Raw genomic sequence first — 144,179 nt, 5'->3', positions numbered from 1 at the left:
TGTGAGCTTGTCTATAAGTTCACAGTTTTGATCTCACCTAAAACTGCATGTAGGCATTTTGGGTTCTGCAAATGAGCCTGTTGATAGGGAAATCAAATGCCATAGCATACTACATTTGTCTTAGATTCTTTTTTATGACAGATGATAGCATGTTTTTGAACACTTTGGCATGGAAATTAAGTTATCTGTAACCTTTCCTGGCTCTACTTATAGCAATTGTATCTCAACTCTCACAAGAAAATTGATATAAAATACAGTTTCCAATTTCATCAAGATCCCCTAATGTGCCTTAAAGCAATAATATGTGACTTATATTCTTGCTTTGGAAGCTTAAATGTAAATGATATATCATTACCCAAAAGATTGTCTTTTGAATCTGACAGATATTACCTTTCTAAAATCTTATATGGCCTACATCAGTTTTAATAAAAATAGTAAATTTTCCCATGTAGAAGCTAATATGTAATTATTAAGTTGATCTATTTGAAATTGCCAGTATTTGACAGTTTGTGACCTATAAAAATGGCAATTTCATATGATTCAGCCTAATAACTTTATACATATTACATTGTTGCATTTTCCTTTATATACATGATGAAAATGTACCAGAAAAAATTGGTCATTTTCCCCCTCAAATTCTCTCCTATTTCTATATTCCTTATCTTGGTGAATGTACCACTGACTACCCAGTTGTCCAAGTAAACCTAGAAATTATAATTAAGTCTTCCATCTTCCCTTACTTTTACATCCAATTGACAATGAACTCTATTTTTCCTTAAAATATTCTAAAATTGCTATGCAGGCTTTATTGCTATTGCAACTGCCTTGGCTCAATTTATAATCTGTCACAGATGGGGTTCCCGAGGAAGCAGACTGAGATAGAGGTTATATGCAAGCGATTTATTGGGGAGTGTTTTTGAGATTGCAAGGGCTGGAGAGAAGAGGTGGAAGTGATGGTAAATGGGCCACTCTGTTTCTTACTCATGGGTCTCAGACCAATGTAATTCAACTCCAGGGAAACTGCACCCTATAAAAGTCATCAATTTAAAGTAAGATTTCTCAGCGTTGGTACTGTTGTCGTTTGGGGCTGGATAGTATTTTGTGGAGCTATCCTGGGTAATATAAGATGTTTAAGAGTATCTTTGGCCTCCATCCACTAGATGCCAGTAGCAGCCCCCAATTATGACAACCAAAATTGTCTCTAGACTTTGCCAAAGGTCTCTCAGGGGGAAAATTTGCCCCAGGTTGAGAAGCACTGATTAAAATACATACTGGAGGCATACACTGGAGGATGGTAGCCATCATTGCAAAGTATTGCCTCTGGGCTGCCGTTCAGCTGTGTTGTCAGCTTTCTGGGTGGTGTAGAGTGTGACATGCCCAGTGGATCCATTAGTCACGTACTCACTCCCACACTTTGTCATCAAATGGGTTCCTTAGTCTAGCACGATGTATGTAGGATGTCACATGAATGGAGGAAACACTATATAAACCTGAGGCCTCGTGGGCAAGAAATGTAAATCAATACCTGAAATTATCTCTCTCTTTCTGTCAAAAAAACCAGCTGCTTCTTTCATGGTAAAGGTGATCTTATGTAATCAACTTGCTATCAAATAACTGATTGTTCTCCTTGAGGGATGGTGTCATATTGAGGAACTCATTAGTTTCTGCTGCTGGAAAATTGGACATTTGGTAGCATCAGTAACTACATCAGTCTTAATAAGTGAGAGTCTGTGCAGTTGGGTCCATGCATAGCCTCCAAGCTTGCCATCATAGCTGTTCATTCATATGCCCATTGAGACAGCACTGTTGTAGGTGAAGAAGAGGCTGGCTGATATCAACTGGATGAGTTTTGGTCTACCAGATTGTTTAATGCCTCTTCCTTGCTGAATGTTTGCTGAGTACATTACACGTGATACAAATATTTTCACACTCTCTGCCTACATGCATATATCCACTCATACGTCTCTACTCCAGATCTTCCAGGTCCCTATCCAGTTAGCCAAGGCATGAGCTTGTATATGTTCTAGCTTCAGGATATGTCTCCTTTTACATAAAGTAATGACTCAGTGCACCATCCAAAGTTCCATTCATTAGAAGCATTTGCCTCACTATTTTCTTTCAAGGCCCCCTCTGAGTGGGACCCTGGTATAGCTGCCATCCATATCAGCTTGCATCTATATAACGACCCAACCCATCCATGAACCAAGATTGAATGTTTTTCTCTTCTGTTACCTGGTCATCAGGGAACCAGTATGCAGTCATAGGTGTGAACTGAGGGAGAGGTGCTGATGAAACTGTGAAGGATGTTAAACAGATCTAGGCTTGTGCATCATACATGTGCTTCCAGTCTTTTCATGCTTAGTATCGAATGTGCCACCTCCATCTTATCATACACTACCCGATTTTTATCACGTGTAGAGTCTCTCAGCTCATGATGAGCAGCTCTGGCTACGTGATCAATTGATACGACATGGTCAGGCATTTAGTATCCACAAGGGCCTAATAGCATGCCAGATATTATTTTCGAAAGGTGTATAATTCTCCACTGAAGATGCTATAGTTTTGCTCTAGGACCCTAGGGATCTATGTTGTGATTCTTCCATTGGGACTTGACGTAAACGCCAAAGAGCATCTCTTCCTACCACCGATACCTCTAATACAATAGGAAACCCAAGGCTGTATGGCCAAAGAAGCAGGGCCACTTTCTGTCACCTGATACGTAGCTTAGAGTAGTAGAATAGTATTCCTAAGTGTGGAATCTTCTGCCTCATAAATAAAAAAACAGGCATTGTGTTGCCTTCTTCATCATAGCAAGTTCAAAATATGATCATGTGTCTTTGATGCCCCAGATGTCTGAACCTCTACCAAATGTACTGATGTGTTGGGTCCAAGAATCTTTGTATTGTAGATTTATTTCCCACATCTGGATGGCTTCTGTCCTACAAAGACCCCCTACCTGACAAGCTGGTATCCAGAGAGTGAATCAGTGTGATGTTCTGTGGAAAATCCAGCCAGTCCTGGTCTGTCCTGACCATGTTACAACAGGAGACAGAAGAGTTGCCATAGTCCTAGGGCAAAGCTGTAAATGTATACATTTGTCTGTTCTAAGTGAATGAAAAGTTTTCTGATCCTGTGTGTGAAAGGGATGGAAAAATAATGCAATTGGCAGCTCATTGGCTATCTACCATTTACCTGTGGCTATGTTCATACACTCTAGTAAAGATCCCACAGATCTTTGATGCAGAAGCTGCAACTGGGAATACTATTTGGTTGAGTTTGTGGTAGACCACTGTAACCTCCAGAATCTGTCTAGTTTCTGCAGGAGCCAAACTGGTGAACTAAGTGGAGATACGAAAGGGAGCATCACCCCTGCATCCTTTAGATCTTAGAGGGTCGCACTAATCCCTGCCATTTGTTTGGGATGCAGTATTGGTTTTAAGTTACTGTATTGCGTGGAGAGGGGAGCCGTTTCAGAGCATGTTCAATTCTCTGAGTCTTTTTAATCCTTTCTTCCACTGTCTGCTATGGCAATTCTGATATTTAATACCTCATTTATTGTGGGTTACCACTCTTTCCATGCTTCTAGGAAGAACACCATAACCTGTGGTCTTTTTCAAGTATTAAATGTGATAAAGAGAGCTCTCAGATCAATAAACAACACTGTGTTTTGCTCCCTTTGATCCAGCATTCTCAGAATCCAGTCCTGTGGGTACTCCCCAAATTTGCCAGTATATTTTGGCTAAGTCCTATAGCAATGTGTGGGTTGTATTAGTTTTTATTTGCTGCAAAACAAATTATTACCAGCTTAGTGGCTTAAAGCAATACCCATTTCTTAACTCATAGTTCTGCTGATCAGAAGTCCAGCGCGGTGTGGCTGGGTTTTCTGCTCAGAATAGCACAAGTCTGAAATCAGGGTGTCAGCCAGGCTAGGTTCTCATCTGGAGGCTCTGAGGAAACTCAAGGCCTCCAAGATCATTCTTACTGTTGGCAGGGTTTAGTTCCTTGCAGTGATAGGATTGAGGTCCTGATTTTCTTACTGGCTGTCCAGCAGGATTTTCCCTTAGCAATTAGAGGCCTACTGCATTCCTACACATGTGGACACCTACATCTTGCAAGCCAGCATCCTTCTGTGTCTGATCTTTCTCCTTCTTCAAATCTCTGGCTTCCTCTTCCCAAACCATGTTGGAGAAAATTTTCTTTTAAAAGATTCATTTGAATAGGTCAGACATACATAGATAATCTCACTACTTTAAGGTCAACTGCTGTAGCACCTTAATTATATCTGAAAAATCCCTTCATAGCAATACTTAGATTCATGTTTGATTGAGTAACTGGGAGAAAGTAGTAATATTTCTATTTTTTTGTATCCGTTAGATTGGGAGCTACTTAAAGGCAGAGATTGTTTTTTTTTCCTTTGTGTCCTCATCACATCTCTAAATCTTTTCATCCATCCCTGTGCTTGCTACTTATTAGACACTCATTAAACACAAAGGGAAATAGATTTTCAATGATCCCATTTTTGTTTCAACAAATATCAGTAGAATACCCCCAAAAGATAAATATCAAGATATTAATACTGATTATCTCAAGATAGTGGGGTTATGTGATTTTTATTTTTGGCTTAAGTTGCATTTCCAAATTTATGAGTAGTAACCAGAAAACACTACTATAAAAATTAAGACCAATCACAACATCTACCCACCTTCCTGTCTAGGATTCTTTTACATAACAGAAAACATATCTTTTTGAAGGTATTTCCATCATGGTGCTAAAAAACAAGGGTGCCATCAGTGGAACAGAAAGTCCCAAGTTTTAGAAAACAGATAGGAGCATATCAACAGAAAAACAGACTGAAAGAAGGAAATGCACAAGAGGAAATGACTGGAGAGATAAGAGAAAGTCCAGATATATCCCAAACTCAAAGAAACAAGAGAGACTGAGAGGTGTCAAAATATCATCAGGGTATTAATTAATTGTGTTTGGAACATGAATATTGGTGCATGGATATTGCTCTCCAGCTAACACTTCGATAACTGCTTTTTTTTAAAAATTTATTTATTTTACTTATTTATTTTTGGCTGTGTTGGGTCTGTTGCTGCATGCGGGCTTTCTCTAGTGCGGTGAGCGGGGGATACTCTTTGCTGTGGTGCACGGGCTTCTCACTGCGGTGGCTTCTCTTGTTGCAGAGCACGGGCTCTAGGTGTGTGGGCTTCAGTAGTTGTGGCACAGGGGCTCAGCAGTTGTGGCACATGGGCTTAGTTGCTCTGCAGCATGTGGGATCTTCCCCGACTAGGGCTCGAACCCGTGTCCCCTACATTGGCAGGCGGATTCTTAACCACTGCGCCACCAGGGGAGTCCCTGATAACTGCTTTCTAAACCTAGGAAACTGTCTGCCTAGAAGTTCTCCTGACATGAGTGCTAGGGCTGGGGAGAGATGCAGAGCAGGCTCTGAGTTCTCTATAGATCCCCTTAAGAGCAGCAGGACTGAAGAAAAGGCAAGAGAGAATCTGACTCATCCCTAGACTGACCTGAACCATGAGTATTATTTTCTAAAGTAGAAATTCTCATATGGGAGGCACACAGAGTGGGTGCTTGAGCTGGAGGAGGCTGGCCAGCGCCCTGATCACTTAAATTCTCTGGGAGGAATGAGGACGCAAATGCCCTGATGCCAAACCATCCCTATGTACCCTGACTTCACGTACTCCCCGCTCCTGTAATTGCCAGGGACAAGCTGCTCTAAACAGAGTCTAGGGTCACCAAGAGAGAAAGAAGAATTTTCAAATAGTTACATGACAAAAGATCAAAATCACCAAACACTGAAGGAAAAGCTGTGAAATAGAGGCACCAAACTCAACAGAAAATTCACATCAAAGGAGACATTTAATAGAAAAACAAGAATAAGTGACTATGCAAAGAACAAGGAGGGATTATAGAAATGAAAAATATGACCCCTACCCCAAAACAGTCAGTAGATCGACGGACTGGGAACAAACCAAGGCTGACTTAGTGAGGGGCCAGCGGAGCTAAGTAGATTTCTGAGAATGCGGCTCAGGAGAAGAGGCAGAAAGTACAACAGAAAAGATAAGACTGGATAATTCATTTAGACGTTCCCACAGGCAGTACGAAAGAGAGAGCAAAGGAAATGAGAGGGAGGAAATTATAAACAGAGGAGAAGGAAGAGGAAAGGAAGGAGACAGGAAGGTGAAGGAGACAGGAAGGTGAAGGAGGAAATTCACCAGAGCTAAAAGGCTCAACACGTGCTGAAGCTCTGATGTAAAAAGACCCACATACAGACACATCCTACAAGTATTTCAGAGCCCTAAGAATAAAGAGAAAATCTCAAGACTTTCAGAAAGAAAACAAAAAACATATTCCTATGAAGGAATGAAAATCGAGTAAGTGTCAGGCTCAGGGCCCCCAGGAATACATCCCCTGTGGGAATAGCTCTCACTGTGCCCCCGAGGGACCAGTCACATAAGACCGCGGCACAGACGGTGCTGCCTGCAGTTGGTAATACAGCACCCTGGCCAGGCCTGTCACTACTAGCAAGAAAAGCTAGAAAATGGTGAGGCAAGCACTTCAAAGTTCTGAGGGAATATGGGCTCAAATCTAGAATTCTATATCCAGTCAATTTAGTGTGAGAGCAAAACAAAGACATTTTTCAGACATGCAAGGCACAAAAAGTTACCATCTATGAGTTCTTTCTGAAAGAATCCCTAGGGATAAACTCCAGTAAAAGGAGAAAAAAAATCCAATTAGCAGAAGGAAGCAGAGATAATCTGACTTGTCAGTGTACAACATTTAAGAAAAGCTAGTGTGACAATGGGAACTGCTGAGAAAGGAATGCAGGATGTAACCGAAAGCAAACTATTGTTGTCTTGTTCAGGGGAAGGCTATACAGTTAAGAAACGCATTCAGCTTCAAGTAATAGAGAAATCCAGCTCACGGAGGGGTATATTTTTCTCAGAACAATTCTGGGGGAAAGAAGCTGCTGGCTCTCAGTCCAGTGGCTTGACGATATGTCAGGCTAAAGCCTCTACAATTCTCTCAGCCTTTCAGATTAACATCTCATGGTGGCGAAGATGCTGGGTGCAGCTTCTAGTGGTACAGCCATGTTGAGAGTAACAATGAGTAGAGTAGACGGCAAGTCATAGCTGTCCTCTTATTAAGTTAGAGATTTCTAGTATGTCTTATTGACCACCCCCAGCTGGAAGGGAACCTGGGAAAAGAATATTTAGCTTTTACCACCCCTATATGGAAGAAGGCAAAGGAGAAAGCATTTGGGAATAACAATGACTCATCTGACCGAGTGTTTGCCTCAGAGGCTGAAGATGCTGACTCACTATAGATGTTGATAGTGAAGGGGATTGGATATGACACCCCAAAATATGCCACATTGGCATAAAGATTATTTTGAGCTGAAGGCAATTAAGAATCAACAAATAAAGGAAGAGTTCTTTGCCCTCCCTTTATCTGCCTAAAAACAAGACATAAGTTTCCCCCCGTCCTATACCAGGATGAGTGACCCCTATCACCAGAGAACCAGCACCAAGATGAATCTGCATTTAAAAAGCTTACTAAAGTGACCCATATTGTCCATTAGTTTTCCCATATATTTCCTAATCACTTCCCCACAATTTATCATACCTTGAAGCTCAAACCATCTTTCCTTTGTTAAAAAGGGTACATAAGCTCCTGTGTCTAACTGCTTCTTTGAGTTTCACTTCTTTTCTGTGAACTGCCGTGAATATAAAAATATTAATAAATTTGTTCTTCTTCTATTAATCTGTCTTTTGTCAGTTACATTTGCAGGCCCCCAGCACTGTATCTAAGAGTGTAGAGGGAAAGTTTTTCCTTCCTGACAATAGAAAAATATAAATTCAAACACTTGTATTTACAAATCAAGGATAACTACAAATGTAAACATATAGAAAAAATTTTACTAGCAACAGGATGCCAAATATCTACCTTCTAACCCCTAAAGAGGAGACTAAATAGTTTGCTTTGCCACTTGGAGGTGTGTATGACATTCCGAAGATGCAGGAATATAGTCCCTGAACTAATTCTTCACTTGGGTAGAATAATTTAAGTCTAGGACTTCTGTTTTGCTGAATGTCATACTCAGAGCTGAATTGTTCAGAATTTTGAGAACCAGGAGGACAAGGGGAAAAAAGGAGATAAATTAGAAGTTGTTAAAAGACAAAACTCAACTGTAGATCTCTAAGTATTTCACCATTCATCAAATAAATGTTTTCTGGTGCTCTGAACAAGTATACTCCAAATATGTGAGCGACAGTCCTATCTGTAAAAAATACATCAGCATGCACCCTTCATGTAGGTGTAGACCAGTGCTCTCAACACCAGATTTGGAAACAACTTTAATTTCCATTTGGAAAAATAGACCTGCCTGATGGAAAAGCCCAGGCATAGCAGAATGCGCTCTGTCTGCTCCAAGGAGGTGTTCTGATCCCAGCAATACAAGGCATTAAGATGGGGAGGCTGCCTGAAAACAAGATTGTTTAGGGATTTCTTTGCACTGTGATTGTTCACCCTGGTGATTGTGAATAGAATTCAAATCATTTTAAGCAAGCAGAGGAGTTGCTGAATCACCTTGACTGTAGGCTTGTAAACCAGAAGGGGCAAGAGTTTAAAAACTCTGTTGAAATTTTTTTTTTTTTTTTTTTTTTTAGAAATTCACGTTCTTTTATTTATTTATTTATTTAGGACTGTGTTGAGTCTTCATTTCTGTGCGAGGGCTTTCTCTAGCTGCGGCAAGTGGGGACCACTCTTCATCGCAGTGCGCGGGCCTCTCACCATCGCGGCCCCTCCCGTTGCGGAGCACAGGCTGCAGACGCGCAGGCTCAGTAATTGTGGCTCACGGGCCCAGCTGCTCCGTGGCATGTGGGATCTTCCCAGACCAGGGCTCGAACCCGTGTGCCCTGCATTGGCAGGCAGATTCTCAACCACTGCGCCACCAGGGAAGCCCAAATTTTTTTTTTTTTAATTATTATTTATTTATTTATTTATGGCTGTGTTGGGTCTTCGTTTCTGTGCGAGGGCTTTCTCTAGTTGCGGCAAGTGGGGGCCACTCTTCATCGCGGTGCGCGGGCCTCTCACTATCGCGGCCTCTCCTGTTGCGGAGCATAGGCTCCAGATGCGCAGGCTCAGTAATTGTGGCTCACGGGCCTAGTTGCTCCGTGGCATGTGGGATCTTCCCAGACCAGGGCTCGAACCCGTGTCCCCTGCATTGGCAGGCAGATTCTCAACCACTGCGCCACCAGGGAAGCCCCTCTGTTGAAATTTTTAATTATAAAAATGCAAAATAATACTTAAAATCTTTACTCATAATGAATTATAAGTGAAAGAATTATTACTTGCTGTTCTTATGGCTTATTCACAGACAAAAATTATTAAAATCTATTTACAGTACTAATATTTTTAAAGAAAGAGCCCCTCTTTTTTTAACACATAAGATAAAAGCCCTTTTAATTTTCCCTATACGGTGTTATCATTTGAGTTTACCATTTTGGTAGCATGAAACAAACATATAACCTTTACCTGAAGCGTGTTTAAAGGATGTCAAAATCTAATAAAATTTACGGCCCAATTCTTTGCAATTGCTCCAATATATATTTCCTTTCTTAAACCAAAGTTATAAGTAAAAATACCATTTCTTTTTAAATGACTTCACATAATAAAAACATGAAGTCTAGATTAAATTGATCTTTTTACTACTGTTTATTCTGCTATATTCTCTTTACAAAATTGGTATTTCATGTTCAAATGTTTAATTTCAACTAAAATTAGAAGACCAAAGCAACTTAGGCTATATAATAACAAAATTGCCTCACACTGGTACAGTTTCCTATTTTTCAAAGCACTTTCTCATTATTGAATTTTGTCTCACAACAAATCTAGTTATTATTTCTCTTTTGATATATGAGGGAAACGAGGCACCAAAAGGTTAAGTGACTTGTTTTTAGTTACACCATTTAATTAGTGGTGGAGCTAAGGCTGGCACCGAGTGTTCCTGTGTCTGCTACAGAGTTCTTTTCCACTCTGACTATTCCAAGAGTCTTGATATTTTCATGGAACTGAGCCAGGAGTGTACCCTCACCAGTGGAACCCTGACCTCTTCAAAATAGAGTTCAAGGAGATTGTCAGTTCTTGGAACACCCTTCGAAATTCTGCAAGAGAATGTGGAAACTATAATGACATTGGCAATGTAGTCTTTGGGGAGATGACAAGGTTCAAGTTTATATGGATCCTACTGGGAATCAGATAAATGCAGGATCAGGTGAATGGGTCATGGTTAAGTGCAAGAAACAAGCTCATGAAGTAGCAGGCTAGAAATTAATAGTTAACCCGGTCTCCATGGAAGTTTTTTAGAAAGTGGGAGTGTTCCTGGAGAAAGATCAGAATCTGAAGCTATGAGAAATGGGCTAATTCAGGTCCTTTTCCATCCTTCAGCAGCTGACGTCGGACTATGTAGCAAGTGCCTATCAAGTGAGAGCTACATGTTTCTAGAAAATATAAGCATTTTCAAGGTACTCAGTGCCAGGAACTGGAGGGGAGGATTTGCGGATGAAAATTAGAATTTCTAGGCCTGGCATTCAGAATTATTCAGGAGTTTAAGGCCTCGAATGTCTCTTGTGACCTTAAAACAGGTATCTGGGAATATATCAACAGATATTCAGGAATATAGGGATTTACCAGGGCTGGCGTCGACAGGTCGATTCTGACCATACAATTACAAGAAGACAAGGCCTCAGCCCCTGTACCAGGACTGGAGAGACTGTGTCGATATGAATTTAAACTAGATGCTCTGGGACAAAGAAAGATTTCTGTGGGTAGGTACAGGAACAAATTACAGTCAGATTTTTCTGAAGGAGCTCATACAGCTAAGAGACAGAGGCAAGGTCAGAAAGAAATTTGCCAAAATTGGTGAAGATAATTTAGAAGAAGAAAGAAAAAGAGAGATCTGGCTGCTGTCAGGTGACAGGTAAACCAAAAAGGGAGTTTGCCCAGGTAAGTCCCAGTTCAAACTTGGGGAACTAGAGTTACTTGTTACGATTCAGTCTCCCAGCCCCAGTCCAGTTCCCCACAGGAAGATTTCTCAAAAAGAGGAAAACCCAGCCCTCCACAGAAGGATGCACAGAAAAGCTCAGGTCCTGGTTAAGCTCCACCCACTAATGTACAGGTGGTTTAGGCTACCTATTCCCTGACAGGATAGGCACGACCACCTGAGCACCAGTCCTCTGGTTTCCTGTTGCAGGAAAAAATGGGGCCTGAGAGGACGGTCATGTCCCAGGTTTCAGGTGAGTCCTTGGGACGGGCCGCCAAGGGAGGGTCCTTGGCTTTGTGCAGGAAAGAATTCAAGAGCGAGCCATAGTAAAGTGAAAGTGAGTTTATTTAGAGAGATATGCATTCCATAGGCAGAATGTGGTCCATCTCAGAAGGCGAGAGTGGGCCCTAAAATATGGGGTGGTTAGTTTTTATGGGCTGGGTAATTTTATAGGCTAGTGAATGGGAGGATTATTCCAACTCTTTTGGGAAAGGGGGTGGGGATTTCCAGGAATTGGGCCACTGCCCACTTTTTGGCCTTTTACGGTCAGCCTCGAACTGTCATGGCACCTGTGGGTGTGTCATTTAGCATATCCAAATGTATTATAATAGCACATAATGAGGCTCAAGGTCCCCTGGAAGTGGAATCTTCCACCATCTTGGGCCTGATTGGTTCTAACCAGTTTATGTCATATCATCAATGGCTATGTCATTATTTTAAAGTTAGTGCTCTGACCCCTTCCCTCCTGTTTCATTCTGAGGAAGACAAAGGAGTGCTGGGAACTCTGTTGAGAGAAACAATCAGCTTTCTTTTTCTTTTTTTTTTTTTTTTTTCTATTTTGAGAAGAGTAGGCATCTTGAAGGAGTACATCTATGAGGCAAATTTTACCCTGGTCCTCCAGAAACTGAGACAAGAAAATAAGGCAGGGATGTATTCCAGCTTGTTAGGTATTTGTGAAGGTATTCTAGCTTGTTAGGCTTACTACCTTCTCAGCCCCCTTTCCTCCCACTAGAGGCAGGGAACCTGAAGGTGAGGCTGACACAAGCCAGGTGTAGCCCTCAGAGACAATGGGAGTGGGGGTCAGGGATGAAAGGCCAGAGATGAGCCCTGGGCTCTGGGGTAATTGAGGACCCAGCGTGGGCTTCCCAGCTACTTTCCCAGGCAAATTTATATCCCCAAGCTCCTGTAATGAACCAATGAAATCCACTTCTGCATGAAGAACAGGAGAATTCTCCAGAGTGGGAGGTGGGCTAGCGTGGCGAAGATGCCCTATGGGAAGAGATGAAAACATTTCCTGTATCCTGTACCCTCGCCCATCCTAGCACGAGTGGCTGAACCCTAAGGCTTGAGAACCACGTATAAATCTTGTGTTTCTCTTCTGTTCATTCAGCCTAAAGAGGCAGAGTCTCTATAAATGATTTGTCAGGGAGGAAATATTTTCTCAGGGGAATATGTAGTACCTGGGGAAAAACGCTTTTTTCTTTGCAGCTGGTAGGAGAATTCCTTTGTGGGAAAAGACAGATTTGTTGAAGAGATGCCAGTAGTGGGGTCTAAGGAAGCTTCCAGTTGGCCCCTACATTTCTTGAAAAAGGAAGGTAATTTGAATAATATGAATGGAGAGGGGGAGGGGAGGACATAAGGGCTGGGAGGGGCAAGTTTCTGGAAAAAAGAGGAGGACACAGTTGCCCAACCTAACAGGTTTCAGAGGAAAAGAGAAATTTTTAAGAAGATATTATTAAATCATTGGCTAAGTGACATATGGAGTAAAGTTCCTCTGCTTCTCCTCTGAAATTACTTGTAAATCCTGTGTTTCTTACTAATACCTTCATGGGGGGGCGTTATGTTTTTCTGTTTTTTGTGGGAGTAGCTCAGAGCAACAAATTGTCTGCTAGACACTTGAGTTACCCCAGGAGAAATAAAATGCTTTGAAATACAGCCATTGATCCCTGTTTCATCAAGTTTTTATAGGATGACTTGTAGTTTTAATATGTTCTTATAAAATCATTATTTTCTGTAAATAAGGCAGTATCATAGTTTCCATTTTTGTGAATGAGGAACTGGGCTTCAAAGAGAATAAGTAACTTGTCCAAGTGAAAAGTAACTTGAAATTTGATTCCCTTTTTTTTTTTTCTTGTTTAAGGTATCTGCTGATATATTTTTTAAGGACTTTATTTTTTAGAGCAGCTTTAGGTTCACAGCAAAACTGAGAGGAGGGTAGAGATTTCCCATATACCCCTGTCGGGGAGGAAGAAATTTTCCTCTACACTTCTAGGTTCTTTCGGCTGGTCTAAGAATTAAATTGACATGAGACAGATTAACAGGAAAAAAATCAAACAAAAGTTTAGTAACATGTATACGTGGGAGAGACCCAGGAAAACTGAGTAATTCACCAAAAGGGCTGAAGCCCTCACCTTAAATACCATCCTTTGATAAGTTTCTAGGGAATTGGTCATCCTCCTTTTCCTGGTACAGCAAGAGAGACACCATTACAAAGGGAGATTTCCCTTATAAATGTAAATGTTTCTTAGGAAAAGGTAACTTCTACTTGGTTTTCAGAGTTTTTCCCATGTCTGCTGTTTCTTAAAAAATAACCAGCTTAACATAATATTCCAAAGAGACACATTTTGGGGTGGCAGATTCTGCCCCCCTAAACACATTGCCCCCATCTCCCATTTCTTATTTGCAGGAAAAAGACTTCAGCCTCCTAGACCTTCTGGAATACCAAAGGGCAGATTCAAACAGTTGCTAATCAGGGAAGGGAGGGAATGAAGAAACAAAGGAAGAGCAGTCAAGAGACAATACTGCAGTGTTGGGGCAGGGTCCTGGTTCCTCCTCAAGGAACATACATAACAGTATCTCTGAGTTCTTCTGCAAGAACTAAGGCCCCCACCCACGTGGAAGGAGGTAACTACATGCTCAGACCCCAGACTGGTTGAAATCTGAAGGCTGATGATTGAGATTCCTGGAGTACTACCCTGTTACCTCACCACCAACCAATCAGAAGAAAGTCAGTCACCCTGCAGACCTCACCACAAATTTTGCCTGTAAAAACTTCTCCCTGAAAATCATCAGGGAGTTCAGGGGATTTTGAGCACAAGCCACCTGTTCTCCTTGCTTGGCTCTGCAATAAACCTTTCTCTGCTCCAAGCTCTGACGTTTCAGTTTGTATGGACTCATCGTGCCTTGGACACATGAACTTGCGTCTTCTTTCCTGGCGAGGACTTGGCCAGTGAAAAGCTGTGGACTTTTTGTTTACTATAGCCCTCCCACCATCCTCTCTCTCTATAAAAGTGCTCTCCTTCCCTTGCCATAGGGAAACTTGCACATGGCTCATCATGGTTGTATACCCCAAATTTAAATTCTCTGCTGGTCCTGAATAAATCCCATGTTTGCTGGAGAAATATCTGGCAGTCTATTTGCTTTAGGTCAGCAATATCATACAGAGCATTTTCACTGCCCTATAAATCCTCTGTGCCCTCCTATACATCCCTCTCCCCAAATAACCACTGATCTTTTTACTGTGTCCATAGTTTTACCTTTTCCAGAATGTCATATAATTGAAATCATACAGTATGTAGCCTTTTCAGATTGGCTTCTTTTACTTAGGAATAAGTATTTATGGTACCTCCGTGTCTTTTCATGGCTTTGAACTTTGATTCCTGTCAATGAGTTTGGGTGCAAGGAACCATATACTTGTTAAATAAAGGGTCTCAGTGGTATGCTGGTAAATGTCTCCATGGGGAAAAAAGGCCAGGATTTGTAGCATTTGCTAGATTTCCATGATGTAAATGCATTTTACTTATGGTTGGTTTCAAACTACCAGTGGTGATGTCACCAAGTGCAGAGCTGGGAAGACATGGGTATGACCAGCAAGAGCAGGGAAGAACCAGCTCCAGCACACCACAGGGTGTTTTACAGTAAGGACACAACAGACAACCCCAGGGACATCCAAGGACAAGAAACAAATTATTGCTAGATCTTCTTTGAAAGCATTTGATGAGGAATCTTGTAACTTTTTGGCTTTTCTTTGGACAGATTCACTGATTTTAATCATGCCACTGACATGTTTACCTTACTAAAGTACAACTTTCAGAGTCCAAACCAATAAAGGGAGCTAGTGTGTAGAGTCGTTTACAAAAATATCTTTCTCTTTACAGAGACTGAGTAGGGCCAGTCTCCATGCTGTTCATGGAGTACAGAGGTGGGAAATACCAAGGCTCTCCTGTATAACTCAGTGGTGTGCCACAGGGGACAACCATCTGATGAAACACAGCTCTGAGACATGCAGCAAGAAAAACTAAGATTTACAGCAGACTATTCTCTTTTCTACATCCTGGAACTTCTGTCACAGCCCAGTGACAATTCTCTAGAAGGAGCCTTCTGTAATCCACTGAATGGACAGTTTCCCTATGAGAATGATGCTGAGAAGAAAAACCAGGAATGGGATTAACTACCTTGGAAACTTCCACTGACAGCGATCATGAGAATTAATATCTTGTCTCTAGCACACTTTGGGACAACTAGTAGATTCTCAATAAATATTTTTGAATTGATAATTTTTCAAATACTAGCACATACAAGTAGTATAAAGTTTATTTCATTTGACAGGATTTTAATGTGATCAATTAAAATATTTTAAAATTTCACATATAACTTGAAACAAATGGTTTTGTCTTTGTAATAGTTACCTTCCCAAATCTTGGAGAATGATTAATTTCTCTGGCCAGTGGTGATGTCACCATGAACCAGGTGTAAGGCTAGCTGCTGCAAGGGCAAGGATTGATAGAACACAGTCCTTTAGGAGCTCTAGACTAACTCAAACTTTCCAATTAAAACCAAAAACAAGATTATGAGATTTTTTTTTCAAAAATAAATTCAAATCCAAAAGCCATGTTTTAGTCATCTTAATTTTCTGTTTTTTTTTTGGCTGTGTTGGGTCTTCGTTTCTGTGCAAGGGCTTTCTCTAGTTGTGGCAAGCGGGGTCCACTCTTCATCGCGGTGCGTGGGCCTCTCACTATCGCGGCCTCTCTTATTGCAGAGCACAGGCTCCAGACGTGCAGGCTCAGTAGTTGTGGCTCACGGGCCCAGTTGCTCCACGGCATGTGGGATCTTCCCAGACCAGGGCTCGAACCCGTGTTCCCTGCATTAGCAGGCAGATTCTCAACCACTGCACCACCAGGGAAGCCCTAATTTTCTGTTTTTAGGAGCAAACATCTGATAGTAATGCACTTTGTATGGGCTTTCCTCCCTTTCTTACAGGAACAATAGGAGTACTTCTTGTTAAATGATTAGCACAGATGCCTGGCCTGTTATGCATCTGTGTATCTTTTATTTAACATTATGATGAGCAGGTTACCACTGTCAGTGACCAGAGCTCAATCTTGCTGCAGACTTTTTAAGAGAATGTGTGGAATATACTTCAGAATTGTGCCACTGAGTTGTGAGTCCCAGGCAAGCCCCTTCCGCTATTTGTTGAGAGTTGGGTCTCTACTACTGGCACTAACCCTCCAGCATCTCTGGGTGGCATGAGCACCTCCTTCCCTCTAGCTTCCCATTGCCTGGGGCTCATGCAAAGACCTCTCCTAAGGCAGATGTCTCACAAAATGATGTTTCTTCTCCTCAAGATCTGCCTTCACCTCCCCTCTTGGCTTCTAGACTAGTGACTGGGGTCAGGTCTCAGCATGGATCAAATGGGGGAAATACTGTCCCTGTTTTGTAGAAAACAGCTAATTTCCCCAGAGTTCTTCAGAACCTGGCTCGTATATATCAGCAAGAACCAGGAGGTTTGTATGATATGAATTTTGAGGGGGTTGGATGGGGGCTGGGGTAAGGTGGGGACAGAATATTAACTTACTAGGGAAGAGTTTATCAATATGGGGTGCTCTCCTGTGACTTAGAGTGCAACACCTTGACAAGGATGCCTGGAGTCGGTCTCAGTACGCTACTAGAATGATGCCTTGAACTTGGAGATAAGGACGTCTACAGTGGAGATGGAGATGCCAGCACTGCCTCAGCAAAATTTTGAGAATGGGGTCCTGATACTCAAAGGGATGGGTTTATTATTTAAGTCCAGGGAACCCACTAGCTGACTCTGTTATCTAGAAGGGCCTGGGCAGGCACTCTTCAGGAAAACTCGAAGCATGCACTAGTGAGGGGGTGCCGGCATCATTGAAAAACTAAGTGATGGATGTCATCTCTAGGTCAGGGTTGACAATAGGGGAGACTGCTATGAAACTGAGCTTCCTGGTGATGAGGGAGATGAAAAGATTCTGGAATAACAGAGGCCAGGTGGCATCACTTAACTATTTCTATAACAGGCACAGACTGTAGTGGTAACCAAGGAAACTTGATCCACAAGGATCTGTGATGATGGTTAATTGACCAGGGTGTGCCTTGGAACTAGATAAGTAGGCAACCAATAACAATTGTTGCTTGATTTGTATAAGCAAAAACAAAGCTGGAAAGCAAATAGTTGATGTCAGCCATTGCAATAGCAAATTATGATCACTTAACTTGTGTTCGCATCTGAGTCAGTTATCAGACCCACGACTCATTAATTAAGAAGAGGAGGCCAGGTTCCCTTCAAAAAGGGACTTTCAATATCATAGCAAGTATATAAAATAAATATTTCACCAAATCTTCTCCAAAAGAACCTCAGGCTTTTTATCATATTAACTTTCCACTAGAGAAAGGGTAACACCCAGACCTTTCAAGGATTGCTTGAAATAGAGTCAAAGATGACACTGATGCTGAGGGACACAAAATGTCATCATGGCCCCTGTTCAAGTGGGAATACACGGAGGCCAGATGACAAATAAGGGGTCCTGTCCCATGTCTATCTCACACTGAGTCCAATGAGTCCCCAGGTAATTGATCATTTCTCCATTATAAATGCAAAATTGGATATCCCTTGCAGCTAGCAGAAACCTCCCATTGGCTCCTTGACTTGCTAAATAAGTGCCATGGTGCTAGGAAAAACCAACGACAAGTCTTGGAAACTGGCCCTGCAAAATAGTAAATCAAAATCAATCTATATCTCAGTTGGAATGCCAGAGATTTTTGCCATCCTCAAAGTCTTAAAAGATAGACTCCATTGCATTCTCATTTAATCCATTGGTATAGCCCCTATAAAAATCAGGTTGATGACTGCACATAATAGTGGACTGCCATAAAACTGACCTTATTCACAGCTGCTGTCATATGCGATATTGCTACTAGAACAAATCAACACAGCTGCTGTTGACCTGAAAAATGAATTTTTAAAAATCTTTATGAGGAAGGAGAATCAAAAGCACTTTACATCCATCTGGATGGAGAGCAGTATACATTTAGAGTCCTGCCCCAGGTCTTTGTAAACTTTCTTGCTTTCTCTTGCAGTAGAAGCTAAAGGAGCACTCCACAGAACATCATGCTGGTCCACTAGGTTAATAACATCATATTAATCAAACTAGTGAGCATGAAGTGGCAAATGCTCTGGAAAGTCATGTGTGAACTGGAAATTAAATAAACCCTAGGGACATCCCTGGTGGCACAGTGGTTAAGAATCCGCCTGCCAATGCAGAGGACATGTGTTCGAGCCCTGGTCCAGGAAGATCCCACGTGCCACAGAGCAATTAAGCCCATGCGCCACAACTACTGAGCCTGCGTGCCACAACTACTGAAGTCTGTGCACCTAGAGTCCGTGCTCCACAATAAGAGAAGCCACCGCAATGAGAAGTCCGTGCACCACAGTGAAGAGTAGCTCCTGCTCACTGCAACTGGAGAAAGACAGCATGCAGCAACGAAGACCCAACTCAGCCAAAAATAAATAAATAAATTTATAAAATAAATAAATAAACCCTAAAAAAATTCATAGTACATTAGTGATATTTTTATGACCCAATGTTTTGAGGAATGCCAGGACATCCCTTCAATACTGAAAAACAAGTTATTATACCCTTACCACAAAGAAAGAGGCACAGCACTTTAGTTCTCTTTGGATTTGGGAGATATCCTATCAGTAGGGTTAACTATCTGACATTCCTTGCTCCTTCGTGGTAAAATTCAGAGATACGTTTTTCTCAGTCTCTCAGAAGATCCCCAGCAGGATTGAGCCCCAGTTGTCCACAATGGTGACTTCTCATTAACACTAAATCTTTTATTGGCTTTTCTCCTTATCCTTCTCTCAGCACCACATCCTATAATGCTTCTCAGGAATACTTCCTAAATAAATTACACCCAAATTCTTGCTCAGGATCTGCTATTGGAGGCACCCAAGCCAAGACAGTTTATAAGGGTAGAAACCGGGAAAATAGCTACAACGTTATTGCCAATAATCCAACAGGAGATGATGATGGTTCAGTCAGGGTGGTAGCACTGGAGATAATTGGAGTCATCAGGAGAGATTGAATTCTGGATGTATTTTGAAGTTAGATGTGTATAGTTGGATGTAAGATATGAGGTAATGAAGGGGCCCAGGACGTTTCTAAAGATTTTCCTGGATTAACTGGAATGATTGAGTTTCTTTCAAGTAAGATAGAAAAGACTTCAAGAAGAGCAATTTTTCCGGAGTAGATACAGAACTCAGTTTTGGTCAGCTGCACTTTGAGATGCCTACTAGATATTCCAGAGAGGCTTTCAAGTAGTTAGTTGGAAACATGAGTCTAGAGTTCAGGAGGAAGCTCCACCAAAGGGATACAATGGCAGTCATTGGTATATAGATGATATTTCCAGCAATGAGATCATCAAGAGAGTGAATACAGAGGGAAAGAGAAGACAACCAAAGCCTGAGCACTGCATCCCTCCAATGTTAAAAGGCTAGAGGGAAGAGAAGGAACAACGGAGATTAAAAAGAAGCTAGCAGTAGAATAGGAAGAAAACCCAGGAAATGGGATGTCCAAATGGGAGGCCAACGGGGCAAAGAAAAATGATGTATCAAGGAAGAGGTATCAAATGCTGCTGCTAAGTTAGGTCAAATAAGGACTAAGCATTTATGAGTGGATTTAGCAATGGGAAGGTCAATTCAATCCTGATGACAAATTTTGGTTGTCTAAACACTTCATAAATCCAGTGAGCTTCAATGGATATCTGAGCCTTCCTGGGACTAGATACAATCCATGCTTTCTCAAGAAGATGAAGAGGGTATGCATGAAAAGAAGGAAGGACTCTTAAAATGTACTTTGGCTGCTTTGCCATTTTGCCTAGGGTCAGACATGTCACTGACAATAAAACACTGGGAATAATATGAAGGGCAGATGAACAAACTCCCCTCGGTGCTCTGGGGGAAAAATACTGGAACATTAGAATCTCCTGGCAATCAAGGCAGATTAATTTACTCAATGCTTTGTGATAGATTTTGCTGTAAAATAAATTGGATAGTAGATTCTTTTGAGCAATAGTACCTAAAATTTCCAATTTCAGGGTATTTTGGCTTACTACAATCAATGGGAGGCCCCTAGATGCCTGGAAATGATGGCTGGATCCAGGATGGTGCAGCCTCCTAATGATAATGCTGGAAATCGCCCAACAGTTTTCATTGTTCAATGAAAACTCAAGAGGGATAATGCCAAAAAGCCTTATATACAAAAAGCAACTGACTCCCAGAAAGGAGGGGGCAAAATAAGTTCACATAATCACGTCATCCATCCTCTATGTGGCAAAAGTTGTTCTGTGTCTGGTTTTAACGTTGGTAAAAATAATAGATTATTTTTCTCTCTTGATCGTATTTGATTTTGATCCAGGAATTACCTTTAGCTTTACTTCATTGGTACTCAATATCATCTTCTCTCCTGATGGAAAATCCTACCTAGTCAGTGTTTGCATTTCTTCATCAACCATCCTTCTCATGGCAATAGTCACACTTGGGATAAAAATAATACCTATCTATAGGGTTGTTGAGAGTATCATGCAACTTAATCTAGCTCATTCACTTAAAACAGTACTTGGAAAAGAGCTTGTGCTGTGTGTATGAGTGTTTCCTCTTATTTTTACCTTTATCCGGTAAATGTTCTACCTTTGCATGGCCTATGTTCATATTGGTTTCTGTTCTTTGTGACCGTGACAATTGTAAAATATAGTTTATTAAATCCTTGTGAAAATGAATATCTGTAATTCTAAATGTATGAATGTGCTGGAAATGATGATCCTGAGACCTTCAGAAACCCCACAAACTCTGGAGACAAGAGTAAATATGAGCCACTCATATTCCAAAGGCCTGGATCAGACCTCAGAGTCTGAAGGTCTCCGAGTCTGAGATAAGCAATCGACATATCCTAAATGAGTATTTACAGCAATTACATACTTCTAAGAAAACTAACACACCTATCCCTCTGCCAACCCACTCCACCCCACCTCAGATTCAGTAGGTCTTGTCTTTGGCCCAAATAGGTCACAATTTATTGTCCAAGCCTGGACTTTTCTTTGTAAAGAGGTATTATTGATTACGTGAGCACTGAGACCCTTGCAGAGGCTGGGAGCTTTGGTGATTGGATCCAGCCATTCTTCAAGCTCCTAACAGCTCCTTGGGATGCACTGAAGAGGTAGAGTGCAGGTCTGCTACTCCCAGGACCCCTAATCACCACCCTCCTAGGACCCTCTTTCAGTTTTGTCATGTCCAGTTCCTGATCCTAGGGCCTCAAAGTCCATTCCCTTTCTTGGACTATTTTCTTTCACAAAACAAAATTTTCTTAACTCTGCAAGATAAGGTCCAGTTCTCCATTCAACCAAGAGCCTAACTGGGACGGACGGGTTTGAGGAGGAGAGAAAATTCTTGTGCTTCTGCTCTATCTATAGCTGTGCAAACAAAACACAAATGAATTCCTCAGTGAATGATTCTGGCACATAATAGTAAAGGGGGCTGTACCACCTCTTGCCTCTGACTTTCACACATGCCGCTTTCTCTGCCTGGAATATTGCTGCTTTTCCTTCCTCCTTACCTGGCTAACTCCTACTCACTCTTCCCATCTTAGTCTAAACATCACTTAGCAAATTTAAACTATGCCTTGATTCATTATTTTAAAAAATCAGCACAGCTGAACATTTTCAAGAACATTAATACACTTTCACACACAATGTTCACTAGCACAGCTGAAAGTGAGGACAGGGTGGCCTGAGATGACCTGTGAATAAGGCCAGGTTTCTCTTCAAGGGCTCCTACTTCCTTCCGGCAACCTCCTCACTAAAGGACGTCCACATTTTCTGGAGCTGAGTGCTCCCAGACTCTTGCACCTTTTCCTAAAATCTTCCCGCAGAAAAGGATCTGTAATCAGTCATTTGCATCTTAATGGAAATGTAAATTGCTGTGTTAAGTCTCCCAGGGCAGCTGCAGCTTAAACCTAGGTACTTTTGTGGAATAAGAAGCTTTGTTCCCAAGTAAAATGAAGTTAAGCTGCAGGGAGGATTTTGCTTATTTCAGTACGGTATTAAGTGACTTTGGGCCTGCCCTAAACTCTCCCTATCAGTTAAATATCACCAAACTTATTCTGATTTTCCCAAGGGTTATTTTGAAAACCAAATGAGATAATGTATTTGAAAGTGTCCATAAACTATAAAGTATTACACAAATGTTAGTGCTATTATTAGTAAGTTATGAATTTGACATTCATTGGCATTCAAAGCAAGTCTAGAGATTCCTTATTCATAATTCCCAGACCGCAGACAAAGTTACTGTATTCTGTTCTGCATTCAGTAGAGTTTGTAATTCCATGTAGATTTAGGGAGAGGTTCTGAATATTGTCATAAAGCAAGAAAGCATTTTTCTTTAAGAATAAAATGATACATGTGTCTTGCAATGATTTTTTTAATCTTTTTGAATTCTGTCTTTTGTCTCAGTGGGAATCTTCCAGCCTTCCTTACTTTTATCCCGGAAGAGCATTTTATTTTCCTATATGACTTGATTTTTTTTTTTCTGTCTGATCCAAGAGCTAAACTTTAATATTTATTAAAATAACTCACTTTTTCATTTTCAATAAAAATGGATCAGATCCTCTCTTAACTCCTAGTTAATTAGGAGAAAATATTATATTTATTACTTCTTATAAGCGAGTTACACAGAGCTATAGAAACATATCTTTTAAAAAACTACTTTTTTCTGCCTACCAAATGTGTGCAGTTCAAACATTAGCATGTATTTCATATTTCCTGCATATCACTAAGCCACTAAATTTTTCCTTTAATCAAATGTTTTGAATTTGCATGAATAAAAATCATCACTGTCTATTCATATTGAAAGTTTGTGTAAAGATTGGTCTCTGTTTAAAGTGGTCTTTGTGAATCTGTTTTTCTCTGAAGCCAGAAAATAGTTTCAGAAAATAGGCAGTGAGTTATCCTAGGAAAATAGAAACGAAAGAATCTGTTAGTTTATTTTCTGTTAAAGTGATAGCTACTAGGTAAGAGTATGGCTGCTCGTGTTGCTAAATCAGAGGCAATGCCCTCTCAACCCAAATCAAATGAGCCACTGAGCTTTACTGACCCTGATGCACAGTAAACAAACAAATAAATCCATCTATCCATCCTCAAACTCAAGTACCTACATCATGGGACCATTTATGTAAATACACAGCTCTGAGTGTCAGAAAAGCGAACTGCAATGTCATGAGTCACATTGAGACTCTGAGTATGTTGGCCTTTAAAAAAATTTTTTTTTCATTCAAGTATTCATTTACTTACGCATGCAACACGTACTTTTGGCCAACTATGTGCCCGGCAACCATTTAGGTGAACAAGTGCCTGATCCAGGCATTCAGATGAGTAAGAGAGAGAGGATCCCCTGGCTTCATGGAGATTATGATCAAGTGGGTAGAAGGAGACCATAAACAAATACATAAAACAAGATCATGAAGCCCTGCAATGAGGGAGACGGATTGGCAAACAAAGGGAAGGTGACTCATTTAGATTGGGTGTCCAGGAAGCCCTCTCTGAGAACATGAAATCTGTTTGAAGATCTGAAGAACAGGAGGGAGCCAAACCCACAAAGAACTAGGGAAGAATGTTCTTGGCCCAGGGGATAGAAATGCAAAGGCCCTGAAGAAGGAAGAGACTTGGCCTTTTTAGTATTTCTGCAAGGAGCCAGAGTGGCTGCAGCTTAGTGAGCAGAGTGGAGAGTGACAGGACAGGAAGTTAGAGACGGAAGTGGGGCCCACATCGTCAAGCTTATGAAGATTACAGAAAGGGGTTTGAGTTTTACTCCACGTGGAAGAAGAAGCCACAGAAGAGCTTTAAGTACTGGAGTTACAGGGTCTGTTTACATTTACAGCATCACTCTGGCTGCTGTGCAGGGAATGAATTGCAAAATTACAAGAGCAGAAATGGGAAAACTAATAGCAAAGTAATTGCAGTAGACTAGGTGAGAGATGGTGGTGGATCAGGTGAGAGCAGAGGGTATGGAGATAAGTTAATGGGTTTGTGGTACCTTTGAAGGTAAAGCCAATAGTTATCAAAATACTAGATTAGATACTGAGGAGGAGATGAGAGAAATCAAGGGTAACTCCTAAATTTTTGAAATGAAGCACTGTGTTGATGGCCATGCCATTTACTGAGATAGGAAGGCTAAGGGAGGGATAAGTTTTTGATAAATCAAGAGTTCTATGAAGAGTATGAAACCAGGCAGGAGAAGCTAACATACCAGAATACTATATCTATCAGGTTAGACAAAAAATAAACCAATCACTGGTAGTAGAACTGCAATTAGGGAGGCATGAAACATGGTTCTTCCAGACTTATCGTTTTTTCTGCTTCAAAGACTAAACAATGGACACAATTTAATGGGCTCTATCTTGGGAGGGCTGTGATTGCGTTTAGCTGCAGAACACATAGATTCACAGTTTTACAAAACATTGATATATTTAATTTCATCATATAAGCTAGAAATATTTTACTAGCAGAAATATACATATATTATAGAACTAGAAAAGTGCCTGGTATATAGTATATGCTCAAGAAATATTTGAATGAATGCAAATATGTATAAAATATAAAATAATTATGAGTACGTGTGTTCATGAAAAACTAGACTAAGAATCATAAACTATTTATAGATGCATTCAGCAAAGTGGTGAGCGTAGAGAAAGCCCGAGTGGACACAGATTAAGTGCAATTGTACTGTTGCTGATTCCACAGCTCCTGTCTTTTCATTTTTTTCAAATAGGGAAAATCACTCAAAGAACATGTCATTTTAAAAATCAGCTTTCACCTGATGATACGATTAAATCTGCACCCACAAGGAAACGTGAGGATGTGGCCAGATGAAGGATATTCCTTCCTGGAAGCTGTAAGAACTAATGCTATAATTGATTTGGCTGGATTCTAGGGATGATTAAGTGGCCATAGATCATTGGGAAATAGAAGATTAACTAGAGAATATGTTCTTTGCTTTAGAGTAATAAGCTGGGAGTTTATGGTTTTTGATAATTTCACTATCCACTTTACATTTTTATTAAATCTCTGTTATCGAGTACAAGTTAGTTGACTTTAGATGTAGCCTGTTATTCGTTGCAAAACATAGCTTTCAAGGAAATGCTGATATGGCTTCTAAAGGTTAAAGTTTCCAGTGTCAGATTTTCCTAGGCAACAGTTTAAAAGGCTTGACATTTGCTGAATAGCCCCTGAGAAAGAACCTCTTATTAAAAGTGTTCTTCCTCTTGGCACATAGCATTTGTAGGAACTAGACTCATTCAACAAACATTAATCGAGGGTCTACTATACACTAGGCATGCTGGTCTGAGGCCTTGAGACAGGCCTTCTATCTAATACAGAGATTAAATAGACCAACACCTACCCCCTTCCTTTCTCCACTGTTTAGTGGGGAAACAGCACAGCAAGGACAGGTACCCTGAGAGTGTAGAGGAGCAGCACCAGGCACATTGCTGGAGCCTGGTGGCCCAGGAAGCCTTTCTGGAGGGGAATGACAAAGCAGCTGAGTTTTCAGAGATGAGTAAGATCTAAGGAGTTCACATTTCTAACATCTATCACCATTGTCTATTAACTGTCCGTTGTTCCTTACTTGTGGAATTTATATCATGTAAACTGTCATCTAAGGAACAATATTATCTTAACTGAAACTTTGCATATTCAAACTACAAGAGTTCCAACCAGTGTGAGTATGTAGTTACTCTGGAAACTATGCTTAACTCACCTAATTGTTGAATTCATTATAAAGATTGAATTTAGCAAATTACATCCCAGAGCAAAGGTATCTGGGAATATCTTTAACAATAAGGTGCACATGTGTATGGGTGCTGTAAGGTTTCTCAGGCTTTGAGAGATATACTCTATTCCTGGAAGTTTGTTGGGCAAGTATGGAGGAATAGAAAGCCATTGCCTAGCTAAGCCTCACAGAAACTTTGGATAATGTTTCTGAGTCAAGTAGCTTTTAAAATAGCTTTAAAAATAGTGGCTTTTAAAGGGGAAAAAAAGTTTCTGATACTGAGGTTGACTTATATATATATATGTATATATATACAAAGGTAAGACTAAGCCTAAACTCCTTAAGCTAACAGCTCTTATAAACTAAAATACATAAATAAAAAATAAAATCAACAAAATTGCAAATTAAATATAAATCAAAGTATAAGTCTAATGCAATTTAAATTGAAAACATTAACTATGTCTCATGCTACTATTTCAGTAAAATTAAATAGAAAACTAAATAAAAGACTGGATAAAATAAATAATAGAAAGATTTGAAAGATACAGACTCAGGTCTTATATTTATATATACTCTTTTTTTAACCACTGTGACAATCAAGGACCTTTATTCTATTTTTCTGTTTTCTACCATCTTTACCTGCCACTTCTTACAGTATTATTTCAACCCCATCTTATAATGTTAAAATATGTGTACATTTTTTAACCTCAATAATACTAATACGAATAATGCTAATTCACATTAGTATTAATAATTTCAAGAATTTGCTTGCTATTTGAAGATAATCAGATCTTGTAATTAACTAAATTTTGTACAGAGCAACCCTTGATTGTCAATTTATTGAAATTTGCATTAAATAGGTACCTAACTCCAGTTAGTGGTGAGGAAAAGAAAACAAATTTCTAATGTGTATCTATGATTCTATTTACCAAATACAAAGCCGGAATATGCCCATACATCTCTGTATTAGTTTCTTATGGTTGATGCACAAATTACTACAAACTTGGTGGCATAAAACAACACGTATTTATTATCTTGCAGTTCTTGGAGTCAAAAGTCCAAAATCGGTTTCACTGGGTTGGATTAAAGTGTCGGCAAGGCCAAGCTCCCCCAGGAGGCTCTAGGGGAGAATTTGTTTCCTTGCCTTTTCCAGCTTCTAGAGCTGCATTGCTTGTGTTCCTTGGCTTATGGCTCCTTCCTCCATCTTCAGATCTGTCTTTGCTTCACCATCACACCACCTTCTCCTTTTCTGTCTCTGTAGTCAAGTCTCCCTCTACCTCCCTCTTATAAGCCTGCCGCAATCTCCTTGCAAGTGTGGTTGTACTGTGGTGAAGACTTTTTTGAACTCAGCATGTTGTGTGATCACTCAATATTTCCAACACTTTTCTCAAGTTCCATTCCTGGGAAACTCACACTGATTTTAGTTGGCCTTTACTTGGTACATAAAATGTAAATGCAGTGTAGACACAAGCATGAGATTGGTGGCCATCCCAGTGATCCATGCACGAATCGGCTTATTTTTTCAGACTATCACATCTTTCAGCACATAAAATCTCTCTGGTCTGTTTGTCTACCATCATGGCAGTTTAGCTCCTCTGAGCCTGAGTTTTGACTTCCCCAGGGTGAGGATTCAATTGGTTTGCCCAGCAGCATTTATAATAGGTTATCTCCTTTGGACAGAGCTTTTGTGCCAGGCTGCCTAGCCTGGGCTAACAGTTATGGGATAAGCATCAGCAGGTCCAGTTATGCATAAAGCACTTTCTCTGGGGAAGGTAGGCAGTTTCTCAGAAGTGGGCAATCTAAATGCAAGTTTAATTGCATAATTTCTTTAGTAAAATTGGAATGGATTCCATGATTCTAGAGCCTATGCAGTAATGAGGGTCACTAAGTTGCTGCAGTTGAGGAGATATGATAAATTCAAGGAAGAATACCCAAATTTATGAAATCTTTTTCACTATCAGTTACAGCTATATACAAGGCTAAAAGGATTGCTAAGTGCTTAGGGTGAAGAGGAAGGTGGGTTAAATTTGAGAAAACTGTCCAAGAGTTGTTATATCTTTACTGATTTCTTGCACAAAGAAAGGTTCTTCTCTTTAGAAGAAAGGAAGGGAAAAATACTTTCAGTGCAGGAATAAATACAGAAGAAAGTAAAAGTGTGAGAAACACATAGGAAAGATCAAGGTGCAATTTGTTTGACTTCAGCAGACAAATTAAGTTGGAGCAAAGCAGATGAGGGGATGCAATAGAAGCTTAAATTTATGGGTATTATGACTTCTCTAGTGAGTGAGAGACCCACAATTTAGGGTTCTTCTACCATAATTTGATGTCTGTCATTTATTTTGTCATGAATTTGAAAGCTTCAGAGAGGTAGAGTAAAATGACAGATGATGTTTATAGTTTCCATAGAGATTGTTGGGCAGAAAGGCACGGCAGTTACCATGGTCTAGCATTTTTATAATCTATTTTTTCTCATGCACCTCTCACAGTAATATATAATTTTTAGACCTCCTTGGGAAATTTAAATCATTTGCTAATTTTTATGTACTGCTAAGTTTCTAGGAACTTACTAAATTTTGATATGCATGAACTAAAATTACTGTGTGATTGAGTTTATTGAAGAATTTTATTCAAAACAAGACTAACAATAATTGAGAATCATCCTAAGACATCATTGTTGTTTATATTATTTCCCTGACCTATTCTTATAGGATGCTACTTCTTTGTTACTCATTGGAAAGTGAGAGAAATAGTGTATATGAGACAGAGTTCTTTTGCTCCTGCCATGGACCAAGTTCTAAAAACAAATCTTATGGCCATTGTCCTAGGGAAATTGGTTGGTCATTTCTAATAATTACTAGAGCATGTTTGTGGCTGACAATGGGGGAAAAGTGGAATCAACAGTATATTGTCAGAAGTGGTCCCCATTGTTTAAAGCAATGAGAAGGTTCACAGGATTCTAAATAAAGAAATGACTGAAAAAAAAGGATGTTTCAAAAAGGGCAAGATATAGACCAAATTACTAGAATAGACAGGCATTAAAGATGGCAAAAAGGAGGTGCATCTCTACTGAATCTTTGCATTTACTGAATATCTGTTGGCCAATAATGGCTTGGTTTCTAATGCAACCAAATGCAAAACAATTTGGGCACTGAAAGTGCTTCTTCCAAAAGCAAATCTTTTTGTTGGAAAGCCAAACAAGTGAATTTTATGAAGCATTATGATGATTTTTCCTAAATCACTGGTACAAATAGAATGTGGAGATTTAAAATTATATGTGGGATTTTGCCAGAATGCCCATTCTTAATTATTTTTTGAAAAGGATTGGATAGATTTAAGTTTGATTTACATTTTTTGTCATCTTAGTTCCTTATGTAAACCTGATTTGAAAATTCAAATTTATCCAGAGAAACTTTCAAAATGAATCAATACATCACTTTAAGTGAAAATTTCCAGAAATGCTAATTGGTAGAGAGAGCTTCATTTCCTAGCAACAAGTCTCATTCCAACGTTGTATTTTTCTGACTGTGAATATGCATTGTATCATAAGATTATAATTGCATTTCAAATTGTCATAATTTACAGTTATCTTTTCCCTACATATACAACTTAAAGTTAAAGACAAACCTAACACTCTGACTAGTCATTTTTTTTTACCAGTTTAAACTGCCACAGAGAAAAGCAATTAAAATAGAGAATCTTTTGTTTGTTAACAGCTCACCGGTCAGACAGTGGGTAAGCAATTATTACTCTGCTTTTTTTTAAGTTAAATTTTGAGATGAACAATTAACTTGTTAAAGACTAGGCATATATTCCCAAAATATATTATTATGACATGAGAATAGCATAACAAGATTTCTGAGGGTGAAATAATATTTCTCAATTTATTTCTCAATGATTTGAGAAATCATTTCTCAATGATTACATTTCATTTATATAAAATGATATTTCTCAATGATTGCATTTCATTTATATAAAAATCAAGTCATTTATAGGATGTTTGGGAAGACAGGCCACTCTTGATTATTTAGAGATCAGAGAGGTCTTTCTTCTGAGTTTTCATAATCAAATTCCTGGATTTATACAAGATTGTATAGGAAAGAAAATACAAAATACTTATAAGTACATAATACAAAACTGGCCATTTATAAAATTAGTACTCACTCAACACAGAATTCTCTATGCCTAACACTAGATTGTATATCCCTGTTGCTTAAAGCATCAGCATCTGGACAATATGATATAAATACAATGCAAATCACATTCAAAGTAAAAATACAAATACTGCATAAGATGCAAACTTTCTTGAAGTCACTGAAAGTGACAATGGACAGTTTCTAGAATCTTGAGCAAATGAGAATTTCACCACTCAACCACTGGAGAAGAGAAAAGAAAGCAGTAGCAATGATGACAAGGTAGGAGCTTCGAAAGAGAATTATTTGACTATCAAAGGATTAAGAGAGGGCCTTGGGAAAAAGTGGATTAATAATGCCATGTCCAACTATCAAAAACATTTCTTTGCCATGTTACACCTCAAACCAATGAATTTTTGGTTCATTCTAAAAATGAACACAAGGGCTTCCCTGGTGGCTCAGTGGTTGGGAGTCCTCCTGCAAATGCAGGGGACATGGGATCGAGCCGTGGTCCGGGAGGATCCCACATTAGCGGAGCAGCTAAGCCCATGAGCCACAGCTGCTGAGCCTGCGCTCTGGAGCCCACGAGCCACAGCTACTGAAGCCCGCGCGCCTAGAGCCCGTGCTCCACAACAGGAGAGACCACCGCGCTGAGAAGCCCGCGCACCGCAAGGAAGAGCAGCCCCGGCTCGCGGCAACTAGAGAAAGCCCGTGCGCAGCAACGAAGACACAACGCAGCCAAAAATAAAATAAATAAATAAATAAATTTATTTATTTAAAAAAAAATGAACACATAATTGCAGTTATAACCTAAATGTTAAATAAGATAATTTATTTTCACAATTTAAATTTCATTTTTTAAGCTAAAGATCCATCAAATCTCTTTTATCTTCCTCTTCGTTCTTCTCCATCGCCTCTTCCTTCTCTTTTTTTTTCGTTCTCCTACTTTAATATTTGTTATGAAGTTTTGCCCCAGGGTTAAGAGGACCCACCTCCCACCTCAAGTGGGACCTTCCCCAGTACGAAATAGTGTCAGATCCCAGGGACCTACTGGGCAAAAACAGAAAAAGGAATGAGCCAGAGCCATTTCAGAGCTCAATATTCTGAAAAAGATGAAAGAGCAGGCATTTTGGGACATAGGTAACAACACTTGTTCTGGAATGCCATCATCTTTTGGGGGTAGAATATCCAAAATCGGTGGCCTTTTCCCGGTTCTCAACCCTTGACCTCTCAGCGCTGGAGGAGAGTTTTTTAAAGAGAAGAATGTGATTGTGATGTTTTTCAGCCTCTTCCTCCCTGCACCCACCTGATTCACGTACAGTCCCAAACTCTTCTTCAAAATAAGTTTTTCAGACTTAAGTGATGCTTCCTGTATACCTGAATTCTTTCTTTTAATCTGCATCATTTTGCTTCTCCTGCCTCCTAATGTCATCAGTCCCCTAAGGTTCTTGTCCCTCTTCCTCAATACTTTCTCCTTGAATGTCCTGGATATCGAGAATCGGGTTTTTGAAATGCTTTATTTACCATGTGGTGAACAGGGACATTTTAGAGATCTTTCTAAATACTTGTCTGACCAAACAAAATTTTTTTCTAATGGAAATCAAGTTTCAACAAATCGAACAGGTACAACATCCACAGTCTCAGGAGGAGGCCATTCTGGTTGCATGACTATTCTGCCACGTGTGGAAACAAATATCTCACATCCTTCCCTTTCATTCTGGACTTGAAACGGAATCTCTTTCTATTCAATGTATTCTTTTTGTTAATTCTAAGTATCAGAGAATACCATCACCAGAATAAATTTTCAGTCTCTCCCCGGCTTGAGTAATTGAAAAAGGGGATATGACTGAACAGCTTTGCTCATTATGATTCAGCCAAGAGCATCCATACAAGTGAGGAATAAGAACCATTTGTACCTACCCTCCCAGTGCTTTCTAATGAACCATAGGTCATTAGTACTGGGTCTTTTGGTCACCCCTAGTTCTAGTATAGATGCCCAATAAAAATATTAAGCATAAATTTTAGGTTGAGTTTGAATCTTAAGAGGCTGTCCATATTTGCAGTTTATTTTCTTCAGATACCTTACAACTGATCTTAATAGATTATTTTAAAGAAAATCTCACCAGTGACATAGCTCCAGTATAAAATGTGAAATCATTATGCTTTATAAAAACATGATTTATACAGGATTTTATTATATTTCATGTAAATAGTTATTAAGTAAAATGTAGTTCATTGACTGATTATAAACTTTTATAAATTGTTTCATGATATTCTTCATTTCATTTATGCAGAATATGAATAATATATCATAGAAAGGAGCTGTTATCCCCTCTGAAGTCATGTTGGAAAACTATGAAAGAAAGTTTATTACTTTAAAAACAAATTCACAATTGTAAAGTTTTTCTTCCTATACTTCATTTCAGTGACTGATTTTCACAAACATGAATATTTTTAACTTTTACTGTCTTAAAAAACATGCCAAACCTTGTAGAGTAATGAGTACTGTATTTGTATTCAAATTTTCATTAGGAATTTTAATAAATATACTCTATGTATTAAGTAGTATACAAAGAAGATAACAAGTGAAGCTACTTTAAAATACAGAGGCTGCAGTACAATCAACTTGGAATAAGATTGTACTTCTCTTCCAAAGAGCTTGATGCCATTTTTCTCCTTAAATGTTTCCTTTAAGAAGCGCATTGTTTGGAATTCATATTGCTCTCTCTTAGCAAGGTTAGGTCCTTTGTTGCCTTGACAGGATATGGCTGTCTTGATTCATGTTTGCACAGAACTAAACCATCACGGTGTATCACATGACTACTGAAACTATTTTATTGTCTTTCTGTCACATTACAAATTGATTTTAAAATACATTTGCCTTATAAAGGCGAAAACTGCATTGCTTGTGCTTAAATATTGCATAAACCAAATTTAGTGATCTGTGTATTCTTTATGCTTGCTTGGGCCCAGTTGTTAGCGCTTTGGAATGTCCAACTGTCTGCAATAATTTACTGCAGAATAAACTCTTTCCTGTATTTCTAGAGTCTGCAACTCTTTAACCTTATGAATTTAAGAATGAGTCAGTTTAATCTTATATCCTACTACAATAATATATTTGTATGTATGTACTATTACATTTATATGCATTTGATCTTAGTTGTATATGCAGTGGTTTGTTCTGTGTTTACTTGGTTGTAAATTTAAGTAAAGCACAACAGAGAAATGAATACACATACTGATTTATTGACAAAGGCTGCAAACATAGTTCAGTTTGTAGGAAAGAAGGTGATATATTTATCTATTTTATTGTCTTATGGTAACCTTTATTTTCAAAAGTTAGTGGCGTCTTTATTTAGAAGATCAATGGATCAAATACTGTTTAAAGTAGGTATTACCACTATTTCAAAACTGGTATGCTTGTCAGCAAGTAATACTTAAAATACAAGAAATACTCATTTCAAGTAATACTTAATTTTTGAATAATTATAACACACTTAAGCAGAGCTGAGCTTGTCAAGATTCCTCGGCCTGTGACCATGTTAGTGCTGTAATTTTATTTAAAGAGATATAGCGCATGAATGAGAATAAGAGAGGATGTGGGGCTATGGTTCTGTTTGATTTGATATTAAATTTATTCTCTGAGTAAGCAGATTAAATTGTTACTTTAATTCAGTATTTTAAAAAATGATCTTTAGATTTTTTTTTAAACTATGTTGTACTAATGTTGTGTAATTAAATACTACCTAAGTCTGAGGATATCTCTATTCAAATTATAGGATTTTCTTTTTTGTCTGTGGTTCAAATATCAGAACAGAATGAGTGCGATTTTGTGATTCTCCCCCAATGCTTCAATCATTTATTCTGGCACCCTATAATTCAAGAAAAGAAATTTAATTCCTACTTAGAAATGAAATGAAGAGGAGACATTTCAAAGCAAGCCACATTGTCTATTGATCATAATGGGAGTTGCACAAAATCTTGATAGATTTTTTTAAAAGAAGGTATTTTTTTTTCGGCAGAGGCCATTGTGCACTGATGATTGAAGTTTAAAAAATTTGTTTTAATTTTAACAAATGTAGGGTTGGCTGAGTACCTCTTATTTTAAGTTTGGATAAAGAGAAATATAATGATAATCATTCACGTGTATAGTTTACAAACTGCTTTTTTTTTTTTAACATCTTTATTGGAGTATAATTGCTTTACAATGGTGTGTTAGTTTCTGCTTTATAACAAAGTGAATCAGTTATATATATACATATGTTCCCATATCTCTTCCCTCTTGCATCTCCCTCCCTCCCACCCTCCCTATCGCACCCCTCTAGGTGGTCACACACCACCGAGCTGATCTCCCTGTGCTATGCGGCTGCTTCCCACTAGCTATCTATCTTATGTACAAACTGCTTTTACGTAAGGTATTCTCATTTGCTCGTCACAGAAACACTATGAGAAGGCAATTATTATTTTTCCCATTGTAGAGTTAATAAAAGGGAAGCAGAGATTGTAAACTCTGTGATGAGGAGGTCAGGTTGGGCTTCCAACACCTAAGATAGTGACTGGTACGTAAGCGCTCAAGAACCATCTGATGCGTGAGATAATTGGAAGAATGCATTAAATGGCTTAGGTAAAACAAATTAGCAAATGGCAGGGCCAGGGCTTGACCATGTATCTTATAGTTTCAAGGACAATGTCCTGTCTTTGTTTTTGTTTTGCCTATTCATTAGTTGTCATCCCACCTCTCCTGCTTTTTCCTGCCTGCTCCTTCCCCAAGAGATGCTCATGAATTCTCTTAAAAATATGTATACTTTTAAAGTATATTTCTCCTTTTAGTTTTAAATACTCTTAACCATTAAAAAGAGCTGGAAAACAAAGGGTCTTTTTCCTTTTCCTGTTCTTTCTGGGTTTTGATAATTACTGCTATCACAGCATCCACGTTCACCTAAAGTAATAAGCCAGAAAGATGTGAAAATCTTTGACATCAAGTCACTGAGTGTGAAAATAGAACTCTATTGAGAAGATAATATGATCAGAAAAAATTTCAGGTAATATATTTTACCCACACGGACTGTCGTTTCTTGCCTCTGGCAGGATAAGCCTTCATTTGCTGGGCTGTTTGGACAGTTTTGAGAGTGACACGATAAAAGCCTGAAACATCTTCCAGCACCACAGCCTTTGTCCATCTTGTTCTGTAGCAAACCGTTTCCCCTTGGGGGCAGGAAGTATCTGATATTTTTGAAAAACACAAAAACCAGAAGCTTCTTACCCAGCCCTACTGAGATAAAACAAAAGATTAGATTTCAAACCAGACTGGTGCAAATCTGAGCTCTCACCATCTTTGCTAACAATTTCATACTTTCCTCATCATTTCAAGGTCCCGGATTGCCAGCCAGCTCCTACCTTTTTTTTTGTCCACATGATGATGTGCTCTGACTCTGATCTGTAAGCAATAACGTGTTCACCCAGTTCACTTGCACAAGAGACCTACCTGTTCAGACATGAAATATTATCACCTCTACAATCAGTGTACACAGCATCCGTAGCATTTTCCAGGGAGCCAGGCCCCATAAATCCATAGATTTCCGGTTTGTTTCCACAGTAATCCTACATCCAGCTGAAAGAGTTCCATAATTTAGGACTTGTTCTTAAGGTTCTCAGTCACCCAACTCCTGGGACTCTTCACTGCCTGCCTTTTCTTGTTGCAGTTCCCATCTCGTGACAATCTTGTCGCCTCCTCCTTCTGTCCCTCTCCCTCTCTTCCCCTTCCTCCTTCCCAAGCCCCAAACCTAATTTCTCTTGTCCATGGAAAGTAGTTTAAACACTGCCTGTTGCTGCTTTGGCTTTTGCTAATATCCCTCTTAGCCAAGCACCTTATCAAGAATTTTCCCAAACCATCTCACAAAAGAAATTCCAATCTGAACCATTAAGAAAATGCTTTTTTTTTTTTTTTAACATTCTGATTTAACACACTCATAGGTTTTATTTCTCTTCATTCAGTTAGATTACATTACAACGTTCCAGTTACGACTTCATGTATGACTGGGGAATGGTGTGCGGAGAGGAATCTAAGCAATACCCACCAAGGAGAATTTAATCATCTTTAGAGAACTTGGAGGGCACAAATGATTTAGGAATGTCTAGAGAAAACAACAACAACAACAAACTTATCTTAATTAAAGAGAAAGTAGAGCAAGTTTGGTCCAGAAATAATGCCCCCAGCATTAAAGGGCCAAGCTGATTCTGACTACAGCGTTATCTGTCGCTTTGTCCTCATTCATTCACTCACTCATTCATGTAAATACCTACTAAGCTCCTGGTGCTGTTCTGTGTGCTGCGGTTATAGCAATGAGTAGACAAAAATCCCTGCTTTCCTGGAGCTTACATTCCATGAGGAAACACAGATACTAAATTAGATAAATATAAGTTAAATATATAATGTATTAGCTAGTGATACCCGCCAGAAGCACACGGAGAAGGTAAAATAGGGTAGGAAGTGTTCCACCAGTCCGGCCCCTCACAGGCATGTGATGTGAACATAAAAGCACAGCAAAACCAGAAGCGTCAACTTCATACATCCTTTTTGGGAGATACTGAAGGCACTAGGCAACATAATTAGTACAGAGTAGGTACAAGATTGGGGAAAAGGAAATCTCCCTATTCTAATAAAGCAATGTTGACCCGGAGTACCTTCCAAAGGCAGCAGCTAGAGATGATTTTGAGCTGGAGGGGTTGTGGAGTCCAAAGGAGTAAGAATCTCACCATCTCAGAGCATATCAGGCTTCTGAGCCGAGGCAGCAGAAATCACTGCAGGGCTCAGAATCAAAGCCTAGGAAGAGGGAAAATCTAGATGCCAATACTGTAGCCAATAGCACTGTGTTTGTGAGTAAACGTGAAATATAGCCTGAAGACTTCCACTGGGTTGGGGGTGGGGGGTGCGGGGGAGACACCAGATCCAACACAGCAGGAAGATGCGCTGGTGTACGGGTAAATGTTGAACAACTGGCTTTCTGAGAGTAATTCCCACACACGTTCACTGATATTTGTGTTCAATTCATGAGTAACATAAAAGTGAAACTTGTTTGTCAGTGATGTGAGTGAACTGTTTGCTCAATCAGTTTTGAATACTGGAAAAATAAATCATCAATTTTTTGTACCTATTCACGATACAAGAGCTATAGACATGACATATTAATCTGTATTATTAACATAGATTTCGAGCTACCAAGGTGATGTTACTGAACGTGGAGTTAGCAAGAAATGTGCAAGGGCATATACCTTTATATACTATGGCATGTCCATTATAGACATTTTTTAAAAATGTAATTCACATTAAGAGGTTAGATAATAAAAAAAAATGTAGTAAAACATTTAGGAAGTGATGAGTTTTAAATATTTATTACTTTTGTTTTAAGAAATTATTTAATTCTAAGTTTACACAATGTGGTTTTTAATAATGGCTATGTTTAACAAATAGCTAGTAAAATTCTTACAAATATAAGGTTGGCTCTTATGAGCCTGTATAAACCAGCTAGCACACATCACTGGTAGATGCCAAAACTATGTAAATGTAGATTGTTATTATTAATAATGTGACAATTTTTATTCTCAGGCTCAAGTTGCCCTGAAAGGGCAAGTTAAAAAAAAAATTCAGTCCTTTAATTTTACTCTATTTGCTTTGATTGGACTGGGGCTTTTCTTTGAATCTCTAAGCAACCTATTTCCAAATCTCTCTTACAATGCATAAACGAGCAAATAATAATCTCAACCATTATTTGTTGATTCCTGCTAGCTTCCCTCTCAAGAAGGTGACTTTTCACTAATTCCTCTCCAAATTCCAGAAGTTCCTTTTTGCGTTCAGCTATGTACTATATGTAATCACTACTATCTAATATGCATTAGGTTGAGCCAGATGAAATTGCTGTTATCTGACCATTTCTGACCTACAAAAACAGTAATTTCATATGCTTCAGTCTAATGTCTTTGCTCTAGTCAAACTGGTGCCGATGTTCCCCCATCATTTGTGTCTCTGTGTTTATATCATTTTGCCCATTTGAAATAATCTTCCTCCACCCTTCTACTACTTTAAACCTCTCTATCTCTAAGACTTAACTTCTGCTTTCACTTCTTCCACAAAGATATCCACGATCACCCCAGTCTTCTTTTTTAATAAATTTATTTATTTTAGGATCTGTTGGGTCTTTGTTGCTGCACGCAGGCTTTCTCTAGTTGCGGCGAGCCGGGGCTACTCTTTATTGCGGTGCGCAGGCTTCTCATTGCGGTGGCTTGTCTTGTTGCGGAGCACAGGCTCTAGGCGTGTGGGCTTCAGTAGTTGCAGCACGCAGGCTCAGTAGTTGTGGCTCGCGGGCTCTAGAGCGCAGGCTCAGTAGTTGTGGCACACAGGCTTAGTTGCTCCACGTCATGTGGGATCTTCCCGGACCAGGGCTCAAAGCTGTGTCCCCTGCATTGGCAGGTGGATTCTTAACCACTGTGCCACCAGGGAAGTCCTCCCCAGTCTTCTGTAAGCAATTTTGTTTTTTTTTTTGGCCGGGCCACAAGGCTTGCAGAGTCTTAGTTCCCTGACGACCAGGGATCGAACCTGGGCCACAGCAGTGAAAGCGCTGAGTCCTAACCACTGGACCAACAGCACCCTGTAAGCAATTTTAAGCATTCTCTTCCCTGACCTTTTGTGATACTTACATGTGCACCACATAATTGAACACTTAATTATAACCTGTCTCATATCATATTATTTGTGTTGTTTCTTATATTAATCTTGTCTGTAGACAGTAAATTCTCTGAGAGGAAAGACTGTAAGTTAAACTTCTGTAATCGTACAATGCATAGTTGTGCTGAAAATCAGTACACACCCTCATATTTAAACTGACTTGGACTTAAAGTCCTTGGAAGTTAATTAAAACTAGGTTATGCAGGTGCTTAAAATCTGGGCTTTGAAGTCAGGCAGACCTGAATCTGTTTCCCTACTCTGCTGCTTATAACCTGTGTGTCTTTGGGATGATTACTAAACAACCTGAAGCCCCTTTCCCCCTTCTGTCAATTGGATAGATAATGACCTCTTTACCTTTGGGTGATTGTTAGGATTATATGGTAAGTCTAAATTATATAGACTCTTTGTGGAAATTTAAAACCAACGGATACAGTTGACCCATGAACAACAGGGGTTTGAACTGCACAGGTCCACTTATACGTGGACTTTTTTCAATAAACACAGTTGGCCCTCCATATCTGTAGTTTCTGCATCCACGGATTCAACCAACCATGGATCCCAAACTTAATACATGATCTAAGGTTGGTTTAACCCTTGGATATGGAACCCCAGATACAGAGGGCTTACATGGGACTTGAGCAGCCTTGGATTTTGGTATCGTGATAGGTCATGGAACCAACACCCCCTCCGTACCCACCTGACCCCTGTCCCATTCTGAGGAACGACTGTATATTTTTCTCAATGATTTGATTAATTCATGTAAAGGAAAGACTATCATTGTGTATGTCTGGCTTAACAATGAAAAGTGTTGTTATAGTTATTTTTAAGATAAGGTTTATTCGTTGAGGTAACTTCCCAATCTCCCAATTAACACCTAAAAATTGCATATATATATATGCAATTTATATATATATATATATATATATATATATATATATTATTTTGAGGCTGGGGGGAACAGATATTTTTAAAAGTTGAAATATACTGGATTGCAGTCTACCTGACTATCCAAGAGGATATTGTTCTTATTATCTAAGAATAAGTTTCTTATCATTTTCTTTTTCTTTTTTTTTTTAAATTTATTTTATTTATTTATTTTTGGCTGTGTTGGGTCTTCATTGCTGCACGTGGGCTTTCTCTAGTTACAGTGAGTGGGGGCTACTCTTTGTTGCAGTGCGCAGGCTTCTCACTGTGGTGGCTTCTCTTGTCGTGGAGCATGGGCTCCAGGCGCTTGGGCTTCAGTAGTTGTGGCGCATGGGCTGAGTTGCTCCGTGGCATGTGGGATCTTCCTGGACCAGGGCTCGAACCCGTGTCCCCTGCATTGGCAGGCAGATTCTTAACCACTGCACCACCAGGGAAGCCCCATTTTATTATTCTTGAACCTAGAGTAGAGTAGGTTTGTAGAGTAATAAGTGACAGCATTTATTAAGAACTTACTGTGTGTCAAGAACTTTGCTAAGGTTATTAGCTTATTTTATCCATGCAACAGCAATGAGGTATTTTCTATTATCCCTACTTCACAGATGAAAAAATATATAAGCTATCTTTTGAGATAGCGAGAAAAGCAACTAAATGAAGGCAATGCAAAAATATTGAGGAGAGATTTAATAAACTTTCTGTCACAGAGAGTGACTTTACAACAGTAACTAAATTTTAATTCAATATTCTAAACTCCAAAATGTATTTCTAAAGGCCTATTAAGGGGTATTATCAATACTAGCAAAATGAATCCAGTATGAACAAGGCATAATTTCCAAAACAGTATATGTGAATGGAAAAAAAATAAAGCTGAAATGCACTTGGTAACTGGCCATTGCTTTCAGGGACAATGGTATACAGTCATTCACTCATTTCCCTATTTATCGAACATATACCGTGTCCAAGGCATACTTAAATATACTGGTTACCTTTTACGTGTCCTTGGAAAGAAATTTAAATTATTGTATGAATTTTGATTGCACTGATTACAAAATTTTGAAACACAGTGGAACCCAAACTAGGGTCAATGCTCATTTCCTAAATGAACATTTTATGTGCGAACAAACAGCTGCTGGAATTCAACAGAATTTAAAACAAGCTGTTTGTAAATTTTACAAACAGCTGTTTTCGGTGATTTTTGTCAACAGAATCTTCCTGCTTTGCATCACAACATTCTTTCATTATGGTGTCCTGTCAAAGAATAACTTGTTGGCTTTAATCACATTTACAGAGATTTATGACTTAATACTTATTCAGTGGTAGAGCATCTCAACACAAAATGTCAGTGAGCCTGTTATAAATTGCTTCTGGCATTCCTACTCTATCTTTTATTTGGCTGGGAGTATTTCCACCTGAAAGTGATAAATTCCTGCTATAACCATTTTATGTGCTTCAGTAATTACACTGTACAGAAAAAGGGGGTTTCTACTGAGATCTCTCCTTAAAAATAGCAAGCAATAAAAGGCAGTGGAATGAGCTGAACTCTGAAGTCTGTTGAACCAAAAACAATGACCAGTGAAATATCTGTGTCAGACTGAATTTGATAAATGATCAGGAAATACAGAAGATACCAAAACCTTTAAAACCGTTGCTGAAGGGACATAATAATATATCTATGTCCTTAGACTACATACTTTTGATTCTGTAACAGAAATTTGGCAGGTCAAGAATGGGGTTAACATCCTTTCAAAAACCATTTCAAAATATCTAGATGCTTCTAGTGACTTAGGTAATTTCTCAGTAAATGCCAAGGTCTACATGACACTGAGACTGTGTCTATATGTGCAACTCAGAGAGACTGTAGCCACTAACTTGATCAATACATGTATGTACAACTGTACTGCCCAAGTAGGGGTCCACATTCATCATATGGTGTCTGTGGGTGGTAGGTACTGATTAGTTTTGGCCATACTGTTTTGTTTGCTTCATATAAGCTGTCTATAGTACATAGGGCAAAATTACTGTTTTTAATTGTTGAGGTTTCCTTGCTCTTAAAGGAAGAACAAAATAAATAAAAGATCTCCAAGTTAATTGAACAAAACTATAATGGTTTGCCAAGGATGGTGTTAGGAATTCAGTAGATAACTTCATTTGCGATGATACTAAGAGAGATTATGGTCATTAAGCAAAATTCAAGCTTCCTTTCAGAGTTATTGCACCACATTTGCAAAGGAATTGCTACGGCAAGTATCTGTTCCATAGTCACGGGATTGAGCAGCTCCCTCTAGCTCAGAAGATGTACTCTTTCGTAAGAGAATTTTAAAGCAAGCATAACTGGCTTAGTGCAACTCAACAATGCTAAAACCAGTTCTAAAGATGGGAAAATGTGTTGTGCGCTGTGACTTAAGCTTCACTATATGTATTAAAGTTCAGGACAGTCCATTGTGAAGGGATTTGCATTGGTTGTGCTGCATTCCTGGTTTAGAACAGTTTCATAGTTTGTAATTCCTTTCTCACAGCAACCCTGTGAGAGGTCGGTATACATTGATCTGACATTCACAAAAGATGAAACTAAGTTCCAAGATAGGTTAAACAACGGGCCTATGGGCGCAATTCTAGGAAATGGCAGGGGTCGGTTTATAACCCAGTTCGGCTTGACTCCAGAGCTCTATGGCGCTTAACCATTATACCACATTGGATTCCAGAAAAAATGGCACAGAGCTTATGACTTTAACTTAGGTTAATGGCATTTTCACGTAGGAAGGCTAGCTCAGTCAAACGCAGAGAGCAGACACCACACTCCTCGATGCTGTGGAGGTTTGTTCCACTCCATCAATTACCACATTCAATTGTTCTTTATCAATTGTTGTCAAACTGCATTTTCTGGGGGTAACTCTAGGTTTCATAGAGGTCCTTGCAAACAAAATTTATATCTGTCAAAGAGAGTGCACTCAAAAGAATTGAGGTGGTCGATTTCACTGCATGACACCATAATTCAAAGCCAGAGAAGAATTAGTGTACGTGCTGAATTTGTGAGATAGCTTCACATTCCACGGGCTGAGAGTCTGGGTGTTACTCTTGTCCCATTTTGCTTGTTCTATATGTTTATCCAAGTGAATATGAGGAAGATTTACTACTTGTAAAATACTTCACAACACAACAGAAGAAAAAAAAATAGCATTTAGACTGTTTTTAACAAACTGTTATATTGAGCCTAAAGATTGGGAAAGAGATCCAGGCTGGAGATGCCTTTGGAGTACAGTAGAATTACAGATGGTAATCAAAGTGATGCGGGGCAGGGCATGGAAAGAGAATGGGTAAATAGGCTAAAGCAAGCCAATTTGTATGCCTCAGAATCCCCCGCTGGGACCGGAGAGTTACACTGGGGTAGGATGAATCGTTTTGGAAGGGTTGAAGGTTCTAAGGTTCTGGGGAATACTGCTTAACTGGAAGAAGAGGAGGATAGACTAGGAGTGAAATGGAGCAACAAACCTAAACTTGATGGACTCAGGAGGTCCTTGCAGGGAAACGGAAAGGGAAATAGGATACCATTTATCCCTTTTTAAAGTGGAGAGGGGATATTATTAATGCCCTAAGCTAAGGCTTTACCAGGACCCTATAGCTGGACTGCATTTCCCTGGGGAACTTTTTTCTGGGAACAGAATTTCAGGATTTCACACATTGTTGGTGTACTTCATCCTGGGTAGGTCACCCATCTTTTACCTGCACACATAATGGACATGGGAGAAAGAATTGGCTCTTGAAATTCAGGATCCAGGCCTGCGAGGAAGAGTTGGTTCAAAAACACATATCCCATCTCCACTAAAAGCTAAGCATCAGTCACCTGAGCTGTAGCACTGCAGGGCTGCGAGGAAGCAAATAGAAGGGGAAGTGGCAGATGGAAGAGTAACTTTGCTTATTCTCTTGACCAGTGTACTATGGCCACCATGAAACAGCTGCCGAGAATTTCGTGAGTTTGAGGAGCACTAATGGAGCAGTGGTAGAAGGAAGGAAGAGGAAACTAATAGGAGAAAGAAATCATTGCACCTGCATCATAAGTCATTTAATAGCCCTGTACGAACAGGCCAGTAACAATTGTTTGGTCCTCAAAGCATTTGACCAAAATGTGAAATTTTCATTTACTCTGATCACAGTTAAATTATGCCCTAATAAAAAAAAGCATCTGATAAAAATATTCAATGTCATTCTGTGGTAAGTAAAGCATTCACAGTACTGATCATCTTCACATTAGTTTTGAGTACTTATGATGTAGGTGCTTTTACATTTACTGTAATCCCACAAATCTACAGGATAAATACTATTATCCCGGTTTTGCAGATAAGGAAACAAATGCTCAGAGAACTTAAGGCTTGACTTAAATCACACAATTATTCAGTGGAGGAAGTGGGATTAGAAGTAGGACTTTCCGGCTCCTGAAGTCTCCAGCTAATAACTCCATTATACACCATAGCATCTCTCCAAGTTCATTTAACATTTTAATTCTCTAGAGTTTGATTTCTCTGCAAAGGGTAAGCAATGGCTTAAAAAAATCAAGGATTAACTTCTTGGCTACCTGTGAGGTTAATTATATATATTTGGTTAATTTCATGTGCTATCATAGGTCAGGTAAAACACCCTGTAAGATCTTATTTAGTTTTACTCATTCTGCGTCTACTAACCACGTGTTTATTTGGAAATGTTTTAGATGGCTGCCGTGTAGCTTAAAGACTGAGCGGGACTTGGGTGGACACCGGGTTATCAGCTAGAAGGCTATGGGAACACTCCAGGTGAAAATGATACAACTGGGCCTGTTGTGAAGACAGAGAGAAGTGGAAAGATTTGAGAGTAAGGGGGAAAAAACGCAAGGGTTTGGCAGCGGACTGAATGGGGAGGGTGAAGGGGTGCGTAGTAGGTGTATCTGTATATATGGCCATCAATGAAAAGCCGGGGGTGGCGTGGGGAGAGAAAAGAAAGTTACTTTCTTAGGAATTAAGAGTGTCAATGTTACGAGCAAAGCGTTTCCAAGCTCAGCAGTAGTCGAAACAGCACTCCTTATAGACCATGCTCAACTAAAAAGTTTCTCGGTTTGTGACTTTCCATTGATTAAATTCGGCCAAGGGTCCCTAGAATCCGCGCTCTGGGAAAGCAAGGACTTGCTCACATTCTTACCTTTACGCCTCAGGGCAGCCTGTGGCCCCGCCCCCTTTCCCGCCGACAGCGGGGGTCCTACCGCAGCCGCGCCTGGCGCCGAGGCCCCGCCCCGCGCCGAGGCCCCGCCCCCCGGCCCGCGCGCCGGGACTTTTGGCGCGTTTTGGCCGTGCCCCGCCCATCCCGCGCGCCCCGTCCCCCTAGGCGTCCCGCCGGCACAGAAGCGGGAACAGCTGGGGCGGGGGGCCCGGGGATCAGGTCGCAGGCCTGCGCTGTCTGGGTGGTTGCCCGAGTTCGCCCTGCCTCCCGCTCTCCCAGGAGCCTTCTCCGCGAGGGCGGGGCGATGCGGGGGAACCGGCAGCCGAGGATCCGCTCCGGGAACGAGCCTCATCCCGCGCCCGCCATGGAGCCGGCAGGTCGTGGGGCCTGGGCCCACAGCCGCGCCGCGCTGTACCGGCTGGAGAAGCTGCTGCGCTGCTCGCGTTGGTAAAGACCGACCCTCGAGGGGGCTGCCGGGAGGGCCTCGGCGGGGGCAGGCGTCTTTTCAAACCTCCGGTTTCCTCCGTTCATTCCCGTCTCCCCACCTCCCCCAGCAGCTGGGCCGCCGAGCAGAGTTAGTACCTGACCAGGGATCTGGTGTTATTTATCCCCACTCCGGGCCCCCATTCAACCCTTTCTGGGCGGCTTTCTAGCCTTTCTTGCACCAAACCCAACTAAGATGGTAGTTTTCGAACTTTAGCGGGCCTAAGAGTCTAGAGGCGTGGCTAAAGATGCGGATCCCTGTTCCCGCCTCCAGAGTTTGAATCTGTAGCGCTGGGGCATCTGCACTGTTCACCGGGCCCGTGATTCTTGTGACCAGGGTAATTCCAGAACCTTAGGCCGAGAGCTGTTAAGTTTGAAGAGGCCCCACTAAATTTGAAGCAGCTGTCACTGTTTGCTGAGCTGGCTCCTTTGACCTTTTCTCCGTCGCAGCCTTATTTGGGGAGGGAGGAGAGTTTGGGGGACTTTTTTGGGGGGTAGATTGAAGATGGAGGTGTGATGGACACCGCCAATTTCTCATTCAATATCACATTTCCTTGGTTTGATCAAAGACTGTATGGCTTGGGGTTCCAGCTCTTAAGAGATGCTGTTTATTATTACTTTTTGCTTCTTATTTTGTTCATGCTGTTACACCATGGGAATCCTTTAAGTTCAAGATTTTCATTCCATCTGAAGACATCACTTTCTTGACTGGTCCTCCTTGCTTCTTCTTTTCCTGTAGCTCCTCCTAGTATAGAAATAAAGAAGGTTTATAAAACCCAAGAAGGGCTTATCTCACTTTTCATTTCTTCCAAAAGCGTTTATTGAGCGCCTACACCATGGGAATCCTTTAAGTTCAAGGTTTTCATTCCATCTGAAGACATCACTTTCTTGACTGGTCCTCCTTGCTTCTTCTTTTCCTGTAGCTCCTCCTAGTACAGAAATAACGAAGGTTTATAAAACCCAAGAAGGGCTTATCTCACTTTTCATTTCTTCCAAAAGCGTTTATTGAGCGCCTGCTGTGTGCACAGCTCAGTATTTCTGCATCAGTATCACTCTGGCAGGTTTTCTCTCTGCTCGTAGCCGTTCTACCCTATTTCTTTTCTGGACTTTGTTTTGATTTCTTTCCCCCCCCCTCTGATGTCCAACTTGCAGAACTTTGTTGTACGTAAAGCGTAAGTAACATAGCAACTCTTTCTTTAAAAATGGAAAGGATGTAACTGTCAGAGTTTCGCACTTATATTTTGTTTTACAAAAACTGTAAACCTTGTGACAAAATGACATCATTATCCTCCTTAGAAAAGTGGCACTTTTGTACATGAAGACATTCTGATGTTGTGTGTCTTTTCCCATAGCACAAGGGTCATCCATCAGAGACTAAGAAATTTAAAACTGGCTCTGCTGGTTGCTATAATAGAAGCAATTGTAGTCACACCTTCATAGGTCAACGAAAGTTAGACGTTCAGATGGCACATTTCTGTATGGAAGGCACTAGGGTGGCAGCGGGATGCCTCACGTAGACCATAGAGTCAGACTGCTGGGGTCAGGTTCCAGCTTTGCTACTGCTGAATGGCCCTAGTCATCCAACATCTCTGCCTCAGTTTCCTTATCTGAGTGACGATAGTGCTCAGCTCATCCTCCTGTGAGGATTCATTAATAATAAAAAAAATATATTATTGAACACCTACCAAGTGCCAGACTACTCTAGGCATTGGAGATTCATTAGTAAGCAAAGCAGACAAAAACCCCAACCCTTATGAAGCTAACGTTCTATGGGAGGGAAGAAACTAAATGAAATTATACACGTAAAGTGGTGAATGTGGTGATTGTTACAGAATAAGTGATTAGCAGCAGGTGTTTTATGAAAAAACAAAAATACAGTCTGCTTGCTGAATGGTTTGGGGGAGACAAAAGAGGAATAATTTATAGCTCGTCCTGAAATCTAATAAAGCCAGTTTCACTTTTATCCCCTACCAGTATTTTTCCAGTTTCTAACTGAAGTGAGCGGACAGTAAGAGCCAAAAGACTGAAAGTAGACATCAGTAACTAGGTCCAGACTTTTAATACAACCCGTCGTGGATGGTTAATGATACTGAACTCCAGTGATTTGTTTATTTATGAAAAAACATTTTTTTTTTTTGGTCCGCAGCTCGCCATGCGGCTTGTGGGATCTTAGTTCCCCAACCAGGGATTGAATCCAGGCCCTTGGCAGTGAATGAGAGGAGTCCTAACCACTGGCCTGCCAGGGAATTCCCTCCAGTGATTAAAAAAAAAAAAATTAATATACGAACCACTGATGGGTGGATTAACTAAATCTCAGCTGTTTCTTTTAGTGCATATTTTAACATAGGGCTCTGCAAACTTTCCCTGTTAAGGGTCATATAGTATATATTTTAGGCTTTGCTGTCACAAAACAGTGTCTGTTCTTGTTTTTTTTTACAACCCTTAAAAACATAAAAAAAGAATTCTTAGCTCAAGGGCTGTACAAAAACAGGCTACTGGCTTGATTTGGTGCATAGGCAGTAGTTTGCAAAACTGTTTTAACAGGTAAAACATCTTAAGGTTAAAAATCCTTTTTGGTGTAAAATTTAATGTCCCGTGGGGTTTAGTGTTTAGAAATGATTAGTGTTCCTCTCCCTGTCACTGTACGTTTGGCATTGTCTCTAGTGAGTAAAGCATAGGAAAAAACCAACCCATTCTTCCCTCCTGTGCTTTGCCTAGTAGCTGCCTGACATCATTACTCCAAAGGAGCAACTCAGGATGGCCTGCTTCTTGCTTTTGCTACCCGTCGTTCAACACAGTGTCATATTATTTGAAATTGTGTGTCAGTGTGTCTGTCCTTTTTACAGAGCTTCCAAGTTTTCCCCAGTGGGCTAGTGACTACCCCAATTACCCTCACATTCAGCTTGCAGCTGTCACCCATCTCGCGCTCCCAGCTGTCAGCTGTCCTGTGTAGCACATTGGATCTGTTTTGCAGCAAGCGTTACTTGTGAGTGAGGGCGGATTGGCTCCATTCCAGGGCATCTTTTCTTGACCTTTAACATAAGTATGACTCCAAGGTGAAGCTGATGAAATTGTTCAAGAGGCCAGATGTGACATATGTGTTAGGTCCAAGCCTCACAACCAGATAGAAGCTATTTAAAGATTTGGGAAAATGAGACAGGAAGCATGAGAATAATGGGTTCCTAAAGGAAGCAGGAAATGGGAGCTGTAGTGAAAAAGCCCAGGTGTCGCATGACACTGTTTTTGGGAATTTAAATAATTAGATACCTCTTGATCTGTTTTTTTGGTGGGTGCTGGGGTTTAGCATCTACCACAATTTTAATTCGGAGTTCTGGTGACTTTTATTTATTTATTATTATTATTTTTTTAAATTTTTATTTATTTATTTATTTTTGGCTGCATTGGGTCCTCGTTGCTGCGCGTGGGCTTTCTCTAGTTGTGAGTGGGGGCTACTCTTCGTTGTGGTGCACAGGCTTCTCATTACAGTGGCCTCTCTTGTTGCAGAACATGGACTCTAGGCACGCAGGCTCAGCAGTTGTGGCGCATGGGCTTAGTTGCTCCGCGGCATGTGGTATCTTCCCGGACCAGGGATCAAACCCGTGTCCCCTGCATTGGCAGGCGTATTCTTTTTTTTTTTTTTAAAGATTTATTGATTGATTGATTGATTGATTGATTGCTATATTGGGTCTTCGTTTCTGTGCTAGGGTTTTCTATAGTTGCGGCAAGCAGGGGCCACTCTTCATCGCGGTGTGTGGGCCTCTCACTATCGCGGCCTCTCCCGTTGCGGAGCACAGGCTCCAGACGCGCAGGCTCAGTAGTTGTGGCTCACGGGCCTAGTTTCTCCGCGGCATGTGGGGTCCTCCCAGACCAGGGCGCGAACCCGTGTCCCCTGCATTAGCAGGCAGATTCTCAACCATTGCGCCACCAGGGAAGCCCCTGGCAGGCGTATTCTTAACCACTGCACCACCAGGGAAGTCCTCTAGTGACTTTTAAAATTGTAGTTGATTTACAATGTTGTGTTAGCTTCCGGTGTACAGCAAAGTGATTCAGTTATACATATATGTACATTTTTTATATTGTTTTCCATTATGGTTTATTACAGGATATTGAATATTCTCTGTGCTATACTGTAGGACCTTGTTGTTCTAGTGATTTTTTAATCAACTTTTAGTAAAAAGTCAAAAAGCAGTCTTGTGATTTTTAAGATAGGTGATTTTATTTTTCTACATTATCTCTTGTCGTTTTAGTAAAGGTGATTGAGATTGTTTTCTCTTATATTTTGAGGCTGCATAGTTTAGTGATTAAGAGAATGGATTTTGGACCCTGGCTTCAAATCCTGGCTCAGTGATTTTGGGCAAATTATTTCATCTTTGTATGCTTCCTTTTCTTGACCTGCCGATGAGTTAGTAGTAGTTTCTACTTTATAAGTTTGTTAGGGGAATTAAATGAGTTAATTTGTAAGGTACTCAGAGCAGTGTGTGCTATGTTCTAAGTGCTATATGAATGCTTGTAAAATAAAGGGTAGATTTCCTGACTCCAGCTTTAGCCTTTGTCTTTCTTCATTAGTTTGGAATGTTGAGAGGCATTCTTATAGGCCATTCATCCTTTGATGGGATGATTGCTCCCTTCATTGTTAGGATGGCAAACAATCCCTGAGGCACTGTAAGTGGTGGAAGTGGTGATGCGGTGAGGCTTTCCACCCTGAAGGAGAGATCCTTAGTTACAAGGGATGAAGTGTACACACAGTTCAGGGTAAATCAGGATGACCAGTGGAGGAAAGATTCCTGGACTTTTGAATTGGGGCTTGGAGAGATTTTTATAGGGTTAGAGGGGTAGAGGGTTATAGCAAATAAAAATATGCTAAAAAGTATGTAGAATACAGGGGGAGTGAGTCAGGTGGGCAGTGTTAAAGACAAGGTCAGATCCTAGGGATTAGAAGTTTAACATTGTTTCACATAGTTACTCCCTGAGGAGAGCAATTTGTGTAACTTTCCTTGGACTCCGGTGTCCTCATATGTAAAATGAGGAAAATGGATGAATTGATTTTTCAGGCTCTCTCCAATTCACAGATTCTGGAATTATTAGTGTCTTTTGGATGCAAAATATTGTTTAAAACTTTTTAGTGAAGTTTGACATACACATAGAAAAGGGCACAAATCATTGGTGTTCACGTATCATATGTCCCTCCAAATTATGGGATTTATTTACTTTTGTGGTATTTTGATTCTTTGATTGACACCTGTCTCCTTCAGTTATACTGCGCATTTCATAAAGACAGGCTCACATTTGCAGTCACAGTGCTGGACACATAGTTTCTTAGTGTTTGTTAAATTAAGACATGAAAATTTAGGTGAAGTTAGGATCACATTGCAGATGGAAATACCAGAGGACCTGGTTAATTCATTTGAATTGCCAAGAATCCTCCATAGGTTCCTGGTAGTAAACAGTGAGTAAAGTTTCAGGGCAGATGTAGAAGGTGCAGGTCTTTCCCCCTGGGATTTAGAGCTAGAACCACGACATGCACAGTCCTGTTACAGGCTACACATGCCTGGTGTTATATAGGGCTTGTGACTGCCAGGGAGACTTAGCAGACACATTGAGCACCCTTTAGTACTGTTCTCCATAGCAGAGGAGATGGAATTACAAGTGAAGTTACTGTTATGCAGGTCTGGGGCCCAGAGGACAGTTTTCAGGCCGAGAGTACAAATCTGAAAGTTATCTGCGTATATGTGGCAATTGAAGGCATACTTCTGGAAGTGAGCTGGGAAGCCTGGAAACTCAATATTTGAACATCGGGTGGAGGAAGTGATGCTTTAAGGACAGGAATATCAGCAGTTACTTAGATACTGTTTTGATTTGGAGGAAAGGGAATGTAGAAGACAAAATAACCAAAACTGTTTGAGCTGGGTATATACATGATATTGTCTGTGGCTTATCTGTCTCCTAATAGTAGATTCTATTATAAATAGTCATTAATAGATAGAATTCTATTACCCCTTTGATTTTGGGGATATTTGACTCATTGATTTATTCAGTATTTATTGACACTGAACAATTAGACATGAGTTACTATTTTTCCCATGTGATTTACTTTAATATGGCATACAAAATAACTATACAAAATAAGATACTTTCATGTCATTATCCATATCCCTTACTTGTTAACAATTTTATTTATTCTCCTCAAGAAAAATAAAGCCAATTGTTTAATTGGCTTGGGGATCCTCTGCATTTTGGTGTTAAATGTGTTGGTCCACACCTAAAAATAGCATGGGAATTTTCTAAAACGCAAGAGCACTGTAGTAGCTATCTGGCCTAATATTAAATAGCAGTTGATATCTCATGGAAGCTTAGGGAGTCATTCAGTTAAGAAATAGGTCTGCCTCTGTATTGTAATCTCAACTGAATTTACTTTCCTTTTCTTCTTTACAAAGAAAATTTTCTCTCAATAGGACCTTTAAAAAGAAAAAAAAAAAAAAAAGTTTGTTTTCCCTACTTAGTTCTTCCCTAAGTTATAATCCTCTGACTGTACCGGTCTTTCCAAATCAACTACATATAAAGTAGCAGACGTATGACTGCAGATGGAAAAAAATTAAGTAGCTGAATTTTCAAGGTACAGAAGTCCTGTTACCATGCAAATGTCTTTTGTTATTCTTCTGGATTCTTTTTCCTTCTAATATATATGTATATCAAACAAAAAATAGGGTAAGGATAAAATAGAATTGTTAGTATAAATGCATTTTGTATGTAGTCTTCCACTTAGTTCGTTCACTAAGGATTTATTGAAATCCTGCTGTTCGCATAGCACCATGCTAGGTAGGTAATGGTGTGTTGGGGAGCTCAGAAGAATTGAAAGTCAAGATCTCTTGTCTGTAGGACTACAATCTATTTGGAGACTTTAAAAAAAAAAAAAAGAAAAGAAAGAATCAGGCAGATAAAATACAAAATACTTAGTTTTCAACATTGATTTCCAGAGCCCCAGCTTGATGCCATCTCTGGAACTTTAGAGCATTTTGTGCTTAAGTCATATGTTAACTTGGCTTATAAAACTACCCAGCTAGATTATAAGCCCCTTAGGAAAGAGTGTAATGCAGTCAACTTTGTGTCCTTTGTATGTGTCTGCTGCAGGGTACAGATTCTGCACAAGTGATGGCATGGAAACTAAATTCCAAGAAATTCTGTGCTTCTTTGTTTAGTGTCATTTTTATTGTATCATCCTGGATGGTATTTGGAAAATGTGTTCAGCTTGAATAGTTTTGTGGGAGGAGGAAGTATATTCTAGGCTGGGGACAGTCTGAGCAGTACTAAGCTTGGAATTGGTCATAAGGTGTTTGACAAATGTTACAGACACTGACTGGCCTGATAAGAGCAGTTTTTGTTGAGGAGCAGTGAGAACAAAGGTTGCCTGGCTTTGGAGTAACCAGACTGTGAAAAACTTTTTAATATTAAGTTTTTAAAAATTGAAAGTAATACATCTATATGCCAAATAATTAAAATAACATGGTATACGGTTATTAAATATTTGTTAAATGAATGACAAGTAAGTCTGAATCTTCTTCAAGAACCCACTCTGATCAGTTTCTTGTGTATCCTTTAAGAGATTCTCTATGTTTGTACCTCAGATGAGAGGGTACCAGTCATCAGGTAGATGTATCATGATTTATTTAACCATTTCCTTGGTAGAAATTTAGATTGTTTCATCTTGTACTGTAATAAACACAAGACTTAGGCTGGAGTGAATATCCTTGTCCATGTGCCTTTACATTAAAATTTTTTTATTAGAATTATACGTGAACACAGTTGACAAAGTCAGTAGGACAGAGATTATAATGAAAACATTCTTTTGCCTCATCCCTTATCACCCTTGTGTTCTATACTCCAGATACAACCTCTTTCATCTCTTTTAATTCTTTAATTTCCACATTACCAAATGTGTTTCTATTGCTAGTTCTAGATTTTTTTTTTTCCATTTTAGACATTTTTTGTTAACTTCCTAACTTCCTACTCTGAGAGATGAGTTTTTTTTAATTACCAGTGATCAACTTTCTACTATGGAAGATGACTGGATATAGAATTCAAAGTACAAAATAATTTTCAGTCATTGCTGTGAAGGCCAAATGTTTGTTCCTTGTCACCCGTGAGATGTTTTATGCTATTCTGAATCCTTTAAAAAATATATATATATATTTATATATATATATATATATTTATATACACACACACACATATGTATCTGACATTTTATTATTTCTTAGTTCCTGGAAGCTTTTGGTATTTTGTTTCGATAGATATCTTTAGTGTTCTGAAATTTCAATTTTTCAAGCATCTGAGATTATCTGAAGAATAAATTCCTTGCAGTAGGATAGTTGAGTTAAAGTTTGGTACATTTAAAATTTTGATAGATACTGTCTGGTTGTAATAATTCTTTTATTCCAGAGTGTCTTCTCAGCTAAGCTCTAGACATTTTCAGAAAGTCTCGCTTTGACAAAGATCCGTGCCACCCTCTGTGCAGCGTATCTATTCTTTGAGCTCTTCCATTAAAATTCTTTTGAACTTGGCACTACCGTCTCCCACCTTTGGCTATAACACTCCTCTCTCTGCTCCTTCCCCCAACACATGCGTGCACATACTTTTCATTCCCTCTCCCAGTGTCTTTTCTCATCTATTAACAGCAATAAAAAGTATTTTCTTGGTCACTAATTAGAATAATTAGTACAGTTGATCAATTATTTGTAGTACTAGATTCATTGCTACTTGCACTGTAGCATCTTGTTGCTAGGGTGAAGGGTAAGAACTATAGATCAAGGGGTACAGAGTCATCTTAGGATGGAAATTTAAGTTTAGACATAGAATCAAGGCACTGAGTCAGGTATTGGCAGAGAAAGCCAGAAGGCTGTGGACTGCATCCTGGGGGTAAACCTACATGGAGAGATGGGAAAAGAAGCAGCTAAGGACGAGCTGAAATCAGCACATAAATGTGCTATAAGGAAATTAAAACTCAGTGGAAGGGAAGGTTTCAGGAAAGAAGGTGAGGTCGATGTTATTTCACAGAGGGTCAGGGAGAAAGAGGACTGCAAGATGCTTTGGTGAGCAGTTTGAGCAGAGTGGTGGGAATTAAAGCTAGGAAGGAAAGGAGATGGAGTTAGCTGGTACAGAGCACCTACGGAGAACTTACAAGAACTTACATCCGCAAGAAAGGGAGGAGCTGGGGCAGACGGTAGAGTGGGGGGCAGGGTATAAAGCAGGGGTCCCCAAGCCCCGGTCCGCGGCCTGTTAGGAACCAGGCCACACAGCAGGAGCAAATGTTCATCTGCCTCGCTCCCCATCGCCTGCATTACCACCTGTACCATCGCCCCCATCACTGGCCTTACTGCCTGATTCTGTCCTGCCGTGCCCACCCCGCCCCCCGTCCATGGAAAAATTGTGTTTGTTCCATGAAACCAGTCCCTGGTGCCAAAAAGGTTGGGGACTGCTGGTCTAAAGGGTTTTTTGTGTGTTTTAGTTTGCAGGAGAGATTACCTTTGCATGTTTAGATGCAGATGGAAGATGAAAGGTGACTGTAATGATGAGAATAGACTCTTAGAAAGCAGAGAAGGTAAGGGGTCTAAGGACAATAGAGCAGCACATTTTACGAAGGAAGAATGACTGAAGGAGTTCTTTTCCTCTGAGCCTGGAGGGAGGGGTAAGATTATGGGTGGAGAGGTAGGAATGAGTCTGGTGGTGAAAAGCTCACACTGCTTGGTGGCAGTAACGTTAATGGGATTTAGGGCCTGGGGATTGTTTTGTATAGCCATCTATTCATTTGTTTGTTTACCCACAGAACATCTACTACATCACTTTGGTAGAGATACAGAGGTGAGGAAACTACCAAATGAGTTTATAGAGACAAGTTTGTGTATCTTCCTGTCTTTTTGTAATGGTTATTCAGAGCCTGAGAGCAGGCACGGAAGTGGACTGGGGAGCCTGTCTAGCATTGTATCAATAGATTGGCATCCTTGAGTGTCTAAGAGGTTAGTAGAATTAGGGTGGTGGTGAAGATGGACCAGAACAAGTTAGCTCTGTGGCCTGGGCTGGTAGGGAATCCAAGGAGCTAATACTGAATGGAAGTCTTTCCATGTGGAAAGCAAACTGAATACGGAGGTTTGGTCAGGGTGATGGGATAAAAGAGAAGGGGGATATTATGATAGGAGGAAGTGAGATCACACCACTTTTGGGATCTCAGGGGCAGAGCTCGTAATGAAGTAGAATTCAGCACACTTGATTCGAGATCAGAGGTTAGGTTTGGTAGGTCGAGTAATGAACAGAAATTACAGGGCCAGCATGAGCGTTGCAGTGAGGAGCCTCTGAACTGCCAGAGTCACAGAAGCGGCTGGCACGTCGCAAGTCATAATTTTATCACCATGTTCTACGTAGTGTGATAGAAGAATCAGATATTCTGAGTTTTTAAAAAGTGATGGGTTTGATAATGTCAGTGAGCCCCATTTTCGATATCTTGAGTATAACATTGTGGGTGTGCTCTGTTTTTAGCACTCTTTCTGAAAGCTCAATGTCACTTTAATGTTCGTATCTATTAAAATGTGCAGTGTGATACTTTTGATCTTTCCAGAAGTGTGGAAAACTATTTTTATTGATATATGGTATGTGTACAGAGGTAATTGGATAATAATGGTGTAAATACCTACAGGTCCTAGGGTTAGTATAATAAACCAAGCACAAAAAATGTTCGTTCTTTAAAAGCTTTACTTCTCCTGTTTGCTCGTGCCTCATTACGCCCTCTGAATATAATGACTTGATATGTGTTTATTAGTTAAGTAGCATTACCTTCTTAGGATTATCAAACTTGGCAGGTGTTTTTTGATGGAAACGTTGGGAATACTTAATTGTCTGCAGACAGACAACGTGATGATTCCCATTTGCAGTTGCTTTAAAGAAAACAAACAACTTCCTATAAAATGAAAGAATGGCTGCATTTTTGATAAGACATCTGTAAAAAATTGGTGGGTACTTGACAACAACCGGAAACCAAAGTTTTTTTTTTTTTAATGGGAAACCATAAATTCTTACGGTCAAAGTGACCAGATGTCCTATTTTTCTGTGGCAGCCCTGCTGTTCTATCTAGTTATCATTCCCCTTCACTCTCAGAAGTGTTCTCATGTGGACAATACACTACATAGTCATTCTACTTGTGGGTCTCATTTTGAGATTTATGGTCTACACTTTGAATCATTAGTTGAAAGAAGCAGCCAGTGGTTGGTTTTGCCTGTAAGAGGTTCAGAGATATTGAACAACGTTGCTTCTTTCTATGATTTCACAGTATATGCATTATAAAAAGTGTTACAATTTGAACTGAGTTTGGTAGTTGCTATTTGAATTCAGCAGGTGTGTGATGATACAATATTTAATCAGGGAGTAACAACCTTTCAAATGAATACATCCTTAATGTCTTCTGTTTTGAGAAAGAAATATGGTAGTGTTAGGCCTTGGACTTGTGAAATGTTGAGTAAAAAATGTTTATCTAACACGACCTCAGTCTTGATTATTTTTCTTTCTTCAAACAGCACTAATATTCTGAGGGAGCCTGTGTGTTTAGGAGGGTGTGAGCACATCTTCTGTAGGTAAGTAATTATGGTTTATGATAGATACACACACATACACACAAATTTAGTGTAACTATGTTTTTTACTAGGTAATAGTCATGTAATCATGTTGATACTAGTATTACCTTATGTTGTGTAACTCTCATAGATCGCAAAGTGACTTACTGTACATTATCTCATTTTGGTCCTTTCACCTGTCTTAATTTACAAATCAGAAACTAAAAGCTCAAAGAGGGTGACTTGTTGACAGTTACAAAGCTTAGTAAGTGGCTTTGCTAAGTTTTGGGGAAAAATTAATATCTGTTGTATAATTCAAATATGTCTCTTATTTTTCCAGTTAGTTTTGAATCCAGACTTTGCAAATTGTGAAACTTAAGTTCTTATCGTTACTGGATTAGTTTCCTAGGGCTGCCATAACAAAGTACCAAAAACTGGGTGGCTTAGAGCAACAGAAATTATTGTCTCACAGTTCTGGAGGCTAGAAGTGTGACAGCGAGGTGTCAGGTAGGTTGGTTTCTTCTGAGGGCGATGAGGGAAAATCCGTGCCATGCCTCTCTCCTACCTTCTGGTGGAGAATCTTTGGATTCTGGCATTCTTTCCTTGGCTTATATAGATACATCACTCTGATCTTAGCCTTCATGCTCACATGGCAGTCTCCCTTGTGTGCGTGTTTGTCTTTGTGTCCAAATTTCCTCTTTTTATAACATACCAATTATATTGGATTAGGGTACTCACCCTGATGGTCTCATCTTAACTTGATCATTTACAAAGGCCCTATTTCCAAATAAGATCACATTCACAGGTCCTAGGGTTTAAGACTTCAGCATCTTTTGGTGGGACACAATTTAAGCCATAACAGTTATTATAAAATTATATCCATTAAAGCCCTGGCTGAGAGGTTAGAATATTAGGTTTTCATCTCATCTTATTTCTTATTCAGGAGGAATCAATTAAAGGAGTGAATGTCATAGTTTAATTGTCTGAGACAGGGTTAATATATCCTCCTTTGAATCTTTTAATTATTTCAAGTTATGACTATGATTATCGGGCATGCACAGACTGCAATATGAAGTTTAAGCACATGTGGAAGTAATTTACTGTATGACTTCAGTGAGCTGGGGATGTGTGGAGGGCAGCTATGCTTGGGGTCCCAATTTTGTTTCTAGAAACATAGGTCTGTTACATAGGGCATATCCAGCAGGAGGATGGGGTAGGAAATAGTATCTGTTGCCTACCTGATGTCTCCATCTGGATGACGAAATGGATTTCAGACTTCATATGTTCAGAGCAGATCTGTTGATCACCTGTTCCTGCCTCGGTAATCTTCATAGCAGTAACTGGTGCCACTGGAATAAATGGTATCAAAGTTGCTCAAAGCAAAAACCAGTAGTCATACCTGGTTGCTGTTTTTCTTCCTTATCCCACGTCATTAAGTTCTGTCAGTTTCACCTCAAAAGGTGCCCTAAGTCTTGAATTTTCCCACTTTTCTCTATATTTACTACTGTTTATACTTTGGTCCAAGCCACCATCAAATTATCTCTCCTCAGACTGTTGTCAAAAGTTCATAGCTGGTTCGCTTCCCCATTATCTACGTTCTTGTGAGTGATCTCACAAGAGATCTTTTGGAAATGTAAATCACGTTCGTATCATTACGGCTCTTAAAGTCCTTCAGTGACTTCCTATTACAATCAATCAGAGTGAAATCCAAACTCTGCACTGAGGCCCACGAGACCCTGTGCAGGGCCCAGTCCTTGCCTGCCTCTCGGACCGCACGTCCCTCTGGCTCACACTGTTCAGCCGCCTTCTCCTTTTAGTGCATTAAACACATCAAACTCACTCCTGCCCCAGGACTTTTGCACTTACTATTCCTTCCATCTAGAATGTACTTCTGCCAGATTTTTGCGAGGCTAGCTTTTCATCAGTTCCATTTCAGCTCAAATATTACCTCCTCCAAGAGGCCTCCCATTATTCCTGTATAAAATTTTGGCCACTCCCTGTTTTCACTCTGTAGCAAGCAGATTTGTTTCAGGGGTTGTACTCACTGTATATGATAGATTAGTGACAAATCTGGAACGTAACAAACTTGAAATTGTATGTAATGAAATTGTATGTAAAGCTTGTGTATGTGTGTGTGTTTCATACACTTAATTGGATTCTAAAGGGGTCTGTGACTTAAAATGGCCAATGAAAGATTAAAAGAGGCATGAGAACATCTTAAAAGAGAAAATGGTCATCTGTATATGAACAGAGGAAAGAATTGATTCAGTGTAGTTTTGGTTCATTTTCATTATATGATGCCAAGAATTAGGGTAGCTGTTTGTATTCTTTGCAGATTTGGAGATCCGTAAAGCTGCTGAACAGTGTTACAAATGCCATGAAGTTTTGTTTTTATTCTTTTTTTTGGGGGGGGGGGGCCGCGCTGTGCGGCTTGCGGGATATCAGTTCCCCAACCAGGGATTGAACCCGGGCCATGGCAGTGAAAGCCCAGAATCCTAACTACTAGGCCACCAGGGAACTCCTGCCATGCAGTTTTAAAAGATGGTTTTGATATGTAGCAGTGCAACTGAAGCATTGGAGTCAAGGGGAGGTTGGAGGGAACACAGATTTTTATCTTATTGACATGTTCTGCTAGCTTCAGAATACTTTCATGCCAATCCCTAATAAAAGTGGTCCATGAACTCTCTTTAAGACGTAAGTTTAAAAAAAGAAAGTCTTTAAGTCATGTGGCAGGGGGACCCAAACTTTTTGGTCTCAGACCACTTTACACTCTTGAAAATTGATGACCCCAAAGAGATTTTGTTTACTTGTGTGTGTATTTCCAATATAAAACTGAGACATTTAAAAAATACTAATTCATTTAAAAATAACAGTAAAAAACTCATTACATAATAACATAAATAACACTTTTTAAGGAGGAATAACTATTTTGCAAACTAAAAAAAAATAGAAGAGTGGCACTGTTTTTACATTTTTGCAGATTTCTTTATTTTGCTGAGTAGAAGACACGTTACATATTTGGAAGGGCGCTCCATTGTAAGAATCCTCTGGCCCTACAAACAAGAGGGTCACATGAAAAGGGATGTAGTGTTTGGAGTAGATGTGGCTTTTACGACTATTATATTACCCAGTCCTGCTAGAGCCCATCTGGTGAAGCTAAGGGAGGTGTGGATTTAGAGCTTTCTTATTTCAGGATTCACAGATAGGCTTCAGGGGGGATTGTGAACAAACACTTGTGCACATCTTCATCAGAGTCACAAAGGGTTTGTAACCCCCAAAGTTAGGAAAAACCTTTCTAACTATGAGACTGTAACTCTTGGACATATAACCCAAGGTAATTTAATTGAGTCTACAGGTTATAAAAGTACCTGAAGGAACCAAACATCTTTTCTCAAAAACTAAAGCCTTTAGACACTTGTACAAAAATAAAAGAAAAAACACCTTTCCCCATTTTTTTGCAGTAATTTTAGGTATCTCCATGAAGCACAGTGTTAGGTTTAGAGTAGGAAAGGTTGAGATGCATGGCTTACATGCATTAGGTACTAAATATTTTTTTTATATCTCCCTCTGTACTCTCACTCTTTAGAAACTGTAGATTTATTTGCAGGGAAAAATTATGCAGACTATTGTCTGGCCAAGTGTAGTCTCTACATAGCAAATTACATAAGCAACTTTAGATTTAGATAGGGTGTGTGTGTGTTTGTGTGTCAGTGTCATACTCTTTCAAAAACACTGTTTTAACTAATATTTTATAATTGACCATTGTTTATTAGAACAGCCTCTGCTTCCTTTACTTTAGTTCAAACTGTTTATTTTTTTCAATTCAGATCCTGCTGAATGCATTGATCTCTATATATTTTTTGATCCTTTTTAAGTAATTGTGTAAGTGACTGCATTGGAACCGCATGTCCAGTGTGTTACACCCCAGCCTGGATACAAGATGTGAAGATAAATAGACAGTTGGACAGCATGATCCAGCTTTGCAGTAAGCTTCGAAATTTGCTACATGGCACTGATTTTTCAGGTGAGAAATTTCACTGTCTCTCTTAGTTAAATAACTGATAAATTCATATTGATTTCATAAAGTATGTAAAATATGAATGACATATTTCAGATGTTAAGATTTATAGTGTTAGGAATCATTTTGAGAGGTGACAGATACCTTAGAGGTAATTAGGTCTGACTCCCTTATTTTATAGATGAGAAACCAGGGTCCAGAGAGGTTAAATGATCTTGCCTGAAGTCACACATGCAGTTAGTACCAGGAGCAGGAGAAATAGAGCCCGTTTCTTCTGATTGTCAGTCCAGAGACTTTTTCACCACCTATACTACCTGCTTTTTACAGTTATAATAATTTCTGTATAATATATATGGAATAGTGATTTTGTCCTTAAACTCAGTTAACTATTATTTCACAAGATAGAATACAACCTTTTGGGTATCACTTTTCTACAAATTAGTTAGATTAATTTTGCACATTTTTGAAAGAGCAAAAATCTAATATTCATTTTCTTTTCTATTTAAATGGAGGTTAATGTTTTTCAAATTGTTCTTACACTCTGTGTATTAACTATATATTTTCCCATTGTGCTTTCCGCTGAGAACTAATTAGCTGTGGAAAGCAAGTAAAGTGTTTTGAATCTTCATAATCAGATATTGAAATTGTCTTTTTGTTGACCAGATAACGTCATTTTAGCTTGTGTTTATGGGAGAACCTTTTCTTGACTGGCAGGATGCCATGAATGATTGATAAAGCTCATATAAAATGGTTGAATTTCTGTTTTGAAAACTTTTGATCTTAGCTATCCAACATGATGTGTTATTGTCAGCTACTAAAGGTGAAGTTGATTGGGCAAAATAAAGAAATAAGGCAACTACTTTGAGTCTTATTGACAAGGTCCATATTTCTGAGAAGAATTTAAATCGCAGTTTACCTAAGAAATGTTTTCTTCGTCTAGTTTTCTGATTATTGTATTAGACTCCATTCTTCCATGACAAAATGTGCTATGGTGATAAAGTTTTTCTGATTTTCAGATGTAATTATATATGCACATGTTTTAAAAAGTACTTTAAAAAAATGATATGTAGTAAACCTCTTTAACAGCACAGTGAGGAAAAGTTTTATTAGTTCCTCTGTATTGTTTTCCTTCTTTATCAAAGACAGTGCTGATAGTGTTTTATTTTCTGTTTAGAACAGATTAGTGTATGATCCGTTCCCCCTCCCCGCACCCCCTTACCATCGATTAAAACAGGAGTTCTTAATTAAGAGTCCATGCATCTTTAGCAGTGAATTAGCTAAAGTCGGGGGGAATTAGCGAGTCTCTTGAGTTAAGTGTACAATATGAAAAATGTTCATGTCTATGTGAAAGTGGCTTTCCTCAGATTCTTAAAGATGTGTGGTCTCTTAGGAATGTTGGCCATGCATTGACATTTGGGTGTTATCTATATTTTGTCTGTGGCTGTCATGATGTTTGATTCCTCTTCAGTTGCTGTAGAGTAATATATTAGCTTGCTAGGGCTGCTGTAAGAAAGTACCACAGACTGGGTAGCTTATCAACAGAAATTTATTGTCTCACAGTTCTGAAGGCGAGAAGTTCTAAATCAAGGGCTACGTGAGTTTGGTTACTTTGAGGTCTGTGAGGGAGGCGTGTGTTCCAGGCCTCTCCTTGACTTGTAGAAGGCGGTCTTCATGTTCACATGGCGTTCTCCATGTATGTGTGTTTGTGTCAAATTTCCCTTTTTTGTAGGAACACCATTCATATTGCATAGAGCCCCACTTTCCTCGTCTTTACCAATTATATCTGCAATGACCCTGTTTCCAAATAAGGTCATGTTCTGAGGTAATGGGATTAGGACTTCAATATATGAATTTTGGGAGGGACACAGTTTAACCCATAAACAAGTAATGTGACATTTTTAATGGTGATAATGGGGGAGCAGAATAACCTTCAGTGGGTTGATTGTAGTCAGTTATCGCATGCCAGGGTACTGCGTACCATGTGGTGCAAACAATTAGATGACTCCTCAAGAAATTTTGCTGTAGTTAGTGATGTTTGAATTATTAGTATGGTTTTCATATTTTGTGGACCATGGAATATGAAATGCCTTAATATTTTATCATTAAAAAAGATATTTAGGAAAATTGCTGAGTTGAGAACAAGTTTTTGTGTGGGACCTGAGGCCTTTTGGAATGCTGTCTTTTTCATCTCAGAGGAGAGGTGGAGTTTGGGGAGAGAATTATGGTGATTCACTTTCCAAAGGCCATTTTGTGTTCATTTTCCTTATTATAATGAATAATAATTATATTAGTCATTACCAGACTTTAGCTGTGCTGGCTTTAATATTTTACTTATTTTAAGATGAATTGAAATTTCACTGATTGCCTAACCTATAATCAGAATTTTAGGATCTTTATTCTGTAGGTGAGGAAATTGAGGGCCTAGGTTAAGCAGGGTGGTCATGCTGTCAGTTTCTTGCTTATTGTTTTATCATTTAACACGGTGCTTTTGTTAGAATTGTGGGCATTTGTTTTATTTGTTGAATTGTGTTGGAGAAAAATTGGCAGTGTTAAGACTAATTCATATCCTAGAGACTAGACTTAATTAAAACAATTTTAAAACAAACTCTTAGGTTTTGGTTTCAATAATCCATTTTATAATGGTGATATCATCCTTTGCTACATTTAGAGAAGATGAAATAAGTCTAGAGTATAAACATATACTTTTCTATCTGGATCTGTAATTTCCATGGTACAAAGGGTTTTCTACTTATTGTAAGTTGCATTGTTATCAACTTTTCCTCCTAAGGTCCCCCAAAACAAATTTAGCCTTGAAGGGCATTGGAGGTGTTTTCTTTCAGTATATCCCTTGGTTCCTTATAGTTTATCTATTCAATATATTTCATGTATATATACCTTTATGTTAGTTTATTATCTAGCAAGTACTTCTAAAACTAAAGTATAAGGCAAACTAGGTGAATACGTAGAGGGAACTAATAGTTGGGGACGAATAACAGTTGATCCTCTTTATAATGAGGAAATTGGAAAATGATATCATTATAAAATAAAGGTATTAGATTAAGTGATTCCTGAGTTCTAGCTCCAAAATCATATGGTTCTGTTGAATAGTCAAGTGCTGAAGATGATGAATTAAGCGGAGTGGTTGGACATCTCCCACATTTTCTATATTTATTTTTTTAAACCTGTAGTTCACAATTCGTCTTCCAAATGAACCTTGTTACTTTCATTTACTATAAAATATATAATTACTATAATTAAGATGGGTAATTAGGAAGAACTTGTTAAATCGTGGGCATAGTATATAGTATATTGGCGATAAAGAAGCTTGATTTATAGTAATACTTTCTCAAATGAACTTCTAAATACTTGAAGAAATTTTTGTTGGTTCATTGTACTTTAAAGAGAAGAGGTTGTCTGTCATAAATTTTTCTGACAACCATTTATGGATAATTTTACCTTATTCTTTAAAACGTAGTCTGCTTTCTACCAGTGGCGTTAAATTTAGAAGTTTTTATTTTCTCTTGCCCCCTATCATATTAAATCAGACCTTGCAGGTGCTGGTTAGGTTTTGTGAAGCATATGTTGGTGTTGGTGACATTAAAAAAAATGCTTTGATTATGCTTTCATAGGATCCCAACTTTCCTTTCTGTTTTCTGGTTTTGGGAGAGATCCTGGTCTTTCTGTAGCGAATTACATAGTGTTTCATATATGCTATGACTTTTTTATAATAGGTGAAGATGAGCATTTGAATAGCTGTGTGGCTGTTGTTTTGTTTTAAATAGAACTGAATACTTCTTAACTTACAAAATAATCATTCTTTAGTGAAGGCGTTAATGTTGCACAGATGGTAGCAAAGTACTTTCCTTTGATTTTTAATAAGGGACTAGTTTGTCAAAGAGATTTCTCAACTTCTGTTGTGAAACCTATAATAGAGAATAATTTGAAAGGCACACAGTGTACATCATTATAATCCTTTGATGTAGATTAATGATAGCTAAATCACATTTTCTAATTGCCTCCCTTTTCTATAGTTTATTACTAAATTTTAAGAAAAACACTTGGCCAAGCAGCTCCTTAGCAACATGTGTGTGTGTGTTCCTCGAAATTTTGTGGTATACTCAGAAATATTTAAATTCAGAGAGTAGAATTCTTTTAAAAATGTCATCATTAAGAAATTTACTATGTAGAGGAAGGACCAATATTTTTCTTCATGAAATGAGTATGATAATTTATCATGCTTAGAAGCATTCACCCGTAAAAACGGTTGTAGCTGTTAGTAGTATGATTTATGTTCCAGCAGTGGTGGTGTTTTTGCTCTTTACAGTCTTAACTTAGCTATACTGTGCAAAATCCAGAACTTAAAATCATGCTTGCTGTAGTGGTTCTTGCTTAGTTAGGACAAGATGCATAATCAAAATCTTCTTAAGTAAATTTATTACTGGATGAGTAGTGAGATTATTGTGTACATGTAAACTACATAAGTATATGCTCTCTGCATTTACTCCTTTGTAAGTTAGGAAATATGTGCTCCTGAGTTTGAAGTTTTGTTGTCCTTTTAGATTTAGATTCTTTAGTTGATTGAGTGTGTTGTTACTACCTACAAGCCTTAATTTTCCTTTAAAATGCCTAATTCTGCATTTTGAAAGTTTTATAAGTGTGGAGGACTTCAGAATTCGACATTGTTTTTAAATGAAAATGTCATCAGCTATGTTTAATAATAAATTTAAAAAAATCAAGTACGAGTTTTTACAGACTACCAGAGGATTAACCTTCAAGTCTTTGTAATCCTGAGTCTTTCTTAAAAAGTAATCCTGATAACATTTCATTTTGACCTTTTCTCTAGTCTCGAGATTATGTCGGAAAGGACTTGGTTTTGAAATCTACTTGTCACTGCAGAGAAAAGACCTTGTTGAATTTAGACATAAAGTCTGTGTGAATGGATCCTCATTCTGATTGTTTTTATTTCCAAGATCCTGTCCTAACAGCACTTTTCTGAGCAGGTGATGTTCAGTTCGGATGTAAAAGGGTGACAGAGGGTCTGCTCTTATTCGGATACCCACTCCTCCTTCCAGCTGGGTTTGTCATTTACTGACTTTTCAGTGCAGTGCTTTCCTTTTCGATTTCCAGGAGGAAGGGATAGCTTCTTTGAAGTGGAGTGGAGTTTGAATTCTTTTGCTTAGCAGGGATCATATCCCTGAAATTTCTACAGAGATAAATGCTAATTGTTTTTCAAAATCCACTGTTTCATTTTTTTCTTGTCTGTTTAAAGTGCTGTCTTTTACTTGGCAGATCTATTTATAAAGATAGGACTTTTGTACTTAAGAAACATGAGGTGAAAGAATAGGCAAAAGAGATTTTGAACTTTAGAGAAGATCTGAGATTTTAGTTTATTAATCTTCTTGTGTATTAATAATTTTAAACTGATAAAATAATAGTGTTCTGTGTGAATAAAGAATATCTAAAAGGAATTCAAAAAATAATATTTCATAACTTCCTTTTCTTTTGCTAATATTTTAAGACATGAGAAATGTTGAAATGTATTCCCAGAAACAATAAGAAAAATGAAATTAAAATTATGTTGTCTCTTTTAAGTATGAAAGCTTTGTAGGAAGAGCACACTTGACAATTTTATATAACACTGTAGTAACGTCAGACACGATTATTCCCTACACAGTGGCTGTTACCAGTACTTAGGCGAAAGATGCACCGGTGGCTGTTGGTTTTCTTCTTAAAGTAACTTAGTGTTAGAACTTGGTTCATTAAGATTTTCCTCTTGATTCCATAATGTAAGAAAACTGTTATACAGAGTTCTCTTCAGCTTCAATGAGGAGTGACCTCTCAGGAGAAAAACATGATGCAAATAATGTCCTTTTTCCTTCTTTTTAAAAAAATAAGACAAATAAAACATATTTCAGTTGTCCTAGTTGGTTATAGGAGATTCAGTCTGTGTTAATTTGGAGAATGAGTATCAGGCAATATGAAATTATTTGTTAGTCACTGTCAATCCTGTCAGGTGGTGGTGGTCGTGGTGATGGAGTTTTTTCCAGTTTCCCTGCCTTTCTGGTGTTCTTTTTGTACCTGAAATGGCCTCTTGATAATCCAGTTTGTGTGGAGAGAAGAGCACTGGATTGGGAGTTAGGAGACTCCCTTCCTCTCCTTTTTAACTTTAATGCCTCATATTTAAAATGAGAGAATTGGACAGGTGATCCTCAAGACTTCTTCTAGCCCTTAAACTGAATTCTAACCTCCCTTGTATAAATACCTGTCAAGATTTAAGAGAGGATATCAGATAATTTATTCATCAGTTCATCAATGTTTTCTGAGCACGATTTATGTGCACACCTCTGTGCTGGGCTGACCTGAGTTGGTTTTACTTGCCTGTATGGGGCTAGAGAAGAGAATTTTAAGGGAATAAGGGAATATTTTTTAAAGAAAAGTGAACGGGCTTAAAGGCAAAAACAAAGCAAGAGAACCTGAAGAGGGATCACTGCCAGAATCAGAAAGGGAAAACTGTACAGTTCATCACTGACTATTTCTGGAGCGTCTGTTAACAGGCAAGATCGGTAGGTCTGAAAAAATACAGTACATACAAAGATTATACTATATGTGTGTAGAGAAAGACTCACTTCTCCTTTGTGTCTCCTCTACTCACACCACTGTGTTACATACAGTACCATTTCACTTATGACACCAGATGTGTGGGTTTTCCACACATCATGCCATTCTGTGACATCAGCTGGGTGTCCTACAGTTTACTCAATTCTGACACTGTCCACCTGGAGATAGTGTCAGATCTTACAGGTTAAGAGTCCCACAAGACCGCCCCCCCACCCCCACCCCCGCCTCCACTCCCCGCCGCCCCCGTCCCCAGGTGCCAGACTCAAGTCCAGGTTGTGCTTCTGACCAACTGGCTATAGATTGGAAGCTCCCGTCAACTCCCCAGGTTTGAATAATTTGCTAGAGTGACTCACAGAATTCAGGAAAACATTTTACTTACCAGATCACTGGTTTATTATAAAAGGATATACCTCAGGAACAGCCAGACGGAAGAGATGCACAGGGCTAGGTATGTTGAAGGCGCAAGGGGCTTCCATGCCCCCTCTGGGTGTGCCACTCTCCCAGCAGCTTCGCACGTTCATCAACCTGGATGCTCTCCAACCCTGTTTTGGGGGTTTTTTAATGGAGACTTCTTTACATAGGTATGATTGATTAAATCATTGGCCATTGGTGATTGGCTCAACCTCAATCCCACCTCTCTTCCAGGAGGTCAGAGCGTGGGACTGCAAGTTCTAACCCTATAATCCGGGTTGGTTCCCTTGGCAACAAGCCCCCATCATTAGGGGCTTTCCAAAAGTCACCTCATTAACATAAACTCAGGTGTGGTTGAAACGGGGCTTGTTATGAATAATAAAAGACACCCATTTCACCTTTTTCATTGGAGCTATTTTGGGAACTGGGAACACAACTAAGTATAACAAAAGATACTAGTGGGAAGCAGCCGCACAGCACAGGGAGATCAGCTCGGTGCTTTGTGACCACCTAGAGGGGTGGGATGGGGAGGGTGGGAGGGAGGGAGATGCAAGAGGGAAGAGAAATGGGAACATATTGTATATGTATAACTGATTCACTTTGTTATAAAGCAGAAGCTAACACACTATTGTAAGGCAATTATACTTCAATAAAGATGTTTTAAAAAAAAAAAAAAAAAAAGATGCCCCTGTGGTTCATACAGGAAATTACAAGTGTTTTAGGAACTATGTGCCTGGGATAGTGGACAAAGACCAAATATATATTTCTTGTAAATCACAGTATCACATATAGTGTGTACTTAGTGAAACTTTTGAATGTTTACTTAGTGAAAACATATGAATTCAAATGCCAGCTCTATCACCAATTAGGTATATAACTTCATGCAAGTTTTATTTTATGTTTGTTTAATTTACCTAAGAAATATAAGAGAACATTCTCTTAGCAACTGGTTAAGCAATATAAAAGTGTGTAAAGTGTGAAAGTCCCCCCTTCACCCTTTACCCCAAACAAAAAACAAAATCTTTTTCAGAGGTACTGTTTTCATTGTTTAACCTTCCTAGTCTTTCTTTTATGAATTTATGAAAATATTTGGACATAAACACAATAGAATTTTTAAAATGTAAATAGGGTTGTGCTACACTTAAAGTGTCTTGAGGATGTTTGCATGTTAATTGACATGTATCACGGCTACATAAGATTTTGTAATATAAATGCTCCGTAGTTAACTGATTTCCAATTGAAGAACAATAGTTAACTGATCTCCAGTGAGTGAACACTGACTTTTTTCCTAATTTGGGCTATTACAAATATGGCTGCAATTAACACACATCTATGTTTGCAGGCAGGCACATGTATGAATATTTTGTATATTTTGTAAGATAGGTTACTGGAGGTAAAGTTGCTTTGTGAAAGAGCATGTGCATGTAAAATTTGCAAATATTTGATCACATTGCCCCTGAAATTCCTCAGTGCAGTGCTGCATCTTTGTGCAGTGCTGCATCTTTGATGATACTTGGCAAAGGGCCTGTCATGGCTTCCTGCATGTACAGGGGGTTGCGATACAGGAAAGGAGCTCTGAGCTTTGGGGAACTGACTGTTTTTATAGTAAGCAGAAATAGGCGTGCTTTTTTTCCCCTGGGGAGACACTACTGCATCCCTCACGGTGGCTTGCTGCAAACACAGCCCTGAGAAATGGCCTGGGTAAAAAGCAGCCAGGGCCTTGCCTTCTTGGTACATCCTGCAGGAGTGTGTAGGGATGTTTAGGAGCCCGGGAGGCCTGTCTCTTCCAGCATCAGTGTTTTTTCTCTAGGTGCCTTCCGTGGTGTAAGCCAGAAACATATGAATTGTTTTTGTCACCTTCTCCTTTATTCATTTCATCACCAAATCCTGTAAATCTTATCTCCTAAATATTTTTCAAATAATTCTACTTCTTTCTTTTTCTACTATCACCTCCCCAGGCTGTCATCTTCTACTTAGACTCCTATTTCGGCCTCTTAATGATTATTCTTGCATCCACTCTTGCCTTCTTCCGACCTATTCTCCCACACTCAAGCCAAGCGGGATCTTTTAAAAACACAGGTGTAGTCATGCCACCTGATTCATATAAAGCAATTTATTGGTTTTGTATTGCTCTTAGCATAGGATCAAAGTCTTTAACATTGCCAGCAAGAACCTGCACGGTCTGGCTATTGCTTTATAGTCTTCATCTTTAAACCACTTTCTTCCTTGGTCTCTCTGCAAGGCCAGTATACTGGTTGTCTTTTAGTTACTGAAATATATCATACGCCCTCTTGCTATTGGGCTTTAAGCATTTTATCATCTCTCCCCTGCCTATTTGTTTAGTTAATTAGTAGCCTTTTAGGTTTTGTATTTTACCATTTCTACTGCTACAGTGCTTGTTAGAGCCACTGTGATCTTTCTAGTGGATGATAGCTATGTAATTGGTCACTGTGTCCATTCTTTTCTTCTAAAGTTCCTTCTCAGTAGCAGCCAGAGTGATCATTCTAAAGCATAAAACATTATTCTCCCTGAATTGAGTCTGAATGAGATCCATCTTGCTTTAGCTGGATTATATGATCCCATTAATTTCATTCATTTAGCAGGAGGTATTAATTGAACATCTACTATGTCTTAGACATTGAGTAGACACTGGGGAATGGCAGGGTAGAGATACAAACTTCTGCCTTCCTAGAGCTTATATTCTGATAGGACGAGACAGACAAGACACAAAAAGAGATGTAAAATAAGTAGGAGGTGAGAATTTGTAAAATTAAATAGAGTGTCAGGGATGATCTCACAAAAAATGTGACATTTGAGCAATGACCTGTAGTTGGTGAGAGAGTGAGCCATGCAGATATTTGGGGAAGAGGTCTCCAGGCAAAGGGTCAACAAATGTGAAGGCTTTGAGGCAGAAGCATACCTCGTGTGTTTGAGGAACAACAGGGAGGCCCAGTGGCTGGAATGGTGAGGAAGGAAAGAACAGGAGGTGAGATCAGGAAGGAAATGGAGAGTCTGGTTATTTCTGACCTTTTAGACTAAAATTGTGGCTTTTTTTTTTTTTTTAATTTTTATTTATTTATTTATTTATTCATTTATGGCTGTGTTGGGTCTTCGTTTTTGTGCGAGGGCTTTCTCTAGTTGCGGCAAGCGGGGGCCACTCTTCATCGCAGTGCGCGGGCCTCTCATTATCGCGGCCTCTCTTGTTGCGGAGCACAGGCTCCAGACGCGCAGGCTCATTAGTTGTGGCTCACGGGCCTAGTTGCTCCGCGGCATGTGGGATCTTCCCAGACCAGGGCTCGAACCCGTGTCCCCTGCATTGGCAGGCAGATTCGTAACCACTGCACCACCAGGGAAGCCCTAAAATTGTGGCTTTTATTAAGAGTCAGATTGACGGTCTTTGGTGGGTTTTAGTGACAGGATCTGACCAGTTATAAAAGGACCACAGACTGCTGTGTTGAGAATCGACTTAGAGCAGAGGAGGCAAAGACATCGTCAGGGAGAGGACAAAGGAGGGTGGGGCAGTAATCTAGTGAGACAGTATGGTACCGTGGTGGTAAGAGTGGAGGTGCAAAAAGTAGTCAGATTTTGGATGTATTTTTCAGGTAGAGCTGGTAGAACTTGCAATTTGCATATGGGATGTGAGGGAGAGAACAGAGACAAGTTTGACTCTTAAGGGTTTTGTCCTAAGGCATCTGGACTGATGGATGTGCCATTTACTGAGATGGAAGAATTGTAGGAGGAGCACGTTTGGGAGGATGTGGACCAGGAGCCCAGTTTTGGTCATGCTTGGTGTGAGATACTTACTAGGAGTAGACACGCAGGTAGAGTCGTTAAGTAGGCAGTTGAATAGTGGAGCCTGGAGTCCAGGGGAGAGGTCTGGGCCGCACTTACACGTTTGGCGTTGCCAGTGTATACATAAATAACTGTGTGTATGTTATATATATATATATGATTATTAAGGGGGAGACTGCAGATAAAGTCCTGATCCCTCCCACTTCAGAGGTTAGTGGAATGAGGAGTACCAGCAAAAACACCTGAGACTGAGCTTTTTATAGAATGCTTCTGCTTACCTGCCTGACTTCATTTCCCTCCATTTTCTGCTCCTTCTCCAAGTTCCAGCCACAATGGCATGCTATCCATTGAATATGCTAAACTTGTTTCCATCTTAGGACCTTGGCACTTACTCTTCCTTCTGCTTGGGAAACACTTTCCTAGATCCTTAAGTGGCTGCTTCCCTCTTGTCATTTAGGTCTCAGCTTAAAAGTGAGCTCCTCAGAGAGGCCTTTCTTCATGACCTTAGCTGAAGCAGCAGGTGTTTGTGCAGAAGAGTGCTCACTCACAAAATGTCACACCTTGTCTACTTAGGGACAATGGTTATTTTCTTTTTTAAAATTCTACCGAATCTTTGTGTTTTAATTCCTGATTATAAATACATATGTTTTTAAAAAAACTTTCTTTTATAGTATATAACACATACATCCTAAGTGTATAACTTGATGAATTTTCACAAACTGAACTTACCCAGAAGAATAAACAGTACTCTAGAAGCCCCTCTCATTGCCTGTTTCCAGTCACTGCCTCCTTTCCCCATAGGGATGATCACTGTTCTGACTTAACACGTTAGGTTAGTTACAGCTGTTTCTATGTTCTCTTTTATATCTGGCTTCTTTTGCTCAAGAGTATGTTTGAGTATATAGTTATAGTTCATTCATTCTTGTTAGTTTTTCGTTTATATAGCTCGAGGTTATATTAGAAGAGTTGTGACTATTATCTTTAATTCTCTAGATTCATTTTGTCTGAAGTAAGTTGAAATCAGGTAGCGTAGTCCTTTCAACTTTGTTCTTCTTCAGTGTTGTGTTGGCCATCCAGGTCTTTTGCTTTTCCACATTATAGTTACTTTGCTTTTCCATGCAAATTTTAGGATTAGCTTGTCTATTATTTTTTTTAAAAACATACTGGAATTTTCCTTGGGATTATGTTACAGTCTATAAATCTGTCTGGGAGAATTGACATCTTAACAATAATGAGTATTCCAGTTCATGAACACGGTATGTCTTTCCAATTGTATAGGATTTCTTTCATAAATATTGTTAATTTTCAGCAAGCAGAGCTTGTACATATTTTGTTAGACTTGTACTTAAGTATTTTTTTGGTACTATTATAAACAGTACCAGATTTTTAAAAAATTTCAGTTTACATGTTCATTGTTAGTATACAGAAATACAGTTGCAGTTGAACTTGGTACATTGACCTTGTATTCTGTGACCTTGTTACAGTCACCTGTTTTATTAATTTTTTTTAAAAGATTCTCTGGGATATTCTATATAGCCAATCAAGTCAGCTGTGAATAGATACAGTTTTATATCTTCCTTTACAATCTGTGTGCCTTTTATTATCTTTTTCTTACCTTGGTGTGCTATCCAGGACTTGCAGTATGACGTTGAATAGGGATGGTGAGAGCAGACATCTTCACCTTGTTCTTGATGACAGGAACAAGATAATAGGAACAAAACAGTAGTTCCAGTCTTTCTTCATTAAGGATGGTACTAGTGGTGTGTAGTTTTGTAGATGTCCTTTATCAGGTTGAAGAAGTTTCCTTTTATCCCTAATGCTGAACCTTTTTAAAAATAATGAATGGATGTCGGATTTTGCCAGATTTTTTTTTTTTCTATATCTGTTGAAAAAAGTCACATGGTTTTCTTTTAGTTTGTTGATACAGTGAATTATATTGATTGATTTTCAAGTCTTTTTTTTTTAATTAAGCATCAGTTAATAAGTCTTAATTTTTTTTTGACTACTGCTTATTAAATCTCATACCTGCTTATCAGTCTGTTTATTTATTTAGTATAGCTTTTCTCCATGGCTCTTATCACTACCATACAGCAGACTGTATGTTCTACTTATTTATTTGTATATTTTGTCTTTCCCAGTGGAATAAATATACAAATATTTATTTGTATATTTTGTCTTTCCCATGTTTCGTTCCCTGCTGTATCTCCAGCCACTAGAACATTGTCTGAAATAAAGTAGGATTCTGTAAATATTTGTTGAATGAGGATATCTGCTTTCAAGGAGTTCAAAATCTAGGAGGGAAGGAAGAAGTACACAAATAAAAGGTGATACACCTTAGGAGAACTATCAACAAAATTCTTTGGGAGCTCAAGATGGGAGAGATTAAGTCGTGTAACAGATTTCTTTTCCTTTTTCCTATCAGATTTGAAAGAAGAAACATCTAGGAAAAGTTTATTTAGTGATGCAGAATATAAGAAGAATTCAATAAAAATGTGGTTTAGTCCTCGAAGTAAGAAGGTCAGGTATGTTGTGAGTAAAGTTTCAGTGCAAACTCAGCCTCCTGTGATAAGCGATGAAAATGCTCAGCAGGCCTCCATGTATGAATTTGTCTCTACAAGCCCTCCAGTGGATGTTTCTGAGAGGGCTAAGAAGGCTTCCGCAAAATCTGGAAAAAAACAGAAAAAGAAAACTTTGGCTGAAATCAACCAAAAATGGAATTTAGAGGCAGAAAAAGAAGATGGTAAACTTGACTCCAAAGAGGAATTTAAGAAAAAGCTAGTATCCTTCTATAGCCAACCATCTGTTATTGCTAGTCCGCAGATAAATGGTAAAATAGACTTACTAGCAAGTGGCTCCGTAACAGAATCTGAATGTTTTGGAAGCTTAACTGAAGTCTCTTTACCATTGGCTGAGCAAATAGAGTCTCCAGAAATTGAGAGCAGGAATGAAGAAGTGACTCCTGAGAAGACTCTCTGTGAAAACGATCTTACATCTAAGAAATCCTTGCCATCAGGTCATAGTGGGAAACATGGGCATCGCAACAGACGTTCCAGTCCTGTTTCTAAGAGATGTAGAAGCAGCAGTCCGAGCACCAGTGGAAATTCAATTAAGCAAACAGTGCTCTCAAAAAACGTGCCATTGCCTGGATGTTCTTCACCACCTTCAAAGAAACTTACAGTTGGTGACACACTGAGGAGGAAAAGCAGTAATATATTAGATGAATCCATTAGCCTCTCACCAGGTACGCCCCCTTCTACACTGAATAGTCCAAGTTACAGACGAATGATGTGTAGTCCCTCAGCAGTGAAGCTCTCGCCCAGTAGTCTTATGGCTATGAAAAGAAATCATCGAGGAGAGACTTTGCTCCATATTGCTTCAATTAAGGTAGGACGCTTACTCGAAAATACAACTTCAGAATGAGACCCAGTATAAAACAGTTTCTTTGGAGTTTGTGGAAAATGATATAAGATTACTAGGCTAATTAACCTAACCAGATGTGATACTCCCTGTGAACCAGAGAAGCAAAAATTCATAAGGACTGTATCCCAACCTCAGAGCAGTGGCCCCTGGTCCTGAGGAGCGTGATCTTGCAGGAGAAAACCAGTATTTCCGTATTTCAGCTTCAGCTTTGCCAAGCGCTTTTATTTTCGTCTATTCCATAATGTTTTTTTTCAGTTTTCACCATTTTGTTTACCCATTCTTCTCATGCTTTATGGATATAGACAGACAACTGCCAAGTTACTGCTGGCAACACATCTTTATTACCTAACTTCAGAGCTCAGGGGCAGTGTGAGAGGGGATGAGCTTCTGTATTGTTGACACTCCTAGTGGGTACTGCCGGGATCTGGGAGGTTGCAAGACGTGGTCTGTACATTTCTCCAATGACCTGAAAATTTGATTGTCAGAAATGGCTCCTGTGGTTCACCATAAAGGGGCTTCTCTGGGGCCCACAGTCAGCCCATTCCTTTTACTAGCCTATTCACTGAGTTACCTTTGTTGCCTCTACACCTGGGATGCGGCAGTGTTCGTTTTCCGGAACCTGGCTAGTTTGCCGAGCATGTGGTGTACGTACTTGCAGTGGTTAATCTTTGAAATTGACGCAAGTGCCGAGCATGTGGTGTACGTACTTGCAGTGGTTAATCTTTGAAATTGACGCAAGTGTTGCACGTAGCGGGGAGCAGTTAGCATCATAGCTTTATAGACTTTGGTCTGTGAATTCATGCAAGTGTTATGAAAATACAATATGGGAGCGATTACTACTAAATTAGCATAGCTTTTATGATCTTTCAGTAAATTTACGGGGAAACCCTTGGGTCCTTTGCATGGATAAGGAACTTTGGGAGGTCTGGAAAGAGCCCCTTGAGACCCTGAACATGAAGCTGGTGAGCAACATAAAGTGTCTGGGAAGAACATGGAGTAGGCATTGAGTCCAGGGATTTCTGTATTTTTCTGTGGAGAAAGGGAAAAGCACAAAAGTGAGTTTCTTCCAACGCTTTTTTTTTTCTTGCTTTATCTTCCAATAAATGATGAATGTAGGATCTCTACGCCTGATGCCAGTAAGGGGAGAACCTGCCACATGACTACTTTCTAGGCATTTCGTATCCTTTGAACAACTTGAATTTTTGGAGTTGGCTCTGGTTACATTTTAGTCTGATTTTTGCAAAGCATGATTTTAAAAAGCAGACTATATTTTTTGTCCCTTTGTTTTATTTATATATATGTGTTTGTGTGTGTATTATATAATATATAAGGTATAATAATCCTAACATTATAATGTTATTAATGCTTCATAGATATAAGTAGCTAGCATAATAATAAATATTTTTTGTTCATTTTTCTGGCTAATACATACATGTAGACTGCTTTAGTTTCTACATTTTGCTTACTGGGAATTATTTTCAGACCAGCAGTTAAGCATCTGCTTTCATTGGTAGAGAATTTTTCACTCAATCATAAGAATCATTTATCTTTATTAGTGAGGATCTCTAGGACCTAGAGTCTAGGCCATGGTTTGGCAAATCTTTCTTAAAGGGGCAATTAGAGTAAATATTTTCGGCTTTTTAGGAATATAGTCTTAACTATTCAACTCTGTTTTAGTGCAAAAGTAGTCATAGATAATATGTAAACCAATAAAACTTTACACATGAAATTAGGTGTCGGGCCTACAGGCTATAGTTTATCTGTGCTTGGCGTAGGCTGTGGAAAAAAGCCCAGTGGAATCTTAAGACAGGAAAAAATGGTGGCATGATGCCATCTTGGTGAATTTTCTCCATTGATATGTTCAAGATTGCTTCAATACAAGTTTTGTCAGATTGTCATTTTACTTAGCAATTGTCTTGCCAGAATTAGAATTACTCATTTTGATTCTCTTGAACTAATCAAATACTATACTGTCATTCATTGGCAGATTCTGATATAGTACATTTAAGAAAAGTTAATTGATTTCTATTGTTTATTAAAATGCCTATTTAACAATAATGTTCTCTTTTACAAATTTATTATAAGTTGAGTGCATGTCCCCATCTCAGCTTGATTTTAATAATCAAACAAATACTTGAAGAAAAATCAAAGGATTTATCAGTATATTTATCCTTTTATAAATAGTATTCATTTCATTTTCTATCCTAATTTTTTTGTTTGCACCCGAGAATGAATAATCTGTGCCTACTTGAAAACCAAATGCTGCAATCCTGCTGTCTTGTTTATGCTTTGTATCCACCTACTTCAAAAAAGGATTTGAGGTGGCTCTAAAGTTAAAGCTACAGTTGGCCTTTGAACAAGGCAGGGGTCAGGAGGGCTGACCTCCACATAGTTGAAATCTTCGTGTAACTTTTGACTCTTAAAAAAGTTAACTACTGGGCTTCCCTGGTGGCGCAGTGGTTAAGAATCTGCCTGTCAATGCAGGGGACACGGGTTCAAGCTCTGGTCTGGGAAGGTCCCACATGCCGCGGAGCAGCTGGGCCCGTGAGCCACAATTACTGAGCCTGCGCGTCTGGAACCTCTGCTCCGCAACAAGAGAGGCTGCGATGGTGAGAGGCCTGCGCACTGCGATGAAGAGTGGCCCCCACTTGCCACAACTGAAGAAAGCCCTCGCACAGAAACGAAGACCCAACACAGCCATAAATAAAATAAATAAATAAAATTTTAAAAAAAAAAAAGTTAACTACTAATAGCCTACTGTTGACTGTAAGCATTATTGATAAAACAAAGTCGATTAACACATATTTTGTATATTATATGTATTATATACTGTATTCTTACAGTAAAGGAAGCTAGAGAAAAATGTTATTAAGAAAATCATAAGGAAGAGAAAATACATTTATGGTACTGTACTGCATTAATTAATTAATTAATTAATTAATTAGGGCTGTGTTGGGTCTTCGTTTCTCTGCAAGGGCTTTCTCCAGTTGTGGCGAGCGGGGGCCACTCTTCATCGCGGTGCGCGGGCCTCTCACTGTCGCGGCCTCTCCCGTTGCGGAGCACAGGCTCCAGACGCGCAGGCTCAGTAGTTGTGGCTCACGGGCCTAGCCGCTCTGCGGCATGTGGAATCTTTCCGGACCGGGGCACAAACCCGTGTCCCATGCATTGGCAGGTGGATTCCCAACCACTGCGCCACCAGGGAAGCCCTGTACTGCATTTAGATAGCATAAGTTTATGTCATCTGTTTATAAGATGAATTATCTGTCAGTACATGCATCAATGTTGTCTTATATGATACAAAACACTGTAGTTGGTATATGTATTACTAACACTAGACATCAAAAATGAAAAGATATTGTGAAAGAGAAATTCATATTTATTTACAGGTATAATGTTTCATGCATTGATAAGAAGCAGCAATATGATTGCTTTATGGTAGACTAGTGTAATTGATAGAGTTGCATCACTGTAGCGTAGCTATACACTATAAATGAATCATAAAATTTTATGGCCTAAGTATTACAGTCATATTCATATTACAGTATTGGAAACATCGTTACTTTTTTTAAAAACCACTTACCTGTGACGATAGGCTAATGGGCAGTTTCTCCAATTACAAGAGAGAGACATGCTGTACAGAGAGGCATCTTGTATGGTAACGTAATTCTGTGAGAGCCAAGGTATAAAACAGTAAGAAGACTAACACATTATTAATTTTATATTAAATATCACCTTATGTCTATGTAAGGATAAACTATTATCTGCATATATTTTATGCATTCATGACATACCTAACTTTTCTTCATTTTTTTGATAGTTCTGTGCTACCTGGATTGTCTGCAAGTTTCTTCAAATTGTTGCAAATCTTCCAAAAACTTTCCAATATATTTATTGAAAAAAATGTGTGTCTAAGCAGACCCGCACAGTTCAAATCTGTGTTGTTCAAGGGTCAGCTGTACTATAACATGGAACGAGGAGCAGGGAAAAGGAAAGAGTTACTGCAGCTGAGTCATGAATACAGACCTGATGGCTTTGCAGGTAGCCAGAACAAATGAGGTTTTTTGCTGTCTAAGGTAGATTTTGTTGTTGTTATTGTAGTTGTTATTTTCCCCTGAAACATCTTGTAGACATGCAATGTCCACATTTTCCATGTTTCCCCCAGATCCTAAGTGTGCACTGTTGCACTGTGCGTGCCTGGTGGATGCGCTGAGGGCAGAGAGCCCCACGGTAGTTTTACTCTTCTGTTGGGCTAGTTAGCTTCCCTTGCTACAGTGATGGCTTTATAGAATGATCTTTGAACTTGGTCACGTCATTAATAAAATTCTTTAATATCTTGCCCCAGACCTACCTCTGGGCATCTTTGTTGGCCATAGCTATCACCCTAGTGGAAGCTACCTGTATTTTCTTGTCCTGACCACTTGAAATAGCTTCCTATTGCTGTCATAACGAATTTCCACAAATTTGGTGAGTTAAAACAAGGCAAATTTATTTTCTTACAGTTTTGTAGGCCAGAAGTCTGGTATGAGTCTCACCACACTAAAATCAGTTCGTTGGCTATGCTACTTTCTGGAGACACTAGGAGAGAACCCGTTTCCTTGCTTACTTGGGTTGTTGGCAGGAACTGTGTACTTCCTTCTGGTTGTAGGACTGAGATCCTGTTTTCTTGCTGGCTTGTAGCCGAGGGCCCTTCTCAGGTTCTAGAGACCGTCACATTCCTTGGTGTGTGGACCTCTTCCTCTGGATTCAGAGCGGGCAGCAGCAGGTGGGGTCCTGGCATTCCATCCTTCTGCCCCAGCCAGGAAGAGTTCACTGCTTTTAAGGACTCACGTGATTAGATGGGAGCCACTAGGACAGTGCGGGATAATCTTCCCCACCTCCAGGTCTGTACACTTAATCATGTTGTTGCAGAGTTCCTTTTGTTGTGTAAGGTAACATAGTCACACGTCCCTGGGGATTAGAATGTGGACATTGTTGGTGGCAGCGTGGGTGTTGTCAGTTTTCATCCACATCACTGAACTACCTTCTCTGCTTTTCCTCTGTACTTAGTGCACTCAGTGCTCTGTATAACAGCCAGAGTCATCTGACCAAAGTCATAACTTGTCTTTTCTGTGCTGCCCTACCAATAACTTCCCGGCTCACTTAAAATAAAATCCACAGTCCTCCTTATGGCCTATACAGACCTCTGCTCAGATGCCACCCCTTCAGAGAGACTTTTCTGAACTTACCTAAAATAGCAGTCTCTGCCGTATGCTTAGCTTGTTTTGTTTTTCTTCCTATTATTATTTCTTGGCATCATTATTGTAGATCTCTTTGTTTCCTGTCTTTCTCTTTAGAAGGAGAGCAAGAGTTGTTTGTTCAGCGTTCTGTCTTCAGTGTCTAGAACATTGCCTGGTATGTAATAGATTGATATTTGTTGAATAACTGAGTGATTTTCCCACTTAGCCATGATCTGAACCCTCTTCTTCTGACACTGAACTTTAATGCTACCAATACTTGGCACATGTTCTTTTTTCTGCCTCTTATATCCTTTCCTCTGCATCTTTCCCTTTTCCCTAATGATCCTTTGTATCCAACCTTCAAAATCTAGCTTATAGCCTGCCTTCTGAATCAGTCTTTTTCAGAATTCCCAGAGTTGGTTTTTCCTCTATGGTGACATTGTTTTGTTTGCATTTATATGTTTTTAGCTTTCTGTTTATTATATGACTCCTCAATTTGACTTTGTGGTTATGTGGAGTTTATTCCCCATTTAAAATGTAATTTCAAAATGTGAGTAATAACTTCATGCTTCAAAAATAAGAATAAAAGTATTTACAGTGGAAAGCCTCACTCCCATTTCTGTCCTCAGCCACCCTCTTGCTGAACAAGCCCTTTCTTGCTTTCTTGTGTATCTTTTGTGAATTTCTTTACACAAATATAAGTAAATGCTTTCCATATTAGTACACACTTTCTGTACATTCTGTTGTAGCATAGCGTTCCATGAATTTTTATTATTTTACTGGTCCCTTACTGATGGATGCCTGTGTTTCCATTGTTTTGCTTTTATAAACTGTGCTGCAGTGAGCAATCTTTGTTTCATATGTGAGCAGGTATATCCTTAGGATAAGTTCCTAGAAGTGGGACTTTTGGGTTAATGTAAAGCATCTGTTAACCTTATTTATCTTGAAACGGTCCATACTTGGCAGTAGAAGGCTCTTATTAAATATCCAGACTGCCTAAATATCAGGCTGCCTGAATGTAGACAGTTACTATATCATCAGCAGATAATGTTTATGTTCTCAGTTCTCAAATCCTTTTCTCCTCAGGATCATGGGCTTATAGGCCAGCCAGCTAGTTTTGGGACATTCAGTGACATTTGAATGCATACCTTAGACAGGATTATTCTTGAATTCTTTATTTATACATTTATTTTCTTACACTATGGAATTTCAAGCAGAATATTTATTAATACTGTGTCTGGGATGTTGTGAGTATCCTTATTCAACCAGAACAAAAGTTGAGATTCACTGTGCTCTCTTCATGCCCTCATGTTTGTACTTGAATATCTATGTCACCTATGGCTAAAGTGATTTTGAGAACATTATGTTATAAACAAGAGATTTTACGAGGAAACGTTATGCCTACATAGAAACTAAGGTAAACACTCATTGTTTATTCTTCTGATTTAATAAGAAGAATCTTAGTATTTGACATTTCATTATACAGAGAGAAAAATTTGTTTTGTTATTCTGTTTTTTCACCTTTGCTTGAGAATTTGTTGATGCTGGAATAAACCGCCCCAAAGTTCTCTAGCACAGATTCTTCAAATGGTAATGATTACTCATAATTCATTGCCATAGCAGTGAATGTATTAGAAATAGAAGAATGGCTTGAAGTTGACATGCCATGATGTATTTAAGGTGCAGACATAATAGATAATATTTTGAAGGCAACTTACAAGGGATGGTATGCCTAACATAACAAAGGTGATGAGGATCTCTTAGGTAGAGAGAAAATCCCTTGTGAGGCATCTCCTTTAGGGTTTGACTTAGTAACCATTCATTATACCTTAAGGCAGTCATGTTATATTGTGTGTAAAATCATGTTATTACTTATCCTCCATACTGGCTTCCTCAGACAATAACAAAGGACTCAAAAGCAAACTGGCATCTGTGATATTTTCAAGATTTCAATTTTTAGAGCACCTCTTGGAGTCAGTCTCCAATTTTCCCTTTGTCACCCACCATCTTTGTAATACCAATAACTTACTGTCACGATGGCTAGGTTGTCCGAGTCATCTGTGAAATTATTTTATTCAGTAAATAACTAAGACACTCAGAAAATGTTTAATAAACTTTAGAGCTCCGTTCCAGATGACTAAACTTTTTTTTTTAACAACACCTAGTTGCTAAAAGGAGAAATTTTAGGTATCTGGTTAGTTCATTTATGTGGAAAAGCTTAACCGTTTGGGTAAGTCATCATTATTGTACTTAATTGTAATGTCCTGTACTATTTTTATAAAAATATTTATTCTTAATAGTATTTTAGAAGAGCTAACCTTTATAAGGAAAAAGTTTTATTTGTGTGTGTGTGTATTTGTTTTTGGAAAGTTAACTTATACTACTGCCATATGCATGTATGAAGAATATTTCCTTTGAATGAAAGGTTAGCAATAAGAAAATTCAGTGCGACACTCATGTTCCCTTATTTTCTGCCTTTAAGGTTTTATTTGAAAACACCGAGTCTGTTTAAAATTTTTTATAAGCCTAGGTAAATACTTTTTTCTTAGATGGTTTTTCCCCCCCCTGTGGTTTTAAGAGAATCTCAATTATTCTTTTAAGTTGTGAGAAGCCTAAAAGTGAGTGCTTATTACTCAGAAAATATTCTGTTGGAGAAGAAAGTAATTTAAAGAAATCAGAAGCAGAAGTTAATTTGTTTCCTGGAAACTTTATATTGGTTCAAGCTTACGCAGTTACTGTGGACCCTATCTAATTATCATAATTTTATTTATGTGCATGACATTAAATTTACATAAAGTAGAAGGAGAAAATATGACAAACTTTTAAGTACTAGGGAGGAAAAAGCAGATCGGGTATAAAAAGCAAGCAATTTGCAAATCAGCTATACATTTCAGGGAAGTATAGGGGTAAAATGTTAACAGAAGACACCTTTGATAATATGAAGAGGTGACATGAAAGAAAAATACCACTGGCTAGCAACCTGAAAAGAGATTCTGCTTTTAGCTTCTAAATTGTCACTAATTGTCTCTGTGACTCTTCCATGGGACTCTTCCATGCCACAGTTGTGTTTATATTATTTTACAGGCTTCTTCAGGTTAATATGTTTTTGTGATTGCCATGTAGAATTAGATTGAGGACATTTTTGAGAAGGTTTACATGTATTTTTTTGTGGATACTTCATTTTGAAGGTCAGGAATGTGTGTGGTTCTGGCAGTTCATCTGCCCCAATATTCATGGGATCGTTTAAAAAAAATCAAATTTGTATCTTGACAGATTTTCCTGAGCTCATTTGGAACTGACTTGAATATAGTGCAAAAGTTGCTAAGTGTATGTTAACTTGCGCTAGAGGTGTAGAATTTGTACCTCTAAGGAACTATGGGAAATATTTTTTTTATTGGAAGTGGGGCATTTGATTTGAAACATATAGAATACTTGTTTTTTTAGGCCCATTTAATATTTAAGGTCATTTTGCTAATTTAGAATCTTTTTTTTTTTTTTTTTAATAGCTACTTTATTTATTTATTTATTTATATTTTTTGGCTGTGTTGGGTCTTCGGTTCGTGCGAGGGCTTTCTCTGGTTACGGCAAGTGGGGGCCACTCTTCATCGCGGTGCGGGGACCGCTCTTCATCGCGGTGCGCGGGCCTTTCACTATCGCGGCCCCTCCCGTTGCGGGGCACAGGCTCCAGACGCGCAGGCTCAGTAGTTGTGGCTCACGGGCCCAGCTGCTCCGTGGCATGTGGGATCTTCCCAGACCAGGGCTCGAACCCGTGTCCCCTGCATTAGCAGGCAGATTCTCAACCACTGCGCCACCAGGGAAGCCCGCTAATTTAGAATCTTAAAAATATATGTTGTATGCGGGTTTGTTTTTTTTAGAAAACTGAGTAAGCTACCATTTTAAGGTTTGCTGTATTTGAGAGGTAGTCTGAAACAATCCAATAAAAGCAAATGTTACTGTATTTAGGGGACTTAGTGATTTCTACATTTTTCAAACCAATAGAGAAAAAACTCATTTCAGAAGAGTGCTGGGGCTGGGAGTGGTAGGAGAGAGATGTCCTTCTCCCTAAAGAAGCTCTTCTCAAAACACAACATTGGCATGTATAACTTTTGTCATATGTAACTTTTATTTATTCAGCCTTTTTCAGAGTAAGCTGTCAGTTATTTTGGAGAAAATAAGCTTTGCTTTTGCCTAAAAAATATCTTTGAGCAAATAAGGTGAATATAAACTAAATTAATATCTCGAGGATAAGTGGATTAACTGCCAATAAGACAACAGTTTTTGGCTTTCTAACATTGGTTTCACTGAGCAGCCCTCTTGGCTTTAATTTTGTTTTAAACAGAAATCAGAAACCATTTTCATGTATGCTCAGAAAGGATGTTTTTCACAAACGAAATGGTGACTTTAAAAACTTCATTTTGATCAGGTGATCTCTGGCTAGTGTCCTTGGTATTTTGAAATGAATTTTGATACAGGTTGCTAATAGCAGAGATTCTGTACTCTGTGTTCAGTGATGGACCACATGGCTTTGATGAGTTGGCACCTCAGAACAATCCATGCATACATAGCTTACTAGTTATTGACTCATGAGCAATAGGCATAGAAGAGAAAAGATTTAAATTTTATCTTGAAGATAAAATCTTAAATCTTAATATTTTTTTTCTTTCCTTGATGATTTTTAATTTCTTTCTACCTTTTCATTTTTCTACTAGGGCGACATACCTTCTGTTGAATACCTCTTACAAAATGGAAGTGACCCGAATGTTAAAGACCATGCTGGATGGACACCATTGGTAGTTTTCTAGTTGTTTGTTTTTATTATCATTCTGTTTATGTTTTATAGTTATTATAGTTTATAGTTATGTAGTCATCTATATATCATCCTCTACCACATATACAATCTCTTTGTAATCTGAAGAACTTATATTTTCAACAAATAAGAGTAAATGATTATGTTTTATCTAGCTTTTCTGTTGTGACGGGCGACAAATTGGCTACCTTTTGACTGACTACATTTAGATTTGAGAATCCAATTATATCCAATATCCAACCATATTGCTGAATTTAGCTCATTTATGGAGAGGTGACTGCTACAGCTGACATCAGGCTCCATTCTGCAGCATTGCATGTCATTGGAACCACATTTCTTGGAACAAAGAGAGGTCAGAGGAACTGGGTGTAGGAATGTATCACAAGGCAGTGATTCTTATTGAGGATCTGTCTTAGGGTCACTTATACCCTATCCAGGGTATAACACACAGAGGCAGTAGAAATCTTTGCTCATGTTAAACATTTTTTAAAGTCTTTGCTTATTATTACTAAAAAAAAAAGTGTGAAGGATAGTCTGGAAAAAGAATGGTACAAATACATGGGAACAAGTGCCATATCGGCTAATTACATTAGGACAGTAGCATGTGGCTTGAATGCAGCCAGAGAAGTGTTAAGAGATGAGGTGGATGCCCTTATTCTGTGAACTGTAAATTCACAGAAGTTGAGAGAGTCTCATTAGAACAGGTGCAAAAAAGGTTTTAAAGTTGTATGTAATGACTTCTCCTTGCCAATTTTTTAAGCTGGGAGTGTTTAGTCTGGATCAGAGTCACTTTGTTGTTTGGACTCCACAGGCTGGCTAACCTTTTCAAAGAATGGTTAATTTTTCTTTTAAGCCACTAAGGCAAACTGTAGTAGAAGTTGGTGAGTGATTTAGAGGACCTGACGCCTTGTTTGGATCCCTTTCTCCTAGAAATAGACCTACAGACATTTGATGTGGTGTATCGCCTATTAAGATTTCAATGTATGTACTTAAAAAGTATGGCATGCCAGAGGTTTATTAGAATAATACAACGTAGTGGCATTGTTAGCAGATCATTAAACATAAGGAAAGATGTGCATGTAAAGCATCTTTGAACATTCATTCAGTCAGCTCTTTTTGAGTGCCTACTCTGTGTTTTTTCTGTTATCATTGGCACCAGCCATACAGTATCTGTAGCTTCAGCAGTTGGAGAAGCTTTTCTTATAAATACTCATTCTAGGATATTCACTTTGTTGGGCGCTTATATATACATGCAGGTGCACCGCTTAGCTTATGGCTAAGCCCCTGATTTGGTGAGTTCTATTCAGCCTTGGAGGATTTCAGATTTTATGCATGATCTGGTTGTTAAATATTTTCTATGTTTTTTTTTTGTCTTGTTTTAAATTTCTTACTGTAGAACAATTTAGGAGCCATAATTGGCCCAGAGCTATATTTTCTTCCAAATTAAGAGAGCTTGACCCAAGGCTCAAATGAAAAAAATCTTTTTCCATGAATTGCATAAATCTTGATCGCCATGCATCTTACCATAAAGACTATTAATAGTGGCTTTTACTCTGTCAACAACTTATGGTTTAGTACGAGTATTTAGCTAAGAACCAATTTACTGATTGAGGTTCACATTTATTTTTCGGAAGTGTGGTTTTGTTATGATACTGTTCATTGCTCTTCCTCATCACTCTTCTTTTTCTTTAATTAGCACGAAGCCTGCAATCACGGGCACCTGAAGGTGGTGGAATTGCTGCTCCAGCACAAGGCGTTGGTGAACACCACTGGGTATCAGAACGACTCACCTCTTCACGACGCAGCCAAGAACGGGCACGTGGATATAGTCAAGCTGTTACTCTCCTATGGAGCCTCCAGGAACGCCGTGTAAGTAGTTCAACTTAAAAACTTTTTTTCACTGACTTATTCTTGAGTCAAGGTCTGTGATGAAACAGACTTTACTACCCAAGTTGATGGCTCTGTTTTCTTTCACAACTAAATTTAGATGTGGCCATTGTATTCTGGATTTAAAATCAGCATTCATGCCCTTTTCCTTTATGATACTTACATATTTGAGGGAGATTTGCTCTTTTAATTCAGAAACAGTTGTTAAGTTAACTTGGGAAGCTTTGACTTTCTGGAAAAATTCACTTAGTTTTTATATTATATAAAGTGATTCATACTTATTAATAAGGCAAGAATTAGAAGCATATAACTACTTTGTATGCTTCCCAATACTTTAGAATTGTTTTAAATATTCTGTGCCTTTTCTCCTTTTTTTTTTTGCATATTTAGTGTAACCACAGTTAAAATATGTAAGAATTCAGATGTTAGGCAAGTGCAGTCAAATTATTTCTTAGATTTTTTTACATCATTCAAATGAGCTCTGGGTAAATTGTTTTGCAGCGTTAGGGCAGAGACACACATTAGTGAATGCTGGCGGCTGCATTTTAAAATTGCTGTTGTCAAGAGTGTCACAAGCAAATGCTGTATGTGGATTTTATATCTTTAATCTCTAACTTGGTTCATGTCTCCCTATATATTATTTTACTCTTTTCAGTTAATGAGGTAGTTGAAATGAAAATGCAAGAATTGCCTCTCTGTGCCAGCATCACTTCTACAGGTTTGGAAGGAGCACACAGAAGTCAGGACTTAACGCTGGTTACAGAGGCAAATAAGGATTACAAAATGCAGAGCTTCTAGGTTGTAATTTTTTTATAGGTAATCATATATTGTAATTGAAAAACAAGTTAATAACACAGGAATGTACCATACCTTGGTGCTGTTAGTTTTGGTAAGTGTTTTTAATATCCTTTATTTCCCATCACATGTAATAAGATAGGGCAAGCTCAGGGAATACATATCTTATATTTTTAAATTTTTCTGTTTTTTTACGTACACACACATACACGCACATGGTATGTGTTCATGTATGTGTGTGTGTATATACATATATATACATATCTAACAGATATGACCCTCCTGTGGGCATAGCAGTCCATTTGATAGAGCAAGTGGTTGCTCGGGTCAGGTGAAACAGAACAGTTTCTATTCATGGGTTCTTAAATCAGCCATGACTACTCTAATGAATGGAGCACTGGTCAGGGCATTAGGGATTCCAGCTTTTATTTGTGACTCCATTATTGACTTTATAGCCTCAGGCAGGTTAGTTTCTGTGCCTTGGTGTCCTTACCTATAAAACATGGGTGAAGCCGGCTGCTTTTCTATTTCTTCAGAGCACAGTGAGGATTAATGAGCCAAAACACAGGGCCTGTCTTATGGTGTGTACACCATGATTCTTCACTACATTGTGAAGCTCATTAATACACAAGGTGAGGGCCTGAGACAGTGAGCGGGTCTGCCTTCACAGGTGCCTTCTCAGATAGCTGTGTTGTTCTCAGTAGGCTTACATAGTGAAATGCCAGGTTTAGGTACATGGATAGCCCAAGCACTGTCCAGTAGATCTTTCTGCACTCATGAAAATGCTCCATATCTGTGCTGGGCACTCAGTAGCTACTAGACATCTGTTACTATTCAACACTTGAAATGTGGCTATTGCTACTGAGGAAATAAATTTTAAAATGTATTTTAATTAATTTAAATAGTCACATATGCCAAGTGGCTACTGCATTCCAGAGAGCTGGTTGATATAGTTAGGATAGTAGGGAAGGAAGGTTTATTTGGTGACAGAAGTTGGGAATGATGTTGGATAGAGGATAGTAAGGCAACTATAGGGCAAATGCAAGAGTTGATTTAATCCAGGGTATAACAGGGTGGGAGGTGTTTCTAAACATCCTTATTTTGTGGACTATTTGTCATTATACTTAAGTATTTTCTGTGTTTTCTGCTTTCTGTTTTATTTTGTGGTAGTTGTTGTTGACCTGATTGGCTTTGCCATTTACTAACTGGTTTCCTTTTCAGATTACTTTTCATAAAGCAGCCCAAGAACTTTAAAAATATGCAATTCTGGTCAAATGACTTACTTGCTTAAAACCCTTCACTGGCACCTCTTAATGTTTTTAAAATAGAAGTCAGACTTCAGAACATGGTTTGTGGGGCCCCAGACGGTCTGGCTCTCCTCATCCCTCCAGCCCTGTCTCTCTGCAGTTCCTCCTGTTCCCCTTCTCCTAAAGCCTTTTTTTGCACTAGTGTTTCTAAATTTTTATTTCCTTAAAATGTGCCAAGCTGTTTTGCTTCCTAACCTTTAAATATGCTTTCCCTTTTTCTGGAGTATTCGTTTTTGGTGGTCAGTTTCTCATTCTTTGGGTTTCATCTTAGGTATCATTTCTTTTTGGCTGGCTTTCCCGAATCCTTTGTCTGTATGTGATGCTTCCTCCCAGTCACAGACCAGAGGTGGTAGTGCCTCTGCCTCTTACTATCTTCTCATTAGGTAGTATGCGCTAGGTACCAGGGATCGTGCCTGCTCTCCCAGGCCCTGCCGAGTGCCTAACGTAGTCCGTACCCACATTTATTTGTAGAGTGAATTAGTAAGTGTTCCAATGCATAAAAAGATGGTATATTTTTTCCTCTCTTGATAAAAGGGGCTGATGAGCTGAAAATAGGAATTGCTTCCCTCTGCTCCCAACTTGACTATAATTGTGAAGAGAATGTCTAAAACCAAGTTTCCGTAAGCTGCACCTTGTCTAGGCCGGTAGAATGGGTTCCTGGTAGATGTCAGAGTAAATGATGTGAGCTCCCTGAGCAGAATTGTTAGTCTCTTGCCCATTAGGAATCCATGTTACCTTTTGTCGGATCACAAAATAATTTCCCAAAGTAATTCCTCCAGCCTTGGCATTTTTAAGGTCTATTTTTCTTTCTGCCAGTGTTCTGTCTATTGTCTTTCTAGAGTTAAGTACTTCCAGGTGAGAATAGGTGAAGTTTGTTACTGTGCCTTCCTCCATCCCTTAAGCAGAGCATGGGGAGCGGGGCATGGGGACTATATAGGGTTCTTACTACTTTTTTTTTTTTTTTTTGCCTGAAGTTCTTGTTCCTTTTTTTTTTTTTTTAATTTATTTATTTTTGGCTGTGTTGGGTCTTCGTTTCTGTGCGAGGGCTTTCTCCAGTTGTGGCGAGTGGGGGGCCACTCTTCATCGCGGGGGGCCACTCTTCATCACTCTTCATGCGCGGGCCTCTCACTGTTGCGGCCTCTCCCGTTGCGGAGCACAGGCTCCAGATGCGCAGGCTCAGTAGTTGTGGCTCACGGGCTTAGTTGCTCCGCAGCATGTGGGATCTTCCCAGACCAGGGCTCGAACCCGTGTCCTCTGCATTGGCAGGCAGATTCTCAACCACTGCGCCACCAGGGAAGCCCTCTTGTTCCTTTTAAGCCATTAATATCTCAGACTCCAGACTCTGAGTTGGCAAACATGCTTTTCTTTTTTTTCTCTGTTACTCTTAATGTATCTCTTTTCTCAATAACCAGGACTAGACTCTTTCCATCCCTGGGAGGAGAGTAGGGAATTTCTCCCTACTCTTAGAGTGGAAGAAAGAGTAGAAGAAAGGGCAAAAACTATTCTTTTATCTTTCCTTCGTTAGGGCTTGGTACTTTGACTAATTGAAGTTGTAGATAAGTAGGGTCCTTTTGCTTATTCTAAATTTCTAAATGGCATTCTTTAGCTCTAGAACAGACATTTTGGCAATCTTTATTATCTCAAAGTTGAAGTCTTCTTTCTACTTAGATGCCTTCTTTTCCTGGGTTTCCAGTGAAATGCTGTTAGGTTTTCTCATTCTCTTCTCCATCACTCCCTTTACTTCTTCATCTCCCCAGTTGTTTTATCTGCTACTTGTATTCTAGTAGGAGTGAACAGACAGTTATATTAGTGGTTACAGAACAGTATGATACAGGCCTTCACAGCTCAATGCCCCAAGATTCTATGAAAATCCAGGGTAGGGGCTAGAAATATGACTAGAGGACGTCATGAAAGGCTTTCTAGAGGAAGTAGCACTTCAACTGAATTTGAAGAAAAAGAATAGGAGGATGGGCTTTTCAGAAAGAGGATGATGGGTGCTAAGGTACTACGGCCAGACTGCTTGTTGGTTCACTTCTAGGAGCGGATACAAGACTGGAATGAAGGGAGGGAAGAGGATGAGATGAGAGGCCAGAGAAGGTGGGCAGAAGCAGTGAAAGGCCTTGTGTGCTAAAGAGTTCAAATTTTAAGTTGAAAACTTTCACCTCCACACTGGGCAGGAAGTTCAGTGAAGAGGTGTGTTCAATAGTCTAGGGGACAAGTGATGAGAGTCTGAATTAAAGTGGTGACAGTAGCAGTGGGGGGTGGAGGGGGAATTGGCTGTTTTTATCAGTTTATTCCTTCACATGAAGTTTGATTTACTATGTTAAGTTTCAAAAATATCCTATTATGATTTTCATTAAAATTGAGTAAGTGTATAGATTATAGTGGATTAATAAAGTTGATTTCTCACTCAGGACCATGGTATGTTTCTCTGTTTATTTAAGTCTTCTGTTATACATCTTAGTCAAGTTTTTAATCTGTTTTATATATGTGTGTTTGTATACACATGCAACTAACTGTTTATTGAGATTTTCCTAGTTATTTGAGCCTTTTGTTGCCCTGGTGAAGTGGATATTCTGTTAATAAATATAACTTGTTATTCCTGATATAGAGGAAAGCTGTTGATTTTAGTGTGTTTCTCTTATACCTAGCCAACACCTAATTTGAAGGATTTAATGGTCATTTATTAACTTTTATTTCTTACTGCCTTTGTCACAGTTTCCAGAACAATATTATAAAATAATATTGATAGTTGGCATGCTTATTTTATTCTCATTTTTAAAAGATATTGACTGTAGGTTTATAAGTCACTATTAAAATCAATATTAAAAGTAAAGATCTTCTCATACAGATGGCCAACAGGCACATGAAAAGGTCCTCATATCACTAATTATTAGAGAAATGCAGATCAAAACCACAGTGAGGTACCTACCACCTCACACTGGTCAGAATGGCCACCATCAAAAAGTCTACAAGTAATAAATGCTGGAGAGGGTGTGGAGAAAAGGGAACCCTCCTACACTGTTGATGGGAATGTAAATTGGTGCAACTGCTATGGAAAACAGTATGGAGACTCCTTAAAAAACTAAAAATAAAGCTGCCATATAATCCAGGGATCCCACGCCTGGGCCTACACCCGGAGAAAACCATAATTCGAAAGGATGCATGCACCCTGATGTTCATTGCAGCACTGTTTACAATAGCCAAGACATGGAAGCAACCTAAACGTCCATTGACAGGAATTGATAAAGAAGAGGTGGTATACATATAAATATAATGGAATATTACTCAGCCATGAAAAAGAATGAAATAATGCCATTTGCAGCAACATGGATGGACCTAGAGATTATCATACTAAGTGAAGTAAGTCAGACAGAGAAAGACAAATACCATATAATATCACTTTTATGTGGATTCTAAAATATGATACAAATGAACTTATTTACAAAACTGAAACAGACTCACAGACATAGAAAACAAACTTATAGTTACCAAAGGGGAAAGGGGATGGGGGAGGGATAAATTAGGAGTTTGGGATTAGCAGATACAAACTACTATAAATAAAATAGATAAGCAACAAGGTCCTACTGTATAGCACAGGGAACTGTATTCATATCCTATAATAAACCATGGTGGAAAGGAATATGAAAAAAAAAATATATGTGTGTATATATGTATGTATAACTGAATCACTTTGCTATATACCACAAAATAGCACAACATTGTAAAGCAACTATACTTCAATTTAAAAAAAAAAAAAAAAAGATCTTCCTCCCAGTTATTTTACCATTTTTAAACAAGACTGTATTTTATTTTATTAAATGATTTTGAGATGATCTTAGAGTTTTTGCCTGTTGATGTCATTAACACATTTAAAAATATTACACCATGTTGCATGCCTGGGATAAACTTGACTTTGTGTATTGTGTTATTCTTTAAACAAATACATTAGTTTGCTAGGGTTTTATTTAAGACTTTTGCATCTATAGGTATAAGTTAGAATGGTTTGTTGTTTTAGGTTTCATTTTTTGCCCTCAAATTTTGATATGAAAATCATACTTATAGCTTCTTAAAAATAATCAGGATGCTTTCCACCTTCTCTGGTCTGGGGGATGTGAATGGAGTATCTTACAGAAATAATTCCCACCCTACCTCCTGTTTTCCATCCCCTGTCCCTTGTCTCCAACCTGATATAACATTATTTAGATAGCTTTCATACTGTATAATATTTGGAGATCTCTCTCAATTTGGTTACTAGTTGTTATCACTCTGAAATACTAATGTATTAATAATAGAGTGCAGGAACTAAAGAGAAACGGACTTTTTGTTATCCCATTAAATTTATTCTGAAATCGTCCCTGTGGACTATAATACAAAGTTTACCTATTTTATAATTTTATCTGAGGCCATATATGTACTTCTGACTTTATCTTTTATTTTGATTTAATTTTAATATTCTAATACTTTACTGTTTTCTTTAAGTCACATTTTGCTTAGAGTACTTTCTTACGTGCTTTGAGCTTTTGCTGCGCAAACTTTGACATTTTTTAAATGCCTCTTACATTTGAATACAGTGTTAATTCATTTAACTCTGAATTTACTTGTGTTTTGCATGAGAAATTTACTTCTTAAGGACTAAAATAAGAGTCCATTCATTACCTAAGAAGGAAAATTCGTTCTATGTTAACTTAAGATACGAGAATAAGGTTCTCATATCTTCTATACTTCTTTGTTGCTCAAGAATATTCATATTGATAACTGTTCAAAACCTCATTGGCTATCCATCTGCACTGCCTTCTGTGCATCCCAGTGTGAACTTAAAACCAGCACTATTCCAGTCACATCAGAACTATTTTGAGTGTTTGGAGAATATCATATGCTTTTTTTTTTTTAAAAACAGAAGTGCAGAGTTTAGGATTTGGTACTTTGTCTGCTATTAACAGAGTTTTCCTTGCAAGGATGTAGAATTCTTAATTAGAATAGTATATAGACCATTGGACTTATTAATTATTCCACTGCCCTAGTTAATGTTTAAAAAATTAATCTATAACAGAGATAATTTATGTTTTATAGCTTTTAGAAAAACATGTTGCTCTTTTGAATTTCTCTGCTTTTTCTTGCTTCACCGCAATTCAAGTGACTTGAAAGCTTAAAATCTATGTTTGCGGGCTTCCCTGGTGGCGCAGCGGTTGAGAATCTGCCTGCCAATGCAGGGGACACGGGTTCGAGCCCTGGTCTGGGAAGATCCCACATGCCGTGGGGCAGCTGGGCCCATGAGCCACAATTACTGAGCCTGCATGTCTGGAGCCTGTGCTCCGCAACAAGAGAGGCCGCGATAGTGAGAGGCCTGCACACCGCGATGAAGAGTGGCCCCCGCTTGCCACAACTAGAGAAAGCCCTCGCACAGAAACGAAGACCCAACACAGCCATAAATAAATAAATAAATAAATAAAAATAAAATGACTAAAAAAATCTATGTTTGCAATTTCATAGTTGTTCATAAAGGATTTCATCATGGACCATCTTGGTATTCTGTCATGCATGATAGGTTTAGCATTAGTAAAAAAGCCTTTTTGCATGTGTGTTTGGGATTGAATGATCTATATGTGCAAGTGCAAGTTTAAATTTTCCCATCTCTCCTTCTCCCCTTCTACTAGTGGTAAAACTCATCTTGGGCACAGTTGTAGGTGGGTGTCTATTCTATCATTCTTGAGGGGAAAAGGACATTGAAGTGCTATACTATATTCTGAACTCTACCTTTGGGGTAAAGCCAAAATGTTAAACACCTGAAGGAAAGCTGAAGTGTTAAACTTCCTTTTTATTAGCCTTAGTGGTTAAAAAGAATCCTAGTGAGGAAAGGAATTTTCAGAGTCATCTAGTTTATACTTTTTTTAAAAAATTAATTAATTAATTTATTTATTTATTTATTTGGCTGTGTTGGGTCTTCGTTTCTGTGCGAGGGTTTTCTCTAGTTGTGGCGAGCGGGGGCCACTCTTCATCGCGGTGCGCGGGCCTCTCACTGTCGCGGCCTCTCTTGTTGCGGAGCACACGCTCCAGATGCGCAGGCTCAGTAGTTGTGGCGCACGGGCCCAGTTGCTCCGCGGCATGTGGGATCTTCCCGGACCAGGGCTCGAACCCGTGTCCCCTGCATTGGCAGGCAGATTCTCAACCACTGCGCCACCAGGGAAGCCCCTAGTTTATACTTTTTATCTTTACATTGTACCATTCATACTTTTATCTTTATGTTGTACCATATAGGAAAACATAAATCTACTCCTGTTTTAATGTTGCTAAGAAACCAGGCTTCTGTCCTTCCCTTTAGCGTACATCTAAATTGTCATTACAAAGCATACATGAAGTATGTCATAAAATTGGAGAAAATGAAGAGAAGAGGTCAACACTGGAGATGTAACTTATGTTCCTATATCTTCATTTTGTATCTGTCTCCCCAAAAATGCCAATCTGATAATATTAATAGCAAGCAATTATTGAGCACTTACTATCTGCCAGGCACTGTTTTAAGTGCTTTTGATACATTAATTCATTTGATCCTTACGTATATTAATCCTGCAAAGTAGGTTGTATTCTCATTTTACAGATGAGGAAACAGAGGCATAGGAGGTTAAATACCTCTAAAGTCATACAACTATTGAGTGGCAGAGCTGGAATCTAAATTCAGGCCGTCTGATTGTGTAACCCTAGCTCTTAGCTACCCTGCTCTGTTGATGATATCCCTTCTGCTTGCAACCGTCTAGGGAGCTGTTCAGGGTTTCTTGTGCCCTAAGGAGACAGTCCACCTCTTCAGTACCATCCTTTTTGTTTCTGGTCACAGCTTACATTTCCAGAACACCCCATTCTTCTGTGCATTCTCTCTCTTCTCTCTCTGTCTTTCTCCCCCTTCTTCTCTTCTGTCTTTCTTGCTCTTCTCTTTGTTTTTAAATTTTTTGGTGTTTCTCATTTGCCACACTAGCTCACTTCAGCGCCTTCGCACAAGCTTTTCTCTCTGCTGGGAGACTTATTCTACTTCTGTACCTCCTTTTATTCTACTTCTGTACCTCCTTTTATTCTTTCTCCTTTCACATCTAAGCAGCTTCACCAGGCTTTTAAGTTCTTCCTATTTTCTTTCCTCTGCTTTTGCCCCACTGAGCTCTGTGCAGACCTTATATCTCATTGGTTCTTTAGTGACTAAAAGAGTCGTTAGAAGTACTTGAATGAACAACTGTTTGTCAAACTGAGTACAAAGTGATGTTTGTAGCTTTTCCCCTATATGTACACAATTACCACTTGGTACCCACAGAGGACTGGTTCCAGGGCCCCCCACAGATACCAAAATCTATGGATGCTCAAGTCCCTTATATAAAATGGCATAGTGTTTGCATATAACCTATGCACAACCTCCCATATACTTTTTTTTTTTAAATAAATTTATTTATATTTTATTTATTTATTTTTGGCTGCATTGGGTCTTCGTTGCTGCACATGGGCTTTCTCTAATTGTGGTGAGTGGGGGCTACTCTTTGTTGCAGTGGCTTCTTGTTGTGGAGTACGGGCTCTAGGCACATGGTCTTCAGTATTTGTGGCACGTGGGCTCAGTAGTTGTGGCTCACAGGCTTTAGAGTGTAGGCTCAACAGTGGTGGCACACGGGCTTAGTTGCTCCGCGGCATGTGGGATCTTCCCGGACCAGGAATCAAACCTGTGTCCCCTACATTGGCAGGCGGATTCTTAACCACTGCGCCACCAGGGAAGTCCCCTCCCATATACTTTAAATCATCTCTAGATTACTTATAATACCTAATACAATGTAATGCTATGTAAATAGTTGCTGGCACATGACAAATTCAAGTTTTGCTTTTTGGGAACTTCCTAAAAAAAAAAATTGTTTTTTTTTTAATGTTTTGACTGCTCTTGGTGAATCCGTGGACATGGAACCCGTGGAAACAGAGGGCTGACTGTATGCACATATACTCATTCTGTGTGTGTTAAATAAATAAATGATTATTACTAGTTGTGATATATGTATATTATGCATATTAATATATACATGCATTTTTATGTTGAATCCATTAATCTGTATCAGTAACGATGATCCTTCAATATTTCTTAGTAACATTTTGATAGTAAAAAGCAATAACTTATGGGCACTTAGATCTTCAAAAGTCATATCTTCAAAAATTTTATATGAAATATTTTTAAAATTATGATTTAAAATCACAGCTAAAGGAATAGAGCACGAATATATCAGATGGAAAAAAACTGGTAAAATTTGCCAATGTACTGTGTTGTGAAAGAACAGAAAAAAAAATTTGGAATCAGAGATACCTTCTTGGTTAGTGACTATATAAAATGTTTCAATTACCAATTTTTATGATTTAGGATTGATAAAGTATATCTGTATGTAATCATTTGCAATTCACTGAATTATAAAGGGCTTTTTTTGATAAGGTCATTAAGAGAACTGAATTGTCAAAAGTGGTGCATTTGAAAGCTATTAATATACTGTTGTGTACTATATGTACATTCAGCAGTGAAGATGTTGATGTTTTCCTGTGTTCTGAAAATAGTTTTAATTATATTGGTGTTGCATTGACCCGTATAGTTTAGCCAGTAGACAATTATGCTTCTCTGTTTTCACAGCTACATACTATCTTTGTCTCTAATGACTATTGCTTTATGCCTGATTATTTCATCAATTCTCCATATTGTGTTTGGCTCAGACACATGAGCATACAGTAATTAAACTCTTCAGCCTTGATAGAAGGCTTTCTTCCATTAATTCCATCCATTTCAACAATCACATCGCTTATTCCCTTTACAGGCCTTTCACATTCATCTACCAAATTCTAGTTTCTAGTCCTAGGTTTGAGGTCATTTTATTTGCTAATGTGTATCTTTTTTTTTTTTTTTTTTTTACCTCCTTTGAAATCCATCTCACATTTTGCCTCATTACTTGTGCCTTGGTTTATACCTTATCAGTTTTATACTTATCTCTTGAATGAGTATTTGTCCTCAGTAGGATTACAGGCAAAGACAGTGTTTTCTAAGTTTTATGTATCCCTCCAAAATACCTAGTTTAAGGTTAAGGTTTTAGGTTAAAGTATGTCAGAAAATAGGGAACATACTCTATTTAAGAACATTTAGAAAAAAATCATTCTATAAGCTCCCTTACTAACCCATTCTAATAAAATAGCAAATTAAATTATTGATGTTTATCCTGAGTCCATGGTGTTGCAATAAATCTAAAACAAACAAAACACACTTCTTCCTTATGTAGAGATGGGGAATAATTGATATATCACTGTCTTCAATTAATAGTCACATTGAGGGCTTCCCTGGTGGCGCAGTGGTTAAGAATCCGCCTGCCAATGCAGGGGACACGGGTTCGAGCCCTGGTCCTGGAAGATCCCACATGCCATGCGGAGCAACTAAGCCCGTGCGCCACAACTACTGAGCCTGAGCTCTAGAGCCCACGAGCCACAACTACTGAAGCCCATGTGCCTAGAGCATGTGCTCTGCAACAAGAGAAGCCACCACAATGAGAAGCCTGCACACTGCAATGAAGAGTAGCCCCCTCTCACCGCAACTAGAGAAAGCCCACAGGCAGCAACGAAGACCCAACACAGCCAAAAATAAATAAAAGATAAATAAATAAAAAAAATAGTCACATTGATAGTCCCTTGTGACTTGTCCTCCATGTATTACCTATTTTTTTAAAAAGAATAAATGTAATTATATATATTTTAAACTGATTTTTCACATAAATCTGTAAGCAAAGTATTATTCCATTCAAATATATCATTATGAGAAAAAAAAGTTTAATGACTTTCTTGTGCTCACATAATAAAGGAGAAGTCTTACGTATGCTCTGTCTTCTCTTGCTATGGTTTTCGAAGGTGTCACAAAATATTTTGTCTAATTCCAAATTTCAGTGGTCCACGGCAGAGCAGAATCATGACAGGATTTAATAGGCTCCATCTCTCACGATGCAGGACTAAGGGTTAACTGATTATTTCAATCTGTAGCTTTTTTTTTTTTTTAATTTATTTATTTTTGGCCGTGGTGGGTCTTCATTTCTGTGCGAGGGCTTTCTCTAGTTGTGGCAAGCGGGGGCCACTCTTCATCGCGGTGCGCGGGCCTCTCACTGTTGCGGCCTCTCTTGTTGTGGAGCACAGGCTCCAGACGCGCAGGCTCGGTCGTTGTGGCTCACGGACCCAGCCGCTCCGTGGCATGTGGGGTCCTCCCAGACCAGGGCTCGAACCCTTGTCCCCTGCATTGGCAGTCAGACTCTCTACCACTGCGCCACCAGGGAAGCCCCAATCTGTAGCATTTTTAATGTGCCATTCTCCAGTTCATTAGCAGTGCAGGAGGGCTAAGGGTTTAGCAAGTTGTGTATAAGCAGAAGCCATCCATAATCCAAGTGGAGAAACCACATGGTTAAAAGCCATATCAGATAGTAAGCTTTTGTATTAAGGACTCTAAATGTAAATTAGGATCTTGCTAGTCATTTTATGAAGCAGTTCTTTAGATGGTGAAAGCATCTTACTTGTTTAAAGACAATTGTTTCATTGGTTATTTTTTGATTTAAAGTCCTTGTTAGCTGATAGTCGTTCTTTGGGAAGTAGTTTCACTTAACATTTTAAAATGTTGTCATAGTGGACTTTTATTTGTATTTGTGTAAAATATCTATGCTGTAGTTACTGTGCATTAAGTACACTGATTGGGCTCTTAAATTTTATTTCCTTGGAGAAAGCTACATTTGTCTTCGTGAAAAAGTCCTTATGTGTGCATTGATTGTTTGGTTTTTTTTTTTTGATGCATGTAGTGACTTTTTTTGGTTTGTTTATTCATTTTTGCACTTGGTGATTTAAGATCTAGAGTATTGATTCCTTTTTGATACATACTTACAACATATGTATGTGAGGAGTTTGTATATTTGGTACCTGGGCATAATAGAGAATGAAATTGCGAAGTATCAAGTGTAGTGGATGAGATCAGCTACCTTTTGAAATAAGGTGAGCTTGTCTGCTTTAATGTATGGGAATTTGGGAAGACCCAATTTCCAGTACAGTAACTTGTGTCACTTTGCTGTAAATCAGAAAGTTGAAATACAATTGATTGTATTGTACTTCAGTTCGAGAAAAACTGTTGCCAGAAGAAAGTTACAGGTTATAGGACCTGGGCATATAGGTGAATCTGAGAATACACGTTGACCAATGTTTTTTTTTTTTTTTTAACATCTTTATTGGAGTATAATTGCTTTACAATGGTGTGTTAGTTTCTGCTTTATAACAAAGTGAATCAGCTATACATATACATATATCCCCATATCTCTTCCCTCTTGTGTCTTCCTCCCTCCCACCCTCCCTATCCCACCACTAGGTGGTCACAAAGCATTGATCAGTGTTTACGTAGCATTTTCCCAAGAAGGAAGAGTGACTGAACCTGATAGTCATGAATAGCAGTCATTAGGGAAACATTTGCTGTGGTTCATTTCTTAATCTGTTAGCTTTCTTTTCCTACTCTGCCATCAAAACAGCTTTCTCCAAGGTCATTAATGACCTTATCTCTAAACCCGGTAGATGCTCGCATCCCTCATCTCTGTGCCCTCCAGGCAGCATCAGAGTTGACACCTTCTTCCTTCTTCTTCCCCTTATGTTTCCCTCCGTTGCCTTCCAGATCTGTTTCTATACATTTAATACAAATTTAAAAACTGGTATTGTACCAGGTTTATCATTTTATATCCTGTTTAACACATTGCATTTTTTTACATGAACATTAATGACCATTATATAGATATCCTGTAATCTTAAAAAGCCATAGAAGATTTTAAAAGAAATGTTCATTTTAGAAAATTTTTCTGCCATGGTATAATAAATTAAAATCATTTTGAAACCATATGTAAGGAAGTGGAATAAAGGACAAAGTGCTGTAGTTGTAACAATTTATTTATGATTGGAAGACTAGTCCTGGGCAATATGGAATATTGTTGGAATGAATGGAAGGAAAATGTGACCTTTGTCAAGTCATTGGAACCTTTCTGTCTGTTTTCTAATCTATGAAATAACCATTGTACCATGTTTCTGAGGTCTCTTCCAGTATAATATTCTGTGACTCGTGAATCAGTGCATGCTGGGAATTCTGCGTCAGTATGTTCTCTGCATCACATCAGTTTGCTCTGTGATGGCTGTGATTATTATAGATTATAGTGTACATACATAGTAAAATTAATTTTAAAAGTGCCCTGTTTACTACTTTATTAAATTGTTTGTCATGTGGCATAGTTTTCCTTCTAGTGGATCTAAATTCCTATCTTGTGAATTTATCTAATTTCTGTATTTGTTTATATAGACTATGGAGCCTATAATAGCTACAGTAAATGATTTTTATTTGCATTTGAAAGCATCTCACCCCATAGTGATTAATGATTATGAAGCTATATTTTAAAATATAAGTATGAATACACAAGAATATAGAGTTGTGAAAAAATTCATGTGTAAGTAACAATATATTCAGTTAGAAATACTCCCTATAATGGTCTGGTGTCAAATTGAAATTTTATATCTTTTTTCTAGTCAGCAGCTTGTGGTACTTGATCCTTATGCCTTATGTGAATTCTTGAGTCATTTATTTTAGTAAAAATTGTATATTGTTAAGGAAGTTGAAAAAGTTGTGCCACTAGTGTATTCATTTAGTTAAGAATCAGATCACACATTTTATTTACTTAAACCCATCTGCGCTTATTTTACCAGTAACATATTTGGTCTGCGGCCTGTGGATTATACAGACAGTGAAAATATGAAATTGCTGTTGCTGCTACCAGAGAAGAATGAATCATCATCAACTAGCCATTGTTCAGTAGTGAGTATGGTTTTAGCTTTGGGAAATTTATGTATTTTATTGAAATCAGCTATAAAATGAACATAATGGCAAAATTTCCAGTTAGCGAACTGCTTTCATTCACCAATTATTGAGCACTTTCTGTGTAGCAGCTATTGTGAATTCAAATTCAAAGACATAATCAGAATAAATCAACAAATACTTATTGATCTGCCCCCTCTATATTTTAGGCAGCACTCATACAGCAATAAATATGACTGATAGAACTCTTATTCTCAAGAAGCTTACATTCTAGTGAGAGCTAGGAAAGAAAAAGACTGTAAATATATAAACTAATATAAATAAAATAATTTCGGAAACTTATAAATGAGTGCTTTGAAGAAGATTTTATAGAGTGTAACGGAGTGGAGAAAGTGGGCTCCAGAAAAGCTACCGTTTTATCTGGGTCATCGAGGAGGGCCTTTAAAGAACCGATACTTGGTCTGAAACCTGAATGAGGATGAGGGGGCATCCAGGTGAATATCTGGAGGACGAGTGTCCAAACAGAGGGAACAGCAAGTATGTAGGCCCTTCAGTGGATGACCTTGGTATATTTGAAGATTAAAGAGAAAGTCATTATTGCTAGTGAATAGGGCATGTCTAAGAGTAATGGGAAACCAGTGATAGGATTTAAAACAAGGAATGGTATGATTTGATTAATGCTTTAGAAAGTTCACTCTAGCTGCTTTCTAATCAAGAGACGTGGGGTGGCAGCAAGAGTGGAAGCAGGGAGATCACTTAGGACTGTTTCCTTGGGACAGGAGAAAGATACCGTCCTGGATGAAGGTGACAGCAGTGGAGATTATGAGAAGTAACGAGATCAGTATGTATTTCTGAGTTAATGCCACCAGAACTTTTGGATGGATCACATACAAAGTGTGGAGAAGGAGTAGAATTAATAGTGGAGAAGATGTGGTGCCATTTACTGCCTCGTGGAAGGAATGCCTGTTCCTTAGGAACCTCTAGTTTAGTGGGGATACGGATGTAAAAAAATATCACACACTGCAGTGAATTTGTAATACATGCCATAGAAAATGTACAGTAGAATCATGAAGGAAGAAGCTGACTTTAGGAGGGATCAGAAGAGAAGGTGACAAGGTGTTTAAGTAAGCCTTTAAAGGTACAACTTTTAGCAAGGTATCTAATAGAGTGCTAGTGACTGCAAATAACAGAAAACGTTCACTCAAACGTTTAAAGGCAGCGTATTATCTTTTTTTTTTTTTTTTTTTAATTAATTTATTTATTTATTTTTGGCTGTGTTGGGTCTTTCGTTTCTGTGCCAGGGCTTTCTCTAGTTGCGGCGAGCGGGGGCCACTCTTCATCACGGTGCGCGGGCCTCTCACTATCGCGGCCTCTCGTTGCGGAGCACAGGCTCCAGACGCGCAGGCTCAGTAGTTGTGGCTCACGGGCCTAGTTGCTCCGTGGCATGTGGAATCTTCCCAGCCCAGGGCTCGAACCCGTGTCCCCTGTATTGGCAGGCGGATTCTCAACCACTGCACCACCAGGGAAGCCCGGCAGCGTATTATCTTATATAAAGATAATCCCAATATAGGATAGCTCTTAATTTGGTTAGTTTAGCAATTACGTGGCTGCACCAAAGACCCAAATTCTTTCTGTTGTTCTACTTTGCCATCCTCCGCTTGGTGGCTTTGTCCTCACTAATCTCCCTCCTAGTGGCTGCAGGATAATTGCCGCAATTCCAGATGTGACAGTGTCCAGCGGTACGACTAAAACCTTTCCCAGAAGCCTTCCGGTGGACTTCCCCTTTATGTCTTACTGGTCAGAACTGGTCACACAATTGTTTTCGGCATACATCACGGTTGAAGATAGGGTCAGTCCTTGCAGAGTGGGTGTCTGAACAAAATTAGGATGCTCTTAGTGTGGAGGGAGTGAGGAATGGATTTTGATTGCCTGCTGCAATCAGGTGTACGAAGCAGGGATGGCAGGCCAAATCTAAGGGACAGCTGGTCAGAGAAACAGAGACACGAAGGACCTTAGAAATTTGAGAAACTAGAGTTTAGTGTGAGAGGAGCATGAGGTGTGTTAAAGAGGAATTGGAGGTAAAGAGATTGTGAAAGACCTTGAGTTCCCTGTGGAGGAGTTTAGACTTTATTCCCCAGTCAGTGGGGCGCCTTCACCGTGTCTCTAAGTGCAATGGGACTCTGCAGGGGATAGCTGGGGGCAGGCCGGGACTGAAGACTGGTTAGGAGGCTACTGAAGTGGGGTCCAGGTGTGCAGTGGTGAGGACTGCAGCTACACGTGGCGGGGGAAGGAGCAGGTGTGTGGAGAGGAGGTGAGGGGTTTTAGAGAGAGAGGGATGGTGGACACACTGTATCTTAGCAACTGCTCAGATGGGGGAAAATGAGAGGAAAGGATGAGCTGAGATCTAGAACTGTTCAGAGAAGACTTCTTGTCTAGTGAGGGCAGTGGAGTAGTGGTTGACCCCATTGTTTAAGATAAGGAGGTAACCGAAAGTGTTTATAATTTGAGGTGGTCATAGGTGCTGTCACAGGCTGGTTACCCTTATACTTTGCAGACTCTTAATGTCCTGCTCTAGACTTCAGCCTTTTAAGTGTGCCCCATCTATAGAATTGGAAGAGAACCTAGAAATTAGCAGTTTAATTTCCTCATTTTATAAATGAGAAAACTGAGATGTAGTGTGATTTGCCCAGGGTTACCCAGCCATAGGAAAAAAAACTTTTTTAATGGATCAATTAGAACTTAAATTTCTTAAATCTTAGGTCAGTATTCATTCAGTCCCATCATACTTAACTATAAATTGGCACTTACTTTATTCATTTGGACTTGAACTCTGCTGACAGAACATAACATAACTAAGTTGTCATTTGCCAATGTTTCTTTTATGTAAAGGCTGGGAAAGGATTATTTTAGATATGTCAAAAATAAAGATATCTTTATGGTATTATCGGAATCTGAGAGTGGCAATCTTCCTTTTAATTCAACTATCCAATTACTATCGTGTTTTTATTAAATGTAAGAAACCTATACTTTCTTCATGTCACATGGACATAGCCTGTGAATGTCGTTATTTACTATCTTAATGGTAGATCCTTGGCTAAGGAAACGATAATGAATGGTAACAAGTCCTTAAGTTGAAAGGGTTGTTTCTTTACGTGCACTCATTAAAATCAAGCTCTGGGATCTGCTTCCCCAGCCACTATCAGACTCCCTTTCACTCATCGTTTTCAGCCACATAGGCTTCCTTGCTGTTTCTTGAATCCCCCCCAAACACGGTCCCATTTCAGGTCCTTAGCATGAGCTGTTTTCTCCACCAGGAACAACTGTAGGGAGCCAGATGTACACATGGCATGCTTCCTCACTCCCTTCGACTCTTTGTGTAGTTTTTCAGGTCCTATTATTGATAGACTCATTAATTTTGATAAATTCAGAGTAATTTTTCTAAGAAAAAGTTTCATATCTAATTATTCCTTAAATAAGAGTGTATTTAATGCCAGTGTACATAATATCTAATCTCTCTAAAAGCAGAGTATTGAAACTTTTGGATGTTTTCTGAACATCTTCTGAACCTCCTGGTTCTGAGACCTCTGCTTACTCTCAAATCAGATGCCTTGCCCACTCCCACCTCCCACCCCACATCAGATATGTGGCTTTGATAGCTGTTTGCTTTATTTTATTCATTTTTTAAAGAGCTTTCCTTAACTATGAAAAATTAGTGCCAGTTTCTATTTTTTATTCTAATTTAGAAACTGGATAGGAAAATGCTTGACCCACTTTGGTGCTTTCCTGAGGTTGGTGGAAATAGTATCATATGCTATATTTAGAATAGATATCTTTTCATTTTTTATTTCGTGCAGAGAACTACTTTAGCTGAAGTGGAGCTATATAAATTGAAAAGTAATGTGTTCCATTTAGAGCTATTTTATGGCACTTATTTGTATAAGTGACAAGAATATTTGAAATGCTGTTTTTTAATATTATCATTGTATAGCAATTGAATGATAAAGTAGACTGAACTATTTTCATCTTATGGAGTGTTTACAGTGTTTAGGTTAGGCATGGTTACCTCATCTTATAATTTAGTGAATAGGAAAGATAAGTGGACAGAAATGTGATGTCAGTATGTGTGTGGTGTGTGCACAGCACATCCAGGAAAACCTTTGCAACTTGAACCTTAGAGAAAGAAGTAATTCAGGAAGCTGAACTTTTAAGTGTTGAATATTGCCATTAAAAAAAGTTTTTATAGAAATCTTTTTTAAAATGTCTTGAATACACACTTAAATACATAGTAGAATCTTACTTAATGTATTTTGAGTGAATGAATTATTGAGATCAGTCTGTTTACAGTTGTAGCCAACAATTTATGTCTAATATTGTATGGCATCAGACTGGATAAATTATCGCTACTCAGATATGTGAAGTGAATATTTAAGTATCAATTTTCTCCCATCTACTTGCTGAACTATACTGGTAATTATACCTGCAGTGTTTCACTCATGTTCTGTGGAACTTTTGAGAGCCCAGATGTCCAGAATACATACATACTCATACATGTAGGAGGACCCTTTGTATGGTGTTTGAAAATTAAAGTATTGTGTTTGGCTTTTTATCTTGTAATACAGTAGTGCTGATTTACGTTTTCTTTCTTATCTGCTGGGTCATTGCTTTTCTTTTATCAGGTAGCTTTTGGCTAACTCTCACTCCAATTTCATTTATTAAATTTCTGTTGGTTGCTATTGAAAACACTGTCCTGTTGCTTCTTTGAATCTTTCATGTCTAATCTTTAACGATATCCATTGGTGCCTCCTTTTTATTCTTGTCTTTTTTGTCTTCTGTAAGTTCTAAGTCTTTCTACTGAAATGAAAATATTAGTCTTTGTTAGATCACTTCCCTTTTCTTAAACTGCATTGACTTACTACTGTTGGTGGATCTGATGTAACTTTGGTATTCCTTTGTCTGTTTTCACTTTCTTGGTTTCGAGAGGTAACTGTTTCAGTGTTAAAATTTTGTTTTCTGTCTTTGAGATCAGTGCTGTTCTAGAAGCCTTATTTTTCTTTAATTTTTTATGTAATCTCAGTTTAAATTAAAAAGACCAAGTTGAGTTTAACTCTATTGGAATAAGTTAGTGGGGGGGAGATAGAGAATTGATCATTTTAAGTGGATATTTTGGGTTACTTTAAAAAAAGGGGGGAGTGCTTACTGGTGACAGAATGAAGTTGTAAAACCCTAGGGAGACCCAATTTAACATCAAGGAGGGACTTCCTAGTGGCACAGGTGTTAAGAATCCGCCTGCCAGTGCAGAGGACACAGGTTCAATCCCTGGTCTGGGAAGATCCCACATGCCGCACGGAGCAACTGAGCTCGTGTGCCACAACTGCTGAGCCTGCGTTCTAGAGCCTGTGAGCCGCAACTACTGAGCCCGCGTACCGCAACTACTGAAGCGCACGCGCCTAGAGCCCGTGCTCCACAACAAGAGAAGCCACCGCAATGACAAGCATGTGTACCACAGTAAAGAGTAGCCCCCCACTCGCCACAACTAGAGAAAGCCCTCGCGCATCAATGAAGACCCAATGCAGCCAAAAATAAATAAATAAAAAATAAAATAAATTTATTTAAAAAAAAAATAGAATCAAGGAAACAAGACATCCTGGGTATAGACAGCTAGCCCAAGTAGTGTTTTATTGGGAGAAGGGGGTAAAGAAATAGAAAAACAGTTGTTCAAATGCATTGAGCATTAAGGTTCAATGGAAATTTTTGAGAATTACTAGATAAACTAAGGAATGAAATCCAAGCTTGTATCAATTGAAAGTCAGTTTAATTTTTCTCTAATCTTTAAATGTTTTTAACACTGTGGCATCTCCTCTTCCATTGACAGGTAAACACTGGTCAGCGCAGGGATGGGCCTCTTGTACTTATAGGCAGTGGACTTTCTTCAGAACAACAGAAAATGCTCAGTGAGCTTGCAGCAATTCTTAAGGCTAAAAAATGTGCTGAGTTTGACAGTACAGGTGAGGATTATTTATTTATTTATTTATTTTTGGTTGAAGAAATTTTTAAATGGGTAATTCCATTGTAGAGCTCCCTTTGATAATTTATATGTTTTAACCATTGGGATCTGACTATATACTTTGAATCTGGTAATAATTCTAAAATGTTTTTACAGTTATAAACTACTTACAAGTCTTAATTTAGTTAGGAAATATAAAATTTAAAGCTTTGCACCTATTTTTAAGACAGAACAATACGTCAGAGCAATTTTATGAGTTTGCTAATGACAAATAAATTGTAATGCAGCATAATGCTTTAATTCCTTAGTTATAATTTGAAATAGAAAAGAAAAATTTGTGTTGGCTACTGTGGCTTTAAGATATATGGTTTATATGAGCCCGAGCGGAGGCGGTGCGGAGCGTTTCTCCTCTCAGCGGCTCGGGATCCAGTGCGTGGTGCGGGGCCGCGGCTGAGCCTCTAGATAGAAGGCGCAAGAGGTTGGCAGCTTCGATTGAAGCACATCGGGCTGCGACAGCAGCTAGAAGTCATGAGCGACAGCGGCGAGCAGAACTACGGCGAGCGGGTTAATGTTGAAGAAGGAAAATACGGAAGTCGTCATTTGACAAGTTTTATAAATGAGTATTTGAAGCTCAGGAATAAGTGAAGCTGAAATTTGAAAAAATAAAAGAAAGAATGCATGCTAATTATCTGACCAGAAGTCCCACTTGTAGAATATTGAGCAATTTGTGTGAAGTGGGGAAGATGAAAGAAGTCAGAATTTGAAACGGAAGAATGAAGAAAAGAAATAAAAATGAAGTTAAGATAAGAAGTAATCTGGAATCAGAAAGCACTACGCTAAGAATCCCTTTCTGCTTCCAGAAGTGGAAGTGCTCATGGATCTGGGAAATCTGCAAGGCATACCCCTGCAAGGTCTCGCTCCAAGGAAGATTCCAGGCGTTCCAGATCAAAGTCCAGGTCCAGATCTGAATCTAGGTCTAGATCCAGAAGAAGTTCTCGAAGGCATTATACAAGGTCACGATCTCGGTCCCGCTCCCATAGAAGATCCCGTAGCAGATCTTACAGTAGAGATTATCGAAGACGGCATAGCCACAGTCATTCTCCCATGTCTACTCGCAGGCGTCATGTTGGGAATTGGGCAAATCCTGATCCCAACTGTTGTCTTGGAGTATTTGGATTGAGCTTATACACTACAGAAAGAGATCTAAGAGAAGTGTTCTCTAAATATGGCCCAACTGCTGCTCTGTCTATTGTATATGGCCAGCAGTCTAGACGTTCAAGAGGATTTGCCTTGGTATATTTTGAAAATGTAGATGATGCCAAGGAAGCAAAAGAGCGTGCCAATGGAATGGAGCTTGATGGACGTAGGATCAGAGTTGATTTCTCTATAACAAAGAGACCACATACCCCAACACCAGGAATTTACATGCGGAGACCAACCTATGGCAGCTCACGCCGTCGAGATTACTACGACAGGGGATATGATCGAGGCTACGATGATCGGGACTATTACAGCAGGTCATACAGAGGAGGAGGTGGAGGAGGAGGAGGATGGAGAGCTGCTCAAGACAGGGATCAGATATACAGAAGACGGTCACCTTCTCCCTACTATAGTCGTGGAGGATACAGATCACGTTCCAGATCTCGATCATACTCACCTTGTCGCTATTAAAGCATGAAGTTGAAGACTTTCTGAAACCTGCCCTAGAGTTGGGATATTGTTTGTGGACAATATTTTTTATTGTCTCCTGTTTAAAAAGTGAACAGTGCCTAGTGAAGTTAGGTGACTTTTACACCTTTTATGATGACTACTTTTGGTGGAGTTGAAATGCTGTTTTCATTCTGCATTTGTGTAGTTCGGTGCTTTGTTCAAAGTTAAGTGTTTTCAGAAAAGTATGTTTTGCATGTATTTTTTTACAGTCTAAATTTTGACTGCTGAGAAGTTTCTATTGTACAAAACTTCATTTAAATGGTTTTTCTACTGAATCCAGGATATTCTGAAGATCAAAGCCTGTGTAAAATGCTACCAAATGGCAAAAAGCAACAGTAAAGTTTGGTTTTTACTTTTCTTTCTAACATAAAAAAAAAAAGATATATGGTTTATAAAAAAAAAAAAAAAAAGATATATGGTTTATGATCTGGTTTTTCATGTTGGTAGCCAGAATAGAGAATGAAACTAAATTAAAGAAGTCTTATACCTAAGTATAAAAATTGTTGCCTTTCAAGAAAATTCAGGTATAAGTTTATAAAATGTAAACTAACTGGTTATAAAAAGCAGACTGGTTAAAAAATTATTTCGGTTTATATTTCTGTTTCTCTTATTGCTTTTTTTGTTTTCCAGTAACTCATGTCATTGTTCCTGGTGATACAGTTCAAAGCACCCTGAAATGTATGCTTGGGATTCTCAGTGGTTGCTGGATCCTAAAATTTGAATGCAAGTATTGGATTTGGGAGAATTACAAAAGGAATTAAGTAATGAAATAAAATGAAATGGAGTAATTTCATTTTTATAATGCACTACTACCAATAATTATTTAAGGACCTTATGCTAATTTTTTTACCTCTGGTTAGTCACTGCATTTTGAAAAAGCATCTCATATTAATGGTATCATTTAGATGTTCTTAGTAAATATCCACAAGTATGTCCTGGTTTCAAAATCTTTTATTCTACAGTACCAACTATTTTAATCAAGAGTAAATGGATTATGTAATAGACCTGTAAGCTTAAACAATCTGTATTACCATTACATGATATATTTAACTTAATAAATGCATGTTTTAAATATACAACTATGAAATGAAAGTAGTTTATTGCTTTCCCTTTTTGATTCCTAAAAACTTAACTGTATAACTCTCTTTTGCTCTCTTAGCTAATATGGTATATTTTAGGAAGCTGTTTGGCAATTTAGACTGCCCTGTACTACCTGGTTTGGGGCGAATACACTAGGTAGTCTCTAAACCTCTGATGAAAATGTGTCCCCATTACCCCTTTCTAGTTACGTAGTCAAACACCACTACCTTTGGAGCTGCCTCTCACCTTCCCAGCTCTCACTTGTCTGTTTTTCTTAACCTTGGATTCACCTAGGACTTAACAAAATAAAAAGAAAGCTCATGCAAGGTTATTTTCTACTCCTCAATCACTAAAGTATCTACTTGTGATATGATGGCTAATACAGGACAGTGAAATGACCTTTTTTGCTAGCTAATTGTTTATAAAAGAATAGTGGCTATAAAGGGGGTACACAGGGAATCTTGTTATGATGCAGTTGAGTATCTTGATCCTAGTGGTAGTTATGTCACACAGTCTACACATGTGATTAAATGTCAGATGTACGTGCGCATGCGCGCACACATACACAGAAAAGAGAGCATGTATAATTGATGAAATCTGAATAAGTTCTTTGGATTGTATCGGTGTCAAATTCTTGCTTTTGATAATCGTGCTGTTGTTGTGTAAGATGTTAACATTGGAGATACGGTGCATGGAACCTCCCTGTATGTTTCTTTGCAACCGCCTGTGAGTCTATAATTATTTCAAATTAAAAAGTTAAAAAAGAATAGTGAGCATTTTTAATGAAACTTTCCTTTTAAGAAGCAAATGATGGATTAGTTTTGAAAAATCTTTTGCTTTATAGCTTTGTGTTTTGAAGGTTTTATGGCAGAGATGCTTGATTTAATCAAAATCTTTATATTATTAATTTAATCTGTTGTTTGAAATTAACTTGGTTTTTAAAAAATTTCCTTTTAGCAACTGATATTCACATCTTTATAAAATACAGCTACCACTTTTCTTGTGATGGTAGTCTCCACTGATTTGGTCTGAGTCAGCTGTGACTAGCAATGCTACTCTATCTGTTCTCATCAATATCTGTTACTAGACTCTGCCAGTCAACCACTAAAACAAGTATGATAAACAATTGGACTGATTGGCCATTTACATAGAAAAAAAAGTTTCTCTTTATGTCTCTTATTTTTGAACTTTCATTTCCTTTTCTAATCTGTGGCAAGCCTTATTGGGCCTCAATATTTAAAAAAATGACTTAAAATGGTTCCAGGATTATAGATGTTTTTGTACTGAACTTGTGCCAGAAACCTTGCCTGTGGTTATAGGAAGGAATGGATTTTCATAATAATAAGGTCTCAGTAATAAAGAAGCCATGTGAAATTTTGAATATTAAGACAGTTACCACCTACCCAGTAAGTCTAGTTCTTGTGAATTTGCCAAACTTGCATCTGGTTACGTATACAGACTACATGATTCATTTCCATAATATCTGCCTTCTTTAAGAAATGGAAGTTTTGTCACTTTAATGGCTTGGTCATGTCATTTTTATAGAATCACTGATGGACTCAAGCTGACCTAATAGCGTGCTGCTTGGTAATTTTCACAGTAGTGAATAATATACTCTAATATCAATCGTTCTTTTAGGATAAAAGATGGATGGAATCTCTTACTGAAGTTCATATCCCCATATTGTCTAATACAAAGTTCAAATAGGTTTGAGAAATAGGTTTAGGGTTTGAGACAATTACTTTAAATAGCCGCTGGGTTTATAAAAAGAAAGCAAGAACCCTCAAATACTTTCTATCCTAATACATTTTTCTATGGTTTCTGTGTTCTTAATGTCAGGCAACTTAGTGTGATTTTTAAGAAAATGTTCACAGCTATTCAAAATTAGTTGAAAACCATCTATATTAAGGAAAGATGTGGTGGACCAAAGCTTTCAAAATTAATCATAAAGATTTATGACTTATTAGAATTAGATCTTGTGTTTGAGTATATCCACCAGCTTGCCTGGTAGACAGAAGCTTTACTGGCTGAACTATATAGAAAGTTTAGTATCAACTTTTTATGGCATTTTCCACAAACCAAGTAGATTAAAGAGGAAATTTCATCTAAATTTTCTCTGTAGAGAACTGTCTTATTTAAAAACTTAAGCAAATTTAAACAAATTAACAAAAAGAATTATACAAAACAGTCTGGATCCATTGGATCCAAATTTAACTATTGGAAGTCTTCTGTTGAAACTTACTTTGTCTTAATTGGTTCATATCTCTTATTTTTTTATATTATATATATATAGAACATCTTACAGTGTCATAGTTAATGAACTTTGAATGAACATTCTAAGATTAGGGCATAATTATACTATTGTACTAGCCATTCTGTCTCATCATATTTATTTTACAGATATTTTATCAAATGGTATTTATCTTTATTTTACAGAAACGGGAGACACAGCTAAGAAAGTTCATTCTTCAAGATTAAATTTGTGCCTGAGATTCTGTTTTAGTCCTAGTTTTGGTGCTAATTCCTCACAGGCAACTAATAACCATCCCCGTACAGGGTGAATTTTGGTAATTAAAGAGGTGACTAGAATGAAGATTAGAAGATATATAAATATGCCATTTTATTCATCTCTTAGAGAATGAAAAAGGTGGAATTGCATCCTAAGGATGTAAACTAGCCTTCAGAAAGTGAAAATGTATTTTACTGACCTGTTCTTTCAGTACACTGCTTTCAAAATCTCCTCTAGCCTAACCTTTTTTAAAAAAAAATTTAATTCTGCCTCTTCATTTCTCATCTCATTGTGAAGGGGAGAGCAGATGACTGTCCTCTTTTCTTTCATAATCTCTTCCTCTTCTCTACTCTCATCTAAGTTTAAATAAAATTGCTGCTATAGAAGTTCTGAAAAACCTCAGCACCTAAGGGAATTGTTGTGGGAATGTGCCAGACATTTTGCACTGGACTTGTGTCTGTGAGGAGAGGAAGGGCCAGATACGGTGTTTCTTTGTTTTTGTTTTAGATGAGGAAGATGGAGCCTAAGAGGCAATCATTGTATCATCATTTTATAAATGACTTCATGATCAGATTAATAAACTTATACTTTTCTATTAAAATTTATTTCTTCAAATGGATGTTGAGTGAGCTGTGGAATTTTAAAAATACAGGTAGTTTTTACTAGTCATATTTTGCTAATTATCAAAAAATAAGTATACCAAAGCATTTCTGTCAGCTAAGATTGATTAGGCAACTTCATGCTTAGAGAAATATTTTACAAAGATTGTCTAAGAATAAAAAAAAATTAACATCTGTTGATATAATAGTCCTACTTCTGAGAATATACTCCAAGCAAGTAATACAAAAGAAAGAAAAAAAACTATTTGCATTGTTATTTCTTATAACAAGAAGTAGGGGGGAATAACCGGAATATGAAAAAATAAAGAACATTCTGGAGTGCTTACAGGTGTTTTCTGAAAAAAATTTTATTTTTATATGATAATTAGTAGGAGTGAAATATGAAAAAACAAATTTGTTTAAATTTTTTAAAGAGCATAAAACAATTATATCTTCACTGTCAGTATATAAATGTGTGAATATGTACAGGGAAAGAAACAATCAAAACAGTTGTAGATCGGTAGGTAGAGGTCTGTTTGTTTATAACAGTTTTAAAATCAATGTTTGTGTCTTAAATTCAAGTTTTTTACGAAGAAGTTCAAATTCTCAAGTTCTAATAACAATTAGATCTTCTTTTTGATCTTTTCTAAAAATTAATTGGGTAGGTAAGGGTTTCATTCTTAATCAGGGAAATTAGAACCTGTGCATGTATATTGCCCCGGTCTGGTACACCAGATTGTTGACACCTGCTGTGCAGACAGAGCAGATACATTTTAACATGGTTGTTGTCCAAGAAAAATGGAAGTCTTACATAAATATTTCAGTTTTAAATATATGACTAACAAAGAACACCAAGTATGAGTTTTTAAATTATTGAGAAAAATTTTGGACATTAGGCTGAGTTTGGTCTTTAACCACATTTATAAAGAGAAGGATTGTTTTGATATTATTATTCATAACACAAGGTTTTAGAATTGATACCCAAATTTTGCCCAAGCAAATTTTATGATACAGTAATATATTTTTGTGATAGAATTTGACCTGCTTCTCAATACACATTAAATAAAATAAATAAATTTAGCAAACTATCCTATGAGGAAATGGATTTTTATGTATGAATATGCTTATAATTAGAATATTGGCTTAAAAAGTAGCCAAAAATAAACAGTTGTTCAATGGTATTTATTTGAAAACACAAAACCTCATGACCTGTGACAGGTGATTTCCTAAATCTAAGTGTTTATGATGGCATGAGAGGAGCATTTACCTCTTATTTTACATTTTCAGCCTTCATTTTATTGTCCTTCCACTCTTCCCTGTGGAATATCATAGTATTGGGCTTAGCTCTCCTTTTACTTGCCATCCAATTTTTAAAAAAATTACAGTGAGAGTGAAAGTTGTTTTTCCATTTTTGTCATTGTTGTAAAAAGTTTCCTCTTAAAAACCATTTCCTTTTGTCTGAAGTTTAGTGATATCATAGCGTGTTTGACTAAAAAGCCTACTAGAAAAGCATCTAAAAGTAATTTTTTTTGTTTTTACAACTTGGGTGTTCATTTTCAATACAATCAGAAAGGAAATTCTTCAGTGTTTATTTTACTAATATGCGGTTTTCTTGAGTTACATAAGTGCCCAGTTTGGGTCTAATGACATATATTTATTAGGATTTTTGATTTTGACATAAAATATTTGATTCTGTATTTTCTTTTTTTTTTTTTAGGATAACATTTAGTGTTGGCTAAGAGTAATATTTAATTCTGATTTTCAGTGCTATTTCAGTTACAAATAGCCAGTGGCTCCAGAAGAATAACAGTTCTTTAAATTAGGAATTTATTTATTGCTCTAGCTTTTGAAGAGAGTAAGCACATTCTGTGGTCTTCATGGAGGGATACTTTCCCCTTTGGACATTTGGAATTCTGGGCATTTAACAGATCTCCATTTTAACACTTCATTCTGTCTTCATTGTATTCTATAATCATTTGTATGTAGCTGTAGATTCAGAAACCCTTTTTTCTACTCCCTCCCGTTTGTGCAATCCTTTTTTTCTTTCTAAAACTAGGAAAAGTGACTAAGCTTAATATAGATTAATGAACATCATCAGTGGTTCATGCAGCTGAAATGAAAATACACATCCATGGATATATGTGCTTTTATGAGGTAGGAGGCAAGAGTGGCTACTAGAGATTCAGAATAAAAGAATACATTTCTGGATGGTACAAGCTTCTTTTTTTAAAAAAAAAATCATATCCCAGAATTCATAAGCTGCATTAGTATACAGATTCTAGACTTTGCTTAGGTAGCCAGAGCTACCTTAATGACTGAGTTAATGACTTTGAGTTAAGCAGTACTTTGGGAATTGGGCTGCTTACCTCTATATAAAAAGGTAATAAAATCAGGGCAAAAGGAAAGCTTACCTGAAATGGTAGACATGATCCGGAATACATCAGCACTGAAAAGAATCTTAGTTTTAATAAGATAGGTAGTTGATTCCTGTATTTCTGAAAAATGATAGCTTTGGTCAAAATCTTAAAATATAATAGAACATGTGAAAAGTAAGAAAGATGATATAAAGCATACATTTTACAAGGGTAGTGGCTTGACACATTTTAAAGTATATATCATTCTGGCATATTCAGAAGTCTCCTGTATTTACATAAACGATATAAATTATTCATGTATAGTCATTTCAGTTTGGATTCAGATCCTCCTATTTAGCTAAGAAAGTTAACTAGTGATCTTGCATATGCATATTTCTTCACAAGAATCCATTTCTGCTGAACTATTTTATTGGCAGATAATGGAATAATATGGACTTTATTAAGTACAAATACAAAATATAATTTGGTTGAGTTTTAGGATGTATCTTTTTATTGAAGTATAGTTGATTTACAATGTATTAATTAGTGCTGTACAGCAAAGCGATACAGTTATACATATATATACATTCTTTTTTATATTCTTTTCCATTATAGTTTATCATAGGATATTGGATATAGTTCTGTGTGCTATACAGTAAGGAAGTATCTTTAAATTGGTGGAAAATGACCTGTTTTAAAATCTTTATAGAGAGTAAGGATTACAGTATATATTATACTTTAGATGAGTTTATGACTAGGAATGTTGTGAAAGTTCTGATAGTTTGTTTAACATGGAAAATAGATTTAACAATTCTTGCTGCAGTTTGCTTAACTAACTTATGTTGAGTAATTAAAACCTTAAAATATTATCTATTATTTAGGTTTGTTAATTAGATAGTATTTTGGCTTGTAGATTCTTCCATTTCATTGATGATGTTAATATATCAGCATTTAGGTTGCTGAAAGTTTAAAGCATTTCATTCTTGTTTTGGTAAATCAGTTCAATTGGTTTATCTCAAAAGAAATCTACTAGGAAGTTGATATGAAATGTAATTATCGTAAATGTCTACTGAGAAGTATGAACATTCTGAAACTCAGGGTACAAATGAGAGAGTGGCAGCTTTGGCATCAGTCAGGTTAAACAAACTCATTGATTCACTGAAGACAAAGCCAAATGCATTGTTCTCCCCCCTCCAACCTCCCACTCCCAGGTAGTCAGCAGTTTTTGACATTTTGGTATACTTTTTGGCTAATCTCTTAAAAATAAGGATCCTCCTATTTAGTCATCTGTTAAGTGGTTATGTCATTTATTTTGAGATAACAATATATTAAATCTGAGTAGAGAATACCTGGCATTTCCTAAGATGCTTTATTTTTTTAATAAAGGTAAAAAAACACTGATCTAGAAGTTGGAGGATATCTGAGTTCTCATCTCACATGTATCACTGGGAAAGCTGCTTAAATCTCTTAGGATTTAAGTTTCCTTATCTATGAAATGAAGAGGTTGATTAGACAAGCATCAAGAGTTTCAAATTGGCAATCTAAGTCCAAAACAGATACAATTTATGTGGTTTAGTTCAGCATAATCATTTAATTTTTGTGTCTTTAGGTAGGATGTACATTTTCCTATTTGTTACAGTCTCCATAACTCCCTACCACTTAACACAAGGTTCCCCAAATGATTATGTAATTTGAATGGCCCTTGTAGGCGTTCGAGTTACAGTCTTTGGACTAGATGTCACACCCGAGTTTCAAAAAATTCTCCATGTTTTCTGTTCTACAACGGCAATTCTAACGGGTTGTTATAGACCTAGAAACTGTTCCTTAGTTTTCAGGGGGAAGCTGTATTTTCCTTCTTTAGCTGATATTAAGTGGTAGAGAGAGTTGGCAAATTGTTACTTGGAATAAAAGGATATCAGAGGAACACATTCTTCATTTACTCAGTAATTGTAATTAGAGCATTGGATTTTTCTGCCTGCTTTTACAGAAATTTACTGAACAATCGCTATAAGGCTGAAAGTTTTGTGACTTGAGGCATATTTACACTGAAAGAGTACTGGCATCTTCCTCTGGTAGTGTCATGCTGCCCTCTTGGTGTCTGCCATCTCATTTCTCTTGATGCCATGCTTATCTCATTCTAGTATCTGTTAAGACTACATTCTGTTGATTGACTAACGCTGGCATCTTGCCCGGATCAATTGAAACCATTTTAGTATGCTTTTTTGATAGTTTAAATAACCAGTCAAATAAACCCATAAAATGGATAAGCAGCCAGCATAGGCACAGCCCATTTATTTATTTCTGTAGTTAGACATTAGCTGTTTACTTGTTACAGTTACTTGATATTATAGGAGTATTCAATGTTCCGTCCTTGGCTTTATATGCTGGCATATACAGTTCATCTAAAGATACTGGTATAAATGCTCTTCAAATATCATCAGGAAAGGAGGTTTAGGAAGGGGGTTACATGCTTAAGTGATAAAAAGTAAAAGTAATAATTTATATGTGAAATAATGAGTTTGAGGTAAGTCAATGATTTGGCTAGATTGGTAATGTTTTTTGCGTTGGTGTTTAATGTAGAACCAACATATGATGTCATGTAAGCACACTGTCAGTGTTTCTCGTATGATTTTGACCTAGTCAAAAATTTTATTTTGAGACTCATTTTCAGTATACAGTAAAGGTAATATTTTAGTATTAGCTTCATTGGAAAGATAGTTTTTTATACCCTGTGAGTAGTTATTAAAAATTCTATTTTTAAAATATAATTTTTACTACATGCAAAAAACCAACAATTTTTTATAAAAACCATCATATTTATGATAAGTTAGTGAGAAGAGTAGAATTCAGCATAGCAAACTTAGCTAGATATGATCCTTGTATTGAAAACACTGGGGACTAAAACACAGGCAAAACTAGCAAAAAATTAAGAATCACATGATAGGGAATTATAGATATGCCAGGGTTGAGTGTTCAACTGGAATATGCATTAATAGTCCCAAGTTAAGAAAAACTTCAGTCCCTTGACAAAGCTCTGCTTTTGGCGAGATAGGTGTATTCAGTCATTAAAATATTCTAACTTTTATATATTACGCAACATCTTGGAATATCTCAGTTGAAGCAGCTGTAAAACATTTGAAATATTCACCAAGTCATCTCTAGGCTGGTGACTTCAGTGTGTACCTGTCAATTCCAAACATGTCCCAGACTCTGCTTTACTGTTTATTTTAACAAGAGCTGTAGAGCCCCTGTTATTTGACCAGCTTAATAAGCGAGGTGTTCTGGACTCAAGTACTTTCCTTAATGTCAGATCACTTATAGTCTAACAGGAGGTTAGGCATAAGACTGCCAGAATGAGTGGGGCAGATGATAAGACCTCAGGGTCAGATCATTGTGGGCTGAACTAAATGAGGGACTTTTTATTCACTTTAATTTTGATAATGGTTATAAATTAAAATTTAGATTTTTATCCTTGTACATGAAATAATGTACTGATTTAGGTTTTTCAGAAAGAAAACTAAAATTTGTATTCAGTACTACTTCATTGCTCAGTCCTCTGAAGGAAAGATTTCTTACATTTTCTTTATATGGAAAACCAGTTTTATTACATTTTGTTTTGGCATAAGTAAGATTTCTTTTTTTGTTTCAGAACAATATTTAACCATGAAGAAGAAAAATCACTTCGGTAAATGGCATAATTTCAATGTGAAAGAAATAATGCTCACTTGATATTTATTTTGCTTTTATCCTCGTTTTTTTCCCCAGGGGTGAAAGCATGTCTACAAAGAAAAGAATGTGAACAGGAAGAAAAGTATGAAATTCCTGAAGGACCACATAGAAGCAGGCTCAACAGAGAACAGCTGGTATTTTCCTTTTGATACTACTTTTATTGTTCTTATTATAACTTAATACTATTATTACCGTCAGGAAAAACTTCTCCTGCCCTTTCAACGAGTACAGGTGACTGATTAAAATTTTAATTGTGCTTATTTCAAGCACTTGATTCTGAGAGATGATCACAATGAACAGTAAAAACCAGAAGGTAATAATTTCATACTGTTACTAGATTTTGGGCATCTTGAACACTCCCATAAACCTTTCAGAATCTGAGGTGAGTCTCAGATATAGGAAGTAGCTTGAGAGAAGACTTAGAGCTACTGCTCGGATTTAGTTAACCATGTCTTTATTACCACATATTGTAGTTTTAATGGCTAAAATTCCATTACCCTGTTGACATATAGGTATATTAAAAATGCCAAAGAAAAGTTTTTGTAGAAGGGACTTGTGAAACTTTTTCTGTAAAGCTCACAGAAGTGTGTTTCATATCTAATTGGATCCCTAGCCATGGCCTTATAATGTATTGTGTTCTAAGGAAAACATCTCTAGAATCCTGGAGGCCACACTCCCACGTCACTGCCCTGGGGACCTTAGATTGGTAGTATATAGAAACCTAAATATGGATGGGCAGAATTGGAAAACTCCATAGAAAAGCTGTTACTCTTACAATTAAGTTTAGCTTGGTATCCGTGAAGCATGTTTCAGATACCCTAGGAAGGAATTCTTGGGGCTTTAAGTCCCAAGAAATATGAATAAATATTCTGATATAAGACGCCTGATGAACAGGTTTTATGTGTATGTATACCACACACACACACAGAGACACACACACAGAGCACACCTAAAATGTGAGAAGAGTGAAAAACACCAGAGTCTTAAGGAAAAAATTGTATAGGAAACCTTTATTTGCATGAGTATTTTTTTTGACCTAAATGGTTTATTTGAAATACAACTTGTCCTAGCACCTCATTAAGTAGCTTCTTTTTTTTTTTTTTTTTTTAAAGAAATTCACGTTCTTTTATTTATTTATTTATTTATTTATGACTGTGTTGGGTCTTCGTTTCTCTGCGAGGGCCTTCTCTAATTGTGGCAAGTGGGGACCACTCTTCATCGCGGTGCGCGGGCCTCTCACCATCGCGGCCTCTCTTGTTGCGGAGCACAGGCTCCAGACGCGCAGGCTCAGTAGTTGTGGCTCACGGGCCCAGTTGCTCCGCGGCATGTGGGATCTTCCCAGACCAGGGCTCGAACCCGTGTCCCCTGCATTGGCAGGCAGACTCTCAACCACTGCGCCACCAGGGAAGCCCTAAGTAGCTTCTTAACTGCTTGTGACTTTTATTTTTATTTCCCTATTCATATGCAGTGTTTTTAAATATTTTGGTCTGCTTTTAATGAGCTTTTTTTTTTTGTTTTTTTCAGTTGCCAAAGCTGTTTGATGGATGCTATTTCTATTTTGGGGGAACCTTCAAACACCATCCAAAGGACAACCTTATTAAGCTTGTCACTGCAGCTGGGGGACAGATCCTCAGTAGAAAGCCCAAGCCAGACAGTGACGTGACTCAAACCATCAATACAGTCGCGTACCATGCCAAACCTGATTCTGATCAGCACTTCTGCACACAGTATATCATCTATGAGGATTTGTCTAATCATCGCCCAGAGAGAGTTAGGCAGGGCAAAGTCTGGATGGCTCCTTCCAGCTGGTTTATAGATTGTGTGATGTCCTTTGAGTTGCTCCCTCTTGACGGCTGAATCCTATAGCAGATGTACATTTCAAATTGAACTTACGCAGTGTGAGAGCCCAGTGACTGCACTGTTTTGATCATTCACATTTTTACAAATAGGTAGACTCATTCATACATTTTTTTTTCCCTTGAATTAAAAAAAAAACAAATTGTTTGCCAGATTATGAATTCACTCTATGTTTACCATTTAGATGCGGAGATTGCTTTAAGGGATTTTTCTTTTTAAAACTGGCATATGTGTTGATTCATCATGTCTTTCTATTCACATTATCAGCTGTCAGAGATTAATGAGGGGATCAGAACTGTTGGTTAAACACACAAGTGGTATCACTATGTCTCACCCTTTTAATGTTCTTTGATGAAAAATACCCACACCTGCCACCACCAAAAATACTTGCCTTCGTTTAGTAAGCAAATAATATTGTCAAATAATTTATTCTGGCTTTGTTATAATGAAAATAGATTACCATAGGTGTTAAATTCTTCTCCTGTCGACAGTTGTATTTATTTTGCTACTTATAATTTACTTGTTCCTACATTTTTGTTCCCTTTTTAAAAAAAAATCTTGTCTCTTAATCAGGAAATCATGATTTGAATCTAAACATTACTGTTCTCTGTTGGTGAAAGTCAACATTGGGCTCATGATACATATTTTTATTGTATATATTTGCTTACTGTTAATCAGCTTATAACTGTGTTAATAACATATATATATGTGTAGAACATTTTCTCTAACACATTTTAGAGACATTGTCAGTCAAATGTAAATAAATTAGGGAGCAGTCTTTCTGGTAGACCTTACGTATTGCTAAAATAATTTTTTCTGTAGGTCTTAATTTCTTTCTTCATAAATTGTTTTTCATTTTTGGATTGCTGGGGAGGCAGAAGTTGGTGATTACTTGATTTAGAACAGATTTTTGTCCACGTGATACAAAAGGCTGACAGTAAGTTTAACGGAAGTAGTGAAAAGGACTTATTCATAATACCAGGACCATCAAGGCTGCAGAATAGTAGACAGGACGTCACCTGAGAATGGGGAAACCTGGGAAGGTTACTGTGGTCTGAGTGTTCTTATTTGTGAATCAGTAAGGTAGATTAGATCATTTTAAAACATTTTCTAAGAAGTAGAATTCTTTAATAAGTCTTTCTAGAAATTTAGTGTACTTATAATATTAAAGACATGGAAAGGGTGTTACTGTTGAGACTTGCCAGTTTGGTCCCTTTTGGGCCAAAGGGAATGAATAGTTTGGTAACCACTAGATTAGAATACTGAGATTCTGAAGTTCATGAACATTTTAAGATCCATTTATTTGAAGTTTGAGATTCGGCTGATTATTTCAAAATAAAATTTACTTTAATCCCTTCTTTGACATGTTATTTTTCCATATCAAGAAATAAATTATGTGAACACAATAATACTGCTGACCCTGATCTTCAAGGGTGAATTAGCTCTGAAACACTCTCTCCAACCAGTATTGTGTTTGTTCCACATTTCATTCAAATGGAGAATGATGAACAACATAGCACCAAGCAAATCTGAGGGGTTAGATAATGTCTGGATTAAATAATTTAATAAGACTCTGGGATTTTGGTTGTCATTTTTGATTTATAACTGACTTTTAGTCACTTTCTATTGCCTCATTGGTCATATTCCTAGACAGGTTTGTGTTTGTTCCTCTGATCTGAATCCCCGTTTGTAAAAACACTTTGGGGAGTTGCTACTCGCTTTCCTTCATTCACTTTCTTGGTTTGTCCTCCTCCCTCTTTGTTGTATTTTGTGTCCCACTATTAAGCAGTTTTGTTTTTGGTTTCTTTAAATATTTATTTTGGCAGCAGTTAATTGATGTTAAGCTCTTGAAACTTGTATTTTCTGTATAGATATACTTGTAATTATTTTCATTTTTCAGTCATAGATTCAAGCTTCCTTTTTATTTACCATAAATCACTAAAGTTCTTTGTGCTTCCACATCTCTGTTTCTTCTATAGAGGTGACTTACTCTGCACTGTTGAAGAGCGAGCCTCTGCAAGACTTGTGAGGAAATCTTTCAGCTGACAAAAGCTTGTCTTTTTGACTGCTGTATTTCTGAAGTATATTAGGTACTTTATTACTTAAATAAACTTTTTTGAATGCAGTGTAACCTTGGTAGTTTGGAATCATCATTAAGACTGTCATTTATTACACAGTGATTCCCTTGTGGTTCATTTTTTTTTAAACTGAAGTGTAATAGACATAGTACTGTATCAGTCTCATATGTGCATCATAGTGATTCAATATTTTATATACATTTCAAAATGGTCACCTTGTTAACTAGTTACCATTTATCACCACACAAAGTTATTACAATATTATTGACTATATTTCCTGTGCTTCGCATTACATCCCCATGACTTTATTTTATAACTGGAAGTCTGTACCTCTTAATCCCCTTCACTGATTCTGCCTGAACCCAACCCGCCAACCCCTTTCCCCTCTGGCAACCACCAGTTTGTTTTCTGTATCTGTGAGACTGCTTCTGTTTTGTTTTTTAGATTCCACATATAAGTGAAATCATAGAGAAATTGTATTTCTCCGTCTTATTTCACTTAGCATAATACCCTTTATGTCCTTCCATGTTGTCGAAAATGGCAAGATTTCATTCTTTTTTATGGCTGAATTTGTTGATATTGTATATAAACATTGTACATATAAGTCACATCTTCTTTTTCCATTTTCTCTTGGTGGGCTCTTAGGTTGTTTCTGTATCTTGGCTATTGTAAATAATGCTGCAGTGAACATTGGGGTGCATATATCTTTTCAAGTTAGACTTTTTGTTTTCTTCAGATAAATACCCAGAAGTAGGATTGCTGGATCATATGGTAGTTCTATTTTTAACTTTTTGAGGAACCTCCATATTGTTTTCCGTAGTGGCTGCATGAATTACATTCCCACCAACAGTGTACAAGGGTTTCTTTTTCTTCACATTCTCTCCAACACTTGTTATTTTTTGTCTTTTTGATCATTGCCATTCTGACAGGTGTAAGGTGATAAACACTGTGTTTTGATTTGCATTTCCCTGATGATTAGTGATGTTGAGCATCTTTTCATGTGCTTGTCGGCCATCTGTATGTCTTCGGAAAAATGTCTCTTCAGGTCCTCTGTCCATTTTTAAATTGGGTTTTCTGGGGGTTTTTTGGTGTTTTTGTTTTTTGGGTTTTTTTGTTTTATTTTTGGATATTAAGTTGTAAAAATTCTTTATATAGTTTTGCTATTAGCTCCTTATGGAATATATGATTTATGAATTCAGTAAGTTACCTTTTTATTTTGTTGATGGTTTCTTTTGCTCTGCAAGAGCATTTTAGTTTGATGTAGTCCCATTTGTTTAATTTTGCTTTTGTGTCCCTTCCTTGCCTGAAGAGACAGGTTCAAAAAAATATGGATAAGACCAGTGTCAAAGAGCTTACTGCCGATGTTTTCTTCTAGGAGTTTTATGGTTTGCCTCCAGCTTTGTTCTCTCTCAAGATTGTTTTGGCTATTTGGGTCTTTTGTGATTCCATACAAAGTTTAGGATTCTTTGCTCTAGGTCAGTGAAAAATGCCATTGGTATTTTGATAGGGATTGCATAGTATCTGTAGATTGCCTGGGGTAGTGTAGACATTTTAACAGTGGTAATTCTTCCAATCTATGAGTATGGTATATTTTTCCATTTATTTGTGTTGTCTTCAAATTCTTTCAGGGTACAGGTCTTTCACCTCATTGGTTAAATTTATTCCTAGGTGTTTTATTCTCTTTTTATGCAATTGTAAATGAGACTGTTTTCTTAACTTTCTAATAGGTTGTTTTTGGTATATAGAAATGCAACTGATTTCTATAAAGTTTGTATCCTGCAATTTTACTAAATTTATGTATTCCAGTAATTTTTCCATGGCGTGTTGGATTTTCTGTATATAGTATCTTGTCATCTGCAAACAGTGACATTTTTACTTCTTTTCTAGTTTGGATTCCTTTTATTTCTTTTTTTGTCAGATTGCTGTGGCTATGGCTTTCAATACTACACTGAATGAAAGTAGTGAGAGTGGGCGTCTTTGTCTTGTTCCTATCTTAGAGGAAAAGGTTTAAACTTTTCCCCAGTGAGTATGATGTTAGCTGTATATTTGTCATATATAGTTTTTGTTATGTTGAGGTACATTTCCTATACCCACGTTATTGAGTTTTTATCAAGAATGGCTGTTGAATGTTGTCAGATGTTTTTTTCTGCATCTGTTGAGTTGATCGTATGATGTTTATCCTTTGTTTTTGTTAATGTTAATGTGGTATATCACACTGATGGATTTGCAGGTATTGAACCCTCCTTGCATTCCTGGAATAAATCCTATTTCATTATGCTTCATCATGATGTATGATCCTTCAATGTATTGTTGATGACTTTGGTTTGCCTTTTTTTTTTTTTTTTTTTTGCTGTCTGGTTTTGGTATCAGGGTAATGCTGGCTTCGAAAATGAGTTTGGAAGTGTTCCTTCCTTTTCAACTTTTGGGAACAGTTTGAGACGGATAAGTACTAACTTTAAAAAATTTTGATAGAATTCCCATGGGAGTTTTAAAATTCCTGTTTCAATTTCACTACTAGTAATTAATCTATTCAGATTTTATCTTTCTTCATGATTCAGTTTTGGAAGATTGTGTGTTTCTAGGAATTTAGCCATTTCTTCTAGGTTGTCTGATTTTTTTGGCATATGATTGTTCATAGTAATTTCTTATCCTTGGCATTTCTATGGTATCAGTTGTAACTTCTCTTTCATTTCTGACTTTATTTGGCTTCTCTTTCTCTCTCCACTGCCCCCCCCCACACACCCCCTTATGAGTCTGGTTAATGATTTATCAATTTTGTTTATCTTTTCAAAGAACCAGCACTTAACTTTCATTGATCTTTTCTATTTTTTATTTTTCTAGTCTCTATTTCAGTTATTTTTGTTCTGATCTTTATTGGTTCCTTCCTTCTACTAACTTTAAGCTTTGTTCTTCTTTTTCTAGTTTCTTTAGGTGTAAAGTTAGATTGTTTATTTGTAAATTTTCTTTTTTCTTTTTTTTAATTTTTATTTTTTAAAAATGTATTAAGATATAGTTGATTTACAATATTGTGTTAGTTTCAAGTGTACATTTTCTTATTCACATAGTCTTGTCTCTCTGAACTTCCCTCTTAGAGCTACTTTTGCTACATTCCACAGATTTGGGAAAGTTGTGTTTTCACTTTTATTTGTTCGATATATTTTGATTTCCTCTTTGATTTCTTCATTGGCTGATTGTTTAGTAGCATGTTGTTTAGTCTCAACGTGTTTGTGTTTTTTCCAGTTTTCTTTTTGTAATTGATTTCTAGTTTCATACTGTTGTAGTTGGACAAGATGCTTGATGATGATTTTTCAGTCTTATTAAATTTATTGAGACTTGTGTTGTGGCGTAACATGTGATCTGTCCTGGAGAATGTTTCATATGCACTTGAAAAGAATGTGTGTTCTGCAGTTTTTGGATGGGATGTTTTGTGTATATCTCTTAAGTTCATCTGGTCTAATGTGTCATTTAAGGTCAACGTTTCCTTATTAATTTTCTGTCTGGGTGATCTATTCATTGATGTAAGTGTGGTATTAAAGTCCCCTACTATTATTGTATTACTGTCAATTCCTCCCTTTATGTTCACTAATATTTGCTTTATGTATCTAGGTGCTCCTCTGTTGAATGCATAAATATTTTCAAATGTCATATCCTCTTGTTGGGTTGACCCCTTTATCATAATGTATTGTCCTTTGTCTTTTGTTACAGTTTTGGTTAAAGTCTGTTTCATCTGATATAAGTATTGCTACCCATGCTTTCTTTTTGTTTTCATTTGCATGGAATACCTTTTTCCATCCCTTCATTCTCATCCTGTTTGTGTCCTTAGATCTGAAGTGAGTATCTTGTAGGCAGCATATAGATAGGTCTTTTTTTTTTTTTTTATTTTTATCCATTCACTCACCCTATGTCTTTTGATTGGAGCATTTAGTTAATTTACATTTAAAGTAATTGTTAATAATTAGGAACTTACTGCCATTTGGTCAATTGTTTTCTGGGTTTTTTGTAATTCTCTGTTCCTATTTTCTTTTCCTATTCTTTTTCCTTGTGGTTTAATGATTTTCTTTAATGTTATGTTCGGATTCCTTTCTCTTTATTTTTTGATATATCTATTAGAAATTTCGGTTTGTAGTTACCATGAGGTTCATATATAACAGTCTATATATAAATCAATCTATTTTAAGTGGATAGTTGCTTAAGTTTGGGCACAGTTTAAAACACTAGGGACTTCCCTGGTGGCATAGTGGTTAAGAATACACCTGCCACTGCAGGGTACATGGGTTCAATCCCTGGTCCAGGAAGATCCCACATGCCGCGGGATAGCTAAGCCCGTGCACCACAATTACTGAGCCTGTGCTCTAGAGCCCGCAAGACACAACTGCTGAGCCCATGTGCCTAGAGCCCATGCTCCACAACAAGAGAAGCCACTGCAATGAGAAGCCTGCGCACCTCAACGAAGAGTAGCCCCTGCTCACTGCAACTAGAGAAAGCCCGTGCACAGCAACGAAGACCCAACGCAGCCAAAAATAAATAAATTTATAAAAATAAAAACAGGGCTTCCCTGGTGGCGCAGTGGTTGAGAATCTGCCTGCTAATGCAGGGGACACGGGTTCGAGCCCTGGTCTGGGAAGATCCCACATGCCGCGGAGCGGCTGGGCCCGTGAGCCACAATTGCTGAGCCTGCGCGTCTGGAGCCTGTGCCCCGCGACGGGAGGGGCCGCGATAGAGAAAGGCCCGCGCACCGCGATGAAGAGCGGTCCCCGCACCGCGATGAAGAGTGGCCCCCGCTTGCCGCAACTGGAGAAAGCCCTCGCACGAACCGAAGACCCAACACAGCCAAAAATAAAATAAATAAATAAATAAATAAGAAAATCCTTTAAAAAAATAAAAAATAAAAAAAATAAAAACACTACATCCCCCCCCAAGGTTTATGTTTTTTACATCATATTTTACATCTTTTTGGTGCTTATTCTTTTATTACTTATTGTAGTTATAGTTGATTTACTACTTTTGTCTTTTTATCTTCATACTAGCTTTGTAAGTGGTTAATTCACTACCTTTACTATATATTTGCCTTTACCAGTGAGATTTATGTTTTTCATATATAAATATTTTCTTATTTCTATTTATGGTCTTTTCTGCTTAAAGAATTCCCTTTAACATTTCTTGTAAGGCCAGTTTAGTAGTGATGACTTCCTTTAATTTTTGCTTATCTGCAACACTCTTTATCTCTCCTTATATTCGGAATGACACCCTTGTCAGAGTGTTCTTGGTTGTAAGTTTTTTCCTTTCAGTGTTTTGAATATTGCATGCCACTCCTTTCTGGCCTGCAAAATTTCTGCTGAAAAGTCTGCTGATTGTCTTGTGGGGGTTCTCTTATATGTAATTAGATGTTTTTTTCTTCCTGCTTTTAAAATTCTCTCTTTAATTTTTGACATTTTAATTATAATGTGTCTTGGTGTGGACCTCTTTGGTTTCATCCTCTTTGGGACTCTGTCCTTCCTGGACCTGGATGTCTCTTTTCTTCCCCATGCTAGGGAAGTTTTCAGCCATCATTTCTTCAAATAAATTTTCTGCCCCATTCTCTTTTCTCCTTCTGGAATCCCTATAATGTGAACGTTAGCACGCTCGATGTTGTTCTAGAGCCCCTTAAGCTATTCTCTTTTTTTTTAATTCGTTTTTTCTTTTCGCTGTTCTTTTTCTTTTGCTGATCTGTGCAGTTTTAATCTCAGTTATGGTATTCTTCAAGTCTGAGTGGTTCCCTCTTATATTTTCTAACTCTGTTGAAGTTCTCACTGTGTTCATTCATTCTTTTGAGTTCACTGAGCATATTTCTGACCATTACTTTTAATTTTTATCAGGTAGATTACTTATTTCTGTATCATTAAGGTCTTTTTCTGAGGTCTTGTCTTGTTCTTCCAGTTGGAACGTATTTCTCTGTTTCCTCACTCTTCTTGGCTCTCCGTATTTTTTCTATGTATTAGGCAAAACTTCTACTTCTCTTAGTCTTGAAGGAGTAGCCTCGTATAGGTGCTGATTCTTCTCATTCAACCCTGCACTAGCTCTTGGTTGTCTCTTGGGTCTTTGTGGTTGTCTATACTGCCTAATTTATTTCTGATAGGCCTCTGTTGTTCAGGATGTGCTAATACCTGTCAATGTTCCAAGGGGATCTAGAGGTGTTCCTTGAGCAACAGTTGCAAAAATTAGGGCTCCTGATGAGTGTATAAGCTCTTTTATGGGGAGTCTCCTTGAGCTGTAGGAAGACCAAGGAGGTGCATAAGGGTGGTGTCCCCTGCTTACATTCCCTGTGGGTGCCCCCTAACCTCTACATCTGTGGAAATCCTGAAGCCTGCCCCTCAGGATCAAGCTCCAGGCTAAGTAAATAGGCTTTTCACAAGGAAGACGGGTTGTGTTTCAGTCTGCTGTCTGTGTAGTTTCGTTGGGCGGGTTGGCCCACCTGTGCTAGCAGGTTAGGTGGGGAGTGCAACAGTGGCCTCTCCCAGCAGCTCAATCTCTGGGTGGTGTTTCCACCATCCCAGCCCCTCCAGCTGATGCTTTCAGATTTGCAAATATCTCTCTTTCACACAGTCTTAGCACTTTTCAAACTGGTGTTATTTAGCTGGGTCTTGATCGAGAGAGACCACATATGTGCCATTTAAGAGGGAAGTCTTAGTTTCCTATAGCACTTTGGGACCTTTTCTAAGCCAGACATTTTTGAGGCTGGTCTCTCTGGTATAGATCCTAGGGGCTGGGGTGCCTGATGTGGAGCCCCAACCCCACGCTCCTCCAGGAGAAGCACCTGCCTGGTGAAATTCCTCCTTATTGTGTGCCACCAGGGGTGGGTGGGATTTTTTGGCAAGAGTGCTTCTCTGCCACTCCTACCCATCTTGATGTCCTTTTATCTTTTCTTGTGTAGCAAGTATTCAGTTCTCAGGTTCTATTCAGAAGGAATTGATCCAAATGTAGTTTTGTATTTGTCGTGTTTGTGGGAGGAGGTAAGTTCAGCCTCTTCCTATGCCGCCATCTTGAAACACCTCTGTCAGAGTCTTATGGTTCTACTGAAGTCAGAGGGTTGGGAGCTTTTCTACAGTGTTACACATGGCTGTTTTCTAGTTCTAGTTCTACCTGTATCTTGCAGTTTTCCCCTTGACAGCTGCTACTTTATAGCTACTTATCTATTTCCATGAATATATTACCCTATCTAATTTGTTAATTTTTTTTTCTTTTGACTTCCTGGGAAGTGGAAACCAGATAGGAAGTATATTAGAATTATGGATGAAATAAGGATAAATAAACAATGTGTGAGAGTTTTAATGATTCACCTAAGAGTTAGATACTTAAATTTTCATAGGTAAGACTTATCATTTATCTCATCTTTCTTGATTTCTTTTGAGCCTTCTTTGTGAATTCAGCAATTAAGTGACCTCTGCATAGATGAAGATTGTGTTTTGGAAGGTTTGATGTTTCTTGTGGAAATAAGATGCAGAGAGGGGGACCACATTACACGTTAGCTCTTACTGCCTCCATGAGTTGGGGTAGAAAAAAGAGTCAGTGATGTTCTAAAGGTTTGTGGACCTCAGCACAGTCACAAATGTCTCTTCTGTAAATGTGGCAGGAAATAATGTTTTTATTTGATAACAATAAGCCACTATTTTATTTGAAGACGGAGTGTACTACAAATTGTGAACTTAATGTATATCTTTATAAGTCAGCCCTTTTCAAGAATATGCACATCAAAGCAACTAATAAATGAAAACTAAGCAGTTCTAATTTTTTTTCCCAGTCAACTGATAGGTATTATGTTTGGCTACTTAGCTGCATACTCTCTTATGAATTAGGGATTGTTGATTATTTGTATAGCTTTCTAAGGCTCTGAGTGTACCTTTCTATACCTGGAAGTTTCTATTAGAATGGTGATATGGGAGAACTGAGGAAAACACTGAACTGTTCTGACTCTGACCTGGCTTAAAGGGTTTGTGACTAACACCCCAGCACTTAAAAGGATTCCTTTGGTCCCAGTGCTCCAGTGTGCCTGCGCAAGCCACTCTGAGAAGGTCAGTGAGCCTAACATCAGGCTTGAAGGTTGGATTAAAGACCCAGGAAGGGCATGCCTCCTGCACAAGCTTTGAAGTCAATTGGACTTGGGTCTGTTTACCATCTCTTTACTAGTTTAGTTAACCTGTGTGCACAGTTATAAAGTTGGGCTAATACTGTCTGTCTCACATGGATGTCAAGGTGGATGGAAGCACTGAGCACCTTGTAGGCACTCACAGGGTCACCTTTCATTCCTGTGTGAGCCAGGTGGGTCAGAGACACCTCTAAAAGCAGCTCTTGAAAAGTGGCTTTGGGTAGCACAGCTCGTCTTGGTCCTGAATCATCCTGGCTATTGTCCCCATCCCCAGCTCAGCTGCTGGCTGTCCTACCTTCACTTTACTGGCATTAGCCTTAACAACATCCAGGACCTGGCTTGTCTGGCTAATTTCTCACGTCTGACTTCTCTCCCCAGCTGTGAGTGAAGTTTCCCCAGCTATGTAGCCTCTCCTACCCATTCAGGTAAGATTTTGTTTGGCTTTCATCCCCTGAATGCATGTACTTTGGGTACCAAGACTACTCACCTTCCATACTTAATATATGCCCCTTAGAAAGTACTGGCCAAACTTCTCCTGTCAGCATCGTGTCACAATCCCTTTTGGACACCTCAACCCTTCTGCTGTATGACTTTGGGATAAACTTACTTTACACATCTCTTAAAAAAAAAAAAAAAAGTTGATTTTTTGCTGCCTTTGGTTTATAACTTGTGAAACTCATATTTTCATTATTAATACTACAAAATTTTCAAAATCACTCCCCATTGCCTGCTGGCTAAAATAATATTGCCAAAATATTCTTCCATCAGTGAAATATATAGGTCTTTTTCTAAATTTTACTAATGTGGCTACCTTCAAGTTTTTTAATAACTCTTCTTACAGAAGTATTACATAGTTACTGTAGAAAATTTGCAACATACAAAAACACAAGGAAGAAAATAATAGCCAAATTCAGGGACCATAAACTGACAAATTGGTTTTTGGCTTTCATAATGTAAAAAAATAGATTGAATGCTATTGAAAGGTCATGTATGCTTCAGGTTTCCACAGTCCCCATCACTCCTTACTGTCTTACCCTGCTTCCACTTTATTCATTTACTTGGGCCCTGGAAATATTGAGTTAATCCACAGCTCAGAATAACAACTATTAACATTCTTATCTTTTCTTCTATGCAAGCACACACACATATAGCTTTTATAACTAAGGATTTAAACCCTGAAAATACTTCCCATATTTTTCCATGTAATTAAATATTCTTAAATGTAATTTCCTGTAGTTGTGTAGTAACCTATCAACAACATGTAGTATAATTTATCAAATCTGTGCTATTGAATATTTGGGTTATTTCCATTACAGATAAAGCTGTATAAACATCTTTATAATACATTTTGGTCCTGGGGGAAGGGAGAGATTTTCTTTAAAATGTCAAGCCAAGTCAGTATCTACCATTACCATCTCTATAAAATGTAGTGCACACCCTACATATTTAAATTAAGACCTATAGTTATGCTTAAAATATAAAAATTAGAAAATGAGCCTTCGTTGATTGCTATGATTTTCATGAGTTGATGAGGCTTTACATGTAAGGTTCAGAACACTCCAGCTCTTATGGGTTAGGAGCTAATTAGAAAAAGAAACAGAAAAGGAATTTTTGGCTGTTTGATAGAGATCTTATGGGTCGTCTTGCCAGTGAGGAGCTCTTGTGTTAAGATGAGGAAACGGGCCTGGAGACCTTTAGATCACATACCTCGTTGTTGGCTGGACCCAGATTAAAAGCATGCATTCTTCTATTTCTGCCACGTCACCTTCCAGGGTACATTGCTTCTTTAAGAAATGCAAAGCACTCGCTGTTATAGAGCCTATAATCTGACTTCTACTTAAAAGAACTTATTAAGCTGATAATAAAGCATCTAGAAGAGTAGATGGCATCCATCCCCTGCATGCTGTGACCCCCACCCGCCTCTACCTCAGCAGACGTTACTAATCATTACTTCTGTTTTTGAGACCAAAAAGGGTCTTAAAATCTTTCTCAACTCTTTCTTCAGGCAGCCACAACCAACTGGTCAAGTTGGTTTATCAGTTTGGATGTATTTACCATCACTAAACTGAGCCATGCTTGAAAAACTTAAGGAATCTTTATATGTGCATTGCTTTCCCCACAGCATACGGGAAGTATAGGACCTATTCCAGTCAATAATTGTGGCTCAGTATAGAAGTGATTCTCAACTGGGAGGCCATGCCCTCCTAGTTGAGGGTTGAAGGAGGATAAAAGCTCAAAGACAGGGAGAAAGTGGGAAGGAGGAATATGGTTTGAAAAAGCTCTCTAGGTGATTTTAATGCCTGCACTTCCCACAGTACAAGTTACATCTTTGGTACTATTTATTGTTGGAAATGTATTTGTGATGTCACACCATTTAGAGATTGTATTCTGATTCAGGCACCTATTGCAATGCAAAATGTGCATGTGTGTATTTGACTAGATGTAACTCTATATTGTGTATGTAATATATCTGATTCCTCAAGACATGCATTTCTAAAGCCAAGGTATGCGGTGTTTGCTATAGAATGTGGTTGATGCATGTGCCTTAAAATCATCATTCTCACTATAATAATCATTTCTTTTTTCTGTGAGTGCTGGAGTTCTGATACCTGGTGGTAAATTCATATTATTTTTCTGGGCTGTGGAAGTAATGATTAATAAGTATCATGTTTATTTTTAAAAGGATTTAATACATTGTGAAAAGTAAATGAAGTGTGAAGCTATTTTTCATTGACTTTTTTTTTTGCAGATATGACAGAAACACAAAGGGCAGGCAATTGACTTTTTCAGTAAGTATCCTCTTCAAGTGCTATGCAAAGATTCACTAGTAATTACACATAGCATTTTATCCTTCTCCATTTGAAAAATATAGATCTGATGTACGTTTTCAAAGGAGGTTGAACAAGAGTCTGATACTGATTCCCTCACTACTTTGTACATTGATTCATCAAATATTTATCTGGAAACTGCTGGATATCAGGCTTTGTTGCTCGGTTGGAGCAACGAAGGTGAATAAGACATGGTCGTAGCCCTCGAGGGGCTTACATTCCAGCAGGAGAGCCAACAAGTAGAGAGATGACTGCACAGGTGGTATTGTTTCTGGCAAGGCTGGCGCCTGTCACCTGTGCAGGAAGAACGCCTTGGTGGAGACCTGTACCCTAGTGGGCATTTCTATGTCGGAGCATCAAGAAGGCTTCCTCACACAGTCATACGTGACTGACTTGGCAGAAGGACCAACCAGCGTTTGCTCTGGATAGACAGGTATGTTTTGAAAAGGTTTCCAGGACTCATTCTTAGGACCAGATGAATTAATATTCACCATAAAACATTTTTTGATTTCCCTTGAGTGATATTTCTAAGAATGACATTTTATCAATATGTTATTAGGTTTTTTTTTTTTTAATTAGAAAGTCAAGTCAGAAATAGGAAGTGTAGCTTGCTGAAGCCATGAATAGGAAATGAGGTTTTTTTTTTTTTTTTGGCTATCAGTGTTTAATTTGCTAAGTTATCACATTTAATCAAGATAATTTAAACAGTAGTTAAAGCTATCCAGATTATGTCATCTACCTTTTTTCCAAAAAAATGCATATTTTTAATATTCATGCTGGTTTTCTATGAATTCAGATGTAGTCATTAAGAAGGGACTTTTTTTTTAATGTAAGAAAGGCTTTTTATATGGATTGTTGGCGTTTAAAATAATTTCCATTTTGTAGCAAAGTAATTTGTGTACATAGTTTAAAAAGTCAAATAATACTAAAAGATTTAGATGAAAAAGCATCAGTCTTCTGAATCTCTCTCTCAGTCTCTCCCCAGAAACAATCATTTTGCACCCTTTCAGCAGTTTACTTTGGTATTTGCCTTCTCCATTAGTATGTATGTGTGCCCTGCATTCTCTTGATTCATCCATTCTAGACACCTACTGATTTCCTCTTACGGTACATGGTCATCTTGGCAGTCTGAGATTCTGTCTCCTTTCCTCTCCAAATCTTCCTAATAAGTGACTTAAATCTCTCTTCAGGGTTTTCACCGTGATGACTATGGAAATATTCCCTGCTCTTTCAAGTTATTTGCAGTGATTGTATTTCCTGTCTGCAAACCTTTTTGTTTTTCTTGAATTTTTGTTAGTTTTTAAAATTTACGTTCAAATGTTTGAACCTATGTCTACATCTTCCACTACTTCCTGGCATCTTTGAGAAAGGTCTCACAATATAATTTTTCTCCAAGATGAACCTGTTTGGGTAATAGACTGGTTTCAGTGTTTTTCTGGACACTTCCCTCCTAAGCCCTCTGTTTTCCCCTCTCCAGTGTGGACTGCTCACCGGTAATATCTGCTGCATAGCTTTCATCCTGCGACTTCTCTTCTCTCCCAGGTCCTGGGAAATCCCTCTGCTTCTCTTCTCTATTGGAATCCCTGTTTTCTGCTTTACACCGATATTTTGATGGAGGATATCCTCCAGTAGCTTCATAAGAAGCAATACAATCTCTAAATATTTTGTCTGAAGAATGTTTTTATTCTCCCATCACCGCTGACATTTGGCTTGGTAAATAATTCTTAGGTGGTAATGGTTTTCCCTCAGAGTGGGGTTTTAAGGGGCGAGTCAACTTCTTTCTCCTCGTCTGTGTTCCCTCTGCAGGCACTGGGGTTTGACCTTCCTCCCATCTACAAAGTCATTTTCATCTACTGTATACTGTTTTCATCCACCGTGTATTGGGTTCTGCAGTGTGGTTTCCAGGCCGAGAAAGGGGCAAGCAATGGAACAATGCCTTTAACATCTGTACTCATTCTTCTGAAAACCAGAAATTTTTACCTTTTATATATAGTTAATAAAACGGTGCTTTGGACTACTTTGCCATTTGGAAATAACTGGGCATAGTTTGTTTAAAATGGTGTTCTCTGGCCCTCTTAGAGTAATGTTTGACAAAATAAGGCAGGCTAGTCATGTGGGGCTTGGAGCAACTTGCTAACTGAACTTAGTTAAACAGTTCCAAATGAGATTTGGGCCCTTGAATGGTGATTTTAAATGGCTGAATCATTCTTTGCCCAGAAAAGCCCACTGATTCCATCTGTAGTATTCTGTATACAAACTATCATGATATTCATGGTTAATCTTTTTAGCAGCAAGCCTTCGCACCTAATGTTTCCTGACCAGGCATGTTTTTCTTTAGGTAGTACTATTGAGATTTATAAATCTCAGAGCCTAAAAGTAAAGGCAGTATTCACAGGAGATCTGCTGAAATGAAATGAAAGTCATCTAGATGTAGGGGAGGTGATGGGGATTTTAAAAGGGCATAAGAAGAGAATGCTATCAGGTAATGATGACACAAAAAGATAAGGCCAATTGATGATGACCAATTGGACATTTTGGAGGGTGGAATACCAAGTAGAAAGTCTATCAGTCTCCTAGAACTATGGTTGAGGAAAGAGGAAGAAAGAATAAACAAAATGAAGCATACATAATAATTGCTTTAATAAATACACAAATTACACTATAATTTCTTAAGAATTGGCAGATAAGCTACACCTCTTCATTCAAAGGTAAGCTTGTGGTTTTGTGGCTTTTCATCTGTTAGAAAATATAGTCATTCAGTTCTCAATATATCTGTATATTGTGGGAGTTTAGGGCAATAAACCTCTTACCCTGCTATGAGTGGTAAATAATCCATAGAAATATCATATTCAGGTGGTTATCTCTGGAGATTATCTTTATATAATAATTTTTGAAGGAAAGGAATCCATAGAACAAAAAAAAAAAAAAAATTCAGAGTTCAACATGTCCTTGATGGGATCATCCCTAGTAATACTGTCAACTTGTGTTGAGTTTCAGGAAATTGTGAATTAGAATCTCGATCCTGAGCCATTTTCTTCTCTTGTTTTGAACCTGTTCCAAAATTTTGTTCCATTATAAATCATTTCCATTTGTAGGTGATCTAAGGATCACTAAATATAGCATGTTGCTTCAGTTGTCTTGTTTAAAATGTTACATCACGTATAAACTAAAAGGCTACAGAATTGGACCTAAGGGGTTTTATTTCCCCCCATTTTTCTCCACTTTATATTTGAGTGTTTTCTTATTGCCAGTTCTACCACCAGATATTTTTAATACATTCTTCCTTAATAGAAAGGTCTCTGCCCTACATCTACATCTTGAACAGGAGACTGATTGCATTGTCTTTGGTTTCCTTTTTTTTTGGCTTCAGCTAGACTTCCATTCCCCCCATATCACCATTCTCCTGCTTTCTCTGTATTTTTACTTCTCATTGACTGTTCAATGGCATTCAGTCTCAAAAAGTCTGTTTCCATGCTCCCCAGTGATTTTCTAGCTTTGTCATCCAAGAGGAAACAAGGTTCCACAGGATTCTTGGAATTGTCTACTTTTATAAAGCCATCAGAGGTTCACCCACTTCAGTAAATAAAACACTACTTTTTTTTTTTTTTTTGCCTTATGAATTATTCGCTTTTTTTCTTTCTCTCTTTTTTTCTCTCCAGAATTTGGGTTTTACTTCAACATTGACTCAGTGTAGCTATCAGAAAATTACCAAAACTTTTATTTCCAGTTACTGGTGAAAGTCAATGGTCTTTTGGCTCTTACGAAGGAAACCATGACCTAATTTGTATAAGCTCCTTAAAAGTCAGGACTATATAGTAATCAAAGCAGTGAATGCTTTCTTGTTGCATGCCTACCATCATTAGACATCATTTTCATTGGTTTACAAGTGTTAAATAATTCTTGTAACAGCTTTCATTTCCTTGGTACAATTTTTGTCCCATTTTAAAGATAAGCAAACAGGCTTTGAAAGTTTAAGTACTTTGGCCAAAGCCTTACAGATAGCTTTAGTCCTGCTGAGACTTGAATCCAGATAATCTCACTCAAGGGCGTGAACTATTTACTGCCTCAGCCCTCCACAACATCTTGGAACCCACCTGTGGCTCCAGAAGAGTTTTTAGTGCAAAGAATCAGTCCCTAAGCTCACTGAAGCAACAACTCTAAAGAGGATGAACTCGGAAAAGCAGTGTGAAAGAGAACATAGTATAGTGGTTAATAATGGACTAACTTTAAATTATAAAGTTAACTTAAATGATTCGCGTCTGACACTCAGTTTCATCATCTGTAAAGTGGGGACAAAAATGTCTTGAAGGGTTATGAAGATTAAATTAATACATATAAAGTGCTTGGCATGAATAGAGTAATAATTATACATGGAATCTGTCTTAGGAATAGATCAGTCACATGGATCTGAAAGGCAGCGGTCTAAATGAGGTAGGGAATTATTTTTCTCTTATGTAACAAAAAAAATCTAGAGGCAAGTGGTCCAAGGCTGGTACAGTGGGTCCCGTTCTCCACCTTACAGCATTATTAAAGGTGTTCACTATAGCTTTGGCCATCTCGTCTGCATTTTAGACTGGAAGGAGAGAGCCGGAGAGCTACCAGCTCTGTCAACCACACCTAAAATCTGCTTCTTCTGTCTCATTGATCAGAAAGTCACATGATCACCCCATCTGCAAAGTGTTGACCCTTAACAACAACAAAAGAAAATGGAGCTGTTAGCAACGAAGCAGGAGCTAGCCAACATAGGTATGTGAATGTGCATGTGTATTTATACATGGCGCTTACATGTGTGTGTTATGTACCAGAAGCCATAGCAGAAAGAACAAACTACCACAAAACTAGGGAAGAATTGGAGCAGTAGCAGCTATAGCCAGCAGCAAACGTAAGGAGCAACACCTCATAGAAGCCGGGGGAAATAAGTTAGGGAATGAAAGGATGTTCTTGCTACAAACGTTAAAATATTAAGACAGAAAAAAATGAGCTTGACCCTTGCAAAAGAATGGTGTGCAGATGCCATTTTATATATATATAAAGGTCACATTCACGTCTTAAGAAGTTACCTTAGTTGATTAGGCAGAGTTATCACAAAGCCTCTGTATTGGGCTTGAACTCCACAGAGATTAATTACCTGCCCCCTTATCGTCTGTCCTTGGCCAACCTTCTCATAAATGAGTGTAGTCCAGACAGTAATGAATGTAGATTTTTTTCAACCTATCTTCTCTCCCATGGGGAAAGCAAACCCAAACCACAAAACATCCACTCAGTAGATAATGAACTGATAGCATCATCTCTGCTCTAAAGGACAAGAGGTGGTCTGTGGTGATAGAAGGCACGTGGTTGGCTTGGGGCTTTGCGGCCATCAGAAGGGGCCCATTTGTCATCAGCCCACTGCACACTGTATTCTTTTCTAGAGTGACATTTTCACATTGGAGGTCTCCTTACCAACATGGTCCAGTGGGTTGACATTTGCCCTGCAAATGGTTGATTTCATTAGCCTTATTGATCTGTAATGAAAAATACTTTCAATGCTGAGGCTCCATTGCTCAAAACAATTATATAATCAAAGGTTAATTTAACCGTGGATACATGATCAGATTATATTTAGATGACATTTTGGTGTCTTTTCGTTTGACGAGGCTTAAGTTCATCCTAGGGTAAATGCAGATACAGTTATGCCAAGCACATTTCTGAGGTTGATTTAAAACAAGGAAATTGTAACTATAAAACAGGGTAATAATTTTAATGATACTGAGTTTCACTCAATTCAATTGGCAATATTTAATAGCTAAGATGATAAACAACAGGTACATACATTTCTTTAGCCATATATGTAATGGGTTAAATAAAGGAATCTTCAAGAGTGCCAATGCAAGATGGATGGAACAGATAGAAATACAACCCATGAAGAATAATGCCCAGGTTCACTGTTAATGGTGAATTTCTTATATAGTAATGCTGGGAAACAGCCTGGCTGAAAAAGATAACTATGATTTTTTTCCCCTATGTGCTTTAAAATATGAAGGTAATGTGATTTTAATATGCCTGCATTTGAGAGAGGACAGTGACCTGTATACATTTCTTTCGCCTCTGGTCCGATAAAATTCATTTTTACCCTTTCATAAGACAGGCTATTTCAGAGAAGATTCTTGCTTGTTAGGCAAAATGTACTAGTAACAAAAGAATGCAGAAAAGAGGCAAAATTTGTCCCATCTAGTGAAAAAGAAACATTTAAAAAATTGGAGATATATTCAAGTGCTGGGCTGTCTTGGGATCTTACCAGAAAATCCAGAACTGAGCCTTTAGTGTTTAAGAGTCGTCATCGCCCTTGGAGGAAGATAGGCATATTTGTGTCCTGCAGTTATGAGTCAAGCCCATTTCATTGTGGCATTGATGGAGTTTGCTGGCTTCAGCTGCTCGGTGTTTGCCGTTATAAAGATAAGAGCTGATGCAATCACACAGAATCTCCTGTTATTTATGTCGAGGTACTCTCTCTGGCTTGAAGGATTCTGCTTTACCTAATTTCAAATCACTGCTAGGCATGATTGGGCCAGTACAGTGTTTCTCAATTTCTTGGAGCTTTGCTACATATTTCTGCCACACAAAAGTCAAGGATTTATGAAATTAAATCACCATCTCCTAATAATAAGATCTGCAACTGCCACTCTTACATCAGAGCGCACTCTCACATCCAGAAATTAAGATGTCAAGAATTTCTGCCTCTATCAGGACAAATTCAAGTATTTCTGAAACAGGGTTCAAACATAGCATTTTGCCAAATATTTGTATTTATTTTATATATTAAGAACATAGCACTGAAACCATTTTTTTTTTTAACAAAGAAAGTTTCTTTTGGCTTGTATATCATTGCCAACAATGGTGACTCTGAAATCAGAATTTAGCCAGCTATATTTTTGATTTATGAGTACAGAATAGCATGCATTTTGCTCTTCTGTAGCAAGATTGCTTCCTCAGAAGGGGTGGTAGTAAAAAATTTATGTTTTCTGAGTAAGCTAAGCAGACGTGACACACGGGGAGGAAATATATGTTCTGCTGAGGCACTGTTTTTGCAAAGGCTCTTCTTGACAATAACCACACGTTATGTCCCCGTCCTTTACAATATTCTGTAATTTCTAATACAACATAAAATAAATGTACACTTTCCTTTTTAAGTCAACAGTTGTAGGTTCTGCTATCAATCCCTCAAATTATAGTATATTGTGTGGTTGGAAACAGCATGATACAGTAGCAAGTGCATTAAACCAGGCATGTCCTGGATTGAGTCCCCACTGCGCCATTTACTAACTGTCAACTCGGACAAGGCTTTTCACAGTCTCCTTTTTTTGACCTGTACCACAAGAATAATCATCTTTGGCTATCCCATGGGGTTGCTTTGCACATCAAGTAATAATAATGTGCGTGTAAATTGTTAGGTCCTTTATAGATGTAAGAAATTATAATTTAAGAGTCTTTTAACACCATACTAGCCTTTCTAAATTCAGGGTTTATTCTATCAAGGGAAGAAATTTGCTGATAGATGTACTTGATCCAGGCAGGCAAAGTTATTGGCTGTCAGGAGAAATGGGAAGAGTTTTTGACATCAAACAGGTATGATATTTTAGAGATGGATAATACCTCCAGATGCTCTCTAGTTTCAAGATATAGGATTGCAATAATTGTAATATTATTGTCAGAATATTAGCCACCTATCTAAATTTGAAATATTTTATAGATGTCATGTAATTAAAGGTAAATAAAATCAATGATATTTTCAAATGGTTTACAGTCTATCAAAATCACAGATACATTATTTGTTACCGAGATACAATTATCATGCAGTTCTGATAATAATTCAATTCAGATTATTTATTATCCTTCCTTCATATTTAAGGTAGTAAGTTATTTCTTAAAAGGTTAATTACATTCTTAAGTGAGGAGATATTCTCAAATAAAAATGTTTTATTCCTAATCCTCTTTTTTTTTTAAACTTACAGAATAGAAAGTATATCTTTCTATTGAGCTATTCTTCATAGTTACATACTCTCACTGGGATCAAATAATCATAAATTGCAGCCAAGATTAATGTTTACATTGGATTCTCAGTCACGCATATATTCAACATCACCTTCAAGAATTAAAAAGGGGAACTTTAGTAGCATAGACTATTGAAATCGCAAAGTATTCACATGAGAGGTATCTTAAAAAATGCATGTATTTTTGTTCTTTACAGTGTAGTAAAAATATGTGAATTTGAAATTTGGCTTTGAACTTAAAAACTTGCAAAACTCTACGTGACAGTACAGGAAATATGTTCTCAAAAGTAATCAGAAACCAAAGGTCAATTCAATATGACCAACAGAGAGATTACTAAACGTTATTTTCTTTTTTTCCTTCTTTTTTTTTTTTTTTTGGTTATTTTTTTGAAGGAAAGCATTCCATCTGTTAATGTCATTCTCCTTTAAATGCTCAAAATAATTTCCAAAAGAATGTCTTTTATTGAGATTTTTATGCTGCTTATCAAAAACTTTTCATTCTTTACACCCCATTTAGTCTTTTTTTTTTAACATCTTTATTGGAGTATAACTGCTTTACAATGGTGTGTTAGTTTCTGCTTTATAACAAAGTGAATCAGTTATACATATACATATATCCCCATATCTCTTCCCTCTTGCATCTCCCTCCCACCCTCCCTATCCCACCCCTCCCATTTCGTTTTGACATTATAAATGTATATCTCTTGAAAAGCATCATATCTTAAATAAATATTTACAAAATGACCAGGTATACTACTGCTCAAGACAGTATGGACTTAAAGATAAGACATAGTTTTTGATTCATGAGGAGAAATTGTCTTTTCCTGATGATTTAACAAGTGTATGAATCATTATTTTAAAGAGACAACAAATATTTTAAGTCTAAGTCAGATGAAAACAAATTGTATATTTTATCATCAATCTAACATGGG

The 144,179-nt window shown here is 38.1% G+C and overlaps 2 protein-coding genes across 2 annotated transcripts; both read left to right on the top strand.

Moving 5' to 3' along the window:
- The first annotated feature begins 45,286 nt into the window (after nt 1-45,286).
- Nucleotides 45,287-124,307, top strand: BARD1 (BRCA1 associated RING domain 1). The gene is made up of 11 exons (XM_007187872.2): nt 45,287-45,590; nt 57,185-57,241; nt 61,096-61,244; nt 74,482-75,443; nt 85,405-85,485; nt 87,199-87,371; nt 102,239-102,347; nt 108,220-108,352; nt 110,692-110,784; nt 120,369-120,466; nt 121,857-124,307. The coding sequence occupies exons 1-11, from the start codon at nt 45,448-45,450 to the stop codon at nt 122,187-122,189; spliced, it is 2,331 nt and encodes a 776-aa protein (XP_007187934.2). The 5' UTR covers nt 45,287-45,447; the 3' UTR covers nt 122,190-124,307.
- Nucleotides 109,017-110,389, top strand: LOC130708736 (transformer-2 protein homolog beta-like). The gene has a single exon (XM_057551699.1). It carries the CDS (start codon nt 109,456-109,458, stop codon nt 110,020-110,022), a length of 567 nt encoding a protein of 188 aa, XP_057407682.1. The 5' UTR covers nt 109,017-109,455; the 3' UTR covers nt 110,023-110,389.
- Nucleotides 124,308-144,179: the final 19,872 nt, after the last annotated feature.

The sequence above is a fragment of the Balaenoptera acutorostrata genome, chromosome 8, assembly GCF_949987535.1.
Source record: "Balaenoptera acutorostrata chromosome 8, mBalAcu1.1, whole genome shotgun sequence".
Taxonomy (NCBI): Eukaryota; Metazoa; Chordata; class Mammalia; order Artiodactyla; family Balaenopteridae; genus Balaenoptera; species Balaenoptera acutorostrata.
Note: the sequence above shows the minus strand (reverse complement) of the source record. Positions and strands in the feature narration are given on the sequence as shown.

Coding starts and splice junctions, on each gene's coding strand:
- BARD1 (XM_007187872.2), top strand. CDS start 45,448: ATGCGGGGGAACCGGCAGCCGAGGATCCGCTCCGGGAACGAGCCTCAT. Junction 75,444..85,404: donor TCCATATTGCTTCAATTAAG/GTAGGACGCTTA, acceptor TTTTTCTACTAG/GGCGACATACCTTCTGTTGA. Junction 108,353..110,691: donor TGCTGAGTTTGACAGTACAG/GTGAGGATTATT, acceptor TTTGTTTTCCAG/TAACTCATGTCATTGTTCCT.
- LOC130708736 (XM_057551699.1), top strand. CDS start 109,456: ATGTCTACTCGCAGGCGTCATGTTGGGAATTGGGCAAATCCTGATCCC.